Source organism: Musa acuminata, chromosome BXJ2-7 (assembly GCF_036884655.1).
Source record: "Musa acuminata AAA Group cultivar baxijiao chromosome BXJ2-7, Cavendish_Baxijiao_AAA, whole genome shotgun sequence".
Taxonomy (NCBI): domain Eukaryota; kingdom Viridiplantae; phylum Streptophyta; class Magnoliopsida; order Zingiberales; family Musaceae; genus Musa; species Musa acuminata.
Window position 1 is genome coordinate 34,795,934 of NC_088344.1, and position 126,786 is coordinate 34,922,719.

The 126,786-nt window shown below is 40.5% G+C and overlaps 15 protein-coding genes, 3 long non-coding RNA genes and 4 other non-coding genes across 30 annotated transcripts in view; 10 read left to right on the top strand and 12 right to left on the bottom strand.

Annotated features, from left to right (window-relative positions):
• The window catches only part of LOC135616413 (triacylglycerol lipase 2-like), a gene marked incomplete at its 3' end in the record, with an annotated part of 1,094 nt that extends 216 nt beyond the window's left edge, over positions 1-878 (top strand). Inside the window, exons 2-5 of the mRNA XM_065115607.1 lie at positions 50-160; positions 277-417; positions 504-614; positions 750-878. Of these exons, the coding sequence (XP_064971679.1) occupies positions 50-160; positions 277-417; positions 504-614; positions 750-878 (492 nt within the window). The remainder of the gene's footprint in view (positions 1-49; positions 161-276; positions 418-503; positions 615-749) is intronic.
• A 4,459-nt stretch (positions 879-5,337) lies between these two features.
• TRNAR-ACG (transfer RNA arginine (anticodon ACG)) lies at positions 5,338-5,410 on the bottom strand. Its single transcript has one exon. It is a non-coding gene; the product is annotated as a tRNA-Arg (tRNA).
• Positions 5,411-8,776: 3,366 nt separating this feature from the next.
• On the top strand, positions 8,777-11,076 carry LOC135616414 (triacylglycerol lipase 2-like). Its single transcript, XM_065115608.1, has 9 exons — positions 8,777-8,950; positions 9,041-9,151; positions 9,267-9,407; positions 9,479-9,589; positions 9,724-9,903; positions 9,999-10,039; positions 10,199-10,278; positions 10,454-10,549; positions 10,653-11,076. Exons 1-9 carry the CDS (start codon positions 8,777-8,779, stop codon positions 10,973-10,975), a joined length of 1,257 nt encoding a protein of 418 aa, XP_064971680.1. The 3' UTR covers positions 10,976-11,076.
• Positions 11,077-15,352: 4,276 nt separating this feature from the next.
• LOC135616415 (triacylglycerol lipase 2-like) lies at positions 15,353-17,576 on the top strand. Its single transcript, XM_065115609.1, has 9 exons — positions 15,353-15,532; positions 15,618-15,728; positions 15,845-15,985; positions 16,051-16,161; positions 16,320-16,463; positions 16,590-16,630; positions 16,715-16,794; positions 16,964-17,059; positions 17,163-17,576. Exons 1-9 carry the CDS (start codon positions 15,353-15,355, stop codon positions 17,486-17,488), a joined length of 1,230 nt encoding a protein of 409 aa, XP_064971681.1. The 3' UTR covers positions 17,489-17,576.
• Positions 17,577-20,958: 3,382 nt separating this feature from the next.
• TRNAR-ACG (transfer RNA arginine (anticodon ACG)) lies at positions 20,959-21,031 on the bottom strand. Its single transcript has one exon. It is a non-coding gene; the product is annotated as a tRNA-Arg (tRNA).
• Positions 21,032-24,397: 3,366 nt separating this feature from the next.
• On the top strand, positions 24,398-26,721 carry LOC135616416 (triacylglycerol lipase 2-like). The gene is made up of 9 exons (XM_065115610.1): positions 24,398-24,571; positions 24,662-24,772; positions 24,888-25,028; positions 25,100-25,210; positions 25,345-25,524; positions 25,620-25,660; positions 25,820-25,899; positions 26,075-26,170; positions 26,274-26,721. Exons 1-9 carry the CDS (start codon positions 24,398-24,400, stop codon positions 26,594-26,596), a joined length of 1,257 nt encoding a protein of 418 aa, XP_064971682.1. The 3' UTR covers positions 26,597-26,721.
• Positions 26,722-30,985: 4,264 nt separating this feature from the next.
• LOC135616417 (triacylglycerol lipase 2-like) lies at positions 30,986-32,079 on the top strand (the record flags this gene model as incomplete). The annotated part of the gene is made up of 5 exons (XM_065115611.1): positions 30,986-31,165; positions 31,251-31,361; positions 31,478-31,618; positions 31,705-31,815; positions 31,951-32,079. Coding segments are annotated over exons 1-5 (672 nt in total), but the record flags the coding sequence as incomplete, so codon positions are not given.
• A 4,459-nt stretch (positions 32,080-36,538) lies between these two features.
• Positions 36,539-36,611, bottom strand: TRNAR-ACG (transfer RNA arginine (anticodon ACG)). Its single transcript has one exon. It is a non-coding gene; the product is annotated as a tRNA-Arg (tRNA).
• Positions 36,612-39,977: 3,366 nt separating this feature from the next.
• Positions 39,978-42,301, top strand: LOC135616418 (triacylglycerol lipase 2-like). Its single transcript, XM_065115612.1, has 9 exons — positions 39,978-40,151; positions 40,242-40,352; positions 40,468-40,608; positions 40,680-40,790; positions 40,925-41,104; positions 41,200-41,240; positions 41,400-41,479; positions 41,655-41,750; positions 41,854-42,301. The coding sequence occupies exons 1-9, from the start codon at positions 39,978-39,980 to the stop codon at positions 42,174-42,176; spliced, it is 1,257 nt and encodes a 418-aa protein (XP_064971684.1). The 3' UTR covers positions 42,177-42,301.
• An 8,147-nt stretch (positions 42,302-50,448) lies between these two features.
• Positions 50,449-50,521, bottom strand: TRNAR-ACG (transfer RNA arginine (anticodon ACG)). The gene has a single exon. It is a non-coding gene; the product is annotated as a tRNA-Arg (tRNA).
• A 3,365-nt stretch (positions 50,522-53,886) lies between these two features.
• Positions 53,887-56,145, top strand: LOC135616419 (triacylglycerol lipase 2-like). The gene is made up of 9 exons (XM_065115613.1): positions 53,887-54,060; positions 54,151-54,261; positions 54,377-54,517; positions 54,589-54,699; positions 54,834-55,013; positions 55,109-55,149; positions 55,309-55,388; positions 55,564-55,659; positions 55,763-56,145. Exons 1-9 carry the CDS (start codon positions 53,887-53,889, stop codon positions 56,083-56,085), a joined length of 1,257 nt encoding a protein of 418 aa, XP_064971685.1. The 3' UTR covers positions 56,086-56,145.
• A 4,136-nt stretch (positions 56,146-60,281) lies between these two features.
• Positions 60,282-65,690, bottom strand: LOC135617793 (uncharacterized). Of its 3 annotated transcripts, XM_065118415.1 has the most exons (3): positions 64,736-65,690; positions 61,150-61,197; positions 60,282-61,026 (listed from the first exon to the last, which is right to left on the bottom strand). In XM_065118415.1, exons 1-2 carry the CDS (start codon positions 65,106-65,108, stop codon positions 61,181-61,183), a joined length of 390 nt encoding a protein of 129 aa, XP_064974487.1. In that variant the 5' UTR covers positions 65,109-65,690; the 3' UTR covers positions 60,282-61,026; positions 61,150-61,180. The 3 variants fall into 3 exon arrangements, with proteins under 3 accessions (XP_064974487.1, XP_064974486.1, XP_064974485.1); XM_065118414.1 differs by lacking the exons at positions 60,282-61,026; positions 61,150-61,197 and adding an exon at positions 61,413-62,069; XM_065118413.1 differs by lacking the exons at positions 60,282-61,026; positions 61,150-61,197 and adding an exon at positions 61,413-63,451.
• A 143-nt stretch (positions 65,691-65,833) lies between these two features.
• Positions 65,834-70,873, bottom strand: LOC135617791 (squamosa promoter-binding-like protein 16). Its single transcript, XM_065118412.1, has 3 exons — positions 69,371-70,873; positions 67,402-67,508; positions 65,834-66,759 (listed from the first exon to the last, which is right to left on the bottom strand). Exons 1-3 carry the CDS (start codon positions 69,796-69,798, stop codon positions 66,092-66,094), a joined length of 1,203 nt encoding a protein of 400 aa, XP_064974484.1. The 5' UTR covers positions 69,799-70,873; the 3' UTR covers positions 65,834-66,091.
• Positions 70,874-72,765: 1,892 nt separating this feature from the next.
• LOC135617794 (uncharacterized) lies at positions 72,766-79,151 on the bottom strand. 4 transcript variants are annotated; one of them, XR_010488844.1, is made up of 8 exons: positions 78,615-79,151; positions 78,029-78,200; positions 77,571-77,732; positions 77,380-77,475; positions 74,158-74,297; positions 73,683-74,070; positions 73,403-73,586; positions 72,766-73,053 (listed from the first exon to the last, which is right to left on the bottom strand). It is a non-coding gene; the product is annotated as an uncharacterized LOC135617794 (long non-coding RNA). The 4 variants fall into 4 exon arrangements; XR_010488846.1 differs by lacking the exon at positions 72,766-73,053 and having other exon boundaries at positions 73,094-73,586; positions 78,029-78,052; positions 78,145-78,200; XR_010488845.1 differs by lacking the exon at positions 72,766-73,053 and having other exon boundaries at positions 73,094-73,586; positions 73,683-73,805; positions 74,024-74,070.
• A 2,567-nt stretch (positions 79,152-81,718) lies between these two features.
• LOC135616239 (uncharacterized) lies at positions 81,719-82,369 on the bottom strand. The gene has a single exon (XM_065115430.1). The coding sequence runs from the start codon at positions 82,173-82,175 to the stop codon at positions 81,966-81,968; it is 210 nt and encodes a 69-aa protein (XP_064971502.1). The 5' UTR covers positions 82,176-82,369; the 3' UTR covers positions 81,719-81,965.
• Positions 82,370-93,484: 11,115 nt separating this feature from the next.
• Positions 93,485-102,046, top strand: LOC135617795 (CBS domain-containing protein CBSCBSPB1-like). 2 transcript variants are annotated; one of them, XM_065118417.1, is made up of 14 exons: positions 93,485-93,767; positions 95,643-95,811; positions 95,906-96,038; positions 96,122-96,292; positions 96,485-96,563; positions 96,702-96,815; positions 96,902-96,968; positions 99,549-99,654; positions 99,724-99,782; positions 100,837-100,946; positions 101,035-101,168; positions 101,248-101,333; positions 101,442-101,531; positions 101,673-102,046. In XM_065118417.1, the coding sequence occupies exons 1-14, from the start codon at positions 93,640-93,642 to the stop codon at positions 101,856-101,858; spliced, it is 1,632 nt and encodes a 543-aa protein (XP_064974489.1). In that variant the 5' UTR covers positions 93,485-93,639; the 3' UTR covers positions 101,859-102,046. The 2 variants fall into 2 exon arrangements, with proteins under 2 accessions (XP_064974489.1, XP_064974490.1); XM_065118418.1 differs by having other exon boundaries at positions 96,122-96,277.
• A 1,298-nt stretch (positions 102,047-103,344) lies between these two features.
• Positions 103,345-105,945, bottom strand: LOC103992995 (non-specific lipid transfer protein GPI-anchored 1-like). The gene is made up of 3 exons (XM_009412927.3): positions 105,498-105,945; positions 103,707-103,766; positions 103,345-103,619 (listed from the first exon to the last, which is right to left on the bottom strand). Exons 1-3 carry the CDS (start codon positions 105,841-105,843, stop codon positions 103,480-103,482), a joined length of 546 nt encoding a protein of 181 aa, XP_009411202.3. The 5' UTR covers positions 105,844-105,945; the 3' UTR covers positions 103,345-103,479.
• Positions 105,946-107,056: 1,111 nt separating this feature from the next.
• LOC135617797 (uncharacterized) lies at positions 107,057-110,400 on the top strand. Its single transcript, XR_010488847.1, has 4 exons — positions 107,057-107,561; positions 108,013-108,204; positions 108,302-108,372; positions 110,264-110,400. It is a non-coding gene; the product is annotated as an uncharacterized LOC135617797 (long non-coding RNA).
• Positions 107,813-111,133, bottom strand: LOC135617796 (palmitoyl-acyl carrier protein thioesterase, chloroplastic-like). 2 transcript variants are annotated; one of them, XM_065118420.1, is made up of 6 exons: positions 110,312-111,133; positions 109,612-109,745; positions 109,110-109,223; positions 108,865-109,042; positions 108,635-108,703; positions 107,813-108,195 (listed from the first exon to the last, which is right to left on the bottom strand). In XM_065118420.1, the coding sequence occupies exons 1-6, from the start codon at positions 110,738-110,740 to the stop codon at positions 107,947-107,949; spliced, it is 1,173 nt and encodes a 390-aa protein (XP_064974492.1). In that variant the 5' UTR covers positions 110,741-111,133; the 3' UTR covers positions 107,813-107,946. The 2 variants fall into 2 exon arrangements, with proteins under 2 accessions (XP_064974492.1, XP_064974493.1); XM_065118421.1 differs by having other exon boundaries at positions 108,988-109,042; positions 110,312-110,905.
• Positions 111,134-112,788: 1,655 nt separating this feature from the next.
• On the bottom strand, positions 112,789-115,312 carry LOC135617800 (uncharacterized). The gene is made up of 2 exons (XR_010488848.1): positions 115,173-115,312; positions 112,789-115,042 (listed from the first exon to the last, which is right to left on the bottom strand). It is a non-coding gene; the product is annotated as an uncharacterized LOC135617800 (long non-coding RNA).
• LOC135617799 (transcription factor TCP20-like) lies at positions 114,121-115,493 on the top strand. Its single transcript, XM_065118423.1, has 2 exons — positions 114,121-115,215; positions 115,300-115,493. The coding sequence occupies exon 1, from the start codon at positions 114,121-114,123 to the stop codon at positions 115,075-115,077; it is 957 nt and encodes a 318-aa protein (XP_064974495.1). The 3' UTR covers positions 115,078-115,215; positions 115,300-115,493.
• A 1,599-nt stretch (positions 115,494-117,092) lies between these two features.
• Positions 117,093-121,227, bottom strand: LOC103992595 (uncharacterized). Of its 2 annotated transcripts, none has more exons than XM_065118422.1 (6): positions 121,146-121,227; positions 119,388-119,675; positions 119,159-119,265; positions 118,887-119,019; positions 118,602-118,796; positions 117,093-117,546 (listed from the first exon to the last, which is right to left on the bottom strand). In XM_065118422.1, the coding sequence occupies exons 2-6, from the start codon at positions 119,658-119,660 to the stop codon at positions 117,259-117,261; spliced, it is 996 nt and encodes a 331-aa protein (XP_064974494.1). In that variant the 5' UTR covers positions 119,661-119,675; positions 121,146-121,227; the 3' UTR covers positions 117,093-117,258. The 2 variants fall into 2 exon arrangements, with proteins under 2 accessions (XP_064974494.1, XP_018684859.2); XM_018829314.2 differs by having other exon boundaries at positions 119,388-119,690; positions 121,146-121,226.
• Between the last annotated feature and the right edge of the window lie 5,559 nt (positions 121,228-126,786).

The following is a 126,786-nucleotide window of genomic DNA, read 5'->3' on the forward strand; positions in this document are numbered from 1 at the left end:
TTTATGCGGGCATGGCATGAGTGGTTGAAGCTTGTTGCGTCTCTTGCAGGTGAAGACGCAAGACGGGTACATACTGACCATGCACAGGATCCCACAAGGAAGAGGAGGCGGTAGCGCGGGCAAGAGGCAGCCGGTGCTGCTCCAACATGGAGTCCTCTCGGTACGTTCCCTTAAGTAATCTGAATGTGTTGCCATGCATGCATGCAGGGTACGTTGTCTTCTTCGTCATTCTGATGATGATGATGATGATGATTGACGATCGATGAATGATGGCAGGACGGGTTGACATGGCTACTGAATCCACCTCAACAATCGCTGCCTTTCGTACTTGCAGACAACGGATTCGATGTATGGATTACACACGGCAGGGGCACCAGGTGGAGCCGTCGCCATGAGTCTCTCGAAACATCAGACACGGTTGGTCATCTTCTCTACGTTGCTGATTATGAAGTATTGAGCAGGTTGTTGGTATGATTGAGCATCATCCTTTTGTTGTCGGGTAGGCTTATTGGGCGTGGTCATGGGATGAGTTGGCCAGCTATGATTTGCCTGCTACTGTGGGTTTCGTATTCCGGAAAACTGGGCAGAAGCTGCACTATGTTGGTCACTCCATGGTAGGAGACTTTACGTACTTTAATGGCCAAACATGTCATTCTTCCTTCCACTTTGAATTACTTCGTATGTATGTTCTGCTACTTACTGCCACCACTACAACTACAACAACTGACAGACGTTGGATGATGCTACAGGGAACTCTGACAGCTCTATCAGCATTCTCCGAGGGGAAGCTGGTGGATAAGATCAAGTCAGCTGCCCTTTTGACTCCGGTGGCCTATCTGACTTCCATGACAACTACGATCGGAAGAGCTGCAGCCAGCGCATTCGCAGGAGAAGTAAGAACGAGTTCACGACACTCGATTGATTTTTCTCATCAAGGGAGCTACATCATTCATTATCTTCCTTTTTAATTTTCCGACGTCCAGAGCTGTGTCATAGCTTTCTTGTTTTTTTTCTTGCAGATGTTGGGAGCGCTTGGAGTGGCAGAATTTGATCCTAAAGGGTACATAAACTAACATATCCCTCTTGTTGTCAAAAGAAAATGTGCTCTTCTAATTCAAGTGTGTTCCCTAATATGGATAAGCAGGGCAGTCGGAACCAAGTTTTTGGAGTCGGTCTGCGCTATGCCGGGGGTGAACTGCTACGACCTTATGGCATCATTAACAGGTACGTACAAATTATTCCGGTGATAATATTCCGCCGGCAACATAAGTTTGGTTTGAATTTAATCATATATGTATTTATTATTGTAGTCTTCAATTAATTTACATATATGTGTATTGGCTTTTCCTTCCTTATTCTGCAACACACACCCACACACTCACTTTGGATGTAGGGCCAAACTGCTGCCTCAATGACTCCACTGTTGACAAGTACTTGAAGTATGAACTCCAGCCTACATCCGTGAGGACACTCGTCCATTTTTCACAGAGTCAGTCAGTCTGATACAAATCTAAAATATTATGTATACCTTAGCTACTTAGATTTCTTCCTCACAAGAGAGTGTATGTATACTTGTCTTTGAGTACTCCCAGCATTCAGACGTGGAGTGATAACAAAATACGACCACGGGAGCAGTACGGCCAACATGGCTGCGTATGGGCAGAGCAGCCCACCCGAGTACCATTTGTCCAACATTCCACACCACCTGCCGCTGCTGCTCTGCTACGGCGGCGGGGACATGCTGTCGGACGTGAAGGACGTGCAGCAGCTGTTGAATGATCTCAGCAACCATGACGCCGCCGACAAGCTCGTGGCTCGGCTGGTGAAGGAGTACGCACATCTGGACTTCGTGATGGGGGTGAATGCCAAGCAGGTCGTCTACGACGGCCTCATCGCATTCTTCGACAAACACAGTTGATGGGCTTCTTCCCGCTGCAGTGCTTAATATTATAACTATACGCGATTGCTGCCGACTTGACATTCTTTGTGCACTCACTCCGCGGGAGATTCATGTACGAAGGGAGATGAAAGAGAAATAAATCATATATCTCCGTATAATAAATCATATGTTTAACCAATCGAATCGGCATCCATGCTATATCCCTTTTCCACCGTTTCAACTTCTACTAAGTGGCATCACATCCGATGAGTCGTCGTCAATCGAAACAGTATCTATCATAATACTGATAGAAATAATTGAAGATAAGAACAATAATTGAAGAAACTTTATTAAAGAAGTGAAGTAGCTTGAATACATTAACATGTTACTTCTCCTATTTATACATATTAGGAGGAAGGATTTTCCTCAACAAAATGAAGGATTTTCCTCAACAGAATAGAGAGATTTCCTCATATGGTGCTCCTAACAAGGATACCAATCTTGAATCGATGCCAAGAATGATTTACAAACGAGAGGCTTCATGAGTAGGGCAAGAGCATAGTGCTGCTGTTGTTGTTGCTACGGTTTTGACGACGATGGTTGTGGCTACGATTGTGACGGTGACCGTTGCAATTGCGATAGCGGCGGTTGCGGTTGCGACAACGACGGTTGTGATTGTGACAGCGACGGTTGTGGCTGAGACAGCAACGATTGTGGCTGCGACAGCGACGTTTGTGGCTGCGACGGTGACGGTTGCGACAACGGTAGAGGAGAAATCTACAACAATGTTACAGTGATACTACTACAACATAGGAAGAAGCTGCAACAGAAGAGGAAGCTACAGTAGAGATGTAATAGAGGAGGAAACTGCATCAGAAGAGGTAGGAGGTAGCTATAGCGAGGAAGAAAGGTGGGGTAGTGCTGGTGAGTGCAGCAGCGGAAGGAAATGGAAATTGGCGCAGAGTGGCAGTGGAGAAGACAGTTGTTATTCACCGATGAGGAAAGATTTGTCACACTGATGGCTTGACGACGAAAAAGCAATGGTAGAAAGCCTTTTCTTTTGTCGTCGAACGTGGAAATGGTCTCACAGCGAAAAGAGAGCTTACTCTAAGCAAGCGACTCTGATACCATGATAGAAATAATAGAAGATAAGAACAATAATTGAAAAAGCTTTATTAAAGAAGTGAAGTAGCTTGAATACATTAACATGTTCTTTCTCCTATTTATACATATTAGGAGAAAGGATTTCCCTCAACAGAATGAAGGATTTTCCTCAATAGAATAGAGAGATTTCCTCATATTGTTGAGGAAATCTTATCTTCTATCATGCCCCCGCAAGATGGTGCTCCTAACAAGGATACCAATCTTGAATCGATGCAAAGAATGATTTACAAACGAGAGGCTTCTTGAGTAGGGCAAGAGCATATTGCTGCTGTTGTTGTTGTTGCTACGGTTTTGACGGCGATGGCTGTGGCTACGATTGCGACAGTGACAGTTGCAATTGCGACGACGGCGGTTGTGACAACGGCAGTTGCGGTTGCGGTTGCGACAGCGACGGTTGTGGCTGTGACAACAACGATTGTGGCTGCGACAGCGACGGATGTGGCTGCGACGGCGACGGTTGTGACAACGGCAGAGGAGAAATCTACAACAATGTTGCAGTGATGCTACTACAGCATAGGAAGAAGCTGCAACAGAAGAGGAAGCTACAGCAGAGATGTAATAGAGGAGGAAGCTGCATCAAAAGAGGTAGGAGGTAGCTATAGCGAGGAAGAAAGTTGGGGTAGTGCTGGTGAGCGCAACAGCGGAAGGAAATGGAAATTGGCGCTGAGTGGCAGTGGAGAAGATAGTTGTCATTCGCCGATGAGGAAAGATTTGTCACACCGACGGCCTGACGACGGAAAAGCAATGGTAGAAAGCCTTTTCTTTTGCCGTCTAACGTGAAAATGGTCTCACAGCGGAAAGAGAGCTTACTCTAAGCAAGCGACTCTGATACCATGATAGAAACAATAGAAGATAAGAACAATAATTGAAGAAACTTTATTAAAGAAGTGAAGTAGCTTGAATACATTAATATGTTCCTTCTCCTATTTATACATATTAGGAGGAAGGATTTCCCTCAACAGAATGATTCCTCATATAGTTGGGGAAATCTTATCTTCTATCAAAAACAAGTAGATTGGTGATTAATTTGGGTTGATCTCTAGTGCTGTTGTTGCTACATGTCTTCTTTGGTGCGTGTGGAGGGTGAGGAATGAGTTTGTTTTCCAATAAAAATGCATTTTGGTGTATATTATTTTTTTTATAAAGCTATTGCCTCTACCTTGGCAAATAACATGGCCAAATTGCTTGATTGTTGTAGGCATGGTTTATTTCAAAGATAAGTTTCTTATAATAAGAAACCAAATATGGGTAGCCACGACGAAAGCTGGTTACGGTAGTCCCAAGCAAGAAACATTGCAAATAATACACTGCTAAGCGAAACATTGCAGTAAGGAGTTGACCATTTCGTATTGTGTTTCACATCAACATATCCACCTATGTTGAATCCAACCTTATGGATATACCAAGTGTTATACCAAGTCTATCACTTATGGATATACCAAGTGTTATAGATTCGAATCCAACCCTCGATCCAAAAGTTTGAGAAGAATTATTCACTCTCAAGATCCAAGTGAAACAAGATATCATCAATGCGATCATTAACATTGAAATCCAAAAGAATTTAATCTCGATAAGTTAATCATAAAAACTTGGACTCAAGATCATTCCTTATCTAAAGTCATATCCACTGGATTGGATCTACAAAGACGTAGAAACGAGCATAAATCAATAGTGCACATTCGAAATTATGATCGCCAATAAATATATCGACAAGGTGTCATACAAGATGGTGCCCTCTGACATATGTCAAGTTATCTTTAGAAGTCTATATTGGTAGGATCGAGAAGTCATCTACTACCGTTTGGGGTGGACATCCTTGTTAGGCAAAGGCAAAAGTGCTATCGATGGAGATATGAGCATCCTTGTTAGGTCACTCATTGGAAGCGTCTATTGGATAGTGCTCGTGTGATACATCGATCCTCATTATAATGCCAAAACGATAGAAAAAAAAAGTATCGATAAACAACTTCTAATGATTGACTAGCATCGAATGGTTGGTTGGTAGCTGCTGTGTGTATACAAGAAGCTCAAGTGATGATGTCCATTATCTCTCATAATTTGCTGCATTGAGATCTTTCAAACCCTACGGCCTATGGCAAGCAAAGATGGCTCAGCAGCTGCGAAGTCCTTGAAAGGCCTGCTTGCACATCTCAAATCATGGTGCTGCCACACCATGAATCTATATGGCCAGGTAAGAAGCCAGCTTTTATTTAAATAAAAAAATATATTTAATTTAATCCAAAAATAGATGTATTTTCACTAAAAAAAATTAATAAAATAAAATTGATTTCATTCGACTCTGCTGGGGATCGAACCCAGAATCTCTGGTTCCGTAGACCAGCGCCTTATCCATTGGGCCACAGAGTCGACAATATTTGTGAAATTTAAACACAGTAAAATACCTTAGTCATTTTAATACGATAATGGGAATTTTAATTTTCTTTCGAAGATGTTAATAAAAAATACTAAACTAAGCAAATCTTTTGCTGTTTTTTGATATATTCTTTATTTATCGACCTTTAGTCTTCTAAGATTCTAAACGAATGCTTCTTTTCTCATAGTCAAATAATTCTTATCTTATAATGTTTTTATGTGTGATTTAAAGGTTTGAAACCTCATTAAAAATCTCATGGAATAATATAACCTAACTTTGCGAAAAGTATTCTTATGATACTATAATAATATATGATTAAAATAAATAAATTGACATTTCTATTCTTTGTTGTAAAAAAACAAAGTAGTTGTTTTATTAAAATTCACTTTCAAATATATTTTTATTCTTTACAAGAATACATGTATTTATAGGGAACTGACCGTAAGGAAATCTGAGGGCGGCATCACATATATAGTCAAAGAACAAAAAAATAAAATCTTCAAATTTTTAAATATGTGTTCGTCGTCGTGCGAAGATTGATACGCAAAAACTGAAAACTACGTATACGAAAGATTATGTTACCTAGAGATATCATATATCCCTGAATCCCTATAGATCTTTATGAGAGGGTGAAGGAGGTTTAGTGACCTTCTTTCTAGCAGTGATCCACACAGTAGGGCTACGACGATGGTCCTCAAAACTCTAGGCCTGCTTTGACGAGGAGAAGGGGAGGAGAATAGGAGAGGCAACCAAAAAGGCTATATAGCTCATGAACCACTAGTTTCCTCCTATTTACAGAGGTCCTCTGTCAACTTAACCCTAATGGATCATGTCCTATTAGGTAGTAGATCTTCATCCGACTACCCAAGCCTATTAGATTATTATATCTCCATTCAATAATCTCTCATAGGCTCTTATTGGATCTCATCTATAGAATCCAATAATTCATGGGCTTATTGGATATCCAATAAGATATGGGCTCCAGCGGATATCTCATATCCGAACCTCTACTCATTGCAATACCTACTATATGTGTGTGACCCTCTAGGACGAATATTAAGTTGGCCGTGAATCATACATGTCAAAACTCCTTCTGGCTCAGTGAATTATTATCTCCATAATAATTCACTCAATTCATAAACTGTGGATGTACTATGCCACTACGTCGCAGTCCCCAGATGATATAGGGGAATCCAATCCATTAGACCAGTCTATCCTCGGTTATCGTATACATATAGTCTCTCATCTATCTAATATCCCAGAGATTGTATACCGGGCATGGTGCTATCAGACCCATACGGTTTCTACTCGAGTCTCGCTCTAATCGGATTCCCTCGGAGAACTCTTTCTCTTTCAATTCGAATTATCCTAGCTAGAGATTTGTCTAAGCAAGAACACATGAGATATTCTTCTCATAATACCGACAGTGGATGATCCTCTATTAATAGTTAATTATCCTCGTAAGGTTGGCTACCACTCCCGATGACCGATTGTGCTAGATCTGGAACCTCCAGACCTATAAGTCTAGTATAAAAGAATAAAATACTTATACAAGACATTCTTGGTGCCTCAAGTCTAAGGACCAGAAACACCACTAGGACTATGGAATCGGTGTCAGACAATAAGATATCATCAACCATCTAGCATTCCGTAAACATATCAATCAATGAACTCATTCTCAAATGAGCACTTGTAATGTATCCCTAGTGTCCCCACATGAGTAGCTCTGAGACCAGCTGCATCCATCATATAGATGAGTATATAGCACACCGACCTATTCGATTATCTTGATGTCCGTCTCTAGTAACCTATGATCGGGATTATTTAGGATTTATGTTTAAAGGTGAATCGATCTCATTATCATGATCTCATCACGATCCGACTCCCATTATATAGATCCATGGACATTACAATATATTCAAGCTACAAACAATATAAAGTGATAAAATATCAAATAATAATATTAAGCAAAAAGACTGCGTGTCAAGTTATACGTGTCATCACTAACGTAATTGGCTTCTAGGGCACCTATAACTAGAAATCTCGTACTTGACCTAAAGTCGATCATCTATGTGTCTGATCCCCATCAGACCCTTGTGACGCTTAAAGACAATATGTGATAACGGTTTTGTCAATAGATTTGCAATGTTATCTTCGGATGTAACTCTTTCCACTACTACATCTCCTCGGCTCACATTCGCTCTGATCAGGTGGAACCTCCTTAGAACGTGCTTAGACTTCTGATGAGATTTGGTTCCTTCGCTTGAGCAATCGCCTCGTTGTTGTCACAATATACGGGAATAGGCTCCTTGCTAGTTGGCACGACGCTCAGATCTGTTATAAATGTCTTCATCCAAACTCTCTCCTTTGTTGTCTTTGCCACAACAATGTATTCCGCATTTGTAGTCGAGTCAGCAATAGTATCTTGCTTGAAACTCTTCCAGCATATTACTTCTACATTTATGGTGTACATATACCCCAAATTCGACTTGCTATCAATGATATCGGACTAGAAACTCGAGTCCGTGTAGCCTTCAACCTTGAGGCTATTACCTTCATATACCAGTAAAAGATCCTTAGTTCTTCTCAAGTACTTAAGGATACACTTTACTGCTTTCTAGTGCTCCAAGCCTGGATCCGTCTGATACATGCTTGTGACACTCAGAGCATCTGCTTTATTAGGCCTCGTACATAGCAAGACATACATGATATATCATATCATTGAGGCATAAGGTATCCTATTCTATCACTGAGGCATACATAATATACCCTATCGTGACACTCAGAGCATGCACTATACATGTTCACTAGGTAGGAATATCGTCAACCTATCACCAATAAAAAGTTTTGAATAAAAAGAAACAAATGGTTCACTGCTAAAATTAGAGTGTCATCATGATCCATTACCAATAGTATCTTTTATTTTCATTCCGAAGACACAATCTCTTGTGACATTTTCCGTGATCTCAATGTTCTTCTATCACGTTTGCATGAATTTGCCTAATAATATGTTATGCGGGCCTTTTTAAACGGCATGTCATATACTGTAGAGGTGAAGAGTTTAAATTTAGTTCGACTTCTTGTATTGCACACAACAACAATCTATTTTTCAACTTTTGTACAGTTACATGCAGTTGTGAAAGGCCATAACAATGTCAGTAACAAGTAGCGAAGATCACGCATCACCACCCTTCAACTGCCTGCACAGATCACCCTCTCCATCTCCTTCCTCCTCCTCCGCCCTATAAGAAGGCCATGAACGAGGTATCATCCTTCACCGACTTCCTCCTCACCCTCCTCACTATAACAAGGCCAATCCTTGGTGAAGTAGGTGATCTCATCCTTGGCTTACCTCCAACATGGGATTCCGTTGCTGGCTTCTCGTCATCACCTTCGTCCTCTCCATGGGCTTCCATTGCGAGCTGGCCGGAGCTCACGGACGACGGCAGCTGCTGCAGAGCCTCGAGCCTCCGGATGACGACGTGTGCACCGCCGTGGTGAGCCCTCAGGGTTACGAGTGCCAAGAATATGAGGTAGCCGAGTGCAGATAAATGTGGATGGATGGATGATTGATGCGGGCATGGCATGAGTGGTTGAAGCTTGCTGCGTTGCGTCCCTTGCAGGTGAAGACGCAAGATGGGTACATACTGACCATGCACAGGATCCCACAAGGAAGAGGAGGCGGCAGCGCGGGGAAGAGGCAGCCTGTGCTGCTCCAACATGGAGTCCTCATGGTACGTTTCCTCGAGCAATCTGCATGTGTTGCCATGCATGCATGTACGTACAGTACGTTGTCGTCTTCGTCATTCTTCTTCTGATTATTGACGCATGATGGATGAATGATGGCAGGACGGGATGACATGGCTTCTGAATCCACCTCAACAATCACTGGCTTTCGTACTTGCAGACAACGGATTCGATGTCTGGATCACACACGGCAGGGGCACCAGGTGGAGCCGTCGCCATGAGTCTCTCGATACATCAAACCCGGTTGGTCATCTTCTCTACAATGCTGATTATGAAGTCTTGAGCAGGTTCATCATCCTGTTGTTGTCTCGCAGGCTTATTGGGCGTGGTCATGGGATGAGTTGGCCAGCTTTGATTTGCCTGCCACTGTGGGTTTTGTATTCCGGAAAACTGGGCGGAAGCTGCACTATGTTGGTCACTCCATGGTAGGAGACTTTTCGTACTTTAATGCCAAACATGTCATTCTTCCTTCCACTTTGAATTACTTTGCATGTATGTTCTGCTACTTACTGCCACCACTACAACTACAACAACTGACTGACGTTGGATGATGCTACAGGGAACTCTGACAGCTCTATCAGCATTCTCCGAGGGGAAGCTGGTGGATAAGATCAAGTCAGCTGCCCTTTTGACTCCGGTGGCCTATCTGACTTACATGACAACTCCAATCGGAAGAGCTGCAGGCAGCGCATTCTCAGGAGAAGTAAGAACGAGTTCACAACACTCTTTGAATTTTTCTGTCATCAAGGGGGGGGAGGAAGCTACATCACAGTATCTTCTTCTAATTTACCTACGTTCAGAGTTGTGTCATAGCTTTCTTGCTTTTTCTTGCAGATGTTGGGAGCACTTGGAGTGGGAGAATTTGATCCTAAAGGGTACGTAAACTAACACATCCCTCTTGTTGTTGTCAAAAGAAAATGTGCTGACAAAAGCATCAGAGGCCTTATCAACATGACCGACCGACCATACATTGAGTGATGTTATCGTTAAAGCTCTTCCTTCTAATTCAACTGTCTTCCCTAATGGATAAGCAGGGCAGTCGGAACCAATTATTTGGAGTTCGTCTGCGCTATGCCGGGGGTGAACTGCTACGACCTTATGGCATCATTCACAGGTACGCACAAATTATTCCGCTGATAATATTCCGCCCGCAACATATGTTTGATTTGACTTTAATCATATATGTGTTTATTATTGTAGTCTTTCAATTAATTTACATATGTGTAATGGCTTTTCCTTCCTTATTCTGCACTCACAAACACACGCACACACACTCACTTTGGATGTAGGGCCAAACTGCTGCCTCAATTACTCCACTGTTGACATGTACTTGAAGTATGAACTCCAGCCGACATCCGTGAGGACACTCGTCCATTTTTTACAGAGTCAGTCAGTCTGATACAAATCCAAAATATCATTCATATACTTGAGCTACTTAGATTTCTTTCTCACAAAAGAGTATGTAAAACTTTCTTTGAGCACTCACAGCGATCAGAAGTGGAGTGATAACAAAATACGACTACGGGAGCAGTATGGCCAACATGGTTGCGTATGGGCAGAGCAGCCCACCCGAGTACCACATGCCCAACATTCCACACCACCTGCCGCTGCTGCTCAGCTACGGCGGCGGTGACATGCTGTCGGACGTCAAGGACGTGCAGCTGCTGTTGAAAGATCTCCGCAACCATGACGCCGACGAGCTCGTGGCTCAGCTGGTGAAGGAGTACGCACATCTGGACTTCGTGATGGGGGTGAATGCCAAGCAGGTCGTCTACGACGGCCTCATCGCATTCTTCGGCAAACACAGTTGATGGGCTTCTTCCCGGTGCGGTGCTTAATTATAACTATACGCGATTGCTGTTGACTGGACATTCTTTGTGTACTCACTCTGGGCGATTCGTGTACAAAAGGAGGCGAAAGAGTAATAAATCATATATCTCCATATAATAAATCATATGTCTAACCAGTCGAATCACCATCCATGCTATATCCCTTTTCCACCGTTTTGGCTTCCACTAAGTGGTATCGCATCCGATGCCTCGTCAATCGAAAGAATATCTATCATAACACAACACGAGTAGATTGGTGATAAAAATGGGTTTATCTCTAGTACTGTTGTTGCTACATGTCTTCTTTGATGCGTGTGGAGGGTGAGGAATGAGTTAGTTTTCCAATAAAAATGCATGTCGGTGTATAGTATTTTTTTATAAAGCTATTGCTTCTACCTTGGCAAATGACATCGCCAAATTGCTTGACAGTCGTAGGTAAAGTTTAATTCAAAGATATGTATGTTTCTTAGCATAAGAAACTAAATAAGGAAAATCATAGAAAAGTTTTTTAACCCTAAAAACTTAAGGCTCACCTCTCTCTCAAAAATAAGGGGTGTGCCCCCATCTAAAGTGTAATAAAAAAAGGCCTTTAGCAAAGGAAAAAACACTAACAAGATGGCGGTCCATAACATAGCAACGTTGCTCGACCTTACTACCTAGATGACAATACTAGCCTAATAGATGAAGACGTCATAGGCTGGATGCAAGCCTAAAATAACCCAACAATGAATATTGAATGAGGAAAGAACATCACATTAAGGGATAGAGAGAGTCGTCTCCATCCGAGACGTATAATTACAAACAATACATTGCTGAGCGAAACATTGCAGCAAGGAGTCGATCCTTTCAAATTGAGTTTCACATTAACATTCCCTCCTATGAAGGCTTGATCAGTGCTAATGTATTAGACTAATGGATAGATCAATTTGATACTTATTTTAATTTATATGACTATGGCAGTGAGGATAGGGTGATGCTTGAGTGACTCGTGTTGACCAAACCTGTTCACATGGTTGAAATCCTATCTTTGAAACAATAACGATGAAGATATGTCATGAACATAATTCAAAAGATTCATACGAGAAGAATTTTACCCTATGGGGCATCACAAAAAATGATGAAGGAGGTGACTCTGCATATACTAAGAAAGGGATCAATCCTTGCAAGAATACACTACTGAGTTTTGACAAAAAGTAGTGGCACTCAAAATTTCCCTCGATAACCACTTCTTCCTCATGTTCCCGCAACCCAAAGCTCCTTCCCAAAGCTTCATATAACTATTGTGAGAAGTCCACAATGCTGACTACCTACTTCACAAATTCTACCTATCGAGAGTATCGATGTGTTGTCTAGACACAATTTGTTTGTGAGCACTGAAAGATTATAGGTCATACATGGGAGAAGTACTAAAAGGATCTTTCCAAACTCTTAATGAATAAGTGAAAGAAAAATAATCAAAATTGATGTAAAGCGATCACTATCGTAAGAGATGATCAAACTGAACTACCACCTGTTTCGCACTCGAACAAAAGGTTATAGACTCAAATACAAACCTCAAATCAAAAGTTTGAGAAGTATTCACTCTCAAGATCCAAGTGAAATAGGAGATTATAAATGCGATCATTGGCATTGAATTCCAAAAGAATTTCATCTCGATAACTCAATGTAGAGACTTGGACACAAGATTGCTAGTGCCCTACAAGCCAATTATGTGAGTGATGACACATATGACATGATACGCTTTCTTTTTTTATATATTATATTTTAATTTTTTTTCACTTTATATTGCTTGTTGCATATATGCATGAATATATTGTGATGTCCATGGATCTGTGCAATATGAATCGGATTGTGATCACGATAATGAGATCAATTCGCCTTTAAACACAGATCCTAAATAATCCTAGTCATAGGTTACTCGAGAGGGACATCGAGATAACCGGATAGACTAGTGTGCTGACTAGTGTGTTGTATACTCGTCCATATGATAGATGCAACTAGTCTCATAGTTGCTCATGTAGGGATACTAGGGGTACAATAATGTGCTCATTTGAAGAATAAGTTCACTAATTGATCTACTTACGGAATGCTGGATGGCTGATGATGCTTTATTATCAAACAGTGATTCTGTAGTCCCAATGGTGTATTTGGTTCTTAGATTTGAGACACATTAGATATCGGACTTATAGGTCTAGATGTTCCAGATCTAGCACAACCAATCATCGGGGGTGGTAGCCAATCTTACGAGGGCTATTGAATGTCGATAGAGGATCATCTGCCCTCGATGTCATAAAAAGAATATCCCATGTATTTTTGCTCAGACAAATCTCTCGCTATGGTCATTCGAATTGAGAGAGAGTTTTTCGGGAGAATCTGATTAGAGTGAGACTCGAGTAAAAACTATATGGGCTTGATAGTACCATGCTTGGTATATAGTCTTTGAGATATTAGACGGATGAGGGACTATAGGTATAGGGTAACTGAGGATAGACAAGTCCAATGGATTGGATTCCCTTGTATCGTCTGGGGACTACGGCATAGTGGCCTAGTACGTTCGTAGTCGATGAGTGGAGTAAATTATTATTGAGATAATAATTTACCAAACAAGAAGGAGTTCTAACCAGTATAATTCATGACTAGCTTGATATTGGGCCTAGAGGGTCATATACATATGGTAGGCATTGCGATGAGTAGAGGTTCGGATATAAGATATCCGTCGGAGCCCCTATCTTATTGGATATCCAATAAGCCACTGAATTATTGGATCCTATGAATGAGATCCAATAAGATTAAATGAGAGATTATTCGATAGAGATCCACTAATCTACGAGGCTTGGATAGTTGGATGGAGATCCAATAGGGTTAAGTTAACATGGGACTCTATAAATAGGAGGAAACCAAAGGTTCATATGCTAGAGCTTCTCTTGGTTGTCACTTCCTATTCTTCTCTCCCCTTCTCCTCCTCAAATAGTAGGCTTGGAGATTCGAGGAGGATCGTCGTAGCTCTATTATGTGATCCACCGCTAGAGAGGAGAATGCTTGACCTCTTTCACCTACTCCTATAGATCTGTAGAGATTCAGGGATATACAATCTCCCTAGGTGACACAATCTTTCATATACGTACTTATTAGTTTTGTAAATTTTGTATACTAATCTTCGCACGATGACAAACATAATTTATGAGAAATTTGAGTATTTTTGTTTTATGTTCTTCCGCTGCACATGTGATGTCGCCTCTAGATTTTCCTACACAAAAGTCGTAGGAAACTTTAGCATGAGCAAAACCTTGGAGAACTTGTAATGATATGTTTATTAGCCCTAGATGTAGCAGGACTTGGCTCAATTCATGTGAGGATGCATCCTTTGTAGCACTTCAAAACCAACCAAACGAAAATCGGGGTTGTATACTCCATTATCCATTCCATCATGATCATGGGAGAGCATATCTATGGACTTCTTAAGAGGTCTACCTATGATGAAACGGTGACACAACTATCTATTTGTGGCGATCGATAGGTTTTCAAAGATGGTGGGGGTCATGCCTTACAAGAAGACAATAATCAGAGGAGTAGCTCGATTATTCTTCTAACACATGTGGACACACTTTGACCTTTTCAAGTTCAATCGTGTTAGATCATGACGGGCATTTCTTGAGCAACTTTTGGAGTTCACTTTGGACCACTATAGATACTAAATTGAAGGGGAGCACAGCCTTCCATCCATAAGCTTATGGCCAAACCGAGGTAGTAAACCACACTATGGTTCATCGCCTTCGAGGATACAACTTTGATACCTAAAGAAATGAGACGAAAGCTTACCATACTATTAGTTTGCTTTCAATAGGGTAGTGCATAGTTCTACTAGTAAATCACCATTAAGAGATATGCTTGGTGGAATATGTAATGCATCATATACTGTAGAGGTGAAGAGTTTAAATTTATCTCAATATTTTTTATTTCACACAACGGCAATCTAATTTTCAATTTTTGTGGAGTTACATGTAGTTGTGAAAAAAGGTCACAACAACAAACCATTAACAACAACAACAACAACAAAATTAGACCAACGGAATATGAAAATTATATGACTTTTTATGTCTTAAAGTGTTGATAGAATAAGATTTGGGTGGATTAAATGCCAGTTTTTGAGAGCTGTTAACACGTAGCGAGAATCACATATCACCACCCTTCAACTGCCTGCACAGATCATCCTCGCCATTTCCTTCCTCCTCCTCCTCCGCCCTATAAGAAGGCCATGAACGAGGTCTCATCCATCATCCACTTCCTCCTCATCCTTCTCCCCGTAAGAAGACCAATCCTCGGTGAAGGAGGTGATCTAACCTTTCGCTTACCTCCAACATGGGATTCCGTTGCTTTAACTGGCGTCTCGTCATCTTCTTCGTCCTCTCCATGGGCTTCCAGGGCGAGCTGGCTGGAGCTCACGGAAGACGGCAGCTGGTGCAAAGCCTCGAGGCGGCGGATGATGGGGTGTGCACCGCCGTGGTGAGCCCTCAGGGTTACGAGTGCCGAGAATATGAGGTAGCGGAGTGCAGATAAACGTGGATGGATTGATGATTTATGCGGGCATGGCATGAGTGGTTGAAGCTTGTTGCGTCTCTTGCAGGTGAAGACGCAAGACGGGTACATACTGACCATGCACAGGATCCCACAAGGAAGAGGAGGCGGTAGCGCGGGCAAGAGGCAGCCGGTGCTGCTCCAACATGGAGTCCTCTCGGTACGTTCCCTTAAGTAATCTGAATGTGTTGCCATGCATGCATGCAGGGTACGTTGTCTTCTTCGTCATTCTGATGATGATGATGATGATGATTGACGATCGATGAATGATGGCAGGACGGGTTGACATGGCTACTGAATCCACCTCAACAATCGCTGCCTTTCGTACTTGCAGACAACGGATTCGATGTATGGATTACACACGGCAGGGGCACCAGGTGGAGCCGTCGCCATGAGTCTCTCGAAACATCAGACACGGTTGGTCATCTTCTCTACGTTGCTGATTATGAAGTATTGAGCATCATCCTTTTGTTGTCTGGTAGGCTTATTGGGCGTGGTCATGGGATGAGTTGGCCAGCTATGATTTGCCTGCTACTGTGGGTTTCGTATTCCAGAAAACTGGGCAGAAGCTGCACTATGTCGGTCACTCCATGGTAGGAGACTTTTCTTTTAATTACTTTAATGGCAATACATATCATTCTTCCTTCCACATTGAATTACTTTGTATGTATGTTCTACTACTACTACTACTACTACTAATACTACTACTACTACTACTACTACTACAACTGGGTGACGTTGGATGCTACAGGGAACTCTGACAGCTCTATCAGCGTTCTCTGAAGGGAAGCTGGTGGATAAGATCAAGTCAGCTGCCCTTTTGACTCCGGTGGCCTATCTGACTTCCATGACAACTACGATCGGAAGAGCTGCAGCCAGCGCATTCGCAGGAGAAGTAAGAACGAGTTCACGACACTCGATTGATTTTTCTCATCAAGGGAGCTACATCATTCATTATCTTCCTCTTTAATTTTCCGACGTCCAGAGCTGTGTCATAGCTTTCTTGCTTTTTGTCTTGCAGATGTTGGGAGCGCTTGGAGTGGCAGAATTTGATCCTAAAGGGTACATAAACTAACATATCCCTCTTGTTGTCAAAAGAAAATGTGCTCTTCTAATTCAAGTGTGTTCCCTAATATGGATAAGCAGGGCAGTCGGAACCAAGTTTTTGGAGTTGGTCTGCGCTATGCCGGGGGTGAACTGCTACGACCTTATGGCATCATTAACAGGTACGTACAAATTATTCCGGTGATAATATTCCGCCGGCAACATAAGTTTGATTTGAATTTAATCATATATGTATTTATTATTGTAGTCTTCAATTAATTTACATATATGTGTATTGGCTTTTCCTTCCTTATTCTGCAACACACACCCACACACTCACTTTGGATGTAGGGCCAAACTGCTGCCTCAATGACTCCACTGTTGACAAGTACTTGAAGTATGAACTCCAGCCTACATCCGTGAGGACACTCGTCCATTTTTCACAGAGTCAGTCAGTCTGATACAAATCTAAAATATTATGTATACCTTAGCTACTTAGATTTCTTCCTCACAAGAGAGTGTATGTATACTTGTCTTTGAGTACTCCCAGCATTCAGACGTGGAGTGATAACAAAATACGACCACGGGAGCAGTACGGCCAACATGGCTGCGTATGGGCAGAGCAGCCCACCCGAGTACCATTTGTCCAACATTCCACACCACCTGCCGCTGCTGCTCTGCTACGGCGGCGGGGACATGCTGTCGGACGTGAAGGACGTGCAGCAGCTGTTGAATGATCTCAGCAACCATGACGCCGCCGACAAGCTCGTGGCTCGGCTGGTGAAGGAGTACGCACATCTGGACTTCGTGATGGGGGTGAATGCCAAGCAGGTCGTCTACGACGGCCTCATCGCATTCTTCGACAAACACAGTTGATGGGCTTCTTCCCGCTGCAGTGCTTAATATTATAACTATACGCGATTGCTGCCGACTTGACATTCTTTGTGCACTCACTCCGCGGGAGATTCATGTACGAAGGGAGATGAAAGAGAAATAAATCATATATCTCCGTATAATAAATCATATGTTTAACCAATCGAATCGGCATCCATGCTATATCCCTTTTCCACCGTTTCAACTTCTACTAAGTGGCATCACATCCGATGAGTCGTCATCAATCGAAACAGTATCTATCATAATACTGATAGAAATAATAGAAGATAAAAACAATAATTGAAGAAACTTTATTAAAGAAGTGAAGTAGCTTGAATACATTAACATGTTACTTCTCCTATTTATACATATTAGGAGGAAGGATTTCCCTCAACAAAATGAAGGATTTTCCTCAACAGAATAGAGAGATTTCCTCATATGGTGCTCCTAACAAGGATACCAATCTTGAATCGATGCCAAGAATGATTTACAAACGAAAGGCTTCATGAGTAGGGCAAGAGCATAGTGCTGCTGTTGTTGTTGCTACGGTTTTGACGGCGATGGTTGTGGCTACGATTGTGACGGTGACAGTTGCAATTGCGACAGCGGCGGTTGCGGTTGCGACAACGACGGTTGTGATTGCGACAGCGACGGTTGTGGCTGAGACAGCAACGATTGTGGCTGCGACAGCGACGTTTGTGGCTGCGATGGTGACGGTTGCGACAACGGTAGAGGAGAAATCTACAACAATGTTGCAGTGATACTACTACAGCATAGGAAGAAGCTGCAACAGAAGAGGAAGCTACAGTAGAGATGTAATAGAGGAGGAAACTGCATCAGAAGAGGTAGGAGGTAGCTATAGCGAGGAAGAAAGGTGGGGTAGTGCTGGTGAGTGCAGCAGCGGAAGGAAATGGAAATTGGCGCAGAGTGGCAGTGGAGAAGACAGTTGTCATTCACCGATGAGGAAAGATTTGTCACACCGACGGCCTGACGATGAAAAAGCAATGGTAGAAAGCCTTTTCTTTTGTCATCGAACGTGGAAATGGTCTCACAGCGAAAAGAGAGCTTACTCTAAGCAAGCGACTCTGATACCATGATAGAAATAATAGAAGATAAGAACAATAATTGAAGAAGCTTTATTAAAGAAGTGAAGTAGCTTGAATACATTAACATGTTCTTTCTCCTATTTATACATATTAGGAGAAAGGATTTCCCTCAACAGAATGAAGGATTTTCCTCAATAGAATAGAGAGATTTCCTCATATTGTTGAGGAAATCTTATCTTCTATCATGCCCCCGCAAGATGGTGCTCCTAACAAGGATACCAATCTTGAATCGATGCAAAGAATGATTTACAAACGAGAGGCTTCTTGAGTAGGGCAAGAGCATATTGCTGCTGTTGTTGTTGTTGCTACGGTTTTGACGGCGATGGCTGTGGCTAGGATTGCGACAGTGACAGTTGCAATTGTGACGACGGCGGTTGTGACAGCGGCAGTTGCGGTTGTGGTTGCGGCAGCGACGGTTGTGGCTGTGATAGCAACGATTGTGGCTGCGACAGCGACGGATGTGGCTGCGACGGCGACGGTTGCGACAACGGCAGAGGAGAAATCTACAACAATGTTGCAGTGATGCTACTACAGCATAGGAAGAAGCTGCAACAGAAGAGGAAGCTACAGCAGAGATGTAATAGAGGAGGAAGCTGCATCAAAAGAGGTAGGAGGTAGCTATAGCGAGGAAGAAAGGTGGGGTAGTGCTGGTGAGCGCAACAGTGGAAGGAAACGGAAATTGGCACAGAGTGGCAGTGGAGAAGACAATTGCCATTCGCCGATGAGGAAAGATTTGTCGCACCGACGACCTGACGACGGAAAAGCAATGATAGAAAGTCTTTTCTTTTGCCGTCGAACATGGAAATGGTCTCACAGCGAAAAGAGAACTTACTCTAAGCAAGCGGCTCTGATACCATGAAAGAAATAATAGAAGATAAGAACAATAATTGAAGAAGCTTTATTAAAGAATTGAAGTAGCTTGAATATATTAATATGTTCCTTCTCCTATTTATTAAAGAAGTGAAGTAGCTTGAATACATTAATATGTTCCTTCTCCTATTTATACATATTAGGAGGAAGGATTTCCCTCAACAGAATGATTCCTCATATAGTTGGGGAAATCTTATCTTCTATCAAAAACAAGTAGATTGGTGATTAATTTGGGTTGATCTCTAGTGCTGTTGTTGCTACATGTCTTCTTTGGTGCGTGTGGAGGGTGAGGAATGAGTTTGTTTTCCAATAAAAATGCATTTTGGTGTATATTATTTTTTTTATAAAGCTATTGCCTCTACCTTGGCAAATAACATGGCCAAATTGCTTGATTGTTGTAGGCAAGGTTTATTTCAAAGATAAGTTTCTTATAATAAGAAACCAAATATGGGTAGCCACCACGAAAGCTGGTTACGGTAGTCCCAAGCAAGAAACATTGCAAATAATACACTGCTAAGCGAAACATTGCAGTAAGGAGTCGACCATTTCGTATTGTGTTTCACATCAACATATCCACCTATGTTGAATCCAACCTTATGGATATACCAAGTGTTATACCAAGTCTATCACTTATGGATATACCAAGTGTTATAGATTCGAATCCAACCCTCGATCTAAAAGTTTGAGAAGAATTATTCACTCTCAAGATCCAAGTGAAACAAGATATCATCAATGCGATCATTAACATTGAAATCCAAAAGAATTTAATCTCGATAAGTTAATCATAAAAACTTGGACTCAAGATCATTCCTTATCTAAAGTCATATCCACTGGATTGGATCTACAAAGACGTAGAAACGAGCATAAATCAATAGTGCACATTCGAAATTATGATCGCCAATAAATATATTGACAAGGTGTCATACAAGATGGTGCCCTCTGACATATGTCAAGTTATCTTTAGAAGTCTATATTGGTAGGATCGAGAAGTCATCTACTACCGTTTGGGGTGGACATCCTTGTTAGGCAAAGGCAAAAGTGCTATCGATGGAGATATGAGCATCCTTGTTAGGTCACTCATTGGAAGCGTCTATTGGATAGTGCTCCTGTGATACATCGATCCTCATTATAATGCCAAAACGATAGAAAAAAAAAGTATCGATAAACAACTTCTAATGATTGACTAGCATCGAATGGTTGGTTGGTAGCTGCTGTGTGTATACAAGAAGCTCAAGTGATGATGTCCATTATCTCTCATAATTTGCTGCATTGAGATCTTTCAAACCCTACGGCCTATGGCAAGCAAAGATGGCTCAGCAGCTGCGAAGTCCTTGAAAGGCCTGCTTGCACATCTCAAATCATGGTGCTGCCACACCATGAATCTATATGGCCAGGTAAGAAGCCAGCTTTTATTTAAATAAAAAAATATATTTAATTTAATCCAAAAATAGATGTATTTTCACTAAAAAAAATTAATAAAATAAAATTGATTTCATACGACTCTGCTGGGGATCGAACCCAGAATCTCTGGTTCCGTAGACCAGCGCCTTATCCATTGGGCCACAGAGTCGACAATATTTGTGAAATTTAAACACAGTAAAATACCTTAGTCATTTTAATACGATAATGGGAATTTTAATTTTCTTTCGAAGATGTTAATAAAAAATACTAAACTAAGCAAATCTTTTGCTGTTTTTTGATATATTCTTTATTTATCGACCTTTAGTCTTCTAAGATTCTAAACGAATGCTTCTTTTCTCATAGTCAAATAATTCTTATCTTATAATGTTTTTATGTGTGATTTAAAGGTTTGAAACCTCATTAAAAATCTCATGGAATAATATAACCTAACTTTGCGAAAAGTATTCTTATGATACTATAATAATATATGATTAAAATAAATAAATTGACATTTCTATTCTTTGTTGTAAAAAAACAAAGTAGTTGTTTTATTAAAATTCACTTTCAAATATATTTTTATTCTTTACAAGAATACATGTATTTATAGGGAACTGACCGTAAGGAAATCTGAGGGCGGCATCACATATACAGTGAAAGAACAAAAAAATAAAATCTTCAAATTTTCAAATATGTGTTCGTCGTCGTGCGAAGATTGATACGCAAAAACTGAAAACTACGTATACGAAAGATTATGTTACCTAGAGATATCATATATCCCTGAATCCCTATAGATCTTTATGAGAGGGTGAAGGAGGTTTAGTGACCTTCTTTCTAGCAGTGATCCACACAGTAGGGCTACGACGATGGTCCTCAAAACTCTAGGCCTGCTTTGACGAGGAGAAGGGGAGGAGAATAGGAGAGGCAACCAAAAAGGCTATATAGCTCATGAACCACTAGTTTCCTCCTATTTATAGAGGTCCTCTGTCAACTTAACCCTAATGGATCATATCCTATTAGGTAGTAGATCTTCATCCGACTACCCAAGCCTATTAGATTATTATATCTCCATTCAATAATCTCTCATAGGCTCTTATTGGATCTCATCTATAGAATCCAATAATTCATGGGCTTATTGGATATCCAATAAGATATGGGCTCCAACGGATATCTCATATCCGAACCTCTACTCATTGCAATACCTACTATATGTGTGTGACCCTCTAGGACGAATATTAAGTTGGCCGTGAATCATACATGTCAAAACTCCTTCTGGCTCAGTGAATTATTATCTCCATAATAATTCACTCAATTCATAAACTGTGGATGTACTATGCCACTACGTCGCAGTCCCCAGATGATATAGGGGAATCCAATCCATTAGACCAGTCTATCCTCGGTTATCGTATACATATAGTCTCTCATCTATCTAATATCCCAGAGATTGTATACCGGGCATGGTGCTATCAGACCCATACGGTTTCTACTCGAGTCTCGCTCTAATCGGATTCCCTCGGAGAACTCTTTCTCTTTCAATTCGAATTATCCTAGCTAGAGATTTGTCTAAGCAAGAACACATGAGATATTCTTCTCATAATACCGACAGTGGATGATCCTCTATTAATAGTTAATTATCCTCGTAAGGTTGGCTACCACTCCCGATGACCGATTGTGCTAGATCTGGAACCTCCAGACCTATAAGTCTAGTATAAAAGAATAAAATACTTATACAAGACATTCTTGGTGCCTCAAGTCTAAGGACCAGAAACACCACTAGGACTATGGAATCGGTGTCAGACAATAAGATATCATCAACCATCTAGCATTCCGTAAACATATCAATCAATGAACTCATTCTCAAATGAGCACTTGTAATGTATCCCTAGTGTCCCCACATGAGTAGCTCTGAGACCAGCTGCATCCATCATATAGATGAGTATAAAGCACACCGACCTATTCGATTATCTTGATGTCCGTCTCTAGTAATCTATGATCGGGATTATTTAGGATTTATGTTTAAAGGTGAATCGATCTCATTATCATGATCTCATCACGATCCGACTCCCATTATATAGATCCATGGACATTACAATATATTCAAGCTACAAACAATATAAAGTGATAAAATATCAAATAATAATATTAAGCAAAAAGACTGCGTGTCAAGTTATACGTGTCATCACTAACGTAATTGGCTCCTAGGGCACCTATGACTAGAAATCTCGTACTTGACCTAAAGTCGATCATCTATGTGTCTGATCCCCATCAGACCCTTGTGACGCTTAAAGACAATATGTGATAACGGTTTTGTCAATAGATTTGCAACGTTATCTTCGGATGTAACTCTTTCCACTACTACATCTCCTCGGCTCACATTCGCTCTGATCAGGTGGAACCTCCTTAGAACGTGCTTAGACTTCTGATGAGATTTGGTTCCTTCGCTTGAGCAATCGCCTCGTTGTTGTCACAATATACGGGAATAGGCTCCTTGCTAGTTGGCACGACGCTCAGATCTGTTATAAATGTCTTCATCCAAACTCTCTCCTTTGTTGTCTTTGCCACAACAATGTATTCCGCATTTGTAGTCGAGTCAGCAATAGTATCTTGCTTGAAACTCTTCCAGCATATTACTTCTACATTTATGGTGTACATATACCCCAAATTCGACTTGCTATCAATGATATCGGACTAGAAACTCGAGTCCGTGTAGCCTTCAACCTTGAGGCTATTACCTTCATATACCAGTAAAAGATCCTTAGTTCTTCTCAAGTACTTAAGGATACACTTTACTGCTTTCTAGTGCTCCAAGCCTGGATCCGTCTGATACATGCTTGTGACACTCAGAGCATCTGCTTTATTAGGCCTCGTACATAGCAAGACATACATGATATATCATATCATTGAGGCATAAGGTATCCTATTCTATCACTGAGGCATACATAATATACCCTATCGTGACACTCAGAGCATGCACTATACATGTTCACTAGGTAGGAATATCGTCAACCTATCACCAATAAAAAGTTTTGAATAAAAAGAAACAAATGGTTCACTGCTAAAATTATAGTGTCATCATGATCCATTACCAATAGTATCTTTTATTTTCAATCCGAAGACACAATCTCTTGTGACATTTTCCGTGATCTCAATGTTCTTCTATCACGTTTGCATGAATTTGCCTAATAATATGTTATGCGGGCCTTTTTAAACGGCATGTCATATACTGTAGAGGTGAAGAGTTTAAATTTAGTTCGACTTCTTGTATTGCACACAACAACAATCTATTTTTCAACTTTTGTACAGTTACATGCAGTTGTGAAAGGCCATAACAATGTCAGTAACAAGTAGCGAAGATCACGCATCACCACCCTTCAACTGCCTGCACAGATCACCCTCTCCATCTCCTTCCTCCTCCTCCGCCCTATAAGAAGGCCATGAACGAGGTATCATCCTTCACCGACTTCCTCCTCACCCTCCTCACTATAACAAGGCCAATCCTTGGTGAAGTAGGTGATCTCATCCTTGGCTTACCTCCAACATGGGATTCCGTTGCTGGCTTCTCGTCATCACCTTCGTCCTCTCCATGGGCTTCCATTGCGAGCTGGCCGGAGCTCACGGACGACGGCAGCTGCTGCAGAGCCTCGAGCCTCCGGATGACGACGTGTGCACCGCCGTGGTGAGCCCTCAGGGTTACGAGTGCCAAGAATATGAGGTAGCCGAGTGCAGATAAATGTGGATGGATGGATGATTGATGCGGGCATGGCATGAGTGGTTGAAGCTTGCTGCGTTGCGTCCCTTGCAGGTGAAGACGCAAGATGGGTACATACTGACCATGCACAGGATCCCACAAGGAAGAGGAGGCGGCAGCGCGGGGAAGAGGCAGCCTGTGCTGCTCCAACATGGAGTCCTCATGGTACGTTTCCTCGAGCAATCTGCATGTGTTGCCATGCATGCATGTACGTACAGTACGTTGTCGTCTTCGTCATTCTTCTTCTGATTATTGACGCATGATGGATGAATGATGGCAGGACGGGATGACATGGCTTCTGAATCCACCTCAACAATCACTGGCTTTCGTACTTGCAGACAACGGATTCGATGTCTGGATCACACACGGCAGGGGCACCAGGTGGAGCCGTCGCCATGAGTCTCTCGATACATCAAACCCGGTTGGTCATCTTCTCTACAATGCTGATTATGAAGTCTTGAGCAGGTTCATCATCCTGTTGTTGTCTCGCAGGCTTATTGGGCGTGGTCATGGGATGAGTTGGCCAGCTTTGATTTGCCTGCCACTGTGGGTTTTGTATTCCGGAAAACTGGGCGGAAGCTGCACTATGTTGGTCACTCCATGGTAGGAGACTTTTCGTACTTTAATGCCAAACATGTCATTCTTCCTTCCACTTTGAATTACTTTGCATGTATGTTCTGCTACTTACTGCCACCACTACAACTACAACAACTGACTGACGTTGGATGATGCTACAGGGAACTCTGACAGCTCTATCAGCATTCTCCGAGGGGAAGCTGGTGGATAAGATCAAGTCAGCTGCCCTTTTGACTCCGGTGGCCTATCTGACTTACATGACAACTCCAATCGGAAGAGCTGCAGGCAGCGCATTCTCAGGAGAAGTAAGAACGAGTTCACAACACTCTTTGAATTTTTCTGTCATCAAGGGGGGGGAGGAAGCTACATCACAGTATCTTCTTCTAATTTACCTACGTTCAGAGTTGTGTCATAGCTTTCTTGCTTTTTCTTGCAGATGTTGGGAGCACTTGGAGTGGGAGAATTTGATCCTAAAGGGTACGTAAACTAACACATCCCTCTTGTTGTTGTCAAAAGAAAATGTGCTGACAAAAGCATCAGAGGCCTTATCAACATGACCGACCGACCATACATTGAGTGATGTTATCGTTAAAGCTCTTCCTTCTAATTCAACTGTCTTCCCTAATGGATAAGCAGGGCAGTCGGAACCAATTATTTGGAGTTCGTCTGCGCTATGCCGGGGGTGAACTGCTACGACCTTATGGCATCATTCACAGGTACGCACAAATTATTCCGCTGATAATATTCCGCCCGCAACATATGTTTGATTTGACTTTAATCATATATGTGTTTATTATTGTAGTCTTTCAATTAATTTACATATGTGTAATGGCTTTTCCTTCCTTATTCTGCACTCACAAACACACGCACACACACTCACTTTGGATGTAGGGCCAAACTGCTGCCTCAATTACTCCACTGTTGACATGTACTTGAAGTATGAACTCCAGCCGACATCCGTGAGGACACTCGTCCATTTTTTACAGAGTCAGTCAGTCTGATACAAATCCAAAATATCATTCATATACTTGAGCTACTTAGATTTCTTTCTCACAAAAGAGTATGTAAAACTTTCTTTGAGCACTCACAGCGATCAGAAGTGGAGTGATAACAAAATACGACTACGGGAGCAGTATGGCCAACATGGTTGCGTATGGGCAGAGCAGCCCACCCGAGTACCACATGCCCAACATTCCACACCACCTGCCGCTGCTGCTCAGCTACGGCGGCGGTGACATGCTGTCGGACGTCAAGGACGTGCAGCTGCTGTTGAAAGATCTCCGCAACCATGACGCCGACAAGCTCGTGGCTCAGCTGGTGAAGGAGTACGCACATCTGGACTTCGTGATGGGGGTGAATGCCAAGCAGGTCGTCTACGACGGCCTCATCGCATTCTTCGGCAAACACAGTTGATGGGCTTCTTCCCGGTGCGGTGCTTAATTATAACTATACGCGATTGCTGTTGACTGGACATTCTTTGTGTACTCACTCTGTGGGCGATTCGTGTACAAAGGGAGGCGAAAGAGTAATAAATCATATATCTCCATATAATAAATCATATGTCTAACCAGTCGAATCACCATCCATGCTATATCCCTTTTCCACCGTTTTGGCTTCCACTAAGTGGTATCGCATCCGATGCCTCGTCAATCGAAAGAATATCTATCATAACACAACACGAGTAGATTGGTGATAAAAATGGGTTTGTCTCTAGTACTGTTGTTGCTACATGTCTTCTTTGGTGCGTGTGGAGGGTGAGGAATGAGTTAGTTTTCCAATAAAAATGCATGTCGGTGTATAGTATTTTTTTATAAAGCTATTGCTTCTACCTTGGCAAATGACATCGCCAAATTGCTTGACAGTCTTAGGTAAGGTTTAATTCAAAGATATGTTTCTTAGTATAAGAAACCAAATAAGAAAAATCATATAAGGAAAATCATAGAAAAGTTTTTTAACTCTAAAAATCTTAAGGCTCACCTCTCTCTAAAAAATAAGGGGTGTGCCCCCATCTAAAGTGTAATAAAAAAAGGCCTTTAGCAAAGGAAAAAACACTAACAAGATGGCGGTCCATAACATAGCAACGTTGCTCGACCTTACTACCTAGATGACAATACTAGCCTAATAGATGAAGACGTCATAGGCTGGATGCAAGCCTAAAATAACCCAACAATGAATATTGAATGAGGAAAGAACATCACATTAAGGGAGAGAGAGAGTCGTCTCCATCCGAGACGTATAATTACAAACAATACATTGCTGAGCGAAACATTGCAACAAGGAGTCGATCCTTTCAAATTGAGTTTCACATTAACATTCCCTCCTATGAAGGCTTGATCAGTGCTAATGTATTAGACTAATGGATAGATCAATTTGATACTTATTTTAATTTATATGACTATGGCAGTGAGGATAGGGTGATGCTTGAGTGACTCGTGTTGACCAAACCTGTTCACATGGTTGAAATCCTATCTTTGAAACAATAACGATGAAGATATGTCATGAACATAATTCAAAAGATTCATACGAGAAGAATTTTACCCTATGGGGCATCACAAAAAATGATGAAGGAGGTGACTCTGCATATACTAAGAAAGGGATCAATCCTTGCAAGAATACACTACTGAGTTTTGACAAAAAGTAGTGGCACTCAAAATTTCCCTCGATAACCACTTCTTCCTCGTGTTCCCGCAACCCAAAGCTCCTTCCCAAAGCTTCATATAACTATTGTGAGAAGTCCACAATGCTGACTACCTACTTCACAAATTCTACCTATCGAGAGTATCGATGTGTTGTCTAGACACAATTTGTTTGTGAGCACTGAAAGATTATAGGTCATACATGGGAGAAGTACTAAAAGGATCTTTCCAAACTCTTAATGAATAAGTGAAAGAAAAATAATCAAAATTGATGTAAAGCGATCACTATCGTAAGAGATGATCAAACTGAACTACCACCTGTTTCGCACTCGAACAAAAGGTTATAGACTCAAATACAAACCTCAAATCAAAAGTTTGAGAAGTATTCACTCTCAAGATCCAAGTGAAATAGGAGATTATAAATGCGATCATTGGCATTGAATTCCAAAAGAATTTCATCTCGATAACTCAATGTAGAGACTTGGACACAAGATTGCTAGTGCCCTACAAGCCAATTATGTGAGTGATGACACGTATGACATGATACGCTTTCTTTTTTTATATATTATATTTTAATTTTTTATCACTTTATATTGCTTGTTGCATATATGCATGAATATATTGTGATGTCCATGGATCTGTGCAATATGAATCGGATTGTGATCACGATAATGAGATCAATTCGCCTTTAAACACAGATCCTAAATAATCCTAGTCATAGGTTACTCGAGAGGGACATCGAGATAACCGGATAGACTAGTATGCTGACTAGTGTGTTGTATACTCGTCCATATGATAGATGCAACTAGTCTCATAGTTGCTCATGTAGGGATACTAGGGGTACAATAATGTGCTCATTTGAAGAATAAGTTCACTAATTGATCTACTTACGGAATGCTGGATGGCTGATGATGCTTTATTATCAAACAGTGATTCTGTAGTCCCAATGGTGTATTTGGTTCTTAGATTTGAGACACATTAGATATCGGACTTATAGGTCTAGATGTTCCAGATCTAGCACAACCAATCATCGGGGGTGGTAGCCAATCTTACGAGGGCTATTGAATGTCGATAGAGGATCATCTGCCCTCGATGTCATAAAAAGAATATCCCATGTATTTTTGCTCAGACAAATCCCTCGCTATGGTCATTCGAATTGAGAGAGAGTTTTTCGGGAGAATCTGATTAGAGTGAGACTCGAGTAAAAACTATATGGGCTTGATAGTACCATGCTTGGTATATAGTCTTTGAGATATTAGACGGATGAGGGACTATAGGTATAGGGTAACTGAGGATAGACAAGTCCAATGGATTGGATTCCCTTGTATCGTCTGGGGACTACGGCATAGTGGCCTAGTACGTTCGTAGTCGATGAGTGGAGTAAATTATTATTGAGATAATAATTTACCAAACAAGAAGGAGTTCTAACCAGTATAATTCATGACTAGCTTGATATTGGGCCTAGAGGGTCACATACATATGGTAGGCATTGCGATGAGTAGAGGTTCGGATATAAGATATCCGTCGGAGCCCCTATCTTATTGGATATCCAATAAGCCACTGAATTATTGGATCATATGAATGAGATCCAATAAGATTAAATGAGAGATTATTCGATAGAGATCCACTAATCTACGAGGCTTGGATAGTTGGATGGAGATCCAATAGGGTTAAGTTAACATGGGACTCTATAAATAGGAGGAAACCAAAGGTTCATATGCTAGAGCTTCTCTTGGTTGTCACTTCCTATTCTCCTCTCCCCTTCTCCTCTTCAAATAGTAGGCTTGGAGATTCGAGGAGGATCGTCGTAGCTCTATTATGTGATCCACCGCTAGAGAGGAGAATGCTTGACCTCTTTCACCTACTCCTATAGATCTGTAGAGATTCAGGGATATACAATCTCCCTAGATGACACAATCTTTCATATACATACTTATTAGTTTTGTAAATTTTGTATACTAATCTTCGCACGATGACAAACATAATTTATGAGAAATTTGAGTATTTTTGTTTTATGTTCTTCCGCTGCACATGTGATGTCGCCTCTAGATTTTTCTACACAAAAGTCGTAGGAAACTTTAGCATGAGCAAAACCTTGGAGAACTTGTAATGATATGTTTATTAGCCCTAGATGTAGCAGGACTTGGCTCAATTCATGTGAGGATGCATCCTTTGTAGCACTTCAAAACCAACCAAACGAAAATCGGGGTTGTATACTCCATTATCCATTCCATCATGATCATGGGAGAGCATATCTATGGACTTCTTAAGAGGTCTACCTATGATGAAACGGTGACACAACTATCTATTTGTGGCGATCGATAGGTTTTCAAAGATGGTGGGGCTCATGCCTTACAAGAAGACAATAATCAGAGGAGTAGCTCGATTATTCTTCTAACACATGTGGACACACTTTGACCTTTCAAGTTCAATCGTGTTAGATCATGACGGGCATTTCTTGAGCAACTTTTGGAGTTCACTTTGGACCACTATAGATACTAAATTGAAGGGGAGCACAGCCTTCCATCCATAAGCTTATGGCCAAGCCGAGGTAGTAAACCACACTATGGTTCGTCGCCTTCGAGGATACAACTTTGACACCTAAAGAAATGAGACGAAAGCTTACCATACTATTAGTTTGCTTTCAATAGGGTAGTGCATAGTTCTACTAGTAAATCACCATTAAGAGATATGCTTGGTGGAATATGTAATGCATCATATACTGTAGAGGTGAAGAGTTTAAATTTATCTCAATATTTTTTATTTCACACAACGGCAATCTAATTTTCAATTTTTGTGGAGTTACATGTAGTTGTGAAAAAAGGTCACAACAACAAACCATTAACAACAACAACAACAACAAAATTAGACCAACGGAATATGAAAATTATATGACTTTTTATGTCTTAAAGTGTTGATAGAATAAGATTTGGGTGGATTAAATGCCAGTTTTTGAGAGCTGTTAACACGTAGCGAGAATCACATATCACCACCCTTCAACTGCCTGCACAGATCATCCTCGCCATTTCCTTCCTCCTCCTCCTCCGCCCTATAAGAAGGCCATGAACGAGGTCTCATCCATCATCCACTTCCTCCTCATCCTTCTCCCCGTAAGAAGACCAATCCTTGGTGAAGGAGGTGATCTCACCTTTCGCTTACCTCCAACATGGGATTCCGTTGCTTTAACTGGCGTCTCGTCATCTTCTTCGTCCTCTCCATGGGCTTCCAGGGCGAGCTGGCTGGAGCTCACGGAAGACGGCAGCTGGTGCAAAGCCTCGAGGCGGCGGATGATGGGGTGTGCACCGCCGTGGTGAGCCCTCAGGGTTACGAGTGCCGAGAATATGAGGTAGCGGAGTGCAGATAAACGTGGATGGATTGATGATTTATGCGGGCATGGCATGAGTGGTTGAAGCTTGTTGCGTCTCTTGCAGGTGAAGACGCAAGACGGGTACATACTGACCATGCACAGGATCCCACAAGGAAGAGGAGGCGGTAGCGCGGGCAAGAGGCAGCCGGTGCTGCTCCAACATGGAGTCCTCTCGGTACGTTCCCTTAAGTAATCTGAATGTGTTGCCATGCATGCATGCAGGGTACGTTGTCTTCTTCGTCATTCTGATGATGATGATGATGATGATTGACGATCGATGAATGATGGCAGGACGGGTTGACATGGCTACTGAATCCACCTCAACAATCGCTGCCTTTCGTACTTGCAGACAACGGATTCGATGTATGGATTACACACGGCAGGGGCACCAGGTGGAGCCGTCGCCATGAGTCTCTCGAAACATCAGACACGGTTGGTCATCTTCTCTACGTTGCTGATTATGAAGTATTGAGCAGGTTGTTGGTATGATTGAGCATCATCCTTTTGTTGTCGGGTAGGCTTATTGGGCGTGGTCATGGGATGAGTTGGCCAGCTATGATTTGCCTGCTACTGTGGGTTTCGTATTCCGGAAAACTGGGCAGAAGCTGCACTATGTTGGTCACTCCATGGTAGGAGACTTTACGTACTTTAATGGCCAAACATGTCATTCTTCCTTCCACTTTGAATTACTTCGTATGTATGTTCTGCTACTTACTGCCACCACTACAACTACAACAACTGACAGACGTTGGATGATGCTACAGGGAACTCTGACAGCTCTATCAGCATTCTCCGAGGGGAAGCTGGTGGATAAGATCAAGTCAGCTGCCCTTTTGACTCCGGTGGCCTATCTGACTTCCATGACAACTACGATCGGAAGAGCTGCAGCCAGCGCATTCGCAGGAGAAGTAAGAACGAGTTCACGACACTCGATTGATTTTTCTCATCAAGGGAGCTACATCATTCATTATCTTCCTTTTTAATTTTCCGACGTCCAGAGCTGTGTCATAGCTTTCTTGTTTTTTTTCTTGCAGATGTTGGGAGCGCTTGGAGTGGCAGAATTTGATCCTAAAGGGTACATAAACTAACATATCCCTCTTGTTGTCAAAAGAAAATGTGCTCTTCTAATTCAAGTGTGTTCCCTAATATGGATAAGCAGGGCAGTCGGAACCAAGTTTTTGGAGTCGGTCTGCGCTATGCCGGGGGTGAACTGCTACGACCTTATGGCATCATTAACAGGTACGTACAAATTATTCCGGTGATAATATTCCGCCGGCAACATAAGTTTGGTTTGAATTTAATCATATATGTATTTATTATTGTAGTCTTCAATTAATTTACATATATGTGTATTGGCTTTTCCTTCCTTATTCTGCAACACACACCCACACACTCACTTTGGATGTAGGGCCAAACTGCTGCCTCAATGACTCCACTGTTGACAAGTACTTGAAGTATGAACTCCAGCCTACATCCGTGAGGACACTCGTCCATTTTTCACAGAGTCAGTCAGTCTGATACAAATCTAAAATATTATGTATACCTTAGCTACTTAGATTTCTTCCTCACAAGAGAGTGTATGTATACTTGTCTTTGAGTACTCCCAGCATTCAGACGTGGAGTGATAACAAAATACGACCACGGGAGCAGTACGGCCAACATGGCTGCGTATGGGCAGAGCAGCCCACCCGAGTACCATTTGTCCAACATTCCACACCACCTGCCGCTGCTGCTCTGCTACGGCGGCGGGGACATGCTGTCGGACGTGAAGGACGTGCAGCAGCTGTTGAATGATCTCAGCAACCATGACGCCGCCGACAAGCTCGTGGCTCGGCTGGTGAAGGAGTACGCACATCTGGACTTCGTGATGGGGGTGAATGCCAAGCAGGTCGTCTACGACGGCCTCATCGCATTCTTCGACAAACACAGTTGATGGGCTTCTTCCCGCTGCAGTGCTTAATATTATAACTATACGCGATTGCTGCCGACTTGACATTCTTTGTGCACTCACTCCGCGGGAGATTCATGTACGAAGGGAGATGAAAGAGAAATAAATCATATATCTCCGTATAATAAATCATATGTTTAACCAATCGAATCGGCATCCATGCTATATCCCTTTTCCACCGTTTCAACTTCTACTAAGTGGCATCACATCCGATGAGTCGTCGTCAATCGAAACAGTATCTATCATAATACTGATAGAAATAATTGAAGATAAGAACAATAATTGAAGAAACTTTATTAAAGAAGTGAAGTAGCTTGAATACATTAACATGTTACTTCTCCTATTTATACATATTAGGAGGAAGGATTTTCCTCAACAAAATGAAGGATTTTCCTCAACAGAATAGAGAGATTTCCTCATATGGTGCTCCTAACAAGGATACCAATCTTGAATTGATGCCAAGAATGATTTACAAACGAGAGGCTTCATGAGTAGGGCAAGAGCATAGTGCTGCTGTTGTTGTTGCTACGGTTTTGACGACGATGGTTGTGGCTACGATTGTGACGGTGACCGTTGCAATTGCGATAGCGGCGGTTGCGGTTGCGACAACGACGGTTGTGATTGTGACAGCGACGGTTGTGGCTGAGACAGCAACGATTGTGGCTGCGACAGCGACGTTTGTGGCTGCGACGGTGACGGTTGCGACAACGGTAGAGGAGAAATCTACAACAATGTTACAGTGATACTACTACAGCATAGGAAGAAGCTGCAACAGAAGAGGAAGCTACAGTAGAGATGTAATAGAGGAGGAAACTGCATCAGAAGAGGTAGGAGGTAGCTATAGCGAGGAAGAAAGGTGGGGTAGTGCTGGTGAGTGCAGCAGCGGAAGGAAATGGAAATTGGCGCAGAGTGGCAGTGGAGAAGACAGTTGTTATTCACCGATGAGGAAAGATTTGTCACACTGATGGCTTGACGACAAAAAAGCAATGGTAGAAAGCCTTTTCTTTTGTCGTCGAACGTGGAAATGGTCTCACAGCGAAAAGAGAGCTTACTCTAAGCAAGCGACTCTGATACCATGATAGAAATAATAGAAGATAAGAACAATAATTGAAAAAGCTTTATTAAAGAAGTGAAGTAGCTTGAATACATTAACATGTTCTTTCTCCTATTTATACATATTAGGAGAAAGGATTTCCCTCAACAGAATGAAGGATTTTCCTCAATAGAATAGAGAGATTTCCTCATATTGTTGAGGAAATCTTATCTTCTATCATGCCCCCGCAAGATGGTGCTCCTAACAAGGATACCAATCTTGAATCGATGCAAAGAATGATTTACAAACGAGAGGCTTCTTGAGTAGGGCAAGAGCATATTGCTGCTGTTGTTGTTGTTGCTACGGTTTTGACGGCGATGGCTGTGGCTACGATTGCGACAGTGACAGTTGCAATTGCGACGACGGCGGTTGTGACAACGGCAGTTGCGGTTGCGGTTGCGACAGCGACGGTTGTGGCTGTGACAACAACGATTGTGGCTGCGACAGCGACGGATGTGGCTGCGACGGCGACGGTTGTGACAACGGCAGAGGAGAAATCTACAACAATGTTGCAGTGATGCTACTACAGCATAGGAAGAAGCTGCAACAGAAGAGGAAGCTACAGCAGAGATGTAATAGAGGAGGAAGCTGCATCAAAAGAGGTAGGAGGTAGCTATAGCGAGGAAGAAAGTTGGGGTAGTGCTGGTGAGCGCAACAGCGGAAGGAAATGGAAATTGGCGCTGAGTGGCAGTGGAGAAGATAGTTGTCATTCGCCGATGAGGAAAGATTTGTCACACCGACGGCCTGACGACGGAAAAGCAATGGTAGAAAGCCTTTTCTTTTGCCGTCTAACGTGGAAATGGTCTCACAGCGGAAAGAGAGCTTACTCTAAGCAAGCGACTCTGATACCATGATAGAAACAATAGAAGATAAGAACAATAATTGAAGAAGCTTTATTAAAGAAGTGAAGTAGCTTGAATACATTAATATGTTCCTTCTCCTATTTATACATATTAGGAGGAAGGATTTCCCTCAACAGAATGATTCCTCATATAGTTGGGGAAATCTTATCTTCTATCAAAAACAAGTAGATTGGTGATTAATTTGGGTTGATCTCTAGTGCTGTTGTTGCTACATGTCTTCTTTGGTGCGTGTGGAGGGTGAGGAATGAGTTTGTTTTCCAATAAAAATGCATTTTGGTGTATATTATTTTTTTTATAAAGCTATTGCCTCTACCTTGGCAAATAACATGGCCAAATTGCTTGATTGTTGTAGGCATGGTTTATTTCAAAGATAAGTTTCTTATAATAAGAAACCAAATATGGGTAGCCACGACGAAAGCTGGTTACGGTAGTCCCAAGCAAGAAACATTGCAAATAATACACTGCTAAGCGAAACATTGCAGTAAGGAGTCGACCATTTCGTATTGTGTTTCACATCAACATATCCACCTATGTTGAATCCAACCTTATGGATATACCAAGTGTTATACCAAGTCTATCACTTATGGATATACCAAGTGTTATAGATTCGAATCCAACCCTCGATCCAAAAGTTTGAGAAGAATTATTCACTCTCAAGATCCAAGTGAAACAAGATATCATCAATGCGATCATTAACATTGAAATCCAAAAGAATTTAATCTCGATAAGTTAATCATAAAAACTTGGACTCAAGATCATTCCTTATCTAAAGTCATATCCACTGGATTGGATCTACAAAGACGTAGAAACGAGCATAAATCAATAGTGCACATTCGAAATTATGATCGCCAATAAATATATCGACAAGGTGTCATACAAGATGGTGCCCTCTGACATATGTCAAGTTATCTTTAGAAGTCTATATTGGTAGGATCGAGAAGTCATCTACTACCGTTTGGGGTGGACATCCTTGTTAGGCAAAGGCAAAAGTGCTATCGATGGAGATATGAGCATCCTTGTTAGGTCACTCATTGGAAGCGTCTATTGGATAGTGCTCCTGTGATACATCGATCCTCATTATAATGCCAAAACGATAGAAAAAAAAAGTATCGATAAACAACTTCTAATGATTGACTAGCATCGAATGGTTGGTTGGTAGCTGCTGTGTGTATACAAGAAGCTCAAGTGATGATGTCCATTATCTCTCATAATTTGCTGCATTGAGATCTTTCAAACCCTACGGCCTATGGCAAGCAAAGATGGCTCAGCAGCTGCGAAGTCCTTGAAAGGCCTGCTTGCACATCTCAAATCATGGTGCTGCCACACCATGAATCTATATGGCCAGGTAAGAAGCCAGCTTTTATTTAAATAAAAAAATATATTTAATTTAATCCAAAAATAGATGTATTTTCACTAAAAAAAATTAATAAAATAAAATTGATTTCATACGACTCTGCTGGGGATCGAACCCAGAATCTCTGGTTCCGTAGACCAGCGCCTTATCCATTGGGCCACAGAGTCGACAATATTTGTGAAATTTAAACACAGTAAAATACCTTAGTCATTTTAATACGATAATGGGAATTTTAATTTTCTTTCGAAGATGTTAATAAAAAATACTAAACTAAGCAAATCTTTTGCTGTTTTTTGATATATTCTTTATTTATCGACCTTTAGTCTTCTAAGATTCTAAACGAATGCTTCTTTTCTCATAGTCAAATAATTCTTATCTTATAATGTTTTTATGTGTGATTTAAAGGTTTGAAACCTCATTAAAAATCTCATGGAATAATATAACCTAACTTTGCGAAAAGTATTCTTATGATACTATAATAATATATGATTAAAATAAATAAATTGACATTTCTATTCTTTGTTGTAAAAAAACAAAGTAGTTGTTTTATTAAAATTCACTTTCAAATATATTTTTATTCTTTACAAGAATACATGTATTTATAGGGAACTGACCGTAAGGAAATCTGAGGGCGGCATCACATATACAGTCAAAGAACAAAAAAATAAAATCTTCAAATTTTTAAATATGTGTTCGTCGTCGTGCGAAGATTGATACGCAAAAACTGAAAACTACGTATACGAAAGATTATGTTACCTAGAGATATCATATATCCCTGAATCCCTATAGATCTTTATGAGAGGGTGAAGGAGGTTTAGTGACCTTCTTTCTAGCAGTGATCCACACAGTAGGGCTACGACGATGGTCCTCAAAACTCTAGGCCTGCTTTGACGAGGAGAAGGGGAGGAGAATAGGAGAGGCAACCAAAAAGGCTATATAGCTCATGAACCACTAGTTTCCTCCTATTTACAGAGGTCCTCTGTCAACTTAACCCTAATGGATCATGTCCTATTAGGTAGTAGATCTTCATCCGACTACCCAAGCCTATTAGATTATTATATCTCCATTCAATAATCTCTCATAGGCTCTTATTGGATCTCATCTATAGAATCCAATAATTCATGGGCTTATTGGATATCCAATAAGATATGGGCTCCAGCGGATATCTCATATCCGAACCTCTACTCATTGCAATACCTACTATATGTGTGTGACCCTCTAGGACGAATATTAAGTTGGCCGTGAATCATACATGTCAAAACTCCTTCTGGCTCAGTGAATTATTATCTCCATAATAATTCACTCAATTCATAAACTGTGGATGTACTATGCCACTACGTCGCAGTCCCCAGATGATATAGGGGAATCCAATCCATTAGACCAGTCTATCCTCGGTTATCGTATACATATAGTCTCTCATCTATCTAATATCCCAGAGATTGTATACCGGGCATGGTGCTATCAGACCCATACGGTTTCTACTCGAGTCTCGCTCTAATCGGATTCCCTCGAAGAACTCTTTCTCTTTCAATTCGAATTATCCTAGCTAGAGATTTGTCTAAGCAAGAACACATGAGATATTCTTCTCATAATACCGACAGTGGATGATCCTCTATTAATAGTTAATTATCCTCGTAAGGTTGGCTACCACTCCCGATGACCGATTGTGCTAGATCTGGAACCTCCAGACCTATAAGTCTAGTATAAAAGAATAAAATACTTATACAAGACATTCTTGGTGCCTCAAGTCTAAGGACCAGAAACACCACTAGGACTATGGAATCGGTGTCAGACAATAAGATATCATCAACCATCTAGCATTCCGTAAACATATCAATCAATGAACTCATTCTCAAATGAGCACTTGTAATGTATCCCTAGTGTCCCCACATGAGTAGCTCTGAGACCAGCTGCATCCATCATATAGATGAGTATATAGCACACCGACCTATTCGATTATCTTGATGTCCGTCTCTAGTAACCTATGATCGGGATTATTTAGGATTTATGTTTAAAGGTGAATCGATCTCATTATCATGATCTCATCACGATCCGACTCCCATTATATAGATCCATGGACATTACAATATATTCAAGCTACAAACAATATAAAGTGATAAAATATCAAATAATAATATTAAGCAAAAAGACTGCGTGTCAAGTTATACGTGTCATCACTAACGTAATTGGCTTCTAGGGCACCTATAACTAGAAATCTCGTACTTGACCTAAAGTCGATCATCTATGTGTCTGATCCCCATCAGACCCTTGTGACGCTTAAAGACAATATGTGATAACGGTTTTGTCAATAGATTTGCAATGTTATCTTCGGATGTAACTCTTTCCACTACTACATCTCCTCGGCTCACATTCGCTCTGATCAGGTGGAACCTCCTTAGAACGTGCTTAGACTTCTGATGAGATTTGGTTCCTTCGCTTGAGCAATCGCCTCGTTGTTGTCACAATATACGGGAATAGGCTCCTTGCTAGTTGGCACGACGCTCAGATCTGTTATAAATGTCTTCATCCAAACTCTCTCCTTTGTTGTCTTTGCCACAACAATGTATTCCGCATTTGTAGTCGAGTCAGCAATAGTATCTTGCTTGAAACTCTTCCAGCATATTACTTCTACATTTATGGTGTACATATACCCCAAATTCGACTTGCTATCAATGATATCGGACTAGAAACTCGAGTCCGTGTAGCCTTCAACCTTGAGGCTATTACCTTCATATACCAGTAAAAGATCCTTAGTTCTTCTCAAGTACTTAAGGATACACTTTACTGCTTTCTAGTGCTCCAAGCCTGGATCCGTCTGATACATGCTTGTGACACTCAGAGCATCTGCTTTATTAGGCCTCGTACATAGCAAGACATACATGATATATCATATCATTGAGGCATAAGGTATCCTATTCTATCACTGAGGCATACATAATATACCCTATCGTGACACTCAGAGCATGCACTATACATGTTCACTAGGTAGGAATATCGTCAACCTATCACCAATAAAAAGTTTTGAATAAAAAGAAACAAATGGTTCACTGCTAAAATTATAGTGTCATCATGATCCATTACCAATAGTATCTTTTATTTTCAATCCGAAGACACAATCTCTTGTGACATTTTCCGTGATCTCAATGTTCTTCTATCACGTTTGCATGAATTTGCCTAATAATATGTTATGCGGGCCTTTTTAAACGGCATGTCATATACTGTAGAGGTGAAGAGTTTAAATTTAGTTCGACTTCTTGTATTGCACACAACAACAATCTATTTTTCAACTTTTGTACAGTTACATGCAGTTGTGAAAGGCCATAACAATGTCAGTAACAAGTAGCGAAGATCACGCATCACCACCCTTCAACTGCCTGCACAGATCACCCTCTCCATCTCCTTCCTCCTCCTCCGCCCTATAAGAAGGCCATGAACGAGGTATCATCCTTCACCGACTTCCTCCTCACCCTCCTCACTATAACAAGGCCAATCCTTGGTGAAGTAGGTGATCTCATCCTTGGCTTACCTCCAACATGGGATTCCGTTGCTGGCTTCTCGTCATCACCTTCGTCCTCTCCATGGGCTTCCATTGCGAGCTGGCCGGAGCTCACGGACGACGGCAGCTGCTGCAGAGCCTCGAGCCTCCGGATGACGACGTGTGCACCGCCGTGGTGAGCCCTCAGGGTTACGAGTGCCAAGAATATGAGGTAGCCGAGTGCAGATAAATGTGGATGGATGGATGATTGATGCGGGCATGGCATGAGTGGTTGAAGCTTGCTGCGTTGCGTCCCTTGCAGGTGAAGACGCAAGATGGGTACATACTGACCATGCACAGGATCCCACAAGGAAGAGGAGGCGGCAGCGCGGGGAAGAGGCAGCCTGTGCTGCTCCAACATGGAGTCCTCATGGTACGTTTCCTCGAGCAATCTGCATGTGTTGCCATGCATGCATGTACGTACAGTACGTTGTCGTCTTCGTCATTCTTCTTCTGATTATTGACGCATGATGGATGAATGATGGCAGGACGGGATGACATGGCTTCTGAATCCACCTCAACAATCACTGGCTTTCGTACTTGCAGACAACGGATTCGATGTCTGGATCACACACGGCAGGGGCACCAGGTGGAGCCGTCGCCATGAGTCTCTCGATACATCAAACCCGGTTGGTCATCTTCTCTACAATGCTGATTATGAAGTCTTGAGCAGGTTCATCATCCTGTTGTTGTCTCGCAGGCTTATTGGGCGTGGTCATGGGATGAGTTGGCCAGCTTTGATTTGCCTGCCACTGTGGGTTTTGTATTCCGGAAAACTGGGCGGAAGCTGCACTATGTTGGTCACTCCATGGTAGGAGACTTTTCGTACTTTAATGCCAAACATGTCATTCTTCCTTCCACTTTGAATTACTTTGCATGTATGTTCTGCTACTTACTGCCACCACTACAACTACAACAACTGACTGACGTTGGATGATGCTACAGGGAACTCTGACAGCTCTATCAGCATTCTCCGAGGGGAAGCTGGTGGATAAGATCAAGTCAGCTGCCCTTTTGACTCCGGTGGCCTATCTGACTTACATGACAACTCCAATCGGAAGAGCTGCAGGCAGCGCATTCTCAGGAGAAGTAAGAACGAGTTCACAACACTCTTTGAATTTTTCTGTCATCAAGGGGGGGGAGGAAGCTACATCACAGTATCTTCTTCTAATTTACCTACGTTCAGAGTTGTGTCATAGCTTTCTTGCTTTTTCTTGCAGATGTTGGGAGCACTTGGAGTGGGAGAATTTGATCCTAAAGGGTACGTAAACTAACACATCCCTCTTGTTGTTGTCAAAAGAAAATGTGCTGACAAAAGCATCAGAGGCCTTATCAACATGACCGACCGACCATACATTGAGTGATGTTATCGTTAAAGCTCTTCCTTCTAATTCAACTGTCTTCCCTAATGGATAAGCAGGGCAGTCGGAACCAATTATTTGGAGTTCGTCTGCGCTATGCCGGGGGTGAACTGCTACGACCTTATGGCATCATTCACAGGTACGCACAAATTATTCCGCTGATAATATTCCGCCCGCAACATATGTTTGATTTGACTTTAATCATATATGTGTTTATTATTGTAGTCTTTCAATTAATTTACATATGTGTAATGGCTTTTCCTTCCTTATTCTGCACTCACAAACACACGCACACACACTCACTTTGGATGTAGGGCCAAACTGCTGCCTCAATTACTCCACTGTTGACATGTACTTGAAGTATGAACTCCAGCCGACATCCGTGAGGACACTCGACCATTTTTTACAGAGTCAGTCAGTCTGATACAAATCCAAAATATCATTCATATACTTGAGCTACTTAGATTTCTTTCTCACAAAAGAGTATGTAAAACTTTCTTTGAGCACTCACAGCGATCAGAAGTGGAGTGATAACAAAATACGACTACGGGAGCAGTATGGCCAACATGGTTGCGTATGGGCAGAGCAGCCCACCCGAGTACCACATGCCCAACATTCCACACCACCTGCCGCTGCTGCTCAGCTACGGCGGCGGTGACATGCTGTCGGACGTCAAGGACGTGCAGCTGCTTTTGAAAGATCTCCGCAACCATGACGCCGACAAGCTCGTGGCTCAGCTGGTGAAGGAGTACGCACATCTGGACTTCGTGATGGGGGTGAATGCCAAGCAGGTCGTCTACGACGGCCTCATCGCATTCTTCGGCAAACACAGTTGATGGGCTTCTTCCCGGTGCGGTGCTTAATTATAACTATACGCGATTGCTGTTGACTGGACATTCTTTGTGTACTCACTCTGTGGGCGATTCGTGTACAAAGGGAGGCGAAAGAGTAATAAATCATATATCTCCATATAATAAATCATATGTCTAACCAGTCGAATCACCATCCATGCTATATCCCTTTTCCACCGTTTTGGCTTCCACTAAGTGGTATCGCATCCGATGCCTCGTCAATCGAAAGAATATCTATCATAACACAACACGAGTAGATTGGTGATAAAAATGGGTTTGTCTCTAGTACTGTTGTTGCTACATGTCTTCTTTGGTGCGTGTGGAGGGTGAGGAATGAGTTAGTTTTCCAATAAAAATGCATGTCGGTGTATAGTATTTTTTTATAAAGCTATTGCTTCTACCTTGGCAAATGACATCGCCAAATTGCTTGACAGTCTTAGGTAAGGTTTAATTCAAAGATATGTTTCTTAGTATAAGAAACCAAATAAGAAAAATCATATAAGGAAAATCATAGAAAAGTTTTTTAACTCTAAAAAACTTAAGGCTCACCTCTCTCTAAAAAATAAGGGGTGTGCCCCCATCTAAAGTGTAATAAAAAAAGGCCTTTAGCAAAGGAAAAAACACTAACAAGATGGCGGTCCATAACATAGCAACGTTGCTCGACCTTACTACCTAGATGACAATACTAGCCTAATAGATGAAGACGTCATAGGCTGGATGCAAGCCTAAAATAACCCAACAATGAATATTGAATGAGGAAAGAACATCACATTAAGGGAGAGAGAGAGTCGTCTCCATCCGAGACTTATAATTACAAACAATACATTGCTGAGCGAAACATTGCAACAAGGAGTCGATCCTTTCAAATTGAGTTTCACATTAACATTCCCTCCTATGAAGGCTTGATCAGTGCTAATGTATTAGACTAATGGATAGATCAATTTGATACTTATTTTAATTTATATGACTATGGCAGTGAGGATAGGGTGATGCTTGAGTGACTCGTGTTGACCAAACCTGTTCACATGGTTGAAATCCTATCTTTGAAACAATAACGATGAAGATATGTCATGAACATAATTCAAAAGATTCATACGAGAAGAATTTTACCCTATGGGGCATCACAAAAAATGATGAAGGAGGTGACTCTGCATATACTAAGAAAGGGATCAATCCTTGCAAGAATACACTACTGAGTTTTGACAAAAAGTAGTGGCACTCAAAATTTCCCTCGATAACCACTTCTTCCTCATGTTCCCGCAACCCAAAGCTCCTTCCCAAAGCTTCATATAACTATTGTGAGAAGTCCACAATGCTGACTACCTACTTCACAAATTCTACCTATCGAGAGTATCGATGTGTTGTCTAGACACAATTTGTTTGTGAGCACTGAAAGATTATAGGTCATACATGGGAGAAGTACTAAAAGGATCTTTCCAAACTCTTAATGAATAAGTGAAAGAAAAATAATCAAAATTGATGTAAAGCGATCACTATCGTAAGAGATGATCAAACTGAACTACCACCTGTTTCGCACTCGAACAAAAGGTTATAGACTCAAATACAAACCTCAAATCAAAAGTTTGAGAAGTATTCACTCTCAAGATCCAAGTGAAATAGGAGATTATAAATGCGATCATTGGCATTGAATTCCAAAAGAATTTCATCTCGATAACTCAATGTAGAGACTTGGACACAAGATTGCTAGTGCCCTACAAGCCAATTATGTGAGTGATGACACGTATGACATGATACGCTTTCTTTTTTTATATATTATATTTTAATTTTTTTTCACTTTATATTGCTTGTTGCATATATGCATGAATATATTGTGATGTCCATGGATCTGTGCAATATGAATCGGATTGTGATCACGATAATGAGATCAATTCGCCTTTAAACACAGATCCTAAATAATCCTAGTCATAGGTTACTCGAGAGGGACATCGAGATAACCGGATAGACTAGTGTGCTGACTAGTGTGTTGTATACTCGTCCATATGATAGATGCAACTAGTCTCATAGTTGCTCATGTAGGGATACTAGGGGTACAATAATGTGCTCATTTGAAGAATAAGTTCACTAATTGATCTACTTACGGAATGCTGGATGGCTGATGATGCTTTATTATCAAACAGTGATTCTGTAGTCCCAATGGTGTATTTGGTTCTTAGATTTGAGACACATTAGATATCGGACTTATAGGTCTAGATGTTCCAGATCTAGCACAACCAATCATCGGGGGTGGTAGCCAATCTTACGAGGGCTATTGAATGTCGATAGAGGATCATCTGCCCTCGATGTCATAAAAAGAATATCCCATGTATTTTTGTTTAGACAAATCTCTCGCTATGGTCATTCGAATTGAGAGAGAGTTTTTCCGGAGAATCTGATTAGAGTGAGACTCGAGTAAAAACTATATGGGCTTGATAGTACCATGCTTGGTATATAGTCTTTGAGATATTAGACGGATGAGGGACTATAGGTATAGGGTAACTGAGGATAGACAAGTCCAATGGATTGGATTCCCTTGTATCGTCTGGGGACTACGGCATAGTGGCCTAGTACGTTCGTAGTCGATGAGTGGAGTAAATTATTATTGAGATAATAATTTACCAAACAAGAAGGAGTTCTAACCAGTATAATTCATGACTAGCTTGATATTGGGCCTAGAGGGTCATATACATATGGTAGGCATTGCGATGAGTAGAGGTTCGGATATAAGATATCCGTCGGAGCCCCTATCTTATTGGATATCCAATAAGCCACTGAATTATTGGATCCTATGAATGAGATCCAATAAGATTAAATGAGAGATTATTCGATAGAGATCCACTAATCTACGAGGCTTGGATAGTTGGATGGAGATCCAATAGGGTTAAGTTAACATGGGACTCTATAAATAGGAGGAAACCAAAGGTTCATATGCTAGAGCTTCTCTTGGTTGTCACTTCCTATTCTCCTCTCCCCTTCTCCTCCTCAAATAGTAGGCTTGGAGATTCGAGGAGGATCGTTGTAGCTCTATTATGTGATCCACCGCTAGAGAGGAGAATGCTTGACCTCTTTCACCTACTCCTATAGATCTGTAGAGATTCAGGGATATACAATCTCCCTAGGTGACACAATCTTTCATATACGTACTTATTAGTTTTGTAAATTTTGTATACTAATCTTCGCACGATGACAAACATAATTTATGAGAAATTTGAGTATTTTTGTTTTATGTTCTTCCGCTGCACATGTGATATCGCCTCTAGATTTTCCTACACAAAAGTCGTAGGAAACTTTAGCATGAGCAAAACCTTGGAGAACTTGTAATGATATGTTTATTAGCCCTAGATGTAGCAGGACTTGGCTCAATTCATGTGAGGATGCATCCTTTGTAGCACTTCAAAACCAACCAAACGAAAATCGGGGTTGTATACTCCATTATCCATTCCATCATGATCATGGGAGAGCATATCTATGGACTTCTTAAGAGGTCTACCTATGATAAAACGGTGACACAACTATCTATTTGTGGCGATCGATAGGTTTTCAAAGATGGTGGGGCTTATGCCTTACAAGAAGACAATAATCAGAGGAGTAGCTCGATTATTCTTCTAACACATGTGGACACACTTTGACCTTTCAAGTTCAATCGTGTTAGATCATGACGGGCATTTCTTGAGCAACTTTTGGAGTTCACTTTGGACCACTATAGATACTAAATTGAAGGGGAGCACAGCCTTCCATCCATAAGCTTATGGCCAAACCGAGGTAGTAAACCACACTATGGTTCATCGCCTTCGAGGATACAACTTTGACACCTAAAGAAATGAGACGAAAGCTTACCATACTATTAGTTTGCTTTCAATAGGGTAGTGCATAGTTCTACTAGTAAATCACCATTAAGAGATATGCTTGGTGGAATATGTAATGCATCATATACTGTAGAGGTGAAGAGTTTAAATTTATCTCAATATTTTTTATTTCACACAACGGCAATCTAATTTTCAATTTTTGTGGAGTTACATGTAGTTGTGAAAAAAGGTCACAACAACAAACCATTAACAACAACAACAACAACAAAATTAGACCAACGGAATATGAAAATTATATGACTTTTTATGTCTTAAAGTGTTGATAGAATAAGATTTGGGTGGATTAAATGCCAGTTTTTGAGAGCTGTTAACACGTAGCGAGAATCACATATCACCACCCTTCAACTGCCTGCACAGATCATCCTCGCCATTTCCTTCCTCCTCCTCCTCCGCCCTATAAGAAGGCCATGAACGAGGTCTCATCCATCATCCACTTCCTCCTCATCCTTCTCCCCGTAAGAAGACCAATCCTTGGTGAAGGAGGTGATCTCACCTTTCGCTTACCTTCAACATGGGATTCCGTTGCTTTAACTGGCGTCTCGTCATCTTCTTCGTCCTCTCCATGGGCTTCCAGGGCGAGCTGGCTGGAGCTCACGGAAGACGGCAGCTGGTGCAAAGCCTCGAGGCGGCGGATGATGGGGTGTGCACCGCCGTGGTGAGCCCTCAGGGTTACGAGTGCCGAGAATATGAGGTAGCGGAGTGCAGATAAACGTGGATGGATTGATGATTTATGCGGGCATGGCATGAGTGGTTGAAGCTTGTTGCGTCTCTTGCAGGTGAAGACGCAAGACGGGTACATACTGACCATGCACAGGATCCCACAAGGAAGAGGAGGCGGCAGCGCGGGCAAGAGGCAGCCGGTGCTGCTCCAACATGGAGTCCTCTCGGTACGTTCCCTTAAGCAATCTGAATGTGTTGCCATGCATGCATGCATGCAGGGTACGTTGTCTTCTTCGTCATTCTGATGATGATGATGATGATGATTGACGATCGATGAATGATGGCAGGACGGGTTGACATGGCTACTGAATCCACCTCAACAATCGCTGCCTTTCGTACTTGCAGACAACGGATTCGATGTATGGATTACACACGGCAGGGGCACCAGGTGGAGCCGTCGCCATGAGTCTCTCGAAACATCAGACACGGTTGGTCATCTTCTCTACGTTGCTGATTATGAAGTATTGAGCAGGTTGTTGGTATGATTGAGCATCATCCTTTTGTTGTCGGGTAGGCTTATTGGGCGTGGTCATGGGATGAGTTGGCCAGCTATGATTTGCCTGCTACTGTGGGTTTCGTATTCCGGAAAACTGGGCAGAAGCTGCACTATGTTGGTCACTCCATGGTAGGAGACTTTACGTACTTTAATGGCCAAACATGTCATTCTTCCTTCCACTTTGAATTACTTCGTATGTATGTTCTGCTACTTACTGCCACCACTACAACTACAACAACTGACAGACGTTGGATGATGCTACAGGGAACTCTGACAGCTCTATCAGCATTCTCCGAGGGGAAGCTGGTGGATAAGATCAAGTCAGCTGCCCTTTTGACTCCGGTGGCCTATCTGACTTCCATGACAACTACGATCGGAAGAGCTGCAGCCAGCGCATTCGCAGGAGAAGTAAGAACGAGTTCACGACACTCGATTGATTTTTCTCATCAAGGGAGCTACATCATTCATTATCTTCCTTTTTAATTTTCCGACGTCCAGAGCTGTGTCATAGCTTTCTTGTTTTTTTTCTTGCAGATGTTGGGAGCGCTTGGAGTGGCAGAATTTGATCCTAAAGGGTACATAAACTAACATATCCCTCTTGTTGTCAAAAGAAAATGTGCTCTTCTAATTCAAGTGTGTTCCCTAATATGGATAAGCAGGGCAGTCGGAACCAAGTTTTTGGAGTCGGTCTGCGCTATGCCGGGGGTGAACTGCTACGACCTTATGGCATCATTAACAGGTACGTACAAATTATTCCGGTGATAATATTCCGCCGGCAACATAAGTTTGGTTTGAATTTAATCATATATGTATTTATTATTGTAGTCTTCAATTAATTTACATATATGTGTATTGGCTTTTCCTTCCTTATTCTGCAACACACACCCACACACTCACTTTGGATGTAGGGCCAAACTGCTGCCTCAATGACTCCACTGTTGACAAGTACTTGAAGTATGAACTCCAGCCTACATCCGTGAGGACACTCGTCCATTTTTCACAGAGTCAGTCAGTCTGATACAAATCTAAAATATTATGTATACCTTAGCTACTTAGATTTCTTCCTCACAAGAGAGTGTATGTATACTTGTCTTTGAGTACTCCCAGCATTCAGACGTGGAGTGATAACAAAATACGACCACGGGAGCAGTACGGCCAACATGGCTGCGTATGGGCAGAGCAGCCCACCCGAGTACCATTTGTCCAACATTCCACACCACCTGCCGCTGCTGCTCTGCTACGGCGGCGGGGACATGCTGTCGGACGTGAAGGACGTGCAGCAGCTGTTGAATGATCTCAGCAACCATGACGCCGCCGACAAGCTCGTGGCTCGGCTGGTGAAGGAGTACGCACATCTGGACTTCGTGATGGGGGTGAATGCCAAGCAGGTCGTCTACGACGGCCTCATCGCATTCTTCGACAAACACAGTTGATGGGCTTCTTCCCGCTGCAGTGCTTAATATAATAACTATACGCGATTGCTGCCGACTTGGCATTCTTTGTGCACTCACTCCGCGGGAGATTCATGTACGAAGGGAGATGAAAGAGAAATAAATCATATATCTCCGTATAATAAATCATATGTTTAACCAATCGAATCGGCATCCATGCTATATCCCTTTTCCACCGTTTCAGCTTCTACTAAGTAGCATCACATCCGATGAGTCGTCGTCAATCGAAACAGTATCTATCATAACACAAGTAGATTGGTGATAAATCTGGGTTGATCTATAGTGCTACATGTCTTTCTTTGGTGCGTGTGGAGGGTGAGGAATGAGTTTGTTTTCCAATAAAAATGCATGTTGGTGTATAGTATTTTTTTTATAAAGCTATTGCCTCTACCTTGGCAAATAACATGGCCAAATTGCTTGATTGTTGTAGGCAAGGTTTAATTCGAAGATAAGTTTCTTATAATAAGAAACCAAATATGGGTAGCCACGACGAAAGCTGGTTACGGTAGTCCCAAGCAAGAAACATTGCAAATAATACATTGCTAAGCGAAACATTGCAGCAAGGAGTCGACCCTTTCGTATTGTGTTTCACATCAACATACCCACCTGCGAAGGCTCGATCAGTGCTAATGTATTAAACTAATTGATAGATCAATTTTGATACTTATTTTAATATATTTGTTTTGTGTTCACTATATGATTATAGGCCATACACAGGAGAAATATTAGAAGGATCATCCTAAACTCTTCCTGAAGAAGTGGAAGAAGAACAATCAGAATCGATATAAGGCAACTGCTACCGTAGAAGAAGATCAAACCAAACTAGCACCCGTTTCACACATAGAAACCGAGTCTATCACTTATGGATAGACCAAGTGTTATAGATTCGAATCCAACCCTCGATCCAACAGTTTGAGAAGAATTATTCACTCTCAAGATCCAAGTGAAACAAGATATCATCAATGCGATCATTAACATTGAAATCCAAAAGAATTTAATCTCGATAAGTTAATCATAAAAACTTGGACTCAAGATCATTCCTTATCTAAAGTCATATCCACTGGATTGGATCTACAAAGACGTAGAAACGAGCATAAATCAATAGTGCACATTCGAAATTATGATCGCCAATAAATATATCGACAAGGTGTCATACAAGATGGTGCCCTCTGACATATGTCAAGTTATCTTTAGAAGTCTATATTGGTAGGATCGAGAAGTCATCTACTACCGTTTGGGGTGGACATCCTTGTTAGGCAAAGGCAAAAGTGCTATCGATGGAGATATGAGCATCCTTGTTAGGTCACTCATTGGAAGCGTCTATTGGATAGTGCTCCTGTGATACATCGATCCTCATTATAATGCCAAAACGATAGAAAAAAAAAGTATCGATAAACAACTTCTAATGATTGACTAGCATCGAATGGTTGGTTGGTAGCTGCTGTGTGTATACAAGAAGCTCAAGTGATGATGTCCATTATCTCTCATAATTTGCTGCATTGAGATCTTTCAAACCCTACGGCCTATGGCAAGCAAAGATGGCTCAGCAGCTGCGAAGTCCTTGAAAGGCCTGCTTGCACATCTCAAATCATGGTGCTGCCACACCATGAATCTATATGGCCAGGTAAGAAGCCAGCTTTTATTTAAATAAAAAAATATATTTAATTTAATCCAAAAATAGATGTATTTTCACTAAAAAAAATTAATAAAATAAAATTGATTTCATACGACTCTGCTGGGGATCGAACCCAGAATCTCTGGTTCCGTAGACCAGCGCCTTATCCATTGGGCCACAGAGTCGACAATATTTGTGAAATTTAAACACAGTAAAATACCTTAGTCATTTTAATACGATAATGGGAATTTTAATTTTCTTTCGAAGATGTTAATAAAAAATACTAAACTAAGCAAATCTTTTGCTGTTTTTTGATATATTCTTTATTTATCGACCTTTAGTCTTCTAAGATTCTAAACGAATGCTTCTTTTCTCATAGTCAAATAATTCTTATCTTATAATGTTTTTATGTGTGATTTAAAGGTTTGAAACCTCATTAAAAATCTCATGGAATAATATAACCTAACTTTGTGAAAAGTATTCTTATGATACTATAATAATATATGATTAAAATAAATAAATTGACATTTCTATTCTTTGTTGTAAAAAAACAAAGTAGTTGTTTTATTAAAATTCACTTTCAAATATATTTTTATTCTTTACAAGAATACATGTATTTATAGGAACTGACCGTAAGGAAATCTGAGGGCGGCATCACATATACAGTGAAAGAACAAAAAAATAAAATCTTCAAATTTTCAAATATGTGTTCGTCGTCGTGCGAAGATTGATACGCAAAAACTGAAAACTACGTATACGAAAGATTATGTTACCTAGAGATATCATATATCCCTGAATCCCTATAGATCTTTATGAGAGGGTGAAGGAGGTTTAGTGACCTTCTTTCTAGCAGTGATCCACACAGTAGGGCTACGACGATGCTCCTCAAAACTCTAGGCCTGCTTTGACGAGGAGAAGGGGAGGAGAATAGGAGAGGCAACCAAAAAGGCTATATAGCTCATGAACCACTAGTTTCCTCCTATTTATAGAGGTCCTCTGTCAACTTAACCCTAATGGATCATGTCCTATTAGGTAGTAGATCTTCATCCGACTACCCAAGCCTATTAGATTATTATATCTCCATTCAATAATCTCTCATAGGCTCTTATTGGATCTCATCTATAGAATCCAATAATTCATGGGCTTATTGGATATCCAATAAGATATGGGCTCCAGCGGATATCTCATATCCGAACCTCTACTCATTGCAATACCTACTATATGTGTGTGACCCTCTAGGACGAATATTAAGTTGGCCGTGAATCATACATGTCAAAACTCCTTCTGGCTCAGTGAATTATTATCTCCATAATAATTCACTCAATTCATAAACTGTGGATGTACTATGCCACTACGTCGCAGTCCCCAGATGATATAGGGGAATCCAATCCATTAGACCAGTCTATCCTCGGTTATCGTATACATATAGTCTCTCATCTATCTAATATCCCAGAGATTGTATACCGGGCATGGTGCTATCAGACCCATACGGTTTCTACTCGAGTCTCGCTCTAATCGGATTCCCTCGGAGAACTCTTTCTCTTTCAATTCGAATTATCCTAGCTAGAGATTTGTCTAAGCAAGAACACATGAGATATTCTTCTCATAATACCGACAGTGGATGATCCTCTATTAATAGTTAATTATCCTCGTAAGGTTGGCTACCACTCCCGATGACCGATTGTGCTAGATCTGGAACCTCCAGACCTATAAGTCTAGTATAAAAGAATAAAATACTTATACAAGACATTCTTGGTGCCTCAAGTCTAAGGACCAGAAACACCACTAGGACTATGGAATCGGTGTCAGACAATAAGATATCATCAACCATCTAGCATTCCGTAAACATATCAATCAATGAACTCATTCTCAAATGAGCACTTGTAATGTATCCCTAGTGTCCCCACATGAGTAGCTCTGAGACCAGCTGCATCCATCATATAGATGAGTATAAAGCACACCGACCTATTCGATTATCTTGATGTCCGTCTCTAGTAATCTATGATCGGGATTATTTAGGATTTATGTTTAAAGGTGAATCGATCTCATTATCATGATCTCATCACGATCCGACTCCCATTATATAGATCCATGGACATTACAATATATTCAAGCTACAAACAATATAAAGTGATAAAATATCAAATAATAATATTAAGCAAAAAGACTGCGTGTCAAGTTATACGTGTCATCACTAACGTAATTGGCTTCTAGGGCACCTATGACTAGAAATCTCGTACTTGACCTAAAGTCGATCATCTATGTGTCTGATCCCCATCAGACCCTTGTGACGCTTAAAGACAATATGTGATAACGGTTTTGTCAATAGATTTGCAACGTTATCTTCGGATGTAACTCTTTCCACTACTACATCTCCTCGGCTCACATTCGCTCTGATCAGGTGGAACCTCCTTAGAACGTGCCTAGACTTCTGATGAGATTTGGTTCCTTCGCTTGAGCAATCGCCTCGTTGTTGTCACAATATACGGGAATAGGCTCCTTGCTAGTTGGCACGACGCTCAGATTTGTTATAAATGTCTTCATCCAAACTCTCTCCTTTGTTGTCTTTGCCACAACAATGTATTCCGCATCTGTAGTCGAGTCAGCAATAGTATCTTGCTTGAAACTCTTCCAGCATATTACTTCTACATTTATGGTGTACATATACCCCAAATTCGACTTGCTATCAATGATATCGGACTAGAAACTCGAGTCCGTGTAGCCTTCAACCTTGAGGCTATTACCTTCATATACCAGTAAAAGATCCTTAGTTCTTCTCAAGTACTTAAGGATACACTTTACTGCTTTCTAGTGCTCCAAGCCTGGATCCGTCTGATACATGCTTGTGACACTCAGAGCATCTGCTTTATTAGGCCTCGTACATAGCAAGACATACATGATATATCATATCATTGAGGCATAAGGTATCCTATTCTATCACTGAGGCATACATAATATACCCTATCGTGACACTCAGAGCATGCACTATACATGTTCACTAGGTAGGAATATCGTCAACCTATCACCAATAAAAAGTTTTGAATAAAAAGAAACAAATGGTTCACTGCTAAAATTATAGTGTCATCATGATCCATTACCAATAGTATCTTTTATTTTCAATCCGAAGACACAATCTCTTGTGACATTTTCCGTGATCTCAATGTTCTTCTATCACGTTTGCATGAATTTGCCTAATAATATGTTATGCGGGCCTTTTTAAACGGCATGTCATATACTGTAGAGGTGAAGAGTTTAAATTTAGTTCGACTTCTTGTATTGCACACAACAACAATCTATTTTTCAACTTTTGTACAGTTACATGCAGTTGTGAAAGGCCATAACAATGTCAGTAACAAGTAGCGAAGATCACGCATCACCACCCTTCAACTGCCTGCACAGATCACCCTCTCCATCTCCTTCCTCCTCCTCCGCCCTATAAGAAGGCCATGAACGAGGTATCATCCTTCACCGACTTCCTCCTCACCCTCCTCACTATAACAAGGCCAATCCTTGGTGAAGTAGGTGATCTCATCCTTGGCTTACCTCCAACATGGGATTCCGTTGCTGGCTTCTCGTCATCACCTTCGTCCTCTCCATGGGCTTCCATTGCGAGCTGGCCGGAGCTCACGGACGACGGCAGCTGCTGCAGAGCCTCGAGCCTCCGGATGACGACGTGTGCACCGCCGTGGTGAGCCCTCAGGGTTACGAGTGCCAAGAATATGAGGTAGCCGAGTGCAGATAAATGTGGATGGATGGATGATTGATGCGGGCATGGCATGAGTGGTTGAAGCTTGCTGCGTTGCGTCCCTTGCAGGTGAAGACGCAAGATGGGTACATACTGACCATGCACAGGATCCCACAAGGAAGAGGAGGCGGCAGCGCGGGGAAGAGGCAGCCTGTGCTGCTCCAACATGGAGTCCTCATGGTACGTTTCCTCGAGCAATCTGCATGTGTTGCCATGCATGCATGTACGTACAGTACGTTGTCGTCTTCGTCATTCTTCTTCTGATTATTGACGCATGATGGATGAATGATGGCAGGACGGGATGACATGGCTTCTGAATCCACCTCAACAATCACTGGCTTTCGTACTTGCAGACAACGGATTCGATGTCTGGATCACACACGGCAGGGGCACCAGGTGGAGCCGTCGCCATGAGTCTCTCGATACATCAAACCCGGTTGGTCATCTTCTCTACAATGCTGATTATGAAGTCTTGAGCAGGTTCATCATCCTGTTGTTGTCTCGCAGGCTTATTGGGCGTGGTCATGGGATGAGTTGGCCAGCTTTGATTTGCCTGCCACTGTGGGTTTTGTATTCCGGAAAACTGGGCGGAAGCTGCACTATGTTGGTCACTCCATGGTAGGAGACTTTTCGTACTTTAATGCCAAACATGTCATTCTTCCTTCCACTTTGAATTACTTTGCATGTATGTTCTGCTACTTACTGCCACCACTACAACTACAACAACTGACTGACGTTGGATGATGCTACAGGGAACTCTGACAGCTCTATCAGCATTCTCCGAGGGGAAGCTGGTGGATAAGATCAAGTCAGCTGCCCTTTTGACTCCGGTGGCCTATCTGACTTACATGACAACTCCAATCGGAAGAGCTGCAGGCAGCGCATTCTCAGGAGAAGTAAGAACGAGTTCACAACACTCTTTGAATTTTTCTGTCATCAAGGGGGGGGAGGAAGCTACATCACAGTATCTTCTTCTAATTTACCTACGTTCAGAGTTGTGTCATAGCTTTCTTGCTTTTTCTTGCAGATGTTGGGAGCACTTGGAGTGGGAGAATTTGATCCTAAAGGGTACGTAAACTAACACATCCCTCTTGTTGTTGTCAAAAGAAAATGTGCTGACAAAAGCATCAGAGGCCTTATCAACATGACCGACCGACCATACATTGAGTGATGTTATCGTTAAAGCTCTTCCTTCTAATTCAACTGTCTTCCCTAATGGATAAGCAGGGCAGTCGGAACCAATTATTTGGAGTTCGTCTGCGCTATGCCGGGGGTGAACTGCTACGACCTTATGGCATCATTCACAGGTACGCACAAATTATTCCGCTGATAATATTCCGCCCGCAACATATGTTTGATTTGACTTTAATCATATATGTGTTTATTATTGTAGTCTTTCAATTAATTTACATATGTGTAATGGCTTTTCCTTCCTTATTCTGCACTCACAAACACACGCACACACACTCACTTTGGATGTAGGGCCAAACTGCTGCCTCAATTACTCCACTGTTGACATGTACTTGAAGTATGAACTCCAGCCGACATCCGTGAGGACACTCGTCCATTTTTTACAGAGTCAGTCAGTCTGATACAAATCCAAAATATCATTCATATACTTGAGCTACTTAGATTTCTTTCTCACAAAAGAGTATGTAAAACTTTCTTTGAGCACTCACAGCGATCAGAAGTGGAGTGATAACAAAATACGACTACGGGAGCAGTATGGCCAACATGGTTGCGTATGGGCAGAGCAGCCCACCCGAGTACCACATGCCCAACATTCCACACCACCTGCCGCTGCTGCTCAGCTACGGCGGCGGTGACATGCTGTCGGACGTCAAGGACGTGCAGCTGCTGTTGAAAGATCTCCGCAACCATGACGCCGACAAGCTCGTGGCTCAGCTGGTGAAGGAGTACGCACATCTGGACTTCGTGATGGGGGTGAATGCCAAGCAGGTCGTCTACGACGGCCTCATCGCATTCTTCGGCAAACACAGTTGATGGGCTTCTTCCCGGTGCGGTGCTTAATTATAACTATATGCGATTGCTGTGTTAGTTTAAAATATGTAATCATGCTATCTGTAATGAAAAAGTTTTTATACTAATATTGAAATCAAATAAATTGGATCTAACAATATTACGATGCGTACCTTTTCTTGTTGTTCAGAAAAATAAACCTTATATGATCTATAAACGCTTCATCTTCGAATCTGAAATATCAATCTGCAACGATCTACAAGGAGAACTAGATCCTTCTCTTCTCTTCCTATCTTTTCACAAGACCATTTAGATTGATGGATTAGGGGTTTAGGGGAAGAAGAGATTGAGAGAAAAACCTTAATCTCTTGCCCTTAGTCCCTAGAGGTCTTGTCTAATTATAGGCGAGAGCAAAGGGTCTAGGATAAGTTATTAGGAGAGTTCCTCCCATCAAGGTTATCTCCTAAGGAATTCTATAGTATAGACTTCTTTTCTATTGGCCTATAACCATAATCAGAATCCAATCATATCTATAATATATCTTACCTAATTAAATAGAACCATATGTTCTAACATGTTGTTGACTTAACATTCTTTGTGTACTCACTTTGTGGGAGATTCGTGTACAAAGGGAGGCGAAAGATAAATAAATCATATGTCTAACCAGTCGAATCACCATCTATACTATATCCCTTTTCGACCTTTTCAGCTTCAAGTGGTATCGCATCTAATGCCTCGTCAATCGAAAGAATATCTATCATAACACAAGTAATGAGGATATCGATGATGGATGAATATTAGGCAGGAGTATAACCACAGCATAAATAAATGATAGCTCGATGAGTTTATATAATTTTTAAAAAATAATTAAAAAATAAAGAATACTTTAATATTTTGGATTCATCCAAAAATATTTATTTTTATATTAATTAAATGATACAATATAATTTAAAAAATAAAAAATAAAAAATCCATCATATCTCCATAAATCTTCTCATCATCTTTTATTTATCTTAATCTAATTTTTTTTATCTTTTATTTCATCTAATTCTAACTATTTGAATTAATTTTATCACACCCTCTTAATTCAAAATAGTTGCAACTTAAAGTTATTTTTGAAAAAAATAATTTTTTTCGCTAATGCTTTTGTAAAGACATCGACAAGTTAATCTTCCAGTTGTAATAGTCTATATGAATTTCTCCTTTATCAATCAATTCACGAATAAAATGATATGGAACTTTGATGTGTTTAGTGCGCTTTGTGGAAAATAGGATTTTTCGTCATTGTAATAGTACTTTTTATCATAGTAGATTTTAGTTAATTCATCTTATTTTTCTTGGATATATGCTAGAATTCTTTAGAGTCAAATTATGTGACATATACTTGTAATCGTAACATACTCTTCTTAGAGTTTGAGAGAGCAATACATTTTTGTTTTTTTGTTATATGTGAAATTACACCTAAGCCAAGGCCAAGCACAAAACTTGAAGTGTTTTTTCTATCATTTGCATCACCAGCTCAATCAATATCAATATAAAAATATAACTTAAAATCTTTTATTTGTTTATAATGAATATCATAGTTGAGAGTTCCCTTGATATATCTAAGAATTCTTTTAGCTACCTTTAGGAACTTATTGATTATTTGTTTCATTCATCATGATAAGTGTTTTCCTTCTTTTTTTTTTCCTAAATCCTTGTCAGAACCCAACTTAACAAAGATAGCATCATTTTCTTTTTTTTTATATAGTTGCTTCATAGACTGCAACTCCTTGTTAAATTTTGGCCTTTCTCTCCTCAAACTTCATTGCATATAAGTCATCTCCTTATCCTCTTTCTTTTCTTGTAAGTCATTAGTTGCACCTTTCTTGCTATCCTTGTCTCTTCAAATAATGCTAACTTTTTTCTGTTTTTGGGACTTCTCATTTGCAACCTTATTATCATGAGAGTTTAGGGCCTCATCTTTTTTTATGCATGTGTCTCATCAGTTGTAGTTCCCCAATTATCATGATCTATGCTATGGCATTTCATCTTATAACTGCTATGTAAGATAGTTTGAATAGATCATAAAAATTCAAAGGGTTAAGATTTATTTTAGCCCATGTGGTTTTGACCATAAACCACTTAAACCCTTACGGTTTACTTATATCTAAAATAACATCTATATATTTTAAAATATAGCATATAAGTTCCTTCCGTCAAATTTGAGTTAATAAACGTTAGAATTTACTTACATTACATACTAACTCATAATAAAATATTAATATAATGATAAATATAATTTAAGTATAAAAAGATATATTTTAGCCCGTATGATTTTGGTCATAGACCACTTAAGCTCTTATAATTTTTTTTATATCTAAAATAACCCTTATACTTTTAAAAATATAACATATAAGCCTCTTCCGGTAAGTCTAAGTTGACAGGCATTATAGTCTGCTTACATGAAATGCTTACTCATAATAAATTATTAATATAATAATATATAATTTAAGTTTTAAAAAAATCTATCTTATCGAAGAAGAGAAAGCGATGGAGGCCATAATGACGAACGAAGGCGAAGAGGCGGAGATAGGAAAGGTCGGAGGTAGAGATAAGAGAGAACTAGACCATCACATCGTAAGTAAGCGTGATGGGTGGGAGGCACAGAAGAGGATAAAGTAAGAGACAGTAGGGACGAAGATGCCCAGAAGGAGGATATCAACCGTTAACAACAATTGAAAGGATATCATATATGATAATAATGGATCTTAAATTGTCGAAATACACCCTAAGCAAGAAAAAAATCTCATGAAGATGTAGGTTATTTTCATCAACGTGAACTATCGTTCGTTAATTATTTAAAAGTTGCATTTCACACACCAATCTCTCTCCAAAAATCATGCTTCCTAGTGAGAAGAGCAAGAACAGATCATCAACTACTAAACTAACGAACAATCATCACAATACTGTAATGTGTCACTTATTTGGGGTGCTACAAGGATCGTTTCCCATTTGAGTTATGTTTGGGAATACATCAATGTCAAAATAAGATGAGTTGACCCTCTGTATATTATAGGGCCCTCGCAATCTTATTACACCACTAAACAATATAATGTGTCTAACAAAAACGTCTACAGATCTTCTTTGAATATGTCTATTATTTCAACTATTATTTTTATAATCTTATCCTCTATTAGGATTAAGCCTACTTGTTATGATTGCAAACATTTTTTTCTAATTCAATATTTCCTAATAAATTTGCATATCCATATCAACATCCTTGTCTTAATACCACTTTTTTTTTTAGCATGTTTTTTATTTATCCATCTATGTTTATCATGCCACAGTGTAACACTCGATACGATAATACATATTGATCCAATAAGAGACTGACACATGAACCATCTTGTATCAAGCGGTCTATGATAAATGACCTCATATTGCTAAATTTAGGTCATGTACTATGTGAAATAGTTAAAATCTGATTTTTACTGAACTACACCAATCGGTAACTATTAGATTTCGATCGATACCGATCAATAGCTAGGATTGATTTGGTTCGAATGATCCATTTGATCATTTGAACCATTTCAAAGGATTTTTAAACCCTTTATACCCCTCATTCACTCCCCTACTCTCTCTAAATTTTCTACTCTTAATCTTTTTTTAACAAGAACAAAGCATATCCATCAATCAATCCATTTCCTACTTCATTCATTTAAATCATAAATTTTAACTCGAAATCAAATAATTCAAATTATTTATTTTTAGATAATTTAATACCAACAAAAGGACAGTTTAGAACATGTAATAAAGTTACTCCTTAAAGTTCGAAAAAAAGATATATCACTATTTTATTTCCTAATTTAGAATATTTCTACTTAAATTGTACTAAATTTATAATTATTTTTAACTTAAAAATCTTAATCTAATTTTTTTGTTTAGTATATTTTTTAGGGTTTTCCTATGCCATCGACATTCCCCATTGTGTCAACACTCAGCACATGTATAATACTAAGGATGTATCGACATATCGGTTCGAACTAATAAGACGAAACTTGGTTCACATCCATTAATTATATAATACTTAAGCCCATTTCAGTCAAAATAGAGAAAATTAAAGGAGAAAAAAAACAACACAGGAAATCGATCTCTTTATATTTTTTTCCTATTTGCTTAATCTCTTATAAGCAAATAATATTAATTCATGATCATATCTAGCAATTCTAATCTTGCTCTCGAAAATATTCTTATATTCTTGCTAGCCTAACCCGTGTTTAATATTCTGCCAACAAAATATGAAGCAAAAGATGGGAAACAACTGACAAGCCCACCATCTGGATCAGCAATTCTTGCCAATCGAAGTGCATCAGAATTTGCCAGATCTGCATTCGCTGGTGAAACTGCTAATATAATGCAAGTCTTACGTTTGATGTATGACGAAATCATCATTCTAATCCTGGCTTCAATGTCATTTGATTGGTCACCAAGTGGGGCACCTTTGTTGTTCCAGGCAAGTCGACGAGAGTGATCTCAAGAACACTGGGAAAACAGCCCTTCTGACTCTGCTCCATCTGTTTTGGCCTACAGTCACAAGAGCATCGGAACCCAATGCATCCACTGCGGGATTCGAAGAAGATTAGTGCTCGAGGCCTCATGGCCCACCACAAACCCAATGCGGATCGAAGCGAGGGTTAGTGGGTTACCGAGGGAAGAAAGCGAAAGCGGGGGAGGAGTAGTATGGTCACTTCGAGTCCCGCAAACAAACAGACGACTCCGTCTCCAAGTCGATTGCGTCGTCCATTAACTTTTACGGTCGATTTTTTAGTCGTATATAAACGGTATGCGAACAACCAGAGCAAGCTAGGCGGGGGCCACCAGGACCGTTGTTGGGACCCGCACGACGCTCGAAGAAGGCAACCGCTACTCCTTTCTTTCTCCATCTTGAATCGAACGGGTGAAAGCTAGCAAATCATGTAATCTCTGAAGCACAGATTTAAATCCAATAAAATAGATGGATGTCATTGAAATCGAAAATTCCTATTTTCACTCAATAACTCAAAATTTTCCAACCAATTATATATTATTCACAAAAAAAAATATAACCTTTTTCGGAGCATTGGGTGCCAATTGATATTTACTCGTCCAAACGGCCTGTGTCACAACAAAACTCATTATAAGAAGAAATATGATAATTAAGCACTTGTCACACTTTGTTATACATTTTTCAACATGAAAGCATTTTACAATAAAAAGAATGATATCTATGGTTTTTTTTTTTTTGTTGCCTTTTGACTCGAAAAACTCAGTAAGCTTTTGAGTTTCATCAGCAAGCTTTTGAGTTTCATCAAAATATATCTAAGCAAAAATTAAAATTAGAAGAATGTATATGTGTGTGATTTTGTCTAAAACAAGTATAACATAATACATCACTTGAAGAAACAAATCCATCAGAAATTTTAGCTTACCGGTAACTAATATGATTGTGACAGAACTCATCAAAAACTAAATAATAGACCAATTGCATTGTTCATAGAGCTCAGCCCAGTGATGGATGAATTAGTCTCAGTTCTAGTTACTGTGATAAACAACAGCAGGATTACCTCCATGGAAAGCCATGAATTGTGGTCTGATACCACAAAGTGTGTGAAGCCATAAATGGTGACTTCTATCTACCATGTACTTCTGTATCATATAAAGATTAAGCGATGGCTGCCCTTGTTGTAGCCTCTCATATAGAGACACCCAACCCACAGGAGCATCAGCCAATCCAAGATGCTTGTAACTAATTTTATGTGCAAACTCTGCAGCAACAAAGAGGTCCTCGAGCAGCCATGGAACACTAACAGGTACATGGTATGGGAAAAAGAATGAAAACAAGATTCAAGCACCCATCGAACTGACATCAAGGAAGAATCAAGGCGATCCTCGAAGGTTCATAGTTACCGTCTTCATGATCTGCAGTATCAACTATTGCATGTCTGAGCTCCACAATCAAATAATTGGAAGTTTAGAGAACAGTGGGCCTGCCGAAAACAACAAAAAAGGGGAAAATAATTGATCGACAAGGAAAATTTGTCAATTGAAGGGAAGTGAGTTTTACTTAACAAAAATACTCCAGAAATTTTATGAATTGTATCTTCAAATCGGGCCCTTTCCATCACATTCTTCTCAGCACACAGAAGGACAGACATGTAAACAACACACATGAACACAATTGAACAAAACTCATACAGATCGGAAAAGCATATGGATTATCCAAAATGTTTACCTTTCATTCTCTCCCAAGAAACCAATTCTTCCCCTGGCTTCTACATAAGACCACTTAAAATTACAGCTTACCTAATATAACAGTGGTAATCAGAAACTACCTCCTAAATCGCATAACCTGCCCACTAGATATCTAAATTTCATTCTGGTCCCAGATTGTACTCCCATAAGCAATTGAACAATATGCATGCTTTGGGATCAATTGCTAGCATGACACTGCAAAAGCACTCTAGGAAAACAAATTAAAGCTATATTCTGAACAACTATATCTTAGTCTTCACTAAGCAGCTTACATCATCCAAAAGATAAGAAGAGTTCTCACGAAGAGAAACATTCATTTAAGGTCATATTTTTCCTGACATGCAAGTGAAAAAGAAAAGCACAAGACTCTTGCAATGACATCAATTTCTAAGTATTTGCAAATAGATTGAACATCTTTACTTTGTAGCTATCCAAAAATGTGCAAGCAAAAGCAAATTAAATTGTTAGTGAGACACAAAGACACAGAAGATGTGATTTAAAAAGCGCTAGGCGTCAAAAGGCACCAAGGTTCAAAAACGCCCGAGGTGCTAGGCGCTCGCCCGAGCGAAGTGAGGCTCTAAAATATAAAAATATATAATATAATTAATAAATATAATTATTTAAATTTTTAAATAAAAATATGCTATTAAATTAATCAAATATAAATACTATTATTAGTATACAGTTAACAGTATACAGTATACTATTAACTATATACTGTTAACAGTATACTATCGAAAGAGGAGAAGAGTGTAAGGAAAGAGTCGGAAGACCGAGGGTGTTGACTGAGAAGAGCGGGAGCGACAGCTGCGAGCGACGACAGTGGCAACGGTAGCAGCAGCGACAGCGGGAGCGACAAGCGGCGACAGTGGCACCGACAGCAACGAGCAGCAGGAGCAGGAGCAGGAGTAGAAGCGGCGAGTGGAGACAGTGGCAACAGTAGCAATGAGCAGCGGCAGCAGCAGCGGGAGCGAAAGCGGTGAGCAGAGCCAGTGGCAACGGTAGCAGCGATAGCGGGAGTGATAGCAGCGAGCTGCGACAATGGGAGCGACAGCGAGAGCGGCGAGTGGCGACAGCAGCAGCAAGCAGCGGCGGCAATAGCGTGAACATATCATCCCTAGTAGTTGCACCATAGTTTGAAATCTACCTATTTGAGGTATCTACAACACTCTTTATGAATTTGACAATAAGGCTATAAACAACTATGTACATTCGCAAGAGATTTTTTATCCTTGGTTGAAGTAAAAGAGCATAGGTAAACCTTTTTGCTTAAGAAAAATATTCTAAACTTCCTACAAGTTCTATTCAAAGTTTACATAGCTAGAACTTTGATTTAAATGTCAAAATAATGCATCTATATGCCAATTGTAGGCCTAGGAAATTTTCTAATATTAATTTCCTTTGTTAGAATCAGAAAATGATAGATAAAAAAATGTGTTTATGCATAACAAATATATCATATTAAAGTACCTGACTACACTATCTTCAGTAAGAAAATCAGTCGGATTAAAGTAATTACTTACACAGGTCATTAATATAGGCAATTGCTAAAAATTGATTCTCTTAGCATACCATCAAGCACTAATGATAATGCATAGAACTCTAAGTGCTTGTAACTCCAAGATTCATTCTTGTGTAAATTAAGTAAACTACAGCAGAAGCAAACTCCAAGATCCAGGTGAAGAATTCAGAAGACAAAGTCGTGATCGGATAATGCTGACAGCAAAAACATGTTGGCAAAAATATTATGTGTGCACATAACCTGATGGTGTATGTGCACCCACAGGTTGAGAGTTCAAACCATCACAATGACACTACTGTGCACCTGTCGTCTGTCCTCCTCTGTGAGGGTCTACCACCACTAGATGGGGCCTGATGCGCCCAAGAAATGTCAAATGAAAAAAGAAAAAGAATCATAGCAGTAATTGAACAACAGAATATACTTCTCTAACTATAGAACATTTTTTTAAAGAACCTACAACAATAAATAGTTGTCACAAAAAAAAAGGCAGATAACTAAAAAAACAGATCAATTACCAAAACAATTCAATACATAACATGGTCAAAAGATAATGAAAGCTTAGAGATGCAATTACAATTTATAAACTACACCAAACATTCTAACAAGACAAGAAAAACAAAATTCTATTCTAAAAGTAGTAAATTGCAGAAACAACAAGTAAATATTATGCATGTAGAGATTTCTATATAATAAGAGAAAAGAACATTAATCATCAATTTTCAAATATAATTCAATACGTAACTGTAGAGATTTCCGTATAATAAGAGAAAAGAACATTAATCATCTATTTTCAAATATATTTCAATACGTAACCTGTCGATTGGCAGAAATTTTTTGAGGGAAAAGGAAAAACGCAACGGGTTCATTCTCGACATTGACCTGGCATTTCCTTGGGGCTTGAGGGGCCACTACCGGGGCTAAGGATGGCCCTTCCCAACCCGGGCAGATTCGAGACGATCCCCACGAAGTAGAACAGGATCACGAGCCCAACCACCCAGGGCATCAGTATGAACCCGATCAGGAACGTGACGAACCCGCAGAGCATCAACGCCAGCGACGCCCCGAGGAGGAGAGAGGCGAACCGTGCCGGTGACATCCGTGTCGGCACCCGCCTCCTCGCCGTCGCAGCATCAACCGGTGGCCGCGAGGGTGCGTCGGCAGGCAGGGGCGCGAGGTGAGGGGTGCGGAGGACCTCGAGGAGGAGAGCGCAGAGCTCGTAGAGAAGCCGCGATGGCTGGTCGCCTCCCGTCATGTCCAGATTCTAAGAAGAAACCCTAAACAGTGCACTAAAACGCTGGTGGGAGAAGACGAAGAGGGGAGACGGACGGAATTGATCGATATGGTGGCATTTTGAAATGAAGTTGAACGCGATTCCGTCGTTTGTAATATATATATATATACTTGTTTCTATAGTTTCTATTTAATTATTGTGATGACAAAAGAGTAAACAAAAGCTTTATTATTGCAAAAAAAAAAGGAAAAAGGAGAAAAGGTCGGTCAAATCGAGGATAAAAAAGAGGATAAGGTTGAGCGATATCGGCTCACTTTTAGGATTTATCTCGACACGTTCCCGGAAATATCTGCTTGGTTTCCGTCCGTTCTCCGTGGAGAGACTTCGTTGCCGATTAGCTTCCATGGAGGAAGGGATAGAAATAAACGAAAGAAGGTTTCGTAAAAATACTAGAAGATATTTAAATGTATTTGATATAAAGAAGAACGTTACCTTATGATTTGACTCTTCATGGCCAATCTGTGAGTGTTCGTTCTAAGAGAAGCTCTCAAGCATTATTTGATTCAATCTCATTTTACAAGCCTCATGATTGATATTTCTGAATAGTTGATCTGGCCATCCACCTTGCAATGACTGCAGAGAGATCAATTACAGGTACAAACCAAATCCAGGACATCAAGCTCGTCAGCTTCCGTGAAAGCCCAAGTCTGGATCAGTGAATCCTCCAAACCGAAACATTAAATATGTGTCTGAAACAAGAATTTCTTGGAGAATGATTTATACTGCAGATGAGTAGAAGCAGATAATACAAAATTCATAGCTCCAGCCACCGTGAGTTGCAGAATGTCAAAGGCCATGATATAGGCTCCTAGATGACTGATTCCAGAAGTGGTCAGTAACTAAATGCAGAGAACTACATCAAACAAGTAGCTTGAGAAATCCTGACAGAGGAAGGATGATGAGACTCTGCTCTGTTCGATGACAGCTCTCGGAGGATACCCTAACTACTGCCAAGAGAAGGGAAGAGCTTGAGAGGTCCCATTGGAGGGGCCTTCGTCCCCGATATGAAATATACTCTGACAATGGATATCAGCATCGGTAGCATCATCGGAAGCCAAGACGGTGCTCACATGATTGTCGCCCATGACCGAACACGAGTATTCCACCGGTGAAACATTTCTTGGTGCGGAGTGAGAGTAACGTGTGACATTGCCATACTGCAAACTTGGAACAAGAGGCTCAGCCATGGGGATTTGATCAGATGATGGCATACCATGGCTTAGTTTGATGCCCGATGTCTGTGTCGGCGATGACAGAAGAGAGAGAGCACAATCGGAGTGGAGTACTTGGGATAGCCCATTGGAGAACATCTTGTTGCTGCTGCTGCCGACTCCAGACATGGTGCTTGTCATAAAATGTGTTTGGCCTACTAAAGATCCAAGTGTGCTTATGCTGCTGAGGCTGGTCTCGCTCTCTTGCAAGAAAGGGAACTGCTTTCTTTCCTTGCTGTAGCGGTGAGAAGAGTCGGAAAGAAAAGGGTTCCTGTTGATGATGAGATCTGCAACTGTGCACTGCGTATATCCTGTGCTGTCCTCTGTTTTGACAATTCCAGCCCAGTTTGATTCTGCTGAGGTGGGTGGAAAGATTTGAGGGTATGCCAAGTATTTGGTTCCTGTACATGCAAGAAACAATTTATATGGACAATAGGAGGTCGATTGATTCTGTCAATGATTAGGAGTAGACTTCCCTAGAGACAAGCCACAAATGCAAAGTTCTGCAAACATCATTTACTACATATCTACTAAGGTGTCATTGGAGTCATTTGGCAACTGCAGCAACTACTGAATAACATCATGAACGATTGAGTCATAAATAGCTAGTGCTTGCAAAATTACTTTGTTGTCAGTTCAATTCAGCTTATTAAGAAGATTCAAGTATTACTGGTTGTTCAATGACAAATGCATGCACGATAATGAGCTTTGTCCATGCTGCATAAGAACATGACCAGCTCCATGGCATGGACAACAATGCACGAGGCACATTCCTTGCCAACCTTAGCTGGCAAGCCATCATCGTGCCACATCACATATATTGGTCATCCTTATTATAAGGAAATTAATCATAGAGGCATTGACAGTAGAAAGATGCACATGCTTAAAATTGGCAGGTTTTTGAGATGGGTGCTGAAGAAGATAATATTAAGCCACAAGGGTCTAATCATAAGCAACAAAATTTGAACTGCAGCGAGAGATTAAGAAAAAAAGCAGAAATTTTAAGAATGATGCCACAATCTAAGTGATCCTAAACTAGCTACCTGAATTTACAGAACACGGCTGGGGTTTCCTTCGACGTTTGTTGTGTCCATCAAGACGCTTCCTGCAGCTACGCTTTACCTCATCAAACTCTACAAGCAAATGAAATCTGCAGGAATAGATTATTCAGGATAAGGAAATTGATTCATCAGGAAATTGAAATCTACAAGCAAATGAATTCCGCAGGAATAAATTGAAGGAATAAATCCCCACTGAAATCGGTTTTCTAGAATGTGTTGAAGAAGATAGAAGTCACATTGGGACACCAAAAAGGATCTTAACTGGAGCATGAACAATTTCATAAGCCAAATAACAAGATGGAAATATACACACCAAAACTTCAAAAAAAAAAAATACTATCACACCAGTTTTCAGAGAACAATATCATTTTGCTGCAAAAAGAGAACAAATACACACAAAGGCAACTTCAAGTTATACCAGCAAGAATCCCCTCAAAAAAGTTATAAGAGGCTGAAGTGGAGAAAAATTGAACCTACAAGCAATAAGTAAACAACAGGTGCGGATAGGTACAAGCTTGCAAACATATCACAACAGATAACTGCAACAGAGACTGAAAACCCATACAGAATTCATCATCTTGATGGACAATATCCATTATGAATACAGACTTGAATCAAAGATTTAAAGACAGAAAAGGACAAAATAAGTTATGAAACAAAAGTAAAAAAAAACACTAAAAAATACTTTCAAATCCATGTTAAATTGATATAGCCAACAATATGTTTGCATACACCAGTGATAAGCCAAAAGGTAACCTGATTATCATCCAACTTCAGAGGAAGCTGTTCTTCAACATTCAAAACAAAATACTAAAGTGAGATTAAAGTAAGGTACCTAATAAATATTGTTAGATCCATTAAGAGACTTCTAAATAATTATGTCATAATTGTTAGATTAAATAATGCTTCAAATCAATCAAACTACAGAAATGTCAGATGAATTTATGATATCAAATATCACAAACAAGAACACGAGAAAGGTTATGCCAGGATAAACTTGTTATCCTTTATTAAGATACTCTTATATAATAGTGCCAGGATAGGTACAAAGTAACAAGTTGCAGTGTTATTCACTAAAATAATTGGATCCTTCATATCTAATTGATAGTGGCCTCAAGAATGCTGGAAAACAAGTTTTATGCATTTTATCTAAGTCTCATTCATCCAATTGCTTCAGCTGTGCAATCAGCTTTGGGTTTGCTATTCAAGGGTCTACCATTATCTTATGGTTCATGCAACCAGACGAACCATCTCAATCAGAATGTGTTGCTTGTTGGTCCTTCATGAACATTTAATGAGATCTGTACTGCAAACTTCCATCAGATTAATAATCCAGTGACACCTATTAACTAATATGAAGTTTGCATAAACATTCACAGTATCATGCAATTAAAAAATCACCCTCCAAGTAATTTCATATTATAGACAAAAGGAGGCCTTACTGCTTGTTAAAACCAGTGGCCGTGGCTCTTCAAGTGTTCCATTATTCTAAACATAATTTTAGATCTTAAAGTTACTGACTAGTGTTCCATTATCCTTTGCAAGATTTCTTATTTTCCCGAAGCAAAACTCAACCTTAAGAACACTCAAAGAACCAAAGAAAACCAAAAAAGACGATTAAAAAACTGCACAATATGATCCAGAACAGGCAGTAACTTTAAATAGTTATGCAACAGATTATGAGTAATTGATGTGTGTAGATACTGCAGACTTTGCTACACATAACAAGGGTGTTATACCAGTTTTTATGAATTCAACAGGATGAATACAGATGAAGGGCTTTCCCTTGTGACATTGAGCAGTTCCAAGATCAGAAAACAACGAAATACTGCAAATAGAAAGCATCTACCTAGATCAAATAAGCATGAAGGGCCACCGTGATACTGCATAAAAGACCCAAGCAACCTGCCCTACGTGAACCAAAACGTCGGAGGAACTCCTGTTTCATTACCTGCTGCACTGCTGGCAGAAGCGTTGCTCTTGGCCGCCGACCAGAACCACAGGAGTCTTGGAGTGAGCCTCACAGACCTTGTGGCGGCGGTGGTATTCCCTGCACTTGCTAAGATCTGCTTTGCACCCATCAACCAAGCACGAGGCATTCTGGCTCGCATTGCTCGAAGCCCGTTGCCTCTTCGATGGACCAGAAGATGAAGATACCATCGTCGTAGACGATATCCTGGAGTGGTCCTTCCACCTGTATGATGACCCAGAATCACCCACTCCCCCAAGCTTCAGATCGATGGAGCAACCCGGACCGCTCAAGGGGCTTCGCGGGGCAGAACCGCCGGTTGGTCCGGCCACCAAGGAGCCGAGGCTTGGTACGGCGTCACGATCCAATTCGGCCAAATCCCATGGGGGCATCTTCAGATCCCAGTCCATGAAAGCAACACCTCAAAGCGCCCTACAGCTATGTTATGCACTGAGCTCTTATCTCTTTCACCCTATCGTGACCTTTTCCTTTCTTTCCCTTTCCTTCCTCTTGTCACTCTCTCCTCACACCAAACTACACTTCTCTGCCTCTCTCTGTCAAATCTTGCGTCCTTCCTCACCAATTCATGTCACAACGCACTAGGGCTCCCCCTCTACAGATTCAAGCACGGCCTTAATCAAAGAGAACCGAGACCAGTGGAGATCCCAACAGAGACAAGTGGCAACCTGGATAAGAAGCGAAGAAAGAGGGGAGTGGGACTGCGTGAACCAGGAATAGGGTTGACAAGCCAAAAAACCAAGTTGGCCCCCTGCAGCCGGATCAAGAAACCCAGTCTTGGCAAACGGGTGGAAAGAAGCAAATCAAGAAGCAAGCCTAGGAATCAAAGAACAGGTAAACCAACTGCAGGGCCAAGACTAACAAACAAAATGGACTGATCTTGGCAAGAGATCTCATAGTGCAAGAAGCAAATCGAGAAGTAAAGATAAGAATCCAAGAACACGTAAGCCAGCAGCACGCCGGGAAGTAATCAGCGGCAGAATTGATTTGTAAGTCACAAATCCCCAAGGAACCTAGAAAAGATGAAACAGAGGAGGAAGATTTGGAAGGTGGGGAGTGGGGGGTTAATGCAAAAGCACAAGCCCAAAAGGTTAATAGGCAGCAGTGGCAGTAAGTGGCGGAACTGGTTTTAAGCTCCCCAACCATTCAGTTCCTGAGATGGGGACATCAAAGAGGAACAATAAATGTGAAGGGAGAAGAGGAGGTAGGTTCCACTCTGCTCACATTACCAGCACCCAATGAGACTGAGCACAGATACAGGCAGGCATGGAGATGGGTTGGGACTACAATTATTGGCAGGACGGTCAAGTAAAGATGGACACCGGTAAGTAGTATTAAATGAGAGTGGGGGTGGGTTGGGGGAGAGAAGCCAAGAGGGGCAGCAAGACGAGTCCCTTGGCTGACATACGAGCCTGTTTTGTTGTTCCTTTTAGGTTTTTACTGTGAGTCATTATATACGAAAGAAAACAGGAGCTGGGACTAAAATAACAAGGTTGAGAGAGAGTGAGAGAGAGCGAGGAGGAGGAGGAGGAGGAGGGGGGCAGACTAGGGGTGGGGTAGAGTGGAAAATTGGAGAGACAGGGTGTGGTTGCTTTCAACTTTTCAATGTGGGAGGGGGGGGGGGATAGAGTACAAAAGAAGGGGTAGAAATGGTGGTGCGGAGGAGATTAGCCTCATGTTTCTATTTTCCTCGTTTATTATTCTTCATGGCATGCATCCACTCCTCTCTCTCCTCTTCAATTAAATCACTTTCCATGTTCTTCGGTTCAATCAGCCACGTTTCCTTCTGGTGTCCATGTCTTGGGATGATGTTGGTCAATTCCAAGAGGCCTGGCTTACAACTGCAACTGGCATGCACGCCACACCCTTCTTCTTCTTCTTCTGCGCTCAGGTTTCAAAGTCTCATCACCAGATTACCAAGTGTTGGAAGGTTGGGAACTTGGGAGAAAGAGCTTGGGTCCAACCACCAACATGAGAGCTTGGCTCTTGCTAATTGCAGAGGCTCTTCTTCTTGTTCATAGCTGGAAAACTTCATGTGATGGATGTCACTCACCATTTCTGAATCAGGATGGTACAATGTCAATCAAAGCCTTCATTGAATGGAGAGGAGGACCCACCTGTGGCCAAATAAGCTTAGGGCAGGATCCACCTACCCACCTGCCCACAATACCAAGAGCAGTATCTGGTGGCAATGGTTTCATTCTTGGATGGCACTGGAAGATGAAGATTCCATGACATTAGGGAATGCATTAATGGTTGTGAACGCAATGGCAGATGACTCCACAAGGTTATCTTCTAAGGTTGCTCATAACCATAATCATGCAGTAAATGATTTAGTTGGGAAGAGAATGATACCCATTGGTTACAGGTCACACGTCGCCAACCTCACAGTAATGTAGCTCAATCAACATACTGTTATGTCTTGATTCTTCTAATGGTGCCAAGCTAGGAAAAGGACTGAGGGGACCGACACAGTGACATAGTCCCATCTTGATCTCTAGAGACTAATGGAAAATATATGGTAGGGCCCCATCTATTGTCAAACTTGTGATAGATGAAGAGAGGAGTTTCCTAACGTAGATGACGACTCCCATTTCTTTCGGTGAAGGTTCATGACACGTAATTAGCATGCCATTATTCCACTGTCAAGCTTGTGATAGAGAAGAAAGTCTATACGGTGGCAGCGCCAAATAAAGGCTATTTTCTGGATAGGGAACGGATGCTCTGGAATGATTGATGTGAAAAGCATTGTAATGCACAAGGAAGAAACTCAAATCTGAAGCTGAAAGGTGCTAAGTTTGAAAACAAGGCTATCTTCACAAATTATCATGTCATGATGCTCAATTTTTCTTCGAATAGCAAGTACTTCCTGACATTTCAATCTACTGTCGTATGGTCCATAGATTTAGGTGAACCACTAATCGTGGCTCAAGGAAGAAGGTCATCAGTTGCCTTACACATAATGCCAATCATAGATGTAAACTGGTTGTGTGACACACGTGTGATGTTCTTCCCACGTGAATGTGCATTCGTCCAAAGAAGTCCAAATATCTTGAGGACTACTGAGATCATAAACCAAATTGGCACCATCTCCGTGCAAGAGCAGTAATGGTCCGTTCATTGTCACAATTTTCAGACTTTTTCCTTTATTTTGGTTTGACTTTGGAAGAAAGGTTGCTATCTCTATTTTTCAACTCTCGCCGTTGTTTTTGTTTTTGGTAGACGACTATCCCAAGAGTCTCCTTCCTATGACCAGTGATAGTTCTTTCTGGTTTTTTGTTGTAGATTGAAGGAATCCAATGATAGATGCCAGATATCAAACATGAAGATCAAAGTCTAAATGCTACATGCATGGAGTACCTAAAGTTCATGTGGGGGAAGAAATGTTTACAGTTTTAAGCGATCTGTTTCTTTCAAGCCTGCTAGAAATAGTGAAAATAGCTTGCCGTCAAGCCCTTCTCTGCTACCCTAATGCAGATGTAGATGAAAAAATCCTCAAAAACTTTCCAAATACTGACTGTTACATGCAAGGATCTGGCAGCAATAATCTTTAATGAACACCGAATACGTTCGACAGAAATAAAGAACGAAATGATTGGTACCTTTTGAGTTGGTGTCTTTAACTCAGCCCCTATTCCTTGCTGTTTCTGCATCTTAGGAACATGAAATCATTTTTGCAATACAGAAATGATAGATGCCAACTTTAAGAATCTATTACATAAAAGAATTAGCTGACCCTTTTTATTCATTTTTAAACAAAAGAGCACAACAGATGACAGAAACGTTTGGAAAAGAAAAAGACAGGATCATGAGAAGAACTATATGATTATACACTTGAAATCTAATGATATATTGTTCTTTCACTTTAAGTTCATATAATGAAAGGCTCAAAAATGTAGTTTCGTCATGCAGATTGATATGCATACGCAAAAGCCTGCGCACTATCCATGCAGAATAAAAAAAATATCCGGAAAAGTAAGTTCCAAATACACAAACCTTCATTCTTCCCAGCTGATTTGGAGCTCATTCTATCTTGTGGACCCTGAGACCCCAGACACAGTTGAAACTAAACTCGAGACAGGATGAAGTAGGAGAGAAAAAGCACATCTAGAATCTTTGCCTGGAGTATTCCAAACTACAAGTCGTAGCAACTGGACCACTGTAAAATGTCTTGGTTCATCTAAAAAACAAAGATTTGGCAAGTGATAAACAATGAATATAAACCCTGAAACTGTGGTCCAACACCCAGATGTGTGTTAGACTAGTTTAGTCGTACCTCTGATGATGGTAATAGACAGCAAAACCCACGGGCATCCAGCTTTCACTAAACAAATCCTGCGCTGATCATGATAGGGTGGATTGTCAGTCCCAGACATACGAGTGGAAACTTCGCACGACACTGAAGGCAATCGGATTATAAAAAGAGAACGATCAATGATTTGGTAGGGTTGAAATGTACTTACAGGGTCCAGAGTACATTACACGATCTCTAATGATGAAGGAACAAGATTAGTGAAAGTTCTTGTGGTCCTCTTATGTTTGTCTTAAGCCATGGAATAATGAAGGTGTACTTCCTGAAGAAATTTTAAATTAAGAAAAGCAAGGGACTTTTGATACCTGCGCATTCACCAGTTCAACCCATGCAGTGAGTTACGTGAGTGGTCCTGCGAAACATATTTCAAATCTCGTCAGTCCAGTTGTCTCCCAGCCTCAACCATATTAAATCTACTTGGGGCCACAAAGCAATGTACATTGAATAGTTGTGGACCTTCCCAACAATTATTGTAGTGTTGTGCTTCAAGGTAATTCACACGCAGGTTCATTTATGTAGATCTTGCATATCTTGCTTGGACTACCGACCATGGCGAAGCATGAAACAAAAGCTGCAATGCTATTCTTGACGTGACAATCCAATTAGTATCATATTGGAAATCATGATAATATCTAGGATTAGGTTGGATGAACTATTAATAATTCAACGTTATATCCTGGAGGTATACAATTCAAGGTTCTACATGAAGTTTAGGTATCAAATAAATCGTAGTTTTCAGCAATCAAGGTATTTAAGTTACAGTCTTTTGCAAAGAAAAATTACATACAGCCTTGATCTTCTAAATCTGCATGAACTTTTGCCTGATTATGATATCCTGATGATATTTGGCAAGGAAAATAAACACATAAATAACTCTTGAGTGAAAGAAGCAATTTCTATATTACAATATTGTATATGATATTTGGGGTTTTGGAGCATACACCATCGAAAAGCATTCTACTTTCTTTTCTGTTCTCTCATTCATTATTGAAGAAGAGTTTAGCTTTTCAAGAGCCTAACAGGAAAACTTAGCTATGACGGTTGATATTTTATTGTAAATTAAATGATGAGATAAATGTGTTATATGTGTTATATGTGTTTAAAACAAAGCAATTGATGCAATCAATCATGGGCATCAAATCATACATGAAAACAAAGATATCTAGTCCCAAAGGCCCCACGGGAAATCCTCTCAGCACTCATTGCATCTAGCTAGACTTGATCACTTCAATAATGGAGGTTCTACCAATCCATTCGCTTCAAAATTTCATAATCTCACTTATATTCTTTATACTTCTCAGACTGTGATGGATATTTAGATGAAAGCATTCATATGGATGACTTAATAAAGAAAGATTAAATGGAATCAATTTAGCCAACATATTCCCAAGGTGATCTGACCTTGGGAATATGTTGACTAGCATCCGACCTTCTAAATCTTTTTTAGTTGCTGTAATGTGCGTGAACTTGTCTTCCGTAATGAAGTACTATGATCCCAAGGTGATCTGAATTAGGACTATGCCCTTTGAGAGTTTCTCTCCGTGAGAAGGAACAAGATATAAGTTTTAGGAGAGTGTATCTGTGATCTACAAGGATATAGAGCAGAGTAATGATCAGATCTCTATTTGGATGGAGAAGACTCTTCATGCTAAACAATGCATCCAGATGTAATCAACGAAAAAAACAAACAAAACACCCAAGAACAGCTATTATGGTCAATAATCCTGGCGCTAGACAGCAGCAGGATTGCTGATACAAGGCTATGTTTGTGATCGATGTAGTTGATATTGCCATGTATCACACTATTTCGTTCCTGTCCCAAAGTTAATCTTCACCTATCCACCTGAGTATTCTCTCTCTTTCTCCTACAATCTCATGAATGTTTTTCTAATATTCTTCCCCTATTCAAGTATGGTTTAATTGTCTCCCCCTTACTTGTAAACATGGATGATACAATCAACTTTGTCTATAATCATAGTTATATCAATGATATGACTAGCTTTATCAGCATCATAAGCTTGTCCATTTGATGTGGTTAATTTTATCCACACCACAAGCTTGATTTTGGTTATCCAGTTAATCTTAACTCGAATATTCTTTTGCACATTCTCTCTCTCTTTCAATTATTATGAATTTTTAATTTTTTGGATCTCTCTTTTTCTTTTTCTTTTTCAAGCATTCTTATTTTTTTCACTCATTCATTTTGTTTACCAACCTTGACTCTAATAGTATGAATCTTACAATAATAAGTATGAGTCAAACTAATCAATGTTAATATATATTGAGTCAAACATCAATTTAACCTAAAAGCTTAAGTTGTCAGTTTGTAGGTTCGACTCAAATATATATCTTTGACTCTCTCAATATTTAACAATGTATATATATGTATATATATATATATATAATAACAAAAATCTGTTTTCCCCTTGAATGGTCAAACACAGATTATATCAAATATAAACAGCTAATCTTAGCTCGCTACTACCAATAGCAACAAAAAGGGGACAACCACGAACATATATTAGCATCACGTTATTGCAGTCATGATCTCATATATTTGCGCCACCCGTTCCACTTACAGAACCAAATGGACACAATGTGCAGCATGCAAGTCTCTGTATTGAAAGACTTATCGGACTTGTACAAACGTGTGTTACACGAAAACTCAGTTGAACCTGCCATGCCCTTTCAGCAACTCGGTGCTACTAGTTGACCTTAGAAAATGTTAGCAACAATTGTTGATTTTATATTAGTCTTAGTCGTATTAAATTTGTATTACCACTATGAGATTTATTTGTTTGTGAGATTAATATTAAAAGCTGCCACAGAGTTCTCCAACTTATAAGCTTAAATATATTATGGTATTGAACATTTTCAAAAGACTGTTCTATGGTCACATCAACCAAAATAAGTGAATAAAGTTGAGTATTCTAGTATGTCAACTGATCTTTTAGAATTTTGGGCATGTTTGGCCCCCAATTTTAGAAAGTTGAGATCCTGTTAACAGTTGGATATAAAATCTTACCAAATTATCATTGCTAGCTCTTAATATCTAGGTGCAACACATAGTCAAACACTTGCTAATGAAAAAGAAGTTGATGACTGTGAATATATTATTCCCACGAAAAATGCAGATCTACCAATGCCCGAACTAAAATTATGACGCCTAAAATTGGGGTGTTTTACATTGGTCAGCCAGTTTCTAGGGACATTTTTTGCCTGGTTAAATATTCACAACTGACTTTAGAAGGCTGACTTCCTAAGAGAAATGAGATACAAAATTTTTATCAAATCTTCCATAGAACTTTTTATCTCTAATTGCAATGTGCAGTCAACCCCAGCTCTTAAAACCATAATTAGTATATTATTGTTACTATTTAGAAAATGAAGTTTAGAGAAGACAGATCACAATTGACAGTATTCAGCTTTCACGATGGACATGGTCAGTGATCCATGAGTTGGACAGAAAGGAAAAGAGAAACAAAAGTGACTGCTATAAACTATGTGAACCTCATTTTAGAGCGACACTAGGCAAAAACTCGAACAATCAAGCGTGTGAGAAGATGCATAAACTATGTGCCAGGTGGTATCCCTATCTCGGACAAATACTAGTCAAATATCAGTTTTCTAACATCGACTATGGGCTGAAGAAATTCCTTACCAGCTTACAGATGTGACTGCTCGAGTTAGAAGCGACGGACGGATTCGCAGCCGGACATAGGATCCCGAAATTGCAAGATGATTTCTATATCTTTTCCTTGGAAAACATCAGACAGGCAGAGCATTATGTTTGAAACATCTTATCTATTATGTGCTTGACAACCCTAATTTATTGTCGCATGTCTTGCTAACCTCGTGTTCGAGTAGTCCCATATGTGCCACTGGAGTCCGTGCCACGTCCGAAAGACCGCCATGTTTCAAGTGCCTATCGCACCTATCTGCAACAAGAATTGCCGCTTCACGTGGAATTATTGTCCTCATGAAGCCTCAATATTGCATCTTGGATGATGTAACCTGTCATAAGCAGGTTTATCCTATCATCGCACGGTTGTATTTGTATCAAAGTTCAATAATATTGACTTCCCATGCATCATAATTATCAATTAAAAACAGAATTAACAATAATGATTTCAAAAATTATAAAGAAAAACTATAAAAATCCTGACCATTCGATAATTAATGCACGGTGAGCCATGCAAAGTTGCAGATGTTCCTTACCGACCAAGTCATACTTTTTGTGATCATGATTGAGGGCAGACCAGATGCAAAAAAAAAGCTAGTTCCAGATTCTAGTCTGAATGCAAGCGTACCGTGACATCATCATGGTAAAGGAGCTTCATCAAAATGGTGCGCCGAAACATAGAAACCAGCCACTTCAGCTTTTTATTTTGAAGTAAAACAAACGAGTGACCGCCATCACGCTTACCCTCCTCAGGCGTTTGATCCAAAGGTCTCATCAGAATCATCTTGCCAGCAGAGCTCCTGAAACATACAACTAACTGTTTAAATGCACACCTATCAATGCCCACCAGATGACAAAATATTTTCACTTGGACGGCTATGATGGGATAAAGAGGAACATGAACCCTTTAATATTTAGGCATAACTTGACAGACTCCATCAATTTTATCCGATTTGATCAGAGGTTACATCAATCATGTTAGATTTGAGACGCACCGTTCTTTTTGTTTCCGGTCCGACTAATTTTCATGCATACCTCATAATTTTTCGAACAAGTATAGCTGAAGGAAACTACAGCTATGTGTATTGACATGCTTTAGTTCATGTAAATCACAAAGACAGACAAAGAGAAACAAGAGAGTTCAATCGACAACTAAAGTCTTGGATATATTTGTGGCTCTGATCAAATCGATAGTCAAGAAAGCTGGTCCTTACGAGTATACTGGTCGATCATCGGACCTGACGTCTCCTCACAAATACGGAACATAAGCGTCTTCAGGTACTTCTTCTGCAACGAATCATAGGCACCTAAGTGAAAATTAAAACCAAATTGCTCAGACAAAACCACATATCTCCTTCAAAATACAAGAAGCAGAACTTTTCTGATCTACAATAAAACTATGACTATAATTATTATTATATTTTGGCATATTGATCTATAAGCCACCGAAAGCAATCCCCTCAAAACTTCACCAAGTTAATGAACTTAGACCACTGTCTCGAAAAATTGCATTAACTAGAATCTCATTTAGCATCCTAACACTGTCCAAGTCTGGAAGACACGGAAGGCTACTATGCGTTACTTTCAATTCAGGCACAGTCTGATCACTAGTAACAACTATAGTTGCACAATTAGTAAGAAATTACGAAGAAAATCCATAGAACTAAATAATCGCTTCGTCTCCTTCCTATGAAACGGTGAATACTCCCGATTTAAAAGAAAAGGTCTCGATCTAGCATGATCAAGCAGCAGAAAACACCGATCTGAAGAAAAGAGATCCAGAAGGAAACGCTCATGCAATCCACTACACAAAGACAGACAGGAAAGCTAATTACAATCGGATCGAAGAAAGAAAGGGATAGATCCAAAGAAGAGTTCGTTGATCGGGTTACCAAGAGCAGCGAATCATTGTCTGTGATCTCGGTTTCCTTCACTAGCTGAGCAAAGCAGAGAACCAAATCGGATCAGAAAGGCAAGACGAAACTGAGATAGAGAGGGAAGGAAAAGAGAGCAAGCCATTTCGAAGGAGGCGATCGAGATAGCTCAACAGAGAATGAGGGATGGGGAAGAGTTCGAAACGTTGGCGGGATGGGGTGGGCTCTCTATAGGCGACGAGGCTAAATGTTTAGCTTTATGATTCGTTCGTGGGTTCTCGAATGTCGCCGAGGGCATTGCCGTCTGTAAATTTCAATCTCGAGTCTGGAATTTTGGGCGGTTAATTTTTGAAAAGCGTATTTAGAATAGCTGTTAAAATGCCCATTCAACCGTTACAATGATTGTAACGGTTCGTATATTTCGTATATTTCATATTAGTATATCGGACGTCTTAAGAAGCGGTAATTACAACGCGGACGGCAAATAGCGTGTCCTATTGGTTCAATCTCGACTATACCAATAATAATCAAATTAATGCTCCAAAACAAGTCAATCGCGATAGTAAGTCTAATCCAAGCCAATAGCGTGTCCTCCCCGACACGGATTAATAGTGGTCGATCGTACGTGATATGTTAATAGTGGTCGATTCTTCGAGTGGCCAGCTTGTACCTCTTGTGCGAGCATCGATCGACCTGCATGGATCTACGTCGAGTAGTGTCGTTTTGAGCTTTCCGGAGCTACTTTATGCTATGCGACGTCATCTTGTATGGCTTCGGATAGCGCAGGAACAAGCGATCGTCACATCGACATAATGCAACATATCAATCATGAGGCTTCGCGTTGGTGTTGACATGGCTGCTGACTATTGCCACGGGGGTGGTACTCCACCCCCCTCGCCCCCCCCCCAAAAGAGGCGTGCCCTTGGTTCCTCGTGGAGGGGCTTAGGGCATGGCTTGGTGCCTTTTGCTAGCTGGGTCAATTGTCATGTTGGGATTGGTGGTTCAGTCGTTGGTTAACCCAGAGCTTCAATTTGGGAGCTAGACTAGTTAAGTAACATAACTTGGGGACTAGGCTGGTTGAGCAATACTACTCAGGTGCAGTGATCGAGTAACACTGCTTAGACGTAGGACTGGACGAGCAACATTGCTCGGGCACATGACTAGTCAAGCAATACTACTTAGGCATTGACTTTGTTGAGCACACTGCTCGAGCACTGGGCACTGGACTGAGCGAGCAACACTGCTCGGGGCACTAAGCACCGGACTGGTCGAGCCATGTGACTTAGGCATTGGGTTGACCAAGCAACACTACTCGGGCATAGGACTGGCCGAACAATGCTGCTTGGGCATAAGTTTGACCAAGCAACATTACTTGGGCATCGGATTGGCCGTGATGTGTGGTTTGGGCATTGGACTAGCCGAGACATGACCTGGATATTGGATTGGCCACAAGGCGTGGCTCAGGCATCGGACTAGCTGTGAGTCATGGTTCAGGCATTGGACTGGCCGCGAGGCGTGGCTCGGGCATTGGAATGGTCAAAACATGACTCGGACATTGACTGGCTACGAGACATGTCTCGTGCATTCGACTGACCAAGATATGACTCGGACATTAGATTGTCCATGAGGTGTAGCTCGGGCATTGGACTGGTCGAGACATGACTCAGACATTGGACTGGCTACGAGGCATGGCTCCTGCATTGGACTGACCGAGATGCAACTCAGACATTAGACTAGTCGCAAGGTGTAGCTCGGGCATTTGATTAGTCGAGATGTGACATGAACATTGTTTGGCTGAGGTGCACAACTCGGGCTCTATTTGGCCGAGGTGCACCACTCGGACACTGTTTGGCTGAGGTGCACAACTCAGGCACTATTTGGTCGAAGTGTATCACTCGGACACTGTTTGGCCAAAGTGCATGACTCAAGCACTGTTTGGTAGAGTTGCATGACTCGGGCAATGTTTGGTCGAGGTGTACCTCATATGGACTGGACCCAACACTTGGGTAGCCGGCTTATACCTCATATGCGAGCTCTAACCGACCCACACGGATTCGCGCCGAGCGATGCCGTTCCAAACTTTTCGAAGCGGCTTTGTGCTATGCGGCGTCATCTCGTACGACTTCGGATAGTGCGGGAATAGGTGACCGTCGAGTCCGAGGTGTCACGTCGATGTAATGCACCATATCAATCCTAAGGCTCAGCGTTGGCGTTAATGTGACTACTGACTACTACCATGGGAGTGGTACCAGAATATACCCTATCAGGAGTTACTTAGGGAACTCTCTAACATCATCTGGCATAGTAATTAAAATAAATAACTACTTCACGGTATAAATATTTAAATTTAATTTTTATTATTTTCCTTTTCTTCCCATCCTCTTTGTTATTTTGATTTAGGGAGCTAATTACCATCTGATGCAGTAATTAAAACCGAGAACAACTTCAATAGATCCACAGAATGATTATTAATCAACATAGACGAAGACCTTTCTTACACTTGAGACTAATGAAGTTCCATCAAGGGTGGGAGCCTCTTCCATGATAAGAATCGCCAGGGAACAACACAAGAGCGGAGACAATTAACCACGCAACCAAGTGGGAGAATGAGAGAGAGAGAGTGTGTATGTAGTGGCTTTGGGTGCTTAGATAGATGAGCAGGGGTGGGTGGGTGTTAGAGGAGGAAGCAGGCTAGCCAGTGTAGACGTGGACGCCGACGGCGAGGATGAAGATGGCGGTGAGGGCGAAGAAAATGATGGAGTGGACGAAGATGGCGATGCCGCTGGTCTGGAGGGTGCCGAACTCCACCAGCCGCCCCTTGCCTGGGATCTGGAACAGCAAGCCCGGGGAGAGCAGCACGAAGAGCACCACCGCCACGAACACCGGACCCCAGTCCGCCATCTCTCTCTCTCTCTCTCTCTCTCTCTCTCTCTAGATCTCTCCTTCCTTGTCCTGCTACTGATGGTAGTCTCTATCTTGCAGTCTTTGCAACAGGGAGGGGAGGAAGACAAGAGGTTGAGGGAGGGATAAGGAGAAGGGAAAGGAATGAAAAGGTTTTGTGTGCGAACCGGCACATGCAAAAGGCAACACCACTACCATCTCAACCACCGGGGGTCTCCTCAACGTCGTCTATTGTCAAGTTGCCGCCCATGGCCGAGGAAACGGACAGGAGAAGGGAAGACGACGAGACACGTCGAAGCTTCTCCACGCGGGTCCACGTCAGCGAGGAATGGAATTCCCTAACCACTGTTGTCGGTGGCGATTGTGCAAGCACGCACTTTGATGATGCCTTTTATTTTATTTTATTTTATTTTATTTTAATACTATTATTGAAAATTCTGATCGTCCAACTCGTTCGATCGCGAAGCCAATCTCTCCGTCATAGCTATAAGATTGTGAACTGAGCATGCTCGATCGAAGATCTTACAAAATTATATCCGATGCATACAATTAGGTTAATAAAATTAAAAAATAATAAAATATTTGAACGAATCGAAAATCTTTTGATGAATTATTGTACATGTCATCTTCTTATAAAGAGTTTAAGTAATTGTTATGATAAATGATAAGTTAATATACATAAACGATTATCCACAGTATGTTTTTACTTAGCTTACGTGTCAGATTAATGGGGCATCTAAACGAATATCAAGTTGATGCTTACTTATCAATTATTATTATTTTATTTTATTTTATTAAATATCATTGATTAATATTGATTTGTCTGTAAAAACACTATATGCTTTTACTTATGGTGCCCCACTGCGATGATTTTATTATCTTTTTGAATTTATTATATAATATAAAGAAATCAATCTATCGTTATCACCCTCTTCGTTTTTCACAATGCTGCATCTTCCTCTCTTTCCATATTATCATCCTTTTTTATTTTTATCATATTTATTTTCTCTCCTTATTACCATTGCTAAGGACCCCACATACAACATTCGTTATTCCTCGGTCGCCTCTCAGTGTCCTCTTTGCATTCTATCATGCTCATCATCTCTAACTCCTTACTGTTTTTGCCTTATCTTCTTTCGATTCACCTATCTATCTATAAATTTTACTATAAATTATATTTTTTCTTAAAAAAGAAAGGCTATTAATTATTGATAAATTATTTACAAAGACGTGTGCCAAACAATCTCACGAGATGAATTTTCATCATGATAAAAGTTCCCACGAGGCGAGATGGTCGGTGTCACCATTAGTTGTTGTACGACTACCCACACTGACCTCCACAAACCAAGTCCAAAATGACGTAAAACATGAATTTGAGGCACTAACTTATTTAGATGAATGATAGAATTGAGAATCCGAAAGATATATAATTTACTGATGTTCTAAATTGTTGGTGAATCTTTACACCATGGTCGAGGAGTCAGCACAGCTGAGTCCAATCCTGAATGTGTAAGATCGCCCACACGAAGACTCGGGCAGCGGAAGTGCGCGTCGAGTTGGGTTGAGTTATGAGTCTTGCAGCCTGCTTCTTCGTCGCCAACCCCTGCACATAAGTCGAGGTCAGGAGAGGGATTTCCTGACTCGATCCCTCTGAAGCTCAAGTTAGCATTGAGTGGAATGAGAGTAAGTTGAATGTGCGAAAAGACGTCCCTTAACGCGAGCCAAGTGGTGGGTTTTTATACCTGTATATGGGGGTTGATCGTACCTAGTTCATTAATGACCACCAACCCCTTAAGCGGCTAGCCTATATCTTCCATGTGGAGGCCGGTTGGCAGAGTTTTCTTTATAAACACACCCCCCCCAACCCCCCCCCCCCCCCCCCCCCCCCCATTCCGCTAGTTCTTACTCATTCATTCCTATGCTCCGACTCCCTTCATTGTTTTCCTTGGATGGTTAGCAGTTCAGGTCGATCGGGATGTCTTTTTCCTCTTCCTTTTCTTCATATGGATAATTAGGTTCTGAGGTTGCAGCGTCAAACTCAAGTAGCTCGACCTCTACCCACTTCGTGAAGTAATCTACCCCAACAATGAGGAACCTTCATTGTCCTGAGGTTAGGGGGAAGGGGCTGAGGAGATCCATGCCCCACTACACAAAGGGTCATGCGTAGTCAACCAGGGTTAATGGGACCGTGGGTTGATGCTGTGCCCGAGCATGCTTTTGGCATTATGGGCATCATTGTACATAAGTCGTGGCATCCCGACATATGATTGGCTAGTAATAGCCTTGTCAAAGGATTTTGAAGGCTAGCGTTCAGCTACCAATATGCTCTCCGCAGATTCTCTCATGGACCTCAACTAAAATTGCTTGGGCCTCATCGGGGGCCATGCACCTCGATAATGGCTAGGTGAATGACCTTCAATGGAGTCGTCTGTTCATCTTGCAATACCATGCTTATGTTCGTCGAGCCGTTGGGAGGCAGCCTTGTCGGTCGGCAGCATTCCATCCTTCTTGTAGCAGAGGATCTCCTCTATCGAATTTGGAATCACATCGATTTCAGCAACATCCTTGGCTGCGATGGTTCGGGAAGGGAGTTGCTTGACCTTCAAATGAGATGGTTGTGCATCTGCTTGCATGTTTTGTGCCCAAGGAACCCTTGTCACCGTAAAGTATTGGAAGCGACCGACCGACGAGTTGTCTTGCCTACGATAAGTATTTTGACATAGTTGTCTTGAGCCTCATAGTCCTCATTGATGCGACCGACCACCAATTGTGAGTTAATGAAAACCTCGATGCTTCTTACTTAGAGCTCCAGTGCTATTCTAAGCCTAGACAAGAGCACTTCGTACTCAGTTTCGTTGTTAGTAGCTTTAAATCCGATGTGAAGTGTGTGTCTATACTGTTAGCCATCAGGTCCCTTTAGAACGAGTCTGGCTCCCCCTCTTTCAGCGTTTGCTGAGCCATCCACATGTAGAGTCCATCGTTACTCGGCATGCATGCCGTTATTATCTTCGGGAGGGGTTAACGTCAAGATGAAGTTAGCGATGGCTTGAGCTTTGATGGTCGTCCTTGGGATGTATTGTAAATCAAATTCTCCGAGCTCTACCAACCATTTGAGCATCTGCCCTGGTATGTCAAATTTTGATAGAATCTACCTTAGCGGTTGGTCGGTGACTACCTGGATCGAGTGGGCTTGGAAATACGAGTGCAACTTTCGGGCAATCTATACAAGCGCCAAAGCTACCTTCTCAATTGGTTGATATCGTGCCTCGGGTCTTTTAGGATGTGGCTCATATAGTAGATTAGTTGTTGTGCCACATAATCCTCCTAGGTTAGGACAGAACTAACTGCATGTTCAGATGCCATGAGGTAGAGGCTGAGCGATTCATTCGAAGCGACCAAGGCGAGTCGGGGTAGTTAGGCGAGATATTCCTCTTCACATTTCGAGGTCCCCCTGAAGTCCTTTGGGCTCTTCAGAGCTTGGAAAAATGGCTGGCAGTTGTTCGATGATCAAGACAAGAATCAGGTGAGAGCAGTAAGTCTCTCAGTCAAGCGTTGTAACTTCTTTACTGAGTGGGGGGATTACATGTTGATGATGGCTCAAACCTTCTCGGGGTTGGCATCTATCCCCCTTTGGTGGATGATAAATTCGAGAAATTTTCTCATGCGGATATTGAAGGCACACTTGGCAGGGTTGAGGCGTATGTTGAACTTCTTGATCATCTTGAACGCCTCAGTCAAATCCGCTAGGTGAGTTCGAGTGAACTTGCTTTTCACGATCATGTCATCGACATAAACCTCCATGTTTCTCCTGATCTAGTGAGCGAACATCTTTTTCACTATTCTTTGGTATGTCACCCTGACATTCTTTAACCTAAATGACATGACCTTGTAGTAGTAGACTCAGTGTGTGATGAAGGCAATATGTTCCTAGTCCTCGGGGGCCATTTTGATTTGATTGTTTTCCGAGAAGGCATCCATGAATGAAAGAAGCTCATGCCTCGAGGTTGCATTGACCAGTTGGTCGATCCTTGGGAGCGGATAACAATCCTTTGGGCTTGCTTGGTTAAGGTTGATGTAGTCAACGCATATTATCCAGCTTTTATTAGGTTTTTTAACGAGGACTATATTTGATAACCAATGAGGTTATTTCGCCTCGGCTATGAATCCCGCCAACTGCTCTACTTCATCGCTTACTATCTTTTGTCAGTCAGGAGCCAACTTTTGTGACTTCTACTTCCCTAGTCGTGCTTGGGGATAGATGTTTAGGTAATGTTATGCCACTCTTCGATCAATTCAGGGCATGTCTTCTGGGGACCAAGAAAAGACGTCAACATTTTCAGTCAGAAAGTTGATGAGTTGTACTCGTTCTTCCTCTGAGAGTTTCGACTCGATCTTCATGATCTTGTCGGGTCGATTCCTATCTAGTGGAACCTGTAGGGTATGTTCGGTTGGTTCGGGATGCAGTGATGGTTTTGCGGTGTCCCGAGGGTCGGTGATGGGCTGCTTGTGCTTTCGTTTCTTAGGTAGTGTGATGGTCGCCATGTAACATTGTCTTGATTCCTGAGGGTCGCTCCGCACCTCCCTGATCCCGACTTGAGTTGGGAACTTCATCGCCCGATGGTAGGTAGAGATGACAGTTTTGAATTTGTTGAGGGTCGGGTGGCCCAGGATGCCGTTATACACCAAGGGGAGCTCCATAACCATAAAAGTCACCATGACAATCTTGGATCTTGGCTCTTCCCCCAAGGTAACTCACAAAATGATAGTGTCGAGGGGCAAGATGGAGTCTCCCATGAACCCAGTGAGCACCGATGGCATCGGAGTAAGGTCTTCTTTGGCTAGGCCAAGTTTTTGGAAGGCATCGAAGTACAGGATGTCAGTGGAATTCCTAGTGTCCACCATGATCCTTTTGACCCGAGCATTAGCAATCCTGACCGAGATCACTAATTCGTCGTCATGGTCAGGTTGCTCAGTTTCTCCCATCGGGAAGGTGATCTCGGGCTCCTACTGTTGTATAGGGCACTTTTCTATAGCTACTCAGGCATAAGCCTTCCGTCCCGATGTGCTATCTCCTCCCAAGGCTGGCTCGCCTATGATTACGTCGATCTGCTTCTCAACGGGACCCAAGGGGTGCAGAGAGGATTCTTATGGCCTTCTGATGTAGTGTCCAAGGTGTCCTCGACGGATGAGCTCCTCGATTTGGTTTTTTGAAGTCATGACATTCCTTGGTATCATGACCATAGTCACAATGAAATTGATAGTATTTTGAGTGATTTTTTAGTTCCCGAGGGGTCTTCATCGGGTTGGGCACTCTTAAGAGCCCTCTCTCTCTGATCTGGAGGAATATTTCTATTATGGATGAATTCAATGGTGGGAGAGAGGGTTTCGGGAGTGATAGGTTGGATCAATCAAGCCCTCTTCTTGGCAGCCCTGGAACCTACCCTCGGGATGACTCTACGCAGGGCCTCTTGTGCTCTTTACGCCTTCCCACCACCAACGCCTCGGTAACTATGTACTAATTTGTGCATTGAAGTATCTTGGGGACGGACTGTAACATCCCCCATTTTTAAAAATTTAGTAAAAGGTTTGTTTGTAAAAATAAGGATTATTTAATAATTATTTTATAATTAAATGATATTATATTAAAGGTTTATGGCTAGGGACCTAAGAGTAAATATTAGAAGTTTGATATAATTTATGAAAGATTCAGATTTAAGTTAGAAAAAAAAAATATATATATATAGTGGACATGTGTCACTAACTAACATAAGGTTGGTGCCACTTATCTTTGCTCTAAAGATGACACCTAGCCCCTTTCATGCATGCATGACACCTTGCAACTTTTGTATTAGCCAAAAAACCTAAATAATTAGATGAAAGGTTAAAGAAAACAAACCTGAAGAGTTGCAGCCAACGTGAGTTTGAGAGAAGAAGAAGAAGAAGAAGAAGAAAAGCTTGAGGTTTTTCATCAATTTTCTCACATTTGGGATTCAAATAATTTGAAGGCAAGTGTTCTAACCCAATACTACAGTAACCTTAATCTCTGTTTTCATTTTTATTCTGTAAAATTTGAAAGATTTCAACTGGGAACCAGACCTTCTTTCGTTTTGATATAAAGTTATGAATCTGTAATTTTTCGGTAATCTGACCTCTATGCAATGTTTCGGTCATAACATTTTGTAATAAACTCTGATTTAGACAAAACCTATTCCATTTGAAAGTAGACAAGAAAATCTTTATTTTGATATAAAGATCGAATGATTTGGAGTTTAAATTCCTACTAAGACTTCTATTTAAATTAACCCTACAGATTCTGCAAAACAGGGACCGAAATTTCTGACCTCTTGTTGCTTAACTACTTATAACTTTCTGTTGTGAACTCAGATTCATACAAAGTATGTTTTATTCGAAGCTAGACTCAAAATGCTTTCTGTATATACCTGATTTGAAATTTTTGGAGTACAATTGCTAACTGAAACATCTGCTTTCATCGACCCTATGGATTCAGTAAAACAGAGCTAATATTTTCAGACCTTTCGCTGCGAAATTATCTGTAACTCCCGGTTGTAAATTCCAAATCTTGTAAAACTTGATTTTCATAAAACTAGATTGACAAAGCTTTCTAATGACACATATTTTGTATAAATTGGAGCATAATTGGTTATCCAAATAGTTCATACAATGTTCCTATCAAATTCTGCCAGAATCGAGCTTTGGTCGATTTCGGCTTTCCTTGTTACTTTCCTTTGGAAATCGATTTTGGCAAAAACTCTTACTTCAATTAAGCTTTACATTATTATCTTAAATTCCTGTATACTTTAGTCCTTTATTTATTTGTATATCTGTAGCTATCATCTAAAGTTCATGTTTGCATCGTAATTCGGCACATGCATCCCATTGTTCCGCATTTGCTTTTGAAATGTGCCTCTTCCAGTTTCATTTCGTTGGCCATTGTATTCACCTAACTTTCTTATTTCAATTGAGCTATATGTGATTTCTTGAAATCCTTGTATGCTCTTGCTTTTGCTTCCTTTCAAATCTGAATATACTTGTGAAAGATTATTGCTTACTTCGGATTGACTCGTAAAGGCACATGTACGCTTTGTTATTCCGCGTGTGCTTCCGATATATGCTGCTTATTGTTAAAACTGCCCTCTTGTACTCTGGTGTGTGGGATTGTCTGGACCCTTGCCAGAAATGGTAAAGGATATGCGCTTGTTGCCCGCTATGTGGGATCCCGCTATGTGGGATATGCGCTTGTTGCCCGCTATGTGGGTATATGCTTAGAGCCTGCGATGCTCTGCCGGCCCCCTATGACTTCACTCAGACGTGGGTGGATGGAGCTCCCAGACGTGGGAGACTTATGTTTGGTGGTCATTCAGAAATGGATGGACCATATTATGTTATGATCCCACTTCACCTTCTATGTGTTTGATATGATATCCAAAGCTTTGGCTATGTTTCTATGCATGCTTTGGATAAGAATGAAATGAATGCATCGTCATGTGACATTTGAGCTTCTATTCATGTTTTGTTCTTTGATATATTTCCGAAATATTATAAGTCTTTGTTATACTTTGAAAACTACCATATGTCATCGATATGCTCTTTATGCCAATGATATGCTCCAATTACCTTTCCTCGATTGTATGAATAAAACGTGCTTCGAACGATATGATATTGTAATTCTGCATTCAAACAAAACATGCTACTGTTTCATCCTGTATCTCTGCTTTGTATTTTGATACCTCATTTGTTTGAAAACTGTCCTCTTTGCTATGGATATGTTAGTCATTTGCTGAGCTTTATATGCTCACCCCGTTGCTATATAAATTTTTCAGGATAGCTTATCGCTCACTAAAATGTGTAAATTGGATTGAGGCAGTGGAAGACTAGAAGATTTTGGGGCAAATATTTTGTACTTGATAGGTTGATGTTGTATAAGTTCTTTTTGGGTGTAATGAAATATCAATGACAAATCTAGATTGATGTATCTTGTAAATATTTGAAATGTATCTCTTACGTCAGGATTTTGGAAATGTTAAGTCTAAACTGTGTACTGATATAAACATGTAGTACATGTTAGCTTTGTGATTGCATTAATTGCAGCGCTTATGGATTTATGATATAGTTATGGTTTAGTTAAGTTGAGTTTTGGATTTTAAGAATCATCTAGTGACATGATGTATGATTATAAACTGCATAGGTTTTGTGAATTGTGGATTGTAGAGGTGAATGACTTGAATGTTTTTCTTAGTGACCTCAAATGTGTGATTGGATCCTGGATTGTTTGTTGAATTAAATATTATTAATCTTGAATTAGGTTCACACCTCCTAAACGAGAATTAAATTCGGGGGGCGTGACACGGACATCGCTGGCCATTCAACCAGTGACCAAAAGAATCTAGACGATCACAGACCCATAAAAAATGTCTGCATTAACAGAGAAGGGTGAGCATCAAGGACTCCTTGGGTCAAAGTAGCAAAATGGGCGATGAAATGGGAGAGAAGCTTATCATCTTTCTGGTTGAGGCCAAGGAGCATGGCTGTAGATGGCTTTGGCCATATGCTGGCAAGGAAGTTAAGCTCAAACTCTTTGACCAACTGGGCGAAGGATACAACCGAGGTTGGCCTTAGTTGGTTGTACCACATCCGAGCTGGGCCTCAGAGAGTAGTAGAAAATGCTCGACACATTAGGGCGTCCGAAATGTCATACATGGTCATATGGACTCAAAATGCAATAGCATGTTCCGCTGGGTCGGAGCTGCCATCATAGGCTTTGAGCATGGGAAGTCGAAAGCTTTGCAGGACGGGCTTGTCCTAGACCTCCTATACAAAAGGTGACCACCCCCCAGGAGAACCTCTCTGAGCTCTTCCTTGGACTTGTGAAACTCCCTTTGGACTTCATCAAGATGCTAATTAACCGAGTGTAGTTGAGCCTAGAGGGAGTCCGCCAAGTTGGATGACAACACGTTAAGGTCGAGAGCACTATGCTTGGGTATTAGCCTTGGATTTTTTGATAGCTCCTCGGGCGATGGGTTAATGTTCACCGCAATGGGCTATGGAGGGGCCAACGGTGACATAGGGACAGGAGCTGGCAGTTGCTGTTAGGGAAGTTGAGCTAATGTTGACTCTTGGGCGAGCTGAGGAACTAAAGGGATGATGATATGCATCATCTTTGCCAAAGCTTGAACTTGGTGAGTGAGGCTAAGGAATGCCTCAACCGAGATGGCAGGCTACCCCATGTTGGTCTCGGGAGGTGACAACCCGGGGTCATTGAACAACCGCCATTAGCGACTTGGGGTCGTGGTTGAGTTGTTTCCTTCTAGGCTTGGAGGAAGCAGGGGCTGTCCTCCAAACTCGAAGGTCGGGTGTGGCTCTTCTTCGGGACACTCTCCCGGGTTGTTCAGTTAGGGGTGCTCTTGCGATATCGAGCCCTCCTTCTAGCGCTAAAAATGTTAGTAAATCTTTATGTCATGGTCGAGGAGTCAACACGGCTCGATCCGATCCCGGATGTACAAAGTCCCCCATACAGAGACTCGGGCAACAAAAGTATGCATCGAGTCGAGTTGAGCTATGAGTCTTATAGCTTGGTTCTTTGTCACCAGCCCTTGCACATAGGTTGAGGTCAGGAGGGGGATTTCCCGACTTGACCCCTCCGAAGCTCAAGTTAGCCTTGAGTTGAATGTGCGAAAAGTCCTCCCTTGGCGCTGGCTAGGTGGTGGGTTTTTATACCTGAACATAAGGGTCGGTTGTACCTAGTTTGTTAATAACTGCCGACCCCTTAAGCAGCCAGCCCATATCTTTTGTGCGGACACCGATTGACCTACTCGGATCGACACCGAGCGATGTCATCCCGAGCTTTCTGAGACAGCTTCATACTCAACAGCGCCATCCCAAACTTTCCGAGAGTAACTCTGTACTATGTGGTGCAAGTTGCATGGCCTTGTACGACATGAGAGGATGGTTGTGCTATCGTGGCTGCTGTCAAAGGATGCCCTATCATAAACCATTGACTCTTTTGAAGTCCTCCTGACAATTCAGGCTTGTTGCAAAACATAGGGAACGACCAACAATTGTTTCCTTCACTTTCAATCCTTTAGGATGAATCCATATTATGCATGTTCGGAGTTGAGCAAAATAAGTTCCAAAATTTAAGTAAATCATAAATTCATACTTTACATATTCTTTTATTTCTACTGTGAAAATTGAAAGTAATATATATATATATATGTATATATATATATATATGTATATATATGTATGTATGTATATATATATATACATATATATATATACATACATACATATATATATATATATACATACATATATATATATATATACCGTAATTAATTCTACTGTTCTTTCGTATATTAAACGTGAGACGTCTTAACCCATCACTCCTACTCGCCCTGCGATTGGAGACAAGAGGGCCCGACGCGGGACCCACAATGCAGGTGAATACGCCACAGGAAAAAAGGAAAAACATTTATTATTTATTATGGGGTTCGGCTGATCTGCCTCGGCTTAGACACCACCCAGGGAAGCAGCGCCGTTCCATCAACTGCCAATCGCAGGCGCCAACCATAGCCGAACCGGCCCCGTAGGAGCGCCCTTTCAACCAACGGGAAGAAGCCGTTCCCTGCTTTGTGGCTGTTGTACACCTGTAGCCATAGCTGGGTGGGCCAGGAAGGCCGCACGCAAACCATTTCCTCATTTGTCCGTATAAATGTTCTGTGCGCACTTTGCATCTCTTCGTCTGACTCAACTCTTTATGGCAATTACACCGTATATTTTTGTTGCATAGAATTATTCTATGCAACCATTTGTATAGGGTAAATGATTAGGACAAAGGTTTGTAGGAAAAGACATTTTTTCGGGGTGTCTCAAGACAACGCATAAAGAGCTGACAAAAATAAAAATCACGGAACGGAGCTCAGAATCATTCACCCACAACAGAGTTCTTTGTCCATTCACTTTCTTTTAGCAGTGGGTCCCGTTTCACTGTAGTGACGTGTCGAAATATGAAAGATCTAGACCTGTTGGGTACTGAGTTTCGAGTCGGTGTAGGAAAAGGTTATATGCCGTTTACTCGAGCAATACATTTTCTACCGTGATATCCGTATACCCATATGGCGATTGGCGATCGCGTGGGCCAACGTGAACCAGTTAGCTGCGGCCGTGTTCGGGTAGCCGAGACGCGGGTAACTTTCGAATTTTTTATGGGGGTTTGTTTATTCGTAATAAATGGAGAAAATAATTGTGCGGTATAAAGAAGCTGCGCTCCGTCCCGTCAAAATGGGAGGCGGAGAGAGGAAGCGCCCGGGAGACTTATCGAATCGTGGAGTCTCCCTTGTCTGTATCTCATCTGGGTTCGAGCCGGCGATTGGGTTTGAATCGGGGTGAGGACAGCGGTGATCGTCAGCGGGCGTGGCAGAGGGGGTGATCATCGGATTGGGAGATGGACGGGCTGGGCGGCGGCGGGTCCTTGCGGAAGAGCATATCCGGGAGCAGCGTCTCCGGAAGGAAGAAGGCACCGGAGAACGGGAGCGCGGAAGTTGGCCGGCGGACTTCCATAACTCGCCCACCGTGCGTATCTTGTCCCTTGTTTCTGATGAAAATTCCTCTTGGTCGATTCGATTTCTTGCGTCGATTTGGAATCTTCAGTAGATATTGAACCCTGGTTTGGGTTTGTCATCGGGATTTAGATGACTCTGGACCTAGGAAACGATTTCTCTGTTGCTGTGTTTCTTTTGTTATGCTTTCTTCTTTCAGGAATTAAAATATTGTTGTTACTTGAATGCTCAAAGAACGAAATCAATGTGCTTTTCTTGTAAATTAAAGCCTTTATTCTTTCTGCCTATTGTAGCTTGAAATTACTAGTAAGGGTGACTTCAGATCTATTTTTCCGTGGTTCGTTGCATCTATTATGCGTATAACTCAATGTTCTTATTATGCAAAATGCATGGTTATTGCTGCTGTCAGAATCAGCTTGGAGGAGGGCGTTAAAGATATGTAAGGGGTGTCCCTGACCTGCAGATATGTTTGTGTATTGGATGAGGATAGGAGTCCATGGGGAGTTCATCTGATAATTGATGGGGAATTCTAATTCCCTTCTTATCTGCAAAAATTTTGTAACCAAAGTCCTATTTGAAAATTTGCACCAGTTTTTCAATTCCACTAAAGATCATCAAATTTGAAATCAGACCACTTCATGATTAAATTCAGCTAATTAACAAATTCTGACATGGTTAATGACCACATGCTAAATTTTTTATTTTAGTGGTGCCAAATAAATAGAACTTTTCCTTGGTATCAAACTACAGTGTGGTTGATTTTTTTCTTCATATTATATTTGTAATCTTAAGTTCAGGTAATTTGTCAAGATTCTAAAGAATACTTTCCCTAAATAGAAGTATTAAGCCATAGGTCAATCATATTTTAAGTTGAGTAGCAGTTCCCTACTTCTAAAATTCTTAACTTTTGGATGCTAGTTGGTGGCTGTTCTAGGGAAACAAATGAGGCTTTCTAAAATTCACTATCAATGGAGATTTTTCATCCAAAATTATTGATTTGTGCTTGTTCAGACAATTGATTAAACCATTTTGATGTTGCCCTTGATAGACATTTAGACACCTGATTTTTGTGACTTGGGGATTTCCCTACCTGTCTTCCTAACCAGGAGCATTGGATTTGGCAACATAAATACGTAGGGGTCAACGTTTTACTTATACTACATATCAACTTTGGGAGTCCTAACCAGGAGCATACACTACGTATCAACTTTGGGGTTCCTAACCACGAGCATAGCTTTTGGTAACAGAAGTAGGTTAGGTGCAATTCTTTACTTATACTGCATATCAACTTTGGGAGTTCTAATTATCAGAAGTAAATAAATTTTTTAGATTAACTTCTTTTACATTTTACATTTTTTTTTCTCGATCACCTTGTTAGTAACTCATTTATGATAGAAATTAAATCTATTTCGTAATTTTTATTGTAGGCTTTTAAATACTTATATTTCTTTCTAACAACATTTTATACTAAATGAGTATGCACAAAAATGTAGGAAAATGCAGTGTGGAAATTTCCTTGCACGAGCAAAGAGCATAAAACCACACTCTTCATTTTTCATGTCATAATCCTTGATCACTTAGTGCCCTTTTTACTCTAGTATGAAGGCGAAACCATAGTGCAGGTGATTAACAAAAGATATTCTAATGTTGAATTTTCATACCCAACATGTTGGTAGGCCTTTCTGAATTTCTATGATGCACTTCCTCTAGCTTAACAGTGCAAAAATGTATTGGAGAATATTAATCAAATTACATGTGCTGTTACTGTCATTGATCTATTGAATGGACTGTTTCTGTTTGTTGCTAACTACTTCTAGATATTGTTTCTACATTCTATTTCTACATGCTTCCGTCATGGTACTGTCTTAACTTTGATCCCTGGTTGCAGCACTACAAGTGGAGAGAGAACTGTAAAAAGATTACGATTGTCTAAGGCCTTAACAATTCCTGAAAGTACAACTGTCTATGAAGCTTGCCGTCGGATGGCTGCACGACGGGTTGATGCTGTGTTGTTGACGGACTCGAATGCATTACTTTGTGGAATTCTAACAGACAAGGTTCTTCTACATTATGCTTGATTTCTTTTTATGACCAAGTCAAGGTGTTGGAACTCATATTGTTGGTGTTTTTGCTAAAATTGTTTAACTGCAGGATATAACGACAAGAGTCATTGCTCGAGAGCTAAAGCTGGAAGAAACTCCAGTGTCAAAAGTGATGACTCGAAATCCTTTATTCGTCCTTTCAGACACACTGGCAGTGGAAGCATTGCAGAAGATGGTACAAGGTATGTAATTTTGGAAACTTATGGGCATCTCCATCTCTCTATATTGTAAGTTATTATTACAACTTCAACCTTGGGACTTGTAGGGAAGTTCAGACATCTTCCGGTTGTGGAAAATGGTGAAGTCATTGCTTTGCTTGACATAGCAAAATGTCTATATGATGCAATAGCAAGAATGGAAAGGGCAGCTGAAAAGGGAAAGGCCATTGCAGCTGCTGTTGAAGGGGTGGAAAAACATTGGGGTACATCTATTTCTGGTGTGTGGTTTCATTACATCATAGTAATTGGATATTTTTCTCATGACTCTCAGAAAAAACACTTATTGTTCTACTATGATTATTATATCTTTATCTCTTTCCCTAAAGAAACTATAGTTTTATTTGTTTCTAAACTCTTCATTTTTTCTTTATAAGCAGTTGGCCTAATAACTTTTAAGATCTTTTCTGTAGGTCCTAATACATTTATAGAAACTCTTCGAGAGCGGATGTTTAGACCATCTTTATCAACCATCATTCAAGAGAATTCAAAGTAGGTAATATTCTCTTTTGGAATTTACATTCTTATGCATGACAAGATATGACTCTGGCTTGTTAGTATCCCAGTGATATTTAGGATTGGAGCAAATAAATATGTTTACAGTTGGTTGATGGTGGAATCTTTTCCTAGGGTTGTGACGATATCACCAACTGATTCAGTGTTAACTGCAACAAAGAAGATGCTTGAGCTGAAAATAAGTTCAGCAGTTATAACAGTTGAAAAAAAGCCTCAGGGGATTCTGACGTATGTTGCAACTAATTTTAAAAATCTTATCTCATTTTGCCTCTTCTGCTAAACTTTTTCCTTTTCCCTTCATTTATTTTTATCAGTTCAAGAGACATTTTAATGCGTCTAGTTACCCAGAATCTTTCTCCAGAGTCCACCCCAGTGGAAAAGGTATCTCGTTGGCCACATATTTCTTTTTATTGTTGCTTAAATTTCTACCGCAGTTGCTTTCTTGTTTAGTTGATTTTGTAGCAAGTTCATACATCTCAAGGTATCCCCTAGTTGCATGGAAAAAAGATGGAAGTGGATTTTCTACCCAAAAAAGCCTTTTCCATCAAAAAATAAACAAATTGTTCGGGTTATAGGTTAGGAATATTGATTTCTTTTTTCCCTTTCGTGTTTGGAATACTGGGCAAGAATACACGAGGTTTTCTTCTTTGCAAATGATATGTTGAGAAGCCCTAGGAAGAAGTATGTGGAGTATTATTTTGGTTTATGGACATACATCTTGAAAATGAAATCATGACTTTTCCTAGAAATATGGAAATCAGTTTATCCCTTTTTCAGTTTTTATTAAACAAACACAAAAAGAACAGTCTTGAAGAAAAACTGTTTGAAGTTTCCTTGCAATTATACACGTAGTAGAAAAAGGAAATAACCTAAGAAAGGTTGTAGCACAAAAATAGTTGTGTGGACTCAGTTTATCTTTTTATTGTGATCTTCAGCCATTTTAAAGTTTACCAATGAAGTAGATCCTTTGTTCTATCAATTTACACTTGTTTTACTTGAACATATTAGACATACACAGCTTAAGTATATCATTCTTATGTAGGTGCTAAGTGGGCTGGTTCCATGTCACATACTGTGGATCCAGATTCTGTTGAAGCCTTTTTTGCACTCTAGCATTGCAAATTGAAAATAATTTCTTCTTCAGCTTCAGTTCTGATTCAGTTAATATACATGTTGGTGAAGGATATGAAAATAATGAGATACAAAACATAGCCAGTGGTTTGCAGGATGATCTCGAAACCCCCTAAATTCAGGAAATCAACTGAAACTCCTTGGAAACCCTTCTATCTAAATGAATATCAGCCAATCCAAATAAATCCTGTACAACTTTGATTGATTCTGCCAGTAAGTTATGGCCACAGAAGTCCATCTGACCCATATGATTCATTTCAAAAGTTAACCAATCTTCCCTTTTATAGGTTGATCTCAACTGCCCTTTCATGGTTGATCTCTTCTGAGCTTGGGCTGAGATCCATTCTGGTCAATACTGATTATCCAACTGCTATTGTTGATCCTGAACAATAACAATTAGAGCAGATAGCAGACTTTAGCATGGCATAAACTTAAGAGGATGATGATAAACAACATTATATATTCGAGAATTTTAAGATTATTCAGGTAATAAAATTGGTGAGAGTGAGCAGTATATAGTGCCAATAGACCTTGGTTATGTCTAGAAGAATATGGAACTAAAACAACAGAGTTTATTACATTGTTATGCCAGTTCTATAAAATGAAACAACACAAGGGAAATTAAATAACTGAAGCATTTTTATCTAATATTTTTTAAATTTCAAATATGAAAAGTGTGTTGCCTAATGCATGAGGCTCCAAGAAGTTTATTATCTGGTGAAAGTTAATTTGCTTAGCCTTATCCCTTCAAGAAGAGAGGCCTTATTTGTTTCTCAATCCCTTTGATATAGGTTGCAAAGGGGCAACCTTAACCTTGTCCAGAGCCAAGGCTGTTTATTTGTGAACATTTTATTTTTTTTAACATATTTATAGAGAACACATTATTAAGTCAGGTTGATATAGTATGCTGGTGACTGGGCCACCATATGTAATGTATACAACAATTTGTGGTTCTCTATTTCCTGACATTTATAACATGTAATCTAATATAAATTACCAAATTTAAGTCCAGATATGTAGTATACAATCAGGTAAAACAGTGATAGAGTTTGAAAGTAAAAAAGGAAAACAATCATGCCTAAATGAACAGCGCAATCTATTTCTGGATTTTTATTGCATTTATGAGCTTATTGTACTCATAATTAAGAACTAGATAAGTATAATTCTAAGAGATACATGCTAGACTCCATAACATGTCTATTATGTGTGACAATAAGAAAAAGAGATAACAAATGAACAATGATCTGCATTTTTTGTCATCTGCACATGCTTGAGCTGCTGATCCTTGCATTATCCGTTTGTGGGTTGAGGCTTTGCGACCATGACATATATGCATAACCATGATGTCATGTGTATGGACAAGATGTTTAGTCATTTGGGCTTTCTTTTCTTTTCCTTTTCTCCAGAGATGTTGACACATAGCTTGATTTTTTTCCCCAAAACTTGTTGTTCGAGATATTCAAATTGGATATTTGAGTTGTAGCATTTTTCAGATGATTATACATACATGATCAGATAATTATACATATACCTTAGCCCAAGAAATCTTTAAAGCTTGTTTCAATTATCTGGACAGTCTTTTCTCTTTAAAAGATGCAATTAAACAATTTGCAAAATATCTATAACATTTTCCCCTATCATATTCCTGTAGCAGTGCTAGTAATAGCATAAATTATGTAAACTTGATTGTCTTTTGTCTGTTTCACTGATTTTATATGTTTAGCAGTAAGTCTGATTTGCTATCGAAGTATTCATACAATCATTTTTTTGTTACCTTATGTTTCTTGATGTGACTTCTCAAGACCATATGTACTGATTTTATACATTCAGGTCATGACTGCAAATCCTGAATGTGGGACAATTGACACGCCAATTCTTGATGCTCTACATACCATGCATGATGGGAAATTTTTGCACCTACCTGTTGTAGACAGAGGTATATTTACCCACAAGAAAATGCAAATTATTCTTCTTGACTGTTACTCATGATTTGTGCCTGCAACAGATGGGAACATTGTCACAGTTGTTGACGTTATACATATTGCTCATGCTGCAATAGCTACCGTAAGTCATTGATGTACCTTTTGAGCTATTCCATATCTAGATGCGCTTGACCTTTTTTTGTCTACTTTATCTCGCTTGCAAGTTTTATACTTATTACTGACTTGATGATGGAGAAGAATTTGCAGTTTGGTGTCTTAGTCTCATTATAATTGCCTGCTGTCTTAGAAGATGAATATATCATGCTCCAGGAAATTGGAAGCAATGGGCAGGTACAACCAAGGTTCGCCGTGCCACGGTGTACTGTCTAGTACGGACGGTATGTACCAGTCCGACAAAGGATTGGTACAGGCGGTACATACTAGTTTGTTGGTATGCCTCACTATTCCATGTGTTGAGACATCAGTACAGCTCGGTATGTACCATACCGATAGCTAGTCAGTACACCGCTATGGACCGATAAGGCGAATCATGGGTACAACTTCTATTTTTTTTAAAAATGGCACTTGATTTTAAGTATTCATGGATTTTTAATCCATATTTTTGTGTGTGTTGGAAGCGATTATACCTATTTAATGGAATGAGCTAGAGACAATTCATATGGGTAGATAATCTGCAGCATAGATTCTATTAACATTTTTTTTTCTAAAGCACAGCAGACATTAAGTTGGCTGATATCCAGTGTGTTACATGGTAATAGTTCCAGCTCAGTGAAAAATCGAAGGTCCTACTTCATTAGTTGGTTCGGTTGTAAGTCCTTCTCATTCATGTATCAGGGAAATCCCTCAATGTAAAAGTGTATGCAACTGTAGGGGTGCAACTATTAGGTATATTTACATTCCTGATACTTATTTAAAGATGTAGTCACAGATAACCAGACCTTCCCTGCCCCAGTTTATTCAGAAATCATCTGTAGTGGGTGTAACCACTAGAGATTTATTCCAGTTTCTTGGTAGTCGTCATACTGTGAAGCACTAAAACATGTCAGCAGATTGGGCTTTTGAACCATTTCCTTATAAGCACTAAAACATGCTTGGGTGCCAGCAGATCTGCTTAAGGATGTGTTTCATCAATTATTTATTGTTGCTTCTAAGTTGATTCTTGATCATACATGCAGGCAGGAAGCAGCAGTGGTGCAGGAAATGAAACAGCAAGTGCCATGATGCAGAAATTCTGGGATTCTGCTTTGTCCTTAGGACCCTTGGATGATGATGATGATTCTCGAAGGTTTGCATGCTTCTATCTACCTGATTATTGTCATTCAGTCTTTATTCGTCATTAGCATCCATAGATCAGTGTGCTACTGGTATTTCAGTGAAGGGTCTATGAAAGTGGCATCAGAGGCCACAGATACAGTAAGATCTGCCTTCTATCCACCTTCAGGCTTATCTACGACCTTTGGTTTCAAGCTTGAGGACAAACAGGGCAGAATGCATAGATTTAACTGCGGTATGCACCCTGATCAAATTTCATTTTTATCAGTCTGCCTTCAAAAACTAATTACTAAATTCCATGTTGCACAATGCAGAAACACAGAGCTTGACGGACCTTATCACTTGCATACTCCAGAGGGTTGGCGATGATATCGATAGAAATCATCTTCCGCAGATACTTGTAAATAACTAACTGTTTGACTTCAAATTGGAATCCATGTACCTTTTAGCAAGCTATTTTTGGCATGTATACTTCTACCTAACATAATTTCTTGATGATGTTATGTAGTATGAAGACGAGGACCACGACAAAGTTATCCTTGCATCAGACAGTGACCTTGCAGCAGCAGTGGACCATGCTAGGCAAGCTGGTTGGAAGGTAATATCATATATGACTGTAACTTGCTTTGTGTTTGACACTGGTGAATGACTACATATTAACTAGAACCCAAGTTTAGAATGACCAAAACTGGGAGTGCAACAGATCAGGTGCTCATGATGATTTCTTTCTGTTCTGCAGAGCTTAAGGTTGCATTTAGATTACTCGGGTTCGGGTCACAGGAAGAAGGGTCGTGGATCGGGATCGGCAGGCTTAGAGCATGCGCACAAGGATGCATGGGCAGCTGCATACAGCACAGTCGCCGCTGGAGCAGCACTAATTGCTGGTATTGGAGTTATGGCATACTTGAAAAGATCAGCATCATAGATAGATCAGTCCCCATTCCAAACATTCTATTGCAATAATACATTTCACCGACAATTTTATCGAAAGAGTGAGCTTGGCAGTGTATAAATAAGTCTTCCATGACCTGTAAGGCGCATACGTACTTGCCTATTTTTTATCCTCAGCACACATGAAATCTTTGAGAATGTGTCACAAATCTCATTCTTTTCTTTGCCTTTCTATAATAGTATTTTGTTATTGTATCGAACGTAGACGTTACGATGCTGATATGGGGCCGAAGTTTGCTTTAAGGTCGAGGCAATGATTAGTGTATGGTCATATTTTTTGACCATATCGACGGCTTGCCAAATCATCATCGGTCTATCAAATCGAGTTGGATGTTCTTAGGGCGGGTTAGACCTGATCGATTACTAACCTAATGGTGATGGCGGGATTTGATCTCCTCGGGCGTCTTTAAAGGCCCCTGTTCCTCGTGGCCATCTGAGGGCCGCTTCCGTCCTCCCCGCTCCTCTTGATGTCTCCGCCGTTGATGGACTCGGCGAAGAAGCTTGGTGTCGAGATCCATGGCGATTGGCAACGCCCAGCCTGGTTCCATCACCGCTCGTCAGCGCAGGGCCAAGTAAGGAAGTTCTCTTCTTGGAACCCTAGCTGCGTTCTCATTTGTTGAATTATGGGATTGCGCAAAGTTCCGATCTTTTCTGTACTTGTTTGTTGGTTAATTTCTACGGAGAATCATGGTGGTGATGCTATGAACATTTTAGGAAGCATCTTTTGTTAGCAAATAAAAAAGAGAAAACACTTGTGATGTTTCACATTGTATTTGTTTAGCTTGTAAAGCTTCATTCACAAATTAAACAAGTTGATGGTGGTCGAAGACTGGTGTTGCGGATGTTAGGAGCCAAGAACTTACCATCATAAACTTGATATGTCTGTGTATTTTAGGTAGGGAACCTAGAATTAATTATGTGTTGATTTGACCATGGCTGGTTTTGGCTGTGAATCACAAAGGTTAACTGTGACCAAGGTAGTATTGGTTCTTGAGAATGAGGGCTTAGGTAATAGTATTATCTTTCTTTTTTTTAAGAAATAAACAAGAACTTGTTTAAGTAGTTATCATAAAGGAATTCTTGTCACAACGACTGTTTTTGTAACATAATGGTTCCTCAGGTTGGCTTATCTATTGTATTTGTGGGTGATATTATTGGATGGCCTAGTTAGTGTGTCAGCAATAACATCAGCCTTATCAGACACGTAATTATAGAGCAATAATAGGTCAACTAAATCTACGTTACATCATAGGCTTCTGGAACAATAGAGTATAATGTATCAGAGGATGGTTAAATGTGTTAATCAATCATCTAGCATAAGATAATTCTAGTGACACTAAGATTGCTGGTGTTGACCAATAATGCACTCTAGAGGATATAGTTTCGTTAAGATATAAGAAATTTGTGATAATTCACAAGTTATTCAAAACGAAAGCTTAGCACTGCTCACACTGGAAATGTGTACCACAAGATTTTGGTGTCCCTAAGAGTCTCAAACTGGAAATTGATAACAGGTCTTGCACATGTCATTCTATGCAATATTACAAGCATTGTTGTTTCACATAGAATAACCCCATCAGTCTGTTGGGCTGTCTTCAAGCTCCTATCGAAAAAACAGAAAAGAAGATAGCAGATACCAAGGTAATGGCAATACTACTACCATCAAGGCGGACCCGGCACATGAATCCATTGGAAGTGGGGGTCACATTTGCGGATCCACCAGATGAGAAGTTAGCTGCACGTTACATAAATGGACAAAATTTCAACTTATGGGTTTGCTTAAATGTTTATTACACTATAAAATTTGTGCTAGAGGACAAACCTTTTGTAGCATTCATGAAGATAGCATAGTCTGGTGAGCTAGGAGATAATTTCAGAAGCTCTGCCGAACATGTATGTAAGGTGAGTTGTCACGACAATATTGTTGTAAATTATTCAGTTGATGGGGGAGAAGAATACGTTAGAAAAGTAGTGAGCGGAGCGACAAACTAGTTTTGACAAAATTTGTTTGACCTTATGATGCCTAGCGTTAGTGCTTTAGCAAAATACATATAACAGTAACTTGAATATCAAAATCGTGTCACTTCTAGATGTTTAGTTAGTATGATCATGTTCATGCAAAAGCATGCATGGTATATTAATTCACAAATAAATTGCAAACTATATTTACTATGCATACCACAAATCGTGTTATGTTACCAAAAAAAAAAGGAAAAAGTGACAACCAGCATGGGGAAATCATGAATTTTGATGATGACAATATAATAAATGGTACTTGTCATAATTTGTAATTTTAGCTTTCTTTGATGTTGTTCAACCAGACATAGGACCAAATATTCAAATTAAAATTGATATTTGGTCTCTTGTTGGACCAGACCGTAACTTTAAGTCGTTGCCTTTTTGCATTCAAACTTTCATCTTGTTATGCATAATTAACTATTCTTTTGAATGTAAAATGCACTCGAATATGCATAGATCTGCATCGTTACTGTATGCATTTTCTATTATGCATACATGGAGGGTAAGGGACTAGAAGTTATACTTGTGGTCAAGGGGGGTTAAATTTTAGTCTGCTCAAGGAATTGACCTCCTGGTCATAAATGTCTTATGACACTGTTGTGAGTGAATCAAATGGCCTAGCAAAGAAGTATGACAGGTAAAAGAAATTACAAGTTGTACTTTAAGGGGAGCTAAAAATAATAATCTTTGGAAAAAGAATGGATTATAGTAAAGTTGTCCTTCAAATCTTCAAATGTCATATGACACATGATGAAATCTTTATAGTATAGTATGGTCAAACAATTGATTAGCAGTAAAATTCACCTTCAAAATATTCCTGTAACTGGAATTTATTTAAAATTTGAAGCTAATATTTGTTTAGTTTGTTTGGAAGTCCATAAATGTCTTATGACATGTTTATGTTGGAAGTTTTATAGTCAATGGGAGTTAAAAAGATGCTGTTGGGCAAACATTTATTAGGAATAACATTCACCTTCAAAACTTTCCTTGCATGCTATTTATTCAAGTTGTTTGACCACCATAAGATTCCAAGGTAAAAGACAGACAAAAATATCTGAGCCAACTAGTCTAAACATGTATCTGTGTGAGCATAAAAGTTAATATAATGACCTGTAAGATGTGGCCAAAACCATCCAAAGCTCTTTTACCTTTTTAACTTTTTTTTTTTTTTTGTGGGGGGATGAGAAATTGAGAACCCTATCTAAAATTGTATTAAACTTCCTTTCCTCATGTAGTTGTGATCAAAAACTTGATCTACAAAACATACCTTTCAAAGTCTGAAAATAATAGTATTGAATATAAGATCTTACACATGAATTAAGATAATGAATGATACAGCAGTCCCAACCGAAGTCCTGATACTACATATAATAGCTTAGTGCAAGTGAAGCAATAAATCCTCTAAGCCCGTAAAGGCATAACCGTGCAAATATCATCTGCCAGTTGAGTAGCCAAATCCTAATCTATTGCCAGTTTTAGTTAGTGTTAGTGCATCTGCAGACATATCCATATACATAAGCAACATGCATGGAAGAAAAATGTCTCACATATGCTGAATCAGCTCAAGTGTTAGCAACTAAAGTTAGTCACTTACTTGGGCAGTTACTGACGCTGGTGTTGGCAAGCTTGCAAGCATCTGGGAGCTGGAGGAGCCTGTCGAACTGCAGCCCAAGACTCTTGATGGTAGATGATCCACCATGGGTCTGCTGTATGATGTAGCAGAGGCAGACAGCATCAGCGTTTCTGATGTCCGTCACTGCACTGCAGCATGAGCTCGATGGTGCACTGGCCTTGGCAGTGGCATAGTCCATACATGAGGTCACCTTGGTGAACTCCTGTGAGCACTTCTGCTGGATGGAGGAGTCCTCACAGGTACTCAACCCTATTGCAGAGAACAGGAGGATGAAAGATAGGACAAAGGAGACAGTGGAACCAGCCATGGTCAGTGAGCTTTTGCTGTAACCGGAGAATGAGCTCAATGTTATCAGTTGCCAAGGAGCTGGTTACATATAGATCAATAGGTTTGTGATGAGAGAGGGAGGTAAATGTTTTGTGCATTGAATAGCAGTAATGGATCTGAGGCTGGCCTTGTGTTGTGGAGCTCTGATGAGGTTGTGAGTGTTTAATGTCGAGTAGTTGTGGCAGGTTTTGTAGGCACATGCAATGGAGATAGGAGATCACTAAAACTTATTTGTTTTGTACTTGTAACCAATAAATATTGTTAAATGCTCCGAACAAACATTGAAGATTGCTGAACAAAGGAGACCACATGAGGCATCAATTTTGGATTTTATCCCTTCTGATGCTAATGGGTTTTGTGTGGTTTTGGATAGGAATGAAAATGGATGTGATATTGGAACAAAGTGAATGAAATGTGGGATGGATTTTTCTTGATTAATGGATCATATTTGAATCATATGGTGAACTTGTAGAAACCAATCACTGATACAATGCCTACTAGAACTTAACTTGATACAATGAATCTACTGTAAACCCAGTTTTGATATGGGTAAGGGAATCATGGAAGAGAAGAGAAAGAGAAGAGTAGAGAAGGGGGATGTGAGACTTGGGACTTGCATCCATCTTTATTGATCTGACACTGCCCACACTGACTCTTAACATGTTGGGCGTCTCAGACATCATCATTTACTCCCTTGGATACGACAGGTGTAATGGAGTGTTGCTGCTGCTCCTCACCGGTGAAGGCATCGACTGGGTCACCCCTGCAAAGGTTCAGGGCTGAGGTGGTCTCCCGGGAGACCTCCACGCTGCTACGGTCATCGGGTCTGTGGAAGTCGATGTCACCCCTGACGGTCTCAAGGTCCTCTCGTTAACCTGAAGCAGGAAGCATTCATTGAAGGCAGACCGAGGAGGATGGCTTCGACGCAGGCTCGAGCGGGTCGGGTTGGGTTGTCGACGTCAGTTCGGTTGGTACAAACATCAAGTTTGAAGATCTCCCATTGATTGCAAGGTTTGTCCTTTTACATTTGCTCCTCCGTCTACTGCTGCATGCATCTAACTCGCGGTTTGTAGTTTCTATGTCACAGATGCTTCGGACTCGTGCCATGTACGTGGATAATAAGCATCAAGGTATTGGAGAAGACTCAAAGCGAGGATTCGAGGGTGATTTGAAGGAGTTATGCAGGCAAAGAGAACTTCGAGTAGGGAGAAGCAACGGGGATTGCAATGACTTGGAAAGCAACAGTGCAGCAGAAGCGGATAGGATCGAGGGAGGGACGTCTGGAAGTGAAGCTGGAGACGACAAAGCTTCTGGCTGCGTGAAACGTGCCATCTGACCGCGTCCGGCATGGATTGTTCCCACCTAGGAGTCTTGGACCTACTCCCCACCCACCTCCCTACAGAGAGGAAAAGAGCGCGCCTCTTTTGGCTTCGGTCGATGTGGTAGAGGTATCGAAATCACTCCTTTTCGGTTGATTTTGCTAATCTTTGGGGAAAGTTCTAATCGTGGGCAGCAAGAGAAAGAAGCGGAAGAGGGGAAGGAGAAGGTGGAGCAGGGGGAGCCAAGTGAGGATGGAGGTGGCAATGGAGACGTAAAGGGGGGGAGGAAAGAAGGCATCCGATAAGCCCCCGGAGAAGGTGGTGATGAAGGTCTACAGGCGCTGCGAGGTGCGCTCGAGGAAGGTGTTTGGATTGGAAGGTGAGGAGGAGGTCATTTCTGTTCGTTTATTGTGTTTCTGCATGCTTTTTGGATGGTGTGTTACATTTGAATTAGCCCCTTCTTAATGGTCTGATCTTTGATCACACATAACATGTGTTTTGGTATTGATGTTACTCCGGCAATGCACCACCAAAACACCTCATCTTAGCTAGCTGAATCAAAACAATAGCAGATGGCTCAACAAGAAGAAAGACATAACAATGCTGATGATACACACAACTTCAATGTCCTAATAATGAATTTTATGAACTTCATTTGCAGAACAAATTCAAAACAAATGATTCTCAACTGTGTAGTGAATGATTGGTGTAATGAAAACACAGTGCTGCTGTTATACGTGAAACTAAAGATGTTTTAATGGAGTTTAGATGCAGTCCTTGCGTTGCCATTCTGCTCTTGCTCGGACTATCTCTGCTTTGTCCTCTTGCAGGCGAAGCAGGTGTGTGCTTCCCAATACTGCTTTGCATGAACTTATACTCGTAGGGTATTCCTCGGTTTCACCTGTTGTCATGCTTGTGAGGGACTCAAGCAAATTAGACTGTCGGCATTCCCTGCGGTACTCAAGTGTCATGCTGGTGAGATGATAGTCCTCTAGCACATTCATCGGCACGCTCTGCAACAGGTAGCAAACAGTTGCATTCAAGTTACTAATCATCCAGTGTGAAATGTATAAGTTTAAGTACCTGGCATGTTCTCATTTTCTTGATATATTTGAACAGGGTTGGTTGAAGTTGTCGACATGCTGGTCAATTATGAGGATCTAGCATTGTACTGGGGATATGCGTGTGAGGTAATTTTGCATTTGGGTTTAGTTTCTTTTCCTCGACTTAATTGGAAAAAAAACAAATAGCTTCAAGTTTGGTTCATTTCTTCTTCAAGAGAACTCCAATATGCGCAGAACAAGTTCTTAAGTTTGTAAGGTTAGATCACTTTTGTAAATTTTAATGACCGATCCGATAGGTAATTATTTACTTGTAGAGCTCACATTGAGTGAAATTTTGAAATGTTAAAAAAGTCATTTGTTATTCTCATTCAGGTAAGAAGTTAATTACCTCCAAAATCCATCCAATGTACTTTACGTTGTTTACATGCTGATTGACATCCATGTCGCTCCACCTTGGCTAAATCACACGAAATAAATGTGTTAACTCTGCTGATCACTTCTATGTGCATTTTGCTGATCTAATTCAATGTAACTAGATTTTCGACGGTGTTACTTGTCGAAAAACACTACTTATGTTGATCGTCTCTAATAGTACCCAACAAGAGTATGTGCACTTACTTCTAAGCCTGATCTGATGTTCTCTGCAGTGTCTTTGGTCAATTTGTTGATATTTTCATTGTCGCAACTACCATAAAGAAATACTCTCCTGTCCAAGTAGAAGGGTTTTACCTCTTCCCTCACCTGTTCGGGTGTCTTAGACAACCTCCTTGTTTCTCTATTCATCATTACCCAGTTGCTGCATTTGTGGATAAGAAAAAGTTGAGGGGACGGTATTTTGCTGATACGAGCAATTGTAGATCTACCTTGTAGCTCTTGTTATTATCTGTTGGGTGCTATAATCTCGGATTATCCAGTCTCTGCGCATACCGTTCTTCCCAGATGCTGCAACCCAAGTATCAATCTCGACCACATCTCCCCTGAAACCATTTATTTCATTGGTCGTTAGAACACATTTATCTTAGAATCCCAGTCCATAGTACTAACATTGTGATAAAATAGAGAAATAGCACTAAAGATATTCATGCCTTGTTATGTTCATCTACAGAGCTAACCATTTTGTATATGCTTTGTTTTCATGGTACATTATGCATTTCTAGTTGATTCTTCTTGGCTCTAATATTAGCATTTGGTTGAAAGCACGTAAATATAAAGTTTAGAAGGAAGACAATATTTGCTATTGATGTGGAGTGCAAATTCAAATGTAAATTTGTCGCATAAGCAGGTGAATGCTTTCTTGGAAATAAGACTATGAACCGGGAGCTGCAGATATAAATATATCTTAAGGCAAGGATAGGTCTAACATACCATCTGCTGTACTTGTCAACTTGAATGTTGATTCGAGTAACAACCCATATAAGCTTCCTGAGGCTCATCTCATGTGTTGCGCCAAACCCGTCGCTGGCTAGGCCAGAGCTCATGACATGGTTGAGAGCTGTCTCCTGCACTTGTTAGTCACCAGCACAAGAAGATTAAACACACACTATGAAGTGTTGAACACAACACTAATAGCAGAAACTTGTATGATATGCTTGTGAAAGTAGACTTTCACTACATAATTCGATAGCACATAATGAGATGAACATGTTAGGAGCTAAGGGCTTCAAATCATTCACCTTCTCTTCATCAAAACATTGTGCTCATGAACTTTCAGATGTGTCTTATGAAGTTAATTATCATCTGCTAATGGTGTCCAAGGACATACAACTTTTTGACATGCAATTCATTGAATTCTTTGTGATTGGTTATGTTTGACACAAGTTTTTAGTGCAAGAAATATTAGGATGTGAAACTTGTAGCATGATGAAGACAGCTGATTTAGTGGGTTTGATTACAGAATGTGTATAGAAGGATGAAAACATTCCATAGCCGTAAGACAGAAATATAATCCTCAGTATTCTATGCTTTGTTTCTTAGACTGTAATGTTATGTTTGAACTCTGCAAACTTTTTATGTGCAGAGAGAAAAGAAGATGATGGTATGCAAACAAAAAGTAGAAGTGGAGCACCTGCAGGAGATTCATGAGGGTCTCCATGGTTGCAGTTTTGTCAGGGCCAATCTCATAAGATCTGATCACAAAGGTCTGCCTGTAAACAAATCTGTCCTCCACGAACCTCCCGAGCTTGAAGGCATTCACTGACACCATCCCACCTCCATCACCTGCCCCAAACACTGCAGTGCCCGTACCCATGGATGAAGGAGCCTCACTCCCATGCACCACCCCATTCACCTTCCTGCCATTCACTCTATCCACACTCACTTGCTTCCTACCTCCGCCACTGACCTCCGCGCACAATCCCTTTACCTTCCCCTTCCTTCGCCAGCCGACGACAGCAGTCGCAGTCGCAGACGAAGCTTCTGCCTTCTTCACCGGCCATGGCCTACGTAGGTGCAAGCTGCTGCCTCTACCGGAGGTCGCCGACATCGGCATTGCCATCGATGGAGTTATTGTCTTACCGGAGTATCCATGCTGCAGGGGTATGGGAGAGGAAAGACGATGAGTCAGTGCAACAACTCGAAGACCTTAAGAACAGAAAGAATACAAGAAAAGCTTAGCTTGTTTGATGAGAGAAATAGAAGGGATGGGGAATGCAGCTCAACCACCTCAATGGATGGAGGAGAGGAAGAGGAGCACGCCATTACAGGAGATCTCTCATCTACTGGTTATGCATTGGTGGTTTGCCTTAGTATTAGGGAGTGAAAGGAGGAGGGTTGGCTGGTAGTAGCAGCTCACCTGCCTTCACCACCCAAACATTCAACCCAAATCTTCCTTGCTCGTATTAGATCCTCCAAACACTTGCCCACAGTGGTCACGTGATCACTACCATCATCTCTTCCCCACAAACATAATATTTATCTCAATGTTGCTTGCAAAATCCTTTATATATATATATATATATATATATATATATATATATATATATATATATATATATATATATATATATATATATATATATATATATATATATATATATATATATATATATATATATATATATATATATATATATATATATATATATATATATATATATATATATATATATATATATATATATATATATATATATATATATATATATATATATATATATATATATATATATAGCTTCAATAACAGTTGGTTTGCATCAGCTGTCCATTATATCATACTAATCATCTTCAATAATAATTATATGATAATTTACCTCAACCAAAAAAAAAAAGATTTTTATTAGGCTAATCTGTCTCTGCTGTTCACATAAACCATAAAAATTAGGAATTTTAATGAAAGACAATAATCGAGTATATAGATAGACATATGTGCCTCTAAATTTTAATTAAAAAAACCTCTAGAGAAAATTATTATGATGTAAAAGAAATTAATATTGACACAAACCATGAATTTATAAAGACCAAGCAATCTTAGATTTAAATTGATTGCGATCTACTTTTGAAGAAAAGAAGACAGCATATAGAAAAAAGGATTCAGCAGGAATGCCTGGAGATTGATGAAATCCCAATCATCATCCACTGGATTTTCCTCATCCTCTCGCGTGCACGAATCTTGATGCCCGTGATTCTGCTCCCCCCAAGCAAAGCATGGTAGAGGAAGGCGGATCACATTCGAATTGCACACAGACAAAGCATGGTTGAGGAGTTGCATGTGAGCTGGGAATGAGACGTCAACGACTGCTGCCCTATCCATGTCTCGACTGTGGGAAGCAAACGGCGGCAACAAGTCGGAGCACAGCAGAAGAGCCATGGCACGCTTCATCATCTTTGATTGAATTGTCAGCTCCTACGATGAAGAGAAAGCCAACACCGTAGAGACATGCCAACCTTTAAGTCAGAGCTGCAAGGCCTGCAAAGTTGACATGCTGATGAAGAAGATTACAATATGCTTCCTTCAATTGCTCTCTCTCTCTCTCTCTCTCTCTCTCACTCTCTCTCTATTTCTTCCTCAAAATGATATGATTTTAGTTGGACTGATACATAAAATTTCAAATGCAAATAATATGGATTATGAATTTAAGACGATATTAGAACGAAACATTTATATTCAGATATTATTAACATGACAATTGATCATCAAATTGTGTCATAGAGTTGGCTCGAGTCGATTCGTTTTTCCAAGATTATTATGTCTTATGAATGAGATCTCCAAAGGAGTTGATCACTTATATAGAACAATTTGTTCTACGTAAGTCTCTCAATCTATAAACCTAATGCCAAGAGTGCCTTCGAGAAGACCACTTCATACTTAAGCTAGCAAAAATGTCTAGAATGAGAGCCAAAAGAAAGCTTTAGTTTAGATAGAATGGTGTGAAGAATAAATTTGAAACAAAACATATTTCAAAGAATATTCTTTCCTCAAGCTTATATTAAGCCGATTGTCTCTACATGTTAAATTATAATCGAATTGAGTTATTGACTATATCAAATATATTAGTTATATTATCGATCAATTCAAAGGATTAACATCAAGCTACCATCCACAAGTTTATGAAGACAATGACATTGATAACAAGTTAAAAAGGAATAATACTAAGTTAAAGGAATCCACATCTTTAATGTGGATGGCCTTTTTCTATATCCAAACTCAAAAGAAAAATCATGATCCAAGTCCACATCTAACAAAGGTCACCTTCCTCACGAGTGGATGAGAGAGTATTTTGTGTCATTTTCTTGAATTGGCTTCTGACAATAACTGAGAGCCATGGAGTCATGTAAACAAGAAAAAGGAAGCACCCATTCATTGATGCACCACCTGCTGCAACACAAAACTGTAGCCTAAATCCACCACCCTCCACCAACTCTAGTGGAGTCTCCAAAGGCTCGCATGTAATGGCCAGGAAAAAAGCAACCACAGCAGCTCAGCAGGCCGAGAACTGTCAGAAACCTTCCAACAACAGTGCCACTTGAGGCAGGAGCAACAACGCTGAACTATTGCAACATTTCTGTCATGTTGGTTGTTGGCTTCAGTTCCCCCTTTCCCCCTGTCAGTTCCAATTCTGCTCTCTCTCTCTCTCTCTCTGTGTGCTCTCATTTCACACACAGTGTCAGTCAGCATATAAGTAAGTGGAAGAATGGCCCTGTCAATGGGGACCAACTTATCCTAGCAGCCACTTGTGTAGTGCCATGAGGTCACTCGAGCGCAATCTTTGAAATGGAGTCCCTTGCAAGTGATGCAGCTGGAATGCTGAAAGCAATCATAACCCACAATTGGTGAACGGAGGTAACCATGGGAGCAGCAATGATGAGATGGGAATCCAATCCATATAGTGTAGGGAAGGTGATTTGACAATGGTCTCTTCTCAGGGGCAGTCACAGGGTAGCCTTGACAGCTCCCGCAAGACCCAGCATGGCAAGGAACATAGACCTGCACAGGAGGGGGAAACTTTGCAAGGAAAAAAAACCATAAAGACCGAAGCAGAAGTAAAACCTTTCTTTCACTTGCCAGCATCAACGAAGACCAATGATATCTTGGTCTTTCTTTTACCACACCTGCTCTCTTCTCCATTTTCACCACCCCTTGCATCATGTAGAACATTTGGGGAAGTAGGTATCTTGGTTTTCACCTGCCATCTTCTTCTTTATGCTGTTGACCCAACGCTCTTTCTCTCTCTCTCTCTCTCTCTCTTCTCTCTCCTTTCTTCAGTTCCAAAAGCTATTTCAAGTTTCAACCGCAGACTGATTCGCCAGTCAGTGGCAGAATCCTTCTGAGGTCTCATGGGAGCATAGTTCCTCACTTGTTACCTCTCCTCTCTCTCCTCCATCTCACCATTCAAGGCCCCAAAATTCCACCTTTCCTTCTTCTCCCACCTCCCTTTCATGGATCCCAAGGGCTCCTCCAAGCTTCACCAGGAGGGCCTTCCGCAGTCGGACAAAAGAGAACCCATCACCTCCTCATCGGCCGCAGCAGCAGCAGCAGCAGAAAGCAGAGACCTTTTGCTTTCCGCAGCGGCTAAGGATGAGCAAAGGAGGCAGCTTGCACCCAAGAGGAGCTCCAACAAGGACAGGCACACCAAGGTCGACGGCAGGGGAAGGAGGATAAGGATGCCTGCCCTTTGTGCCGCCAGGATCTTTCAGCTCACCCGAGAATTGGGCCACAAGTCCGATGGGGAGACCATCCAGTGGCTCCTCCATCAAGCGGAGCCCTCCATCATCGCCGCCACCGGCACGGGCACCATCCCCGCGTCAGCTCTCGCTGCCGCCGCCGCCGCCGCATCCATGTCCCTCCCGGGCGCCACCGCCCCCGCCGGCCTCCACCAGAAGCTCGACGAGTTGGGACAGGAGGCGGGAGCCGCCGCCAGGCCTGGCTGGGCCGTGACGGGGGCCGCTAACCTCGGATGCTCCCATCCTGGCCTGTGGCCGCCCCTGGTGGGTGGGTTCAACTCCGGATTCTTGCATGCCACCGCCGCCGTTCCCTCGAGCTCGAATCTTTCGGCCGGAGGCGGAGACTCGGTGAGCAGCTTCATGCAGAGGATCGGCTTGCATGGGTTCGAATTGACCGGCGGGAATCCGGGAGCGGTGAGCTTTGCGTCGATGTTGAGCGGGCATGGCCAGCAGCTGCCAGGGCTGGAGCTCGGCCTCTCGCAGGAGGGGCATATCGGGGCGTTGAATCCTCAGGCCTTGGGCCAATTCTATCTGCAGATGGGTCAGGGAAGGGGAGGAGTTGGTGCTGGTGGAAGTGGGCAGTTCCATCTTCTTCATCATCATCAGCATCATCATCAGCAGCAGCAACCGGCTGGATCTGCAGAGAACGATTCAGAGGGATCAGAACAGTAGAAGGCAGAGATCCATGAGAAGAAATTAGCAGTGTTGTGCCAAAGAGAGCAGCAAGAAAGAGACAGCCACAGGATTCAGCCACTGATGGCATCTACCTGCTCTTCTTTCTCTGCAACTATCAGCAATCACAGCATTCAGGTACTTGTCCTCTTCAATAAATTCTACTGCCAATCCTTGATGGTTGTGCATCCCATGGTGTGTTACATCATCTGGAACATGCAGGTGGATATCACTGGATCTGAATCAGTTGGAAGGAGCTCAGCAAATTTTAAGTAATTAGAGGTGTGTAAATAGTTGTTTTGGGCCTATTCAACATTTTTTTTGCTGTCAGGCACTGATGGAGTTGTGATTGGCTTGATTTGTGACAAATAAATATGGGTCTCCCCATATAGTTGTGCATGCTATTGGTTCCTTCAGATATATGTCTTACACTACTTGCAGCATTCCTATGTTGGTCTTCATATGCATGATGATGATATTGTAATATGTACAAGCATATCTATCACTGTTAACACAGATTTGTTGTTAACAGTGATAGATATGCTTGTACATCATGGGAAGAGTAGACACCTCAATTTGATCCTAAAACACCAATGGAATCCCAGTGTTACTTGGAGTATGCACTGTGATTCTATTTGTAGTCTACCTGAGCACAGAATCCATTATTCTCCCCTTTCTTTTTTCTATTTTCTAGAAAGGAAATGCTTAGGTTAAAATTTACATCTTTGAAGTACTCATCATTCTCAATGAATTTACAATTACATACCTTCTATTCTCTTTCATTCTTCTCGGTAGGAGTTATCCCCTCTGGACTGGATTATGTTGCCTGAGAAGAAACATGACATGATACTATTTAGTCCAGAAAACAACATATCAGAGCAACAAAGCTTTCTTAATCAGCATAATTAAAACTGTGACTTTTAGCTATTGTACCAGAGCAATGGACTGGACTTCATGTGCTATGCATCCATCATTCAATCAGGTCTGCTGGGATGAGAACATGTATGTTGATTACACTACCTTGTTGTCACTACCAAATTTATCATATGAGGAAATCAAAGCAGCTAAGGTAGGAATTGTCATGATGGATGAGCATTTATGATGGAGTGGTCAGAAGCACCTTTTAGTGTTACCTTTCATCCCTGATGTAAGAAAGAAATATATGCTTTTTCACATCATGCTAAGAAATGTAGAAAGATGTTCAAGTCTCTTGCCAATTTAGTGTCTTGGGATCATTATGTGAAGTTTTGATCCTCCCCACATATATTAGATCTATTGTTCCCTCTGAATAGCAGACAACTTGTAAATAATATTTGACTTGAGAAATGAAAATTACTTGAAGTTGAATCATGATTTCTCTAGGCAGATAAGTTGAGAACTGAAATCTCTCCAGTTGCATTGCATCATCATCCAAGCCATTCCTATGATGTCAATTATATTGATTAAACCATAATAAAAGAGGAATCATGAGATGAGAAATTTGTGATCAAGATGGAGGGTCTGCACCTGGAAGAAGAGTTCATAGCTTGGCTGAACACCAGTTAAACCACTTCTTTTCACACAACAAAACACCTGAATGTCAAAAAAGTACTGTTTTGCACCACATGACTAAAACTTGCTTCATCCAAAAATTGAAATTGGCATGTTAGCATGCTTGAACATAAAGGCATCACTGTGGAGTGACACCATGATCTTTGATCTGTGTCCATAATTTGGCACTACAGTGATAATATTCTATTAAAGCTGTTCCTAGTTCTTTAATTCATACATTTCCCAAGCATCATCATCAATACCAACATCATAAAAAAAAAATTTCACTGATATAGGGGAATTACTGCAACAAATTCTGTATATTTCTCCCAAAACATGAAAAATGAAACTGCGATGCATGATCGGCGGGTCATCTTTCTTGGTCTAATAAAAAAGGGTTGGGCTTACATTAGTTTTCAATGGATAGGTGCCACAGGCGAAGATTAGCACACTCCACATCAGCACTCAGAAATGAAACACAGAAATCACTGAAACCTATACAAGAAATTACCTCAAATGTGAATTATAGGATCAATTTTACAAATGCCTCGTCGATATTTTTTCTATGGTCACAGCATGTACAAAAATATCAAATGCATAACAAACAGTGGAATCACCAAGGTAGGTGTAGAGTGCCATAGCCCTCATGAGCTAGCAAAAACTCAATACCAGAGCCTCTTTTGGAGTAGACGTGACTCGAAGAATAGCCTGAGCACTCAAAGGTGTCAGCTTCGCGTGGCAAAAAGCCTCCCAGGAATCAGCATCCACCAACTCAAGAGAATCTTCATTTGGAGAGACATGAGAATTAACATATATGGTTTGCAGTTGCATGGCAAGTGCCCGAGCAGCCTCCCTTGATTCAGGAAGTTGGTCGCTGAGTTGAGATGCTGCGATTTGGATAAGCTTATCAATTCCATATGCTCTAATTCCCTCCATGCCCTGTAAAGAACAAATTTTCTCCATCAAACATTAATGCTATGCAAATTCAAAGTCACGTAAGAATAGGTTAATGCAATAGCATATGCATACCAATCATGACAAGGTTTCTGTACCACATGATCAAGGTTGCTATCATGTGCTTGCTACATGATTGAGAACACTGAAATAAGTTATCACCTATGTAGTTTGACTCATAAAAGTACCTTCTTTCAAACCCATCTTCTAATATCAGTCAACTGCATAGTTCAATGTAGAGCCACATCAACCTTGTTGCTGTCTCATATCACAGGCTTCCAGCAGAAACTAACAAATAACAGACTTTTTTCTCCTGGTTATTATCCTTAATTTTGTTATAGCTGTATGCCCTTTACTGGTTCATATAATAGGCTTCTAGCAAATTTTCTTTTTTTCTCATGGTTATTTTCCTCAAATCTGCAAAAGCTACAAATCAAACCGACCTTTTCTTAGTTAAGGAACGCTGTAATGAGAAACGTGCAACACATAACTGATAATAAAGCCCACACGAAGATCCCAAGAACAAATCTTTTGAAGAACATTCAATCATAGGCTAAAGTTTGCTCTTCTCATGGTCTATAGACACAACACAACTCAAAATTCCTTCATGGGGTGTTGACAAAAGTCATCACTGCAATATAATCTTTGTGGGATACAGATCACTTAGTTATTAAGCTTGTTAAATAACCAGAAGAGACAAATTAGTTTATAAAATAACTACTTCATGGGTTGTTTCTTTTCTAAATGAGATAAATTTGACATTCCATAAGACTTAATTCAGTTTATCTAAGACTTCTCACATCCAGTTAGAATCTAGAGGACCAGAATCAACTTATTGTCTTTGAATTAATAATTCAAACAAAAAGCTAAATCTGATTAAAATTTACTTGGTGTCTTGAAGGTAACGTTCTTCTAGAGAGAAATTTCAACAATATATTCACACCCAAACTTACAAAATCTAAAATATAAATTAAATATCCCACAGCTGGTAGTTGGACCAATCAGCAACTGTGATTCTGGAAGGGTAGAAAAGTTCTTACAAGTCGAGGTACACTCCTGCTAAAACACATAGATGCTTTTGCTCGTATTCGAGGATTTCTGTTTGTAAGATGAGGCAGCAACTTTGGCAACAATAGCATAGGAGAGATCCAAGTTGTCATTGCTATTAGAGCTGCCTCAGCAGCTTCACATACAAAGCGCTTGTCTTGAGAGGATTTCAGTAGCAACTGGACAAGCTGAAGAATGATGTAGAGATGTTTTAGAGTATTTAATACATGGAATCAGCAGAAGATAAAATAACGGAGAAGACTAGAAACGGAACATACCAGGGGATCTAATGAGTCAATAACCATATCATTGTAAGCCTTGAATATGTCAGCAGATGCCATGATTGCAGTTTTGCAGACAGCACTCCTGGGACTTCTCAGTGACTTCACAATAAGTGGTATCACAGCTCGTCTATAATAAAATTTTTTGGAAAAAGCAATGGGTAGGAAGATGATAAATGTCAGCTGACCAATGATTAATCTCTTATTTAGAACAAAAAATGACTTCAGTCTATGATGATCTTTACATTGGATAAGATTAGTAAACTTACATGATTTCAAGCAGCCTTTCCTTGTAATATATTGACAATTGGCGCACATTATTGAGTGCTTCACATACAGAAACCCAGTCTTTTGAGTCCAACCTAGCTAACAGTGTCTTCATAAAACAAAACAATGCCAGGAAGTTTAGTTTACATGTACTTCAGTATACCCATGTCGAATATGTTGGTATACTAGAAAATAATAAATAAACAAGAAACTGTGAGGACCGGAATGTACATTAAAACTTGCATCCACATCTGGTAGATCTGCCAGATTTTCAGACTCGATGTACTCAACTTCTGTATTTCCTGTCTCTAGTCCGTTGCTTCCTGCATCACCGATATTTATAGGAGCAGAGAAAGGGGAAGAACTTTTTTTCTGCAATTCAGGACCATTGTCATTGATATTTTCAATGTACGACTTGGTTAAACTTCCTTTGCCCAATGCAGTATTCTTATCGAATCCAGTTGCTGGATGTACATTGAGATCTCCGAGGGCTTTTCCTGACATTTTCAGCTTATCAATCTGAATGAAGAAAATCTGTTAAGAATCAGATGCTACAAAATCAAGACTACATCCACTGCATTGCATGGAAGTAATGTGGCATACATGTGAAATAACTAGATTATATCTCACAATCAGTATAGGCTGTTCGAGCCCAGGTAAATTCTAAGCTGTAAACATCCAAAAATATCACTTAAAAAATCAGTTGCCACTAAAAGTGAACTAATTGCACATGAGCAATTCACAAATGTGACAGCAAAATAAACAAAGAAAAGTACAGGTAGTTCTTTTCTACTTTTTGGTACAAATGAAAAGGGACGGCGAGACTTAAGTCTATGCAAATTCTTATAAGAGTGTCTCTGGTTTTTTAGCATAGACACAGGTTCTCCACAAATTCCTTACAATCTTTTAAAATCTTAAGAGAGGGTACCCCTTCTCGCTCTATTCCACATGGATATTGGGTTCAGCCATCATTGAGTCTGCAGTGAGGTAGTGTTGATTATACTCTTCGCATGATGCCTATGGAAGATGATAGTGACTTCCATCATTTGTAAGCAGATATGCAGGAGGTTTGGAAAAAAAAATTAATATTTTCCCCCTAGATCTTTGCCAGTCACACTGCTTAATATAGTATTTTAATGACAGATTCTGCATGTGCACCTTTGTAAATTGAAAGCATCATTAGAAAGGAAATCAGATGAAATGCCCGAATCCAAGTCGCACAGGTCTCTGTCTCACATCTAGGCCTAATGTTTTATGTTTGCCCAGAATCATTTAGTACAGTAATTCGGTTAGGGATAACCCCATTAAGAGGAAATAACTATTGCTTTCTGTGGAATTCTGTCATTCAGTACTAGTAGTGATTAAAAAATAGATATAACACTATAAATCTAGAACAACACCGACTAACAAAGTATCAGCAGTTGATCACATGTATACCAGTATCGATCGCAAAAGTGTCCAGAAAACACTTGGGAGATGCAGACACATCTTCCACTACCGACATTCTAACTCGGAAACAGTGAGATCTCAAAATTTCAGAAGAAAGACTTCGTCTTTCTTTTGAGATCTGAACTACCTCTCCTAACCAATGACTCCAAATGGCGCAAGATCACAACGATTTCTCACTGTAGGGACCTTCACCAGACTCTGACATACAGAGGAAAGATGAAGCACCAACAACCGTTCTCCCTAGTAGCTCTTGCGCCCACCCCAACAACAGAGATCCACGCAAGATTCAATGGTAAAATCAAAAAGAAATCAAGAACACAAAATCGAAAGAAAAACCTACAACAAGAAGAACGGATCACGAAGAGATCTTGTATTTCGAGAGAGGAGGAACAGGCAAATGGGATCAGGGACCAATTCAAGAAGACCTTTCAAGAACAAATACAGACCAAATCCAAGTCTTTCCACCGCTTTAGGGTTGCAAAACCACACAAGATTCCACTGAAGCAGAGGACAGTGAGAGAAGAAGAAGAAGAAGATTACCGGGCGAGGGGGCGAAGACGGCAGGCAGAGCGGAGGAGCGAGCGGCGTCGTTGGGTGGTATGTTTGGGGAGTATTTAAAGCTTCGCGAGACCCAATAAATATTGCTCCTACCCATTTTTCCTTTGCCCTTCTCGCTTACCCGCCACGCGACGGCAACGACCATTCTGCGGGTCCCACATGGATCCGATATTATGGCCAATCATAGGGCGAACGGGTGTTTGGGTAAATGTTGAGGAGGAAGCGATCCGCGAATTAAAGGAGGCCAACTATTTCTGCCATATAAAATGCGGAACGTTTTAATGAGGGCCCCATCGACGACTGGACCACCTCGCGTTGCTGTCTCGGCGAGTGACGGAGACATACCTCTCCTTTCGCTACCCGCTCGACCACCTGCACAGTTATTGGATAAAATTGTGGAGCCCGATGTAATCCACGTAGAGGCCCTCGACGTGGCCGTGGGATGAACGGGTGCCGGTAGGATTAGCATTATTGGAGAGAGAGCGACGACCGACACACCTAAGGCGGCCCCCGGCGTGGCCCACGGTTGTCTCCAATCCATAAGCAGGTTGGTGAACCGGGTGAGACGTAGACTCGAACGCTCGCTGGACGCCTGCGACCGCCGCATGGGAATGCGACGCTCCCTCTCCTTCATCGCTTCTTCCCTTCTCCGTCGCTGCTTCTTCTTCCTCCTCTGCGTCACTGTGAGGAGACTCAACACCGAACATGTGCTGTCTCTGAGTTGCACTAATACGATGCACTAACCACCATCGACTGTTTGATGGTCATATCTGTATCACGCGAATTCTCGTGGATGCAGTTTGGACGACCAAATGACTTCAAACTTCACTTGGGTTATTGACTAAACTAAAAACACTATAATCGATCGTATCCAAAAATACTATAATACATTCTTAATTAATTTATATTCTCATAAACATCAATTATAGAGTTATTTTGTCATATTTCAAAATAAAGGATAGAAAGTTCTTATTTTTATTACATAACATCTTTGAAAAATCTTATATTATTCATTAGAAAGAACGATAATAAAAAATTGTGAAAGTCTTGACATATTTCAAAATAAACAATGATAAAAATTATTTTTTTCACTTTGGCTTAAATTTATGTCTAATTTTTTTTATAAAAAAATCCTTATAATGTTTGTGATCATTTATTACGAACGAATGACAATAAAAATAATAAAATATTATCATGAAGCTACAATAATAAAAAATATCATAACTCGATTCAAAAATATTGGGTTTAATCCAAACTATATTTTAATAGGAAACTATCTTTTTTTTTTGTTCTTAGGGTATTTTCATAGCTCTCTTTGGAAAATATTGAAATGATGGGCGTAAACGCAAAGCATAAGATTTATCCCGATAAATCATCGAAAAAAATATTTTATCATTACTACATTTACGATGTTGAAATTTTTATAAAGTGATCATGAAATAAAAAAATAAACAGGGAGAAAAAGAGAATATAAGCTATGGTAATGGTGGAGGGTTGCACCTCTACTTGAAGCTTGTGTAGAGGCACCCATAAATAAGCAAGGAAAAGAAAAATGTTTAGAGGCATCGATGGATCTTAATGAAAATCCATTAAGCTACTTTGATTCGATGCGACGGATTAGCACTCGTAATTATTATGGTGGATTTCATAAGCTAATATCATTGACAAAGGACGAAAATATAATCGTGTGGTGGGTATATACGCTAAGGATGAATTGAGATCGATTTGGAGTGTGAAAGCTAGTGGATAAAGAAGGTTTGGTTACCAATCTAATCCACTCCAAAAAGGCGAAGTCACAATGGCTATTTTGAGCCAATAATGAGAAGAAGTATATGACTTGCTACCAACCATTAAGTTGTTAGCTTGTCATATTCATGTGCATCAAACATGCCGATCATGATACTTCAACACTCTACTCTTCTTGGAGGGGAATGATTACATTTTTATGTTTGATGTTCTTCACTTATTGGTTGTGACATCAATGATATGCGCAAGTCTAAGGACCCCTTGCGAGGACAAGTTTCCTAACAACTTTTATTGTTTAGCTCAAATCTCCATTGTATTTTAAAGAATATCATAAAAATTTTTAGACAAATTTTTGGAAAAAAAATATTTTTTAGGTTTTTCGAAATATACCTCTTTTATATTCTCGAAAAGATATTCTATCTCTGAAATGTCTTAGCATCGATCCATATAATATAATGAGCGATTAAGTTCTTTGGTTATAATATTTTTTTAATAGACTTATAATATTTTAATAGAAGTGTGAAAAAACACTATGATTGATATAGAAATCACCCTATTTAGTTCCTCTTTGTTACTAAGATAATAAAAATACTTGTTTGAAATCTTATGTTTGTAAATGAGTTAGTTTCTATTACCTTTTTAGCTTATTTGTCTATGTTAGAATATTTTTTAGTAGATTTACAATAGTTTTGTGTCAAAAAATTATAAACCTATTGAAAAAACTATAACTAATAGTATATATGTAATTTTGTGTGTGTATATATATATATATATATATGTTTTGAACAAAGAGCTAAGAAATACAAAATATATATGATTCACCTTAGTTTAAAGTGTGCTTTAAGATTTGTGTAAATGTGATGAGATTTAATCAATCGCATGGACTAGTGTTGGATTTGTGAAATTGGTTGAGCCACTTTTGATGATTCAGAGTCCAAACCTATTCCGAGGTCTATTTCGAACTTAATCTTAACGCCTCTATAAGGAGCTCATTAGGTAATTTATGCCCATCCTAGGAAAATGGATTAAAATGAGCCCTTAATCTCGTACTCCACCTATTGATTTTGTTTAAGTTTTTGACTAGGTTTCTAAATGCTTTCCCATATAGGTTTTTCACTCTAGTTGGTTACATGTTGCCAAGCTTGAGTTCTCACTCCGAACACTTGTTACCAAGAAGTTAATAACATGACCTAATCTAATGAGATAAGTGATTACTAACCAAAATACTTAAGTTAAAATTGATAGTAATACTATTATCATATATTTATAAGTCAATCTTAGTCTTGTTTACTTTCAATATGAGACTAGTTTAAGTGTTATAAACAATCCCACTTAAGTCTAATGGTGGCTCTATGTCAAGTCCTCTAACTTTATCGACGGATAACTCTTTCCTACTCAAGTCCCTCACCATACTTCGATACTAGATCGGCTCTGATACTAATTATCACGACCTGACCTGATGGGATAACAAAGATATCAACTTCGTTTCGTCCAAATTACTGATCAAAATGCTTAAGATGAAATTAATATGTACTCTCGTTAAACTCTTATAAGTTAATCTTAATATTTTTACAATGTTACGTAAAGTGTTTGAGAAGAAACTAAGAGAACGTTCATGAGCTCAGTTACATCTCATAATTATTATTATGTTTTTTATTTATTTTTTTAACTCCATAAATCTTAAAATTAGTATATAACATGAATCAAACCCTAATTTGGTGCATATGAGATATAAGAATAGATCAATGATGATTCTACGTAGTAGCATTCCTTTCAACTTCATTTAGTTAATAATAATATACCTATCAAATCCTTATAAATTAATGCTAATATTAGCTCACTTTCAATAAGAAGTTAACTAGAGTATTACAATCTCGACCATCATTAATTTTTTATTTTGAGACCATTATTATCTTTATTATTTATTATTTATATATTTCTTTACTATTATTATGGAAAGATATCATTGACATCTTAGTCGGCCTGATATGATTTTGACTCTATGTATGTATGGTTGTTTGAGGTGTCTCCGAGGTAAAAATGTTAAACTCCCAATATGCCATCTATACAAAGATCGAGGTCATGAGAGGTTTCTCGATCCGAACCCTCTTATGCCCAAGTTAATAACCCAAGGAAGGTGAGTAGTAAAAAATGATCTCCTTAGTAACTTTGCTAAAAGTGAGTATTTATACTTGGTTGAAGGTGAAATATTTTGTGGGCAGGCAACCCTTTGTCATCCTTAATAGCAATAAAGAAGGAGGCAGCCCACAATTATCTGCTTTGGACTCATGTCCATGTGGGCAGACAAAGAGGAGGCAAATTTTGTCTATGTGGCCGACACAACTATCACACATGCGGACATGTATCGAATGATCATAGTCTTAATATTCGCCCCTATCATTTGTCCCCCTTAAGGCATACTTCAAGAGTTCTCGTAAAAGAGACCTAAAGTGTCTCGTATGGGTTATCCAACATATTAGGCTTATTCTTCTTTAATTGATTCTCCGATTGCATGTATCGAGCGGATGTTGATGAGAGTCAGAGACACTCGATCTCTAGGCATAAAGAGAATATATTTATTATTCTCGACAAGCAACTGACTAGGCACCATCTCATGCATATCTATGGTTTAGGCTGGCAGCATCTCGATTTGCAGTCAACCACCCTTCACGGCCCGGGTTGATGCTAATCTGGTAAGCACGTTGCTTGTGTTCTCTTCACGGAGAACTTGCAACACCTTAAGTTGACAAAGTACTTTGCCATGGTTATATCTCGAACTTCGTAGTTTCCTTTCACTTGGTTCACGATCAATTACGAGTTGTCGAACATTATTAGATCCTAAGCACTTGGGTGAGTCGAATCCCTGAGAGAAGTGCCACGTACTTGGCTTCATTGTAGAAATTTTGAACCTAAACTGAAGAGCTTGCTCGTACACTTGTCTGTTCAAGCCTTTCAAGACAAGTTTGGTGTCGCCTCCTTCTGAAGTGGTGAAGTCATGCATGAACAATGTCCATATAGGTGAGGTTTGCTTGTCGGCCTCGGATAAATGAGGAGCTAGTTCTTTCTCTTTTCATTAATGGGCTTTTCATTACGTGAGGGTCTCTTAAGAGTACTTCTCTTTTATATGTAAGAAAACTTCAGTTATAGTCATATTTAAGGGGGTCAACTTAGAACTCGAGTAAGGTTGTTAGGGTTGTTTATTTTTCCTCTATTAAGGTGACATCGGGGTCAGGGTTGGCTGTGCCCACTTCTGCTTCAGCCTCTTACATGAGTCTTCATGCTTGCTCGAGACTATTACCTTAGCAATAATGTATTAATTGGCCTTTTTGAATACCTCAGGTATAATTATCGATGATCTCTATATCAATGTTCAAAAGAGATAGAGGGCCTCAGCCCTATTATAGAGGTCAATATTATGAGTGATGGATAGACATCTGCCATACTTTGGATCTCATTTGTAAACTGAGCAATGAAGTCTGCGAAGGTCTCCTCTTCTCCTTGCTAGAGTTTAAGGAGTGTTGCCATTGAAGACTAAGGGTATATGTTCTCGAGGAATTGTAGCTCAACCTCTCTTACTAGCCAAGTGAAAGAGCAGATAAAAAGTGGCTTCAGTCGAGCGTACTATTCTCATGTTGAATCTCTTAGCATGATTGGGAAAGTGCGACACAGTAAGATAAGGTGTCATATAGAGACATTTGGGTGTGAAAAGTTATATTATGCTCCATCTGATTAGCATTTCTATCGAATGCCTTCAAGGATGGGAGACAAAAGCTGTAATGTGCTCCATTGGATTTTTTGGGTTAATGATGATTAATTCGAGGTAGGGTTAACTAGCACTTCCCCTTTTGACTGGTAGAGCTCTCGTCACACCTCCTCC

Bases quoted from the DNA above. Each gene is read 5' to 3' on its own strand.
- LOC135616239 (XM_065115430.1), bottom strand. From the start codon at position 82,175: ATGGCGGACTGGGGTCCGGTGTTCGTGGCGGTGGTGCTCTTCGTGCTG.
- LOC135616414 (XM_065115608.1), top strand. From the start codon at position 8,777: ATGGGATTCCGTTGCTGGCTTCTCGTCATCACCTTCGTCCTCTCCATG. The intron at 10,040-10,198 runs GTACGTAAACTA...ATGGATAAGCAG, and splicing joins GGAGAATTTGATCCTAAAGG to GGCAGTCGGAACCAATTATT. The intron at 10,550-10,652 runs GTCAGTCAGTCT...GAGCACTCACAG, and splicing joins ACTCGTCCATTTTTTACAGA to CGATCAGAAGTGGAGTGATA.
- LOC135616415 (XM_065115609.1), top strand. From the start codon at position 15,353: ATGGGATTCCGTTGCTTTAACTGGCGTCTCGTCATCTTCTTCGTCCTC. The intron at 16,162-16,319 runs GTAGGAGACTTT...TGGATGCTACAG, and splicing joins ACTATGTCGGTCACTCCATG to GGAACTCTGACAGCTCTATC. The intron at 16,464-16,589 runs GTAAGAACGAGT...TTTGTCTTGCAG, and splicing joins CCAGCGCATTCGCAGGAGAA to ATGTTGGGAGCGCTTGGAGT.
- LOC103992595 (XM_065118422.1), bottom strand. From the start codon at position 119,660: ATGTCAGGAAAAGCCCTCGGAGATCTCAATGTACATCCAGCAACTGGA. The intron at 118,797-118,886 runs GTATGTTCCGTT...ATCATTCTTCAG, and splicing joins TTGACTCATTAGATCCCCTG to CTTGTCCAGTTGCTACTGAA. The intron at 117,547-118,601 runs GTAAGAACTTTT...TGTTCTTTACAG, and splicing joins GCAGGAGTGTACCTCGACTT to GGCATGGAGGGAATTAGAGC.
- LOC135617796 (XM_065118420.1), bottom strand. From the start codon at position 110,740: ATGGCAATGCCGATGTCGGCGACCTCCGGTAGAGGCAGCAGCTTGCAC. The intron at 108,704-108,864 runs GTAAGTGCACAT...CGTGTGATTTAG, and splicing joins ACATCAGATCAGGCTTAGAA to CCAAGGTGGAGCGACATGGA. The intron at 108,196-108,634 runs GTAATTAACTTC...TACCTGTTGCAG, and splicing joins ACATTGGATGGATTTTGGAG to AGCGTGCCGATGAATGTGCT.
- LOC135617799 (XM_065118423.1), top strand. From the start codon at position 114,121: ATGGATCCCAAGGGCTCCTCCAAGCTTCACCAGGAGGGCCTTCCGCAG.
- LOC135617795 (XM_065118417.1), top strand. From the start codon at position 93,640: ATGGACGGGCTGGGCGGCGGCGGGTCCTTGCGGAAGAGCATATCCGGG. The intron at 96,039-96,121 runs GTATGTAATTTT...TGGGACTTGTAG, and splicing joins ATTGCAGAAGATGGTACAAG to GGAAGTTCAGACATCTTCCG. The intron at 101,169-101,247 runs GTATGCACCCTG...TGCACAATGCAG, and splicing joins AATGCATAGATTTAACTGCG to AAACACAGAGCTTGACGGAC.
- LOC135616419 (XM_065115613.1), top strand. From the start codon at position 53,887: ATGGGATTCCGTTGCTGGCTTCTCGTCATCACCTTCGTCCTCTCCATG. The intron at 54,700-54,833 runs GTAGGAGACTTT...ATGATGCTACAG, and splicing joins ACTATGTTGGTCACTCCATG to GGAACTCTGACAGCTCTATC. The intron at 55,014-55,108 runs GTCATCAAGGGG...TTTTTCTTGCAG, and splicing joins AACACTCTTTGAATTTTTCT to ATGTTGGGAGCACTTGGAGT.
- LOC135616416 (XM_065115610.1), top strand. From the start codon at position 24,398: ATGGGATTCCGTTGCTGGCTTCTCGTCATCACCTTCGTCCTCTCCATG. The intron at 24,773-24,887 runs GTACGTTTCCTC...GAATGATGGCAG, and splicing joins TCCAACATGGAGTCCTCATG to GACGGGATGACATGGCTTCT. The intron at 26,171-26,273 runs GTCAGTCAGTCT...GAGCACTCACAG, and splicing joins ACTCGTCCATTTTTTACAGA to CGATCAGAAGTGGAGTGATA.
- LOC135617793 (XM_065118413.1), bottom strand. From the start codon at position 65,108: ATGACGGGAGGCGACCAGCCATCGCGGCTTCTCTACGAGCTCTGCGCT. The intron at 63,452-64,735 runs GTCAATGTCGAG...TGCAACTACTAG, and splicing joins AAGCCCCAAGGAAATGCCAG to GGATGATATGTTCACGCTAT.
- LOC135617791 (XM_065118412.1), bottom strand. From the start codon at position 69,798: ATGGACTGGGATCTGAAGATGCCCCCATGGGATTTGGCCGAATTGGAT. The intron at 67,509-69,370 runs GTAATGAAACAG...CTATTCCTGCAG, and splicing joins TTCTGCCAGCAGTGCAGCAG to ATTTCATTTGCTTGTAGAGT. The intron at 66,760-67,401 runs GTAGCTAGTTTA...TTGCATGTACAG, and splicing joins GCCGTGTTCTGTAAATTCAG to GAACCAAATACTTGGCATAC.
- LOC135616418 (XM_065115612.1), top strand. From the start codon at position 39,978: ATGGGATTCCGTTGCTGGCTTCTCGTCATCACCTTCGTCCTCTCCATG. The intron at 40,609-40,679 runs GTTGGTCATCTT...GTTGTCTCGCAG, and splicing joins CTCTCGATACATCAAACCCG to GCTTATTGGGCGTGGTCATG. The intron at 41,241-41,399 runs GTACGTAAACTA...ATGGATAAGCAG, and splicing joins GGAGAATTTGATCCTAAAGG to GGCAGTCGGAACCAATTATT.
- LOC103992995 (XM_009412927.3), bottom strand. From the start codon at position 105,843: ATGGCTGGTTCCACTGTCTCCTTTGTCCTATCTTTCATCCTCCTGTTC. The intron at 103,767-105,497 runs GTAAGTGACTAA...CATGTTCGGCAG, and splicing joins CAGCGTCAGTAACTGCCCAA to AGCTTCTGAAATTATCTCCT. The intron at 103,620-103,706 runs GTTTGTCCTCTA...TGTAACGTGCAG, and splicing joins CTTCATGAATGCTACAAAAG to CTAACTTCTCATCTGGTGGA.